The 144,179-nt window shown below is 41.0% G+C and overlaps 2 protein-coding genes and 1 pseudogene across 6 annotated transcripts in view; 2 read left to right on the forward strand and 1 right to left on the reverse strand.

Moving 5' to 3' along the window:
* The window catches only part of CD40LG (CD40 ligand), a 12,391-nt gene extending 2,019 nt beyond the window's left edge, over positions 1–10,372 (forward strand). The window contains exons 2-5 of the mRNA XM_014832761.3: positions 178–309; positions 4,394–4,451; positions 6,388–6,450; positions 9,192–10,372. Coding sequence (XP_014688247.1) covers positions 178–309; positions 4,394–4,451; positions 6,388–6,450; positions 9,192–9,568 — 630 coding nt within the window. The 3' untranslated portion in view covers positions 9,569–10,372. The remainder of the gene's footprint in view (positions 1–177; positions 310–4,393; positions 4,452–6,387; positions 6,451–9,191) is intronic.
* An 8,900-nt stretch (positions 10,373–19,272) lies between these two features.
* Positions 19,273–120,515, reverse strand: ARHGEF6 (Rac/Cdc42 guanine nucleotide exchange factor 6). Of its 5 annotated transcripts, XM_014832756.3 has the most exons (22): positions 120,033–120,515; positions 118,752–118,835; positions 92,060–92,144; positions 89,800–89,924; positions 88,286–88,487; positions 78,525–78,595; positions 65,241–65,335; positions 62,623–62,718; positions 61,115–61,237; positions 42,243–42,381; positions 39,384–39,443; positions 36,690–36,836; positions 34,173–34,259; positions 33,302–33,380; positions 32,132–32,277; positions 30,927–31,052; positions 29,340–29,360; positions 28,052–28,145; positions 26,817–26,906; positions 24,505–24,604; positions 22,805–22,859; positions 19,273–21,744 (listed from the first exon to the last, which is right to left on the reverse strand). In XM_014832756.3, the coding sequence occupies exons 1-22, from the start codon at positions 120,195–120,197 to the stop codon at positions 21,604–21,606; spliced, it is 2,331 nt and encodes a 776-aa protein (XP_014688242.1). In that variant the 5' UTR covers positions 120,198–120,515; the 3' UTR covers positions 19,273–21,603. The 5 variants fall into 5 exon arrangements, with proteins under 5 accessions (XP_014688242.1, XP_044619311.1, XP_070357824.1 ...); XM_044763376.2 differs by lacking the exons at positions 118,752–118,835; positions 120,033–120,515 and adding an exon at positions 110,205–110,344; XM_070501723.1 differs by lacking the exons at positions 118,752–118,835; positions 120,033–120,515 and adding an exon at positions 108,983–109,014.
* An 8,964-nt stretch (positions 120,516–129,479) lies between these two features.
* Positions 129,480–129,929, forward strand: LOC139042652 (putative ribosomal protein eL39-like 5; annotated as a pseudogene).
* The last annotated feature ends 14,250 nt before the right edge of the window (positions 129,930–144,179 follow it).

Genomic DNA, 144,179 nt, shown 5'->3' on the forward strand with positions numbered 1-144,179 from the left:
TTTTTACCTGCAAATACTAAATAGCAGTAATCCAGCATAATAACTTTTTATGCCCCCTTTATACACCCAAAGTCCTCCGCCTGTTGTTGATGCCATGGAAGTGGGTGTAGAGGCAGACATCACTAGACGCATTCCTTCAGAGTTACATTTCTCATGTCCCTCTTATTTCATAAATAGATAGAAGATGAAAGGAATCTTCATGAAGATTTTGTGTTCATGAAAACGATACAGAGATGCAACAAAGGAGAGGGGCCTTTATCGTTACTGAACTGTGAGGAAATTAGAAGCCAGTTCGAAGGCTTCGTCAAGGTAAGGAACTCAGTTGTTGGTAAAAGTGTCATTGAAAAGTTTTACTATGTCTTCTAGGTCAGGGAAATGAAATCTGACAATGTGAAAGTTTAACATTTGCGCTATCTATCTACACGTGTATAGGTACATATATACATATATGGGTACGCGCATTTTTAAAAAAAGCAAAAATGAAGTCAAAATCCTATGTTAAAAGGGAAAAGAAAGTTGGAAGCGTGCACATTCGTAGGAATGTTCTTGAGAAGAACAAAAAAGGCCCTCTCTGGGGAAAATGCACACTCTCATGGGTATATTCACACACACATGTGAGCTCATACATGCAGTTGCCTCTGGGCAAAATTATGAATTACATCAAGTTTGCTTCTTGCATTTTCTTATCTTTCCATCCAAACCTTGATGGCTTCTCACTGTGGACCCATAGTCTGGTCCCCATCTCCCAGGGAAGCACTAACCTCTGGTCGCTGCAGTGTTGGCAGGCCACAGGTTGAGATACTGCCTTTACTGGGAGTAGTAGGGACTTCTGGAGACTGAGACACTCTATCATATGAAGAAATGCTTCTCTGATTATAGAATCTCAGGTGCCATGAAAGGGAGATCTTGTCCCTTTATTGTGAAGAGAGCTACCAGGAATGGGTGATGGATCTTCTCAGTGCCACTCAAACCAGACCCCATGTAATACCACTTGCTCATGAAGCCAGGCAACTCTGGGGCCCATCAAGACCTGAGGCAGAGAGGGTTTGAAGCCTTCCAGCCCAACAGGCTGATACCCTGCATGAAGTCACTGCAGTGACTATGGCCTATAATGGGTACCTAAAACAAGAAATTTTAGAACGTTTACTGAGAATGTGCCTACAACATTAATTCCATCATCATAGGCAAGGGGTCTAGGGGCTCTTTCTCCTGAAGCAGAACGTCAAGAAGTCTTTCGGCCTGTTTCCCTCTCAAAACACTAAGTCAAACACCCTTGGCCCTCAGCTCATTTGGGGTCATGAATAGGAGGCAGCACTCCACATTAAGGGCTGCCCTGTGCCAGACGGGTGGGTATCTGGCTAAACCACCAGGAATTAGTTCTCACATATAGGTGATGTGTAATTTAACCCAGGAGTGAAGGGCTTAAGATCTTATTTCTGAGCTTATTCTTGTCCTCCTATACCATCCCCAGTGTGTAATTTAATCCGGTAGTGAAGACTCCAAGAGCTTATTCCTGAGTCCCCTACAGACATCAGAATGCAGCTCAGATCTCTGTTGGCTTTTATGTTCTTTACACTAATCTAGGTTTTAGATGAAGACTCCTAATTCCTTATTTGCAAGGCTTGGAAATGATTTGAGTTTCTCCAGTTCTTTGAGGATTCTTGCCAGTATTACAGGGTATTGGGAGGTGTCGCCAATTTAAATGTCAATAAAGCGACTTTCAGAACGAAGGCTAATAATCCAAATAGAATATTTAATGTGCTTGGCTGTGTGACCTTGGGCAAATGACTTCACCTCACTGGGCCTCAGTTTTCTCATCTGTAAACTGAGAGGGCTGAGATTATCTATAAGGGCACTACCGGCTCCAACATTCTGTAATTAAGTGATCAGCCCTCAATTCTCTCAGTGCTAGTGAGAGCGGCTACTGCTTTTTTCCTCCGTCTCTCTTTCTTACTGAGAGTTTTACAGTTGAACTGCCAATTCCTCATGGCTTTATTTCAGGTTGGATATGTAAAGCTTTCCAAATCAGCTACCCAGGATAGAAGCAAGGGAAACAGTTGGTTTGGCCTCTCTGCTTATGCTTGCAAGAAAAAGTGACAGCTCCAAAAACTCATATTCTAAAAAGGCAGACCTTCTCTGGCATGTCAACCAGGGCTCTTTACATGCGACAGAGGAGGCCACTTGCCTCTTATTGCAGCAGGGGTGGAATCCTAGTCAATGTCATCTGTACATGTGATATGCACAAAGATTAGACACAAAGTCCTCCAGCTACCTAATCCTCCCCCAATGACTGACCCCTTTTCCAATACTCATTCACCCAAACTTCTCATTCTAAAACAATATTTTGGATTTGTTTAACCCAACAGGCCAACTACAGAATGACCCCAGATTGGATTTGTGTATTCTTAGCTAATGTTAGCAGGCTTTCTTTCTGGGTCATAGTCCGACTGGTCCAGAGCAACCTAACGTTTGAGTTTTGGGGCTCTGAATCATAGGACTTGAAGGGGTCTTAGAAATCATCAGATCCAACTGTCAACCCAGAACTTCAGGCTTCTCTTCACCGCCCTTACCAACTGGTTGCCCAATCTCTGTTTGAACACCTCTAGTGACAAGGAACTTATCTCCTGAAGCAGATAGTACCAAGAAGTCACTTTAGGGGGAAGATGGGATTCAGGGCTTATGTTAGTGTAAGTGGAGGCAGCATTTTGAATAGTGTAATTTCACATTAAAAGTCACTACCCACCCTCTGCTAGAATGATCAGTTCCATGACTGTCTGCCCACCAATGCCTGAGATATCTTTGATAGGGTCAAAGCACTTCCTTTTTAAGTTAAAGATCAACTTGTCCGTACCTGCCACATAGAGTTCCCACCAAGAGTGAAACAACTAATCTCAGATTTTCTGAAAGTCAACTTTAAAAAGTCTTTCAGTTGAGGTGGGGAGTGAGGCAAGAAAAAAAAAAAGAGGTTCTGGGGAGTGTGGCTGGGGGAAAGTTCACGGAAAAGCAAGGCTGGGTGCATAAAAGACAAACTTTGCTGACTTCACGTTTTCATCTTTGCCAAGCCCTGACACCAATGCAACCACTCAGCCTCAAAGTATCTCAACCTCGATCATCACACTCCATTTTTTCAAAAGACACTAAATACTCATTTGTTTACTTGTTATCTCACAAACATTTTCCTGTTGCTGCACTTTCACAGTGCCACACTTCAGCTCAAGTGGAAAGTTGAAGAAGCTCTGTGGCCCATGTGAGCCACAGAGCCTGTTCCGAGGTGCACGCTCCCCTTTTGGCTCTGTGACTTATACCTTCACATTTGGCAACTGAGCTGAGCCTACAACGAGACACTCAATAGTAACAACACTAATTCCTTCTATGGGGGGAACAAAAAGGAAAGACCCTGGAGAAAATTGATTTCAGTAATGGGAAGGCACATAGGACTTTGACTATCAGAAGATATGAAAATAATACTGTCTTTCTCCCTTGTGTTCAGAATACAGAGGGATGGTGCCAGCTGAGTCTGGCCTATGAATGTGATCTCACAGTTTCTACTCTTGGCTTTAGCCTCAGACTCCTTGGGTGACCTCATGCCAGCCAGTGAAGCCCTCCAGGCCTTTTATTCAGTATCTTTAACACGGCAGCCTTAGCTTTTATCAACATCCAGCTGTGCTGACGGCAGTGCCTGTTAGCTTCCTTAAGTACGTCTAGACTTTCTTCAGTTGCTGGGTGAGAAGAAACCCCTTAAGAAGTGTTGCATTTGCCTTTGAACATCAGCAGCATTGGAAGATTACCTGTTTCCTATATGCTGGTTATGCTAAATAAATACAGGCCACACAAGGCAACCAGCAACAAGACTCTCCTCAGCCCATTGAAAGGGACAACAAAATAAAAAATGTCTGAAGGTCTATTCATAGTCTGAGATTTCTCCCTGAGGTCAAACCTGCTGTTACCATTTCCTAAGAGATTTTCAGGCCAATTTTATTCTAATAGACATGCCATGGTTTATGTTTAATAATATTCTGTATACCAGTTCCCAGGGTAGAATCCTCTCTCCGTTGGGCATTATTGGTCAATACCTGTCAAAGCCAGAGAGGTTGGGGTCATAGGAAGGCTCAGAATCACAGCCTCTGGTCTGAAGAGAGGACCGGAATGGAAATAATAAGGCCCACATTCTGCTTCCAGGTTCACCCCTGGGCTTTCTGGGCTGTCAGCTCACCTGTCAGGGGCATGGGCTCCCAATCAGTATGATGGAATTAATGACAGGATCTAAGTCCATAGGATAATCCTTACCAGAAACAGACACCAGAGTAATGACAGATGCCAAATGAATGATACCTCTAAAACCCTGCAGCAGAGTTCCTGTCAAAATGACCTTTTGCAATGACTCTTATTTTAGGATATAATGCTAAATGAAGAAGTGAAGAAGAAAGGAGAAAACTTTGAAATGCAAAAAGGTAGGTTGCTATTTACCAATTTCTATGAATACTTAAAAACTAAAAGGAAGCTGTAGGCTGATTATATTGAACAACCCAGTGTTGAATCTGGGAACTCTTAGCCCTAGAAATAAAACAGGAACACAATTGCCAAAATCAACACCTTCTCTGGTGCCTGTGATTTGGAAAGGCTTTGGATGTATATATTTATGAGGAAGGCTGTGTTCCTTTAATGCTGACAATGCCAAGTATGAAGAAATCCTATTATTTTCAATACCTTAATCAAAGCAACCATACAGCCTAGTGTCACCAGTAGAGGCTAAGATGACAAGAAAGTCATCACTCGGCCGCAGTGACACTCATTGCTCAATGATAACAGTTTTTCATGGGGAACCATGGCCAGTAGAGCCTCTAGGATCAAGGAGTGATTCAGTGTGACAACGTTCTAGTCTTTGCTCTGTTTTTGATGTCAGAGTTTCTTGAACATATCAGAGTTGGAAGGGAACTTGATGGTTCTCAAATCCAGCACCATCCTCAGATCATGAATCTTCTTCACAACAGTTCTGAGCATCTGGCCTGTCATCAAACATGCCTAGGCACCTTCTATCTCATAAAGCAGCCCAGTCCATCTTTGAATGGCTCTAATAATTATAATAAGATTACTATACTACTCAAGAGAAGTCTTTTCTCCTCTGGAGTTGAAATTTGTTCCTGTAATCTCCACTCACCATACCCAGTTCTGTTCTTTGTGGCCATACTAAACAAAGTACACGTTGTCTTCTACACAGCAGCTGTCCAGTTGACAACAGCAGTCATGGCCCCTGAGCCTTTTCTTCTTCAGGCTAAAACTCCCCAGTGTCTTCCGCTGTTCCTCCTATGACTCTTTCCAGGCCCTTCCCTCTCCTAGTTACCTCCTTCTTTGGACACAGTAACTTTCCCTGTTCCTCTTAGAATGTGGCACCCCAAACTGAACGCAATAATGCCTGGAGTGACCTGAGCAGCTGAGTATGGGAAAGATGGAATGTTAGTAGATGAGTGTTGTTAGAAAAACTATTATATCACAAAGTCAGTGAAAGTGATGCTATGACTTGTGTAAATTTAATGCACACAAAGAAATACATATATACATACAGATATGCCTTCAGAAATACACATAGCGTTTGCTGAGGCAAAGAAGTGTACTTAGAGCTTACTTTAACTATTGGTCCAGATGCAAAGGGTCATCTGATTTCTACAAAGCTTTTGTCTTCAGAATGACTGTAAGATACGTTGAATGGGGCCATGTTGTCTGTTAATTACAGTGAAATTTGAGGAAATAGTTCATGTGGATGCTGCCTAGTAGTCTTACGGAAAATGATAAACTTAACAAAACTGGTAATTTAGGTCATGCAACTTGACTTTATAGGGCGACTACAAAGTGTCCAGTACCAGGCTTATTACTGGAAAAAAAGAAATTTCCACACCATCTCTTCTCTTAGGAGATCAGCATCTAATTAAGTAGCAAGCCTTTTACATGAGAAACAACTAGAGATAGATATAATAGTTTGGCCAGTTGCTTGACCATATCAGACACCATAAGCATCTTACTAGCTAAGTGTGCATACATGATCTTGGGGCCCACTAAGATTCCCAACAGGTGGGAGTTGTTCCTAAAAGCAAGATTCAAAATATGTTTAATGAAGAGCAGTATTTTTAGCCTGTTTCAATCTACGGAAAGTGGAGACAAGTACTGAACAACTATTAGAAGAATGGGATCAGCAGAAATAGCCAATTCGATTGTTGAGATTTAGAAATCAACTTTTCCCTCTGTGAGAGGGATTTCAGACCGCTTTATCCTTCCTTTTACGTAACCTATTTAAGCAAAGTCTCTGTTACACAGCTATAGAACTAGACCATACAGTTCTGTGGCAGTTTTGTATTACTTTGGCCTGATAGTTTGCTTTTGGTTTCATTTCAGGCGATCAGGAGCCTCAAATTGCGGCACATGTCATAAGTGAGGCCAGCAGTAAAACAGCATCTGGTAAGTCCAAAAGCATCTGAGCATCAACCACGCAAGGGGGAAGGCTGGCATGCTAAAGCAATGTAGCTTAATGATTAGGCTCCTCTCTTCCTCTGGGGCCCAATTTACAAACCTACCCATACACCTCTCATACGCTCTCCTTTGCCTTCAAACTGAGCTCAAATGCAGAGATGGGACTTAGAGAGACAAAAGGAGGTGGGAAGCAATCCCAATGTTCTCATTATGTTCTTCCTCAATGGCTGATTCTAAATGATGAATTACTGGGTGGAGGGACCATTATTCTGATAACATAGAAGAGATGGCAGGTAGTGACCTCTTGACTGGGAGCATCCCTCATCCTAACCCCTCTTCACTGTGTGTAAATGGGCCCCAGGGGGTATTTCTTGCCATCTGTCAATCCCTGTATGATTAACCCCAGCCTCACCGGGGCCAATCTCAGGGAAATTAAAGGTAAAATCATTCTGCAAAGATCAATAGGTGCCAGGATGTTAGATTTTCCAATGAAGTAACAGCAGATGACATACTGTACTCTTTTCAACTCTGAGCGATTTTATTTCCATATACGTTCTGCCATCATTCTAGCCCTTAGATCTTTTTTCCCAAATCTGTACCTTGTGATTGCTGGCGCTGGAGAATGTGTCGCATCTGATAAATGGATGGAAACATGTGTGCTAGCATAAAATCCCCCATCTACATAAATGCAGTCTGAGAGCATCAGAGCAGTCTTTGAAACATTTAGCACAGTGCTCCAGAATAGAGTTCTAAACAGTGAGCGTGTGTGTGTGAGAGAGAGAGAGAGAGATAGACAGAGACAGACAGAGACAGAGAGAAAGAGGAGAGGAGACACCCCCTCATCTCTAGGTGGCTTGCGCTTCTCAGCAGGTGTAACACATACATGGTTATCATGGATCATGGTACAGTGGTGAGAGCACCGGATAGGAAGTTTCTGAACACTGAGTTTCAAGAACCATCACTATGACTTGCTGGGTGACCTTGGGCAAGTCCCTTTACCTATGCAGCAATTTCCTGCCTCACTGACTTCACAGGGCGACACTGAGCACCAAATTAGCTAATGTGGAAGAAAGTTATACTGTCAAGTGCTATACAAATGTAAGGCGTCATTACTGAGCTAACTTCATTTTAGTTTAGATATCAGAAAAGTGACATAAAGCCTTTCATTAATACCAGTTATTTCCCAATATCTAATATTTCTGCCAAGTACCTCTTTCTCAGAAAATATGCTTATGGGAGAACATCACAACTACATTGGCATGTCCAGGGTGGCCATCTGCATGACATCGTCTCATCCAGATTGGATGACAGCAACAGAGACACCTCGTGGAAGAATAGCTTCCCACTAATCTTTGTCCACCTGTATATAAATCTCTGTTCTTAGTGATATTTCATGGTGCTCAGATTCTGCCAAAGGCTCATGATTGATATTGGTCCTAGCATATTTTACAGTCTGCATCCCAGTAGGTTCTCAGGGGATCAGGTGGGAAGAGAGTAACATTCCTCCCCCACCCCAGTCCCAAACCTCATTCCTACCTGGTCATGCTGCTGCAAACTTGACCTACATCCCACAGCAAGGATGAAAATTGGCAAGGACTTACAAAAATAAACTTCATGGACTAAAAGTTAAGGACCTTGCCCTTGTTTTCTCAATCGGATGGTCCAAAAGTGAAAACACCATAAAGTATCATTTCTGGAGTGGTCTGGAGGGCCAAGAAATGTCAGGCATTTCAAGATACTTCCCACTACAAAAGGATGAGTTTTAACAGGTTAGATCTTAAACTCTGATAGGCCTAAGACCACCAAACAGATATTAAAAAAAAAAAGTTCAAGGAAGCAAACGCATCAATACTTTCACTTCTCCCCCAACCCCCACCCCCGGCAGTCTAGCTCTCTGTGGGAGCTGAGATTTGAAATCGGGTGCACATACTACTTTGAACCCACTCAACATCTCAGCAGAGAAAATGGCACACTGTTGGTGGGTACTCGGGTTTAGCCACAAGAATACAGGCACTTTCAAGTTGGTGGCGCCCACTACAATGGGAGATCAAAACGCACAGTGAAATGACAGGTTTATTTTCATACTTCCTTGCCTAATTTTAGTCCTTGCTGTGGGAGTCAGGTTGAATTTGCAACAGTATGATCAGGTAGGAAGAAATGGGGTCTTTCTTTTTCTCTGTGCTGAGGCTCAGCTAGTGGACTAGGAACTCTCTGACTTTGTAAAATTCAAGGAAAGCAAGATATCGATGTTAATATTAGCAAGGATTTTGTCTGAATATTCTGGCATGCATAATTTACGATGTGGAATTTTGAAATCATTCACACTTTCTTAGGTTCAAGGGCAAGTGGACTTTGAACTCTAAAGAGAGAAGGAAACTTACTGTGTTCTGTTACTTTATTTAATCTTTATAACACGTCTCTGAAATATGCTGTAACATAGCCCCGTGTTACAGACGAGGAAGTGAAGCTCGGGGAGATTAAGTGACTTCCCCAAGCTTAAAAAAGCTTGGATTAGAACCCAGCTCCATCTGACTGTAAAGGCTATGCTGCTTCATCAGTCATAACTCCTCCACGGACTCTGAGGGCTGGAAGGGTCCTTAAGAATCCCTGACGCCCAAAACTTCCGTTTGTATATGAAGCCAGTATCCAACATTAAACTTTATTTCCCATTAGAATGTGAACCATGCTATGCTTCACCTCACCACGAATTTTTCCCCTCTCCATTACAGTTCTACAGTGGGCCCAGAAAGGATACTACACCATAAGCAACAACTTGGTAACCCTCGAAAATGGGAAACAGCTGGCCGTTAAAAGACAAGGACTCTATTATATCTATGCCCAAGTCACCTTCTGTTCCAATCGGGAAGCTTCGGGTCAAGCTCCATTTATAGCCAGCCTCTGCCTGAGGTCCGTGAGTGGATCTGAGAGAATCTTACTTAGAGCGGCAAATACCCACAGTTCCTCCAAACCTTGCGGGCAGCAATCCATTCACTTGGGAGGAGTATTTGAATTGCAACCAGGTGCTTCGGTGTTTGTCAACGTGACTGATCCAAGCCAAGTGAGCCACGGGACCGGCTTCACATCTTTTGGTTTACTCAAACTCTGAACAGTGTAACCTCGCAGGCTGCGGCTGAGCTGATGCTGGCAGTCTTCATAATACAGCAGAGCAGTTAAGACCACCCCCTGTTGAACTGCCTATTTATAACCCTAGGATCCTCCTCACGGAGAACTATTTATTATACACCCCAAGGCACATAGGGCTGCAAAAAGTGAATCACGGGGCGGGTGAAACCCAAACAGGCCCTGTTCCATAAGAGCTTAGATTCTGAGGCAGCAACCCCACTGATGCAGACATCCCGAGAGTCCTATGGAAAGACAGGCCATTATGCACAGATTGAATGCTGAGTAAACAGCAGATAATTAGCCAAGTTCAGTTTCGTTTCTTTGCATACAGTGTCTTTCAGTGGATAATGTATTTGATTTATCAGTGAAGATGCGGAAGGGAAACAGGGAGCCTCAGCTCACATTCAGTTATGGTTGATTCTGGGTCCCTGTGGCCCCGATGGAGGGGGCAGGCTCTAGAAAGTCTAATGCAGTGGAGAACAGGAAAACCCTGCCCCCACCAACCACCCTGACACTCATTCTCTCTCTCTCTCTCATAAACACACACACACACACAGGAGTCAAGCTGTTGCTAATCAGTTATCTTATTTCAACCCCATCCCTATCTCCACCACTGTAGATGGGAGGGGGGAGAAGAGAGCAGCTCTGAGCCTGCCCCCTCCTCCTCCTGAAATGACTGTATTTAAAGGAAATCTATTGTATCTACCTGCAGTCTCCATTGTTTCCAGAATGAACTTGTGATTATCTTGTTATTTATTTTTTGAATAATAAAGATCCCTTAACGTTATTGTTGTTATTTAGCACCTAGAGCCCAAGGCCAGGTTGGGGGAGGAGGAGTCATTGGAGGGAATTTTCCCAACTTTTGTGATGTTTTCATAAACTTGGTTCTCCAGCTTTTTGTACCACAAAATATCTTGGCAACAGCACACTCCCTGAAAGTCTGCGATAGCTGTTGATGGATGACATGGAAGCTTATTCAGTGAAAAGCAATCTGGGTCTTTATTTCCAGCTTGTTCTGGAAAGGTTGCAGGGAATTGAAAAGAGACTGGTTTTTTCTCGATTAATCACAGCTGAGTGAAGCTAGAGGGAAGGCCTTAAAGGAGAAGCAGTCGCTTATCTTTTTAATAGCTGTCTAGGTGGTTCCACCTTAGCAACAGGAAAGGGAGCTGCGACAAACTGAGAGGAAGTATTGGCCCCTTGGTCTTCTACTGAAGCCAGTGGAGCGGTTCCTTGTCACCTCCAATTGAGGGCTTTTTCACGTAAGAAACCCAGAGTGGCTTCTTCATCTTTACTGGTAGAGTGCATTGTTTAAGACAAACACTATATGTTCAAGCAGAAAAATATGACTAGAAATAGAAGTAAGAAATAAGAGTAGGAAATAAGAGGGGAGAGAGGAGAGGCAGGGTCAGCTCTTGGCCACTGCCCCTGCTCTTCAGGCCTGTGGACAGCACAGTCCCTTCTTGGTTGAGTGATTTTGAAGGACTTGGAGTGTGAATTTCTAACACAAGGTTGAAATCATGCTAGGCAAACTAGCTTGGCTGTGCAGTTTCTCCAACGAGAGAATTTTGGCAGGGGTGACATTTGTTGATTTAGGGATTCCCTTAGGGATATGTCCACAATGCTATCTTGTCCTCCGGAGCAAAGATCCTTCTGCAGTGTAGCCCTCTGCGTGGGAGACTTGAAGGAAGTGGGGTGCGGCATGGCAGCGAGGAGACATTGGTCATGATCTTCTCACAGGTATGGGTCTCCCTTAGGAAGGCTGGGACCCCAGGTCTAGCTAAGGGGAGGGCTTGGACCAGTCCAGAGAGAAGAAGACAACACACAGGCCATGACTCTCTCTCCCTCATGGTAACTGAGTGCCCACTCTGTAGCACAGCCATATGTGCCCAACTGCCTGGGTGAGACAGTGGGGCTGGGGATGGGCAAGAGGGTTCAGAAGAAGGGAATCCATGTCTAGCCTGGACAAATCAATTATAGTCTTTATTTACTCACATCCTCTGACTTAAACATTGCCCCTGCACTTCACCCCGCCTTCTTGTTCTCCCTCTTTGGCAATCATTATCTTCCAGATTACCTCTACCTCTAGTAACCAAGTTGCTAACAATATCTGTGATCAGAAGGAAAGCTATAGATACAAAAACTCTCAATTTTCTATGCTAACTCATCTGCTCCCATGCTTTCTACTGCTCTCCAAATGCTACCTCTTGTAGCTCCAGCCCAGAACTTTCCCTTAAGCTTCGGCCTCACATGGCCAACTGCCATCAGACTGCTTCCTCATGAGGTCACCTTGCCCACCCCACGAATTCCAGACCCTATCCTTAACTTCTCCTCTTCCTGTCCTACATACCCACAGTGGGCTGTCTCCCTTGGTTCATGGGTTTAACAACCACCTTCATGCTACTCATGTCATGCCTTTAGTCCTGACCTGCTCCCTAGAGTTTGTGGCCCCACTGCCTGCATCTCCAAATGGTCGGCCTGGGGCCCTCAAACCCAATGCATCCAAATGGAATACTTGATCCTTTCCCCCACATAGTGGGATCCACTTTCAGTGTTTCCCTTTCCAGTGAATGGCAGCCTCATCTACCCTGCTTCCCAAGCCAGAAACTTGGCTGACTTCTCACCGTCCTCACTCCCATGCCCAATCCCACCAGCCTATACACATCAACCCTATTTCTTAGATAGTTCTTAAATTAATCTACTTCTTTCTATCTCTACTGCCACTCTCCCAGTCCAAACTACGGTCATCTCTCTTCTGTAAAACTACGATAGCCTCCTAGACTCCCTGCCTCCACTCTTGTTCCCTCTCATCTATTCTCCATACACAGCCAGAGTGAATTCTTAAACACAAGTCTGATTTCACCACTCTTAAAGACCAGAATAATTAACTTATTTCATCTCCTACCAATGCCTCTCTCAGTGTCTTTAGTTCTAATCCTCAGCTCCTCTAAGCAAGCCTGCAAATGCTTTCCTGCCTTAGGCCCCAGGTGGGCATGCTGTTTTCTCTTCTTGTAACACCCATTCCCTCCCCCACTGCACCCTGTACTTTAGCTTCACAGCCCTTACCATGGTTGAGGTTTTTACTACTATGCTGTGAGCATCTTGAGGACCAAGAATTTGTCCTGTTCACCACAGTAACTTCAGTGTCTACCACAGGACCTGGCATAGAATTGGCCCTATATTCATTGCATGAAGGAATAGATAAATGCGGCTGCTTACAACTGAGTAGTCCGTGAAATAACTCTGTGTTGGTTGAAGAAAAAATTTGCAATACTGTAAAAACCTCCATTATGTCAAAAATATCTATATCATAAAAATGTACTCAGGGAGTAGAAAATGACTGAGAATTATACTGTAGCTAAAAATAGATAATATATTTTTATTATATATTTCATGCTAGTTTGCAAAAGAGTATATGATGTTTGCTCCAAACGTCACCTGGACATTTTCAAAGTTGTTCCAATAAATGAAGAGGACTTGAGTACATTTCTGATCTACCTATAAGATTCTGAGTATAAATTATCTCATTTAATTCTATTTTTATAAGCACGTCATTTCTGCATTCCATCTAAGGGGGGAAAGAGTGCTTGAAATGGCCAGTGATTTTTATTTTCAGGTAAAGGGAAGATGAACAAAGTATAAAGCATTACTGTCTCTGTTACCTGATAGGAAGCAAATGTCTATGCAATGCAAACAGTGTGCCCCAGCAAGGTGTCAGCACAGGGCGCCCCAGGTAAAGGGCAATAACTCATTTCCTGTTGAATTTGACTATTTCCACAGGGCCTGATATCCCTGTGTTGGAAGCTGCCTACTTGGAGACACAGAAATATGGAACATGGAACTAAGTATGATTTTTTTTTTAAAGATTGGCACCTGCGCTAACATCTGTTGCCAATCTTCTTTTTTCCTTCTTCTTCTTCTCCCCACAGCCCCCCAGGACATAGTTGTATATTCTAGTTGTAGGTCCTTCTGGTTGCGCTATGTGGGACACCACCTCAGCATGGCTTGATGAGTGGTGCTAGGTCCGTGCCCAGGATCCAAACCGGCAAAACCCCAGGCCACCGAAGCAGAGAGCATGTACTTAACCACTCGGCCACAGGGCTGGCCCCTAAGTATGATTTTTTATTATGTTCCTTTTCTCTGTGAACCACATCTCCATTGTAAGGCACAAAACCAGAAATACTCATTGTAGTGTAGTGGTTAAGTCTGGAGTCAGACAGGTGTAGTCTTATTCTAGGCTCCACTATCTTCCCAATTTTATGACCATAGGCAAATCATTTCACCTCCTCTGGGCTTCAGAGTCCTCGTCTGTAAAGTAGGGATGAGAAAAATACCTGCTCTGCAAGGTTTATGAGGATTTGATGAGCTCATTCACAGACAGTCCCCAGCAGAGCCTGCTCTCTGGAACAGATCATCACATAAAGAGCACTAAGGGGGGTCTCCACATGGCCCCCAGCACTCCAGGCTGCACCCAGTGTTGCAAGTAGACAGGATGGCATCTTAAAATGGTTGAAACCTCTGAGACCAAGGAGAATGCCTGGCAGCCCAGGCACACATGAAAGGCCTGGCTCATGTAGTAGACCAAAGACCACACCCAATTTGAAGCAAAGTGAAAGCAAAGAGAAATAAAAGGGCAAGATGAGAACATATATCTGATATTAGAGTAGACCTGTGTGTAACAAAGACTTTTTCTTATAGTTTCATCGTCAAAAACAATTAACTGTTGGAGGCTTGAGGTTGCCAAATTTTCAGGTTTGAGCAATTCCGTATTTAGGATATTTAGGAAGGTTTCTTTTAAAAAACCTATGATCATTGATTCCCAATCTAAAGGACGTCAGTACACAAACTTACCCTTTCCATTCCACACAATAGGCAATTCAGCAACTCTCAAGAACCCAGTTAAATATATAGTTGTTTTCCACTCCCCATTCCTGGAGTTCCACTGAGTTGTCTTTCATATTTTTCCTGCTAATGTAACTCCATTTAAAGTCCAATAATTTTTTATCACAAACTCTACTCCTATCTTCTGTACCTCTCTGATTGTAAATCTGTTTGAAGTCCAATGTGCAACCTTTAATACATTTTAGATTTGATTCACATTTCTTGTTATGGAAGCTAAAGATTTCTTTTTATCCATCCATCCACCCATCCAACACTGACTGAGGTTACAGGTTCTGTGCTATGCATGAGATGAATATGATCCAGTTCCTGCCCTCAAGTAGCTTCCAGTCTTTTCCATAACAGGTGTGTCAACGTTTACCACCTCAGACAAGCTCCACTTGTCTGAGGAAGTAGATGTCTGAGGAAGGCAGGTGTCAGGAAAGGCTTTCTAGGAGAGGTGGCACAGACTGAGTCTTGAAAGATGTTGGGAGGAAAGGAGTCCCAGAGGGAAAGAGCAGAACATGCAAAGCATTGAGGTATGAAGACGGATAAAGTATTCAGGGGAGCAGGCAGGAGGAGTCAGCTCACAGAGGGCCTTGTGTGAGGAAAAGTCTTGGTGTACAGGCCAAACAGCACATGCTGAAGCCCAATCTAGAAAGAGGCTTTGTGCTCACTTGGCAGAGATCAACTGCCCTCTGGCCTGCTTTCCCAGAGGGGCTTGCTGCACAGCCTCCTGCAGTGCGAGTCATGAGAAAGGTGGTGAGGAGGCTTGGTCACAGACTGGACTCGGCAGCCTTTGAGGCTGCAGAATGCTTAGAACCCCCGCTGGCTTCGGCTGTTGGCACCAAGGCAAGTTTTCACAATTTTCCCATACAAATAGGAGAGGTATCAAACTACTTGGAACGTTTGCTCACTCAACAAATATTAATTGAGTAGGTACTATGGGCTTGACCGTGTATCAGGCCCTGAATTTCCATGGTGAACGGAGTCAATCTCTCCTTTTAGAGTACTTAACATTTAGTGTAGAAAAAGACGCAAGCAAACACAGTGCAGTGTGATGACTGAGCAAAGGAGCTGTTGATGTCTGGATTCCCTGAGGAGGCAATGCTTGAGTTGACTTTTTAAAATTTATTTAAAAATTATTTCAAACTTACAGAAAAGTTGCAAAAATAAGAATAGTACAAATAACAGGTATATCTTTTTTCTGAATTAATTGAGAATAAGTTGTGTACATCATGGCCCTCACCCCTAAATACTTAGCAGTGTGTACTTCCTAAGAATAAAGATATTCTTGTTTATAACCACAGTACAGTTATCAGCTTCAGTAAAATTAACATAGATCCTGATCTTCCATTTTGCATTCCAATTCAGTTAAGTGATCCAATAATCTCCTTTATATCATTTTTCCCCTCCAGCACAGGATCCAATCTAGGGTCAGGTATTGCCTTAAGTTGTCATGCCTCTTTTTAGTCTCCTTTACTCTGGAACATTTCCACAGCCTTTCTTCATCTTTAATGACTTTGGCATTTTGGGCTAATGTAGTAACAATCTCTCCCCTTTAAAAAAAAGAATGTCCTTACTTTGAGTTTTTCTGATGTTTCCTGGATGGAAAACTACATAAGTGATGTGGTGTCCTTCTCAGGATATCACACCTGGAGGCACATGATGGCCATTTGCCTCTCATTGTTGAAGTGAATTTTGATCACTCAGTTAAGGTGTTGGCCAATTTCTCCACTCCATAGTTACTATTTTCCCCTTGCAACTTGTAAGCAGTTTTGGGGAAAACACTTTAAGACCATGCAAGTATCTAGGTCATCATCATCATTTCCCCCATATTTAACATCCAATGATAATTTTTGCCTGAATCAGTCTTTACTATGATGGTTGCAAAATAATGATTTTCCAATTCTGGTGTTTCTTCCACATTTACCAGGCAACACTTAGCACAGTCTGTAAACAAGAGCCTTCCCTTTCTCTCCACTTATTTATTAATCAGCATGGACTCATAGATTTCTACTTTTTCAGTGTTTTCTAATTCATTACTGTCCTTATTTTGGTGCTCAAATTGTCCCCTATTTGGCCAGCGGGAGCCTCTTCAAGTTGGCACCTGTGTCCTTGCAACATGCCCCTATCTTTTTTTTTTCAGCATTTTGTTACTTTTTGGCACAACAAGATGTTCCAGGCTCATCTGGTACCTCCCCTGCCTCAGCCATAGAATCAGCCATTTCTCCGAGGAGCCCTGGTTCCTTTCAGTGCAGAATATAATGTCTAGAAACCAAGTTCTGGGCACTAGCTGCATTCACTGCTATTAGGGTGTCATTGCTCCTAGGAATTGTATGCATTTATATATATACATATATACTAAAGCTGTCAGACTTAGCAAATAAAAATTCAGGACACCCAGTTATACTGGAATTTCAGGTAAACATTCGAAAAACTTAGTACAAACATATCCCATGCAATATTTGGGACATGATCTATACCAAAATATTATTTGCTGTATACTTGAAACTCAAATTTAACCGAGCATCTTGTATTTTATCTGGGAATCCTAATACATACAAACATACATACTACATACATATAAATGTACATACACATGCACAGACACATATGTATATTCATTTTAGAAATCATAAGTTTACATAGATACTTGAGCTTATTCTAAATGGAAAGGAAAGAATTTGCTTGATGGACAGGGATGGAAAAGGGATTCTAGGCAGGGCAAATGGCATATTACAGGACTCAATAGAAATTCAGGGAGATGAAATTTTACCGAGTGTGGTAGGGCAAAGCAAGAGATTAAATGTTTAAATAGACGAATGGCATAGTCGGTTCTTTTAGATAATCATCCTACTGACACCAAAGAGGCTAGACTAGAGAAGATGACACAAGAGGCAAGGAGATGCATTAGTCCAAGAGAGAGATGACAAGTGCCAAAAATAGGCAACAGTCATGAGGATGGAGAGGAATTCAGGGGATATGACAGAATTAAAAATGGTAAGCCTTGAAGACTAAACAGGGTTGAGGGAGAAGGTGGAATGAGGGATAATACCCATTTTTCTGGCCGGGGAAACTAAGTGGCCATGGGTGCCGTTCACCAGGGTGGGAAACATTGGAAGAACAGATTTGGGAATAGGAGTGAGATGTCTAGTTTCAAACATGTTGAATTTGATGTGCTGTAGGACACCCAACCTGAGGTGTCCAGAAGGTGTCTGCATCCATGGGTCTGGAGCTCAGGAGAAAAATATGGACATGGGAGGAGTCATCTGCCTTTTGATAAATGAAGTTATAGGAGAAGACAAGGTTGTCCAGGAAGAGGCTATAGAAAGGAAGAGACGAGGAAAAGAGTGTCAAAGAACAGGGTCAGGGAAAAGGCACAGAAGGAAGATCCAAGAAAGGAGATTGAGGGGTGGTCAGAAAGGTTGAATGAATGCTAGGAAAGTTGGGATCATGAAAGTCAAGAAAGGAGAGATTTTTCAAGGAGGTAAGGGTCAAATACCGCAAAGAGGTCAAGATAAGTATTGAGAAGTGTTCCCTGGGTTTGTCAATTAAGAGCTCATTAGCGACTTCACAAGACCAGATGGCTGAGGTAGAAGCCTACTTAGCAGGTGCCAAGTGCAGAGGAGGAAATGTGGTAGAAAGAGTATGGATCCGAGAGGCAGACAGACCAGGCTCTCTAATCCCAGCTCCACACATACTGGCATATTGTTCAACATCTCTGCTTCTGTCCATTCATAAGACAGGGATAACAACAGTAAATACCTCAAAGGATTGTTGTGAGGGTTACATGAGCTTAACCACATAAAACATTTAGTACAGGGCCTAGCATACAGGAGATGCAATGTTATATTTATTGCTTCAGAGTAGGAAACATAAACAGCTGAAGATGTCTCAAGCAGAAGGTAACCTTAGGTACCTTGAAAATCAATGGCTACATAAGTGGAAGTCAGGGGGCTTTCATTGGACTAATGGCTTCAAGGTCAGAGCACTGTGGTTATGATCCAAATCTAGTCTAGGAAGCTGCTGCTGATACCACCACTGCTGCCACTACAGTCTCTCATCCACGACACTGTGAGTAGACACACTGGAATGTAGACTACAAAAGCCACAAACATAACCTTGGAACTGCCTGCTAGCCACCACACCTCGGGAAGACAGCCTCTGCCTTACTTAAGCCTTCCAAACACTGTGTAAAGGCATCTCATTGGCAGAACTGAAAATGTATCAGAACTCACATTGTATCCTGAACTCTAGCTGCAAGGGAGTCTGGGATACGTATTTTTTTAGCCCTCTGGTGGGGAAACATAAAAGAGAGAGGAATGGATGCTGAGTAGTAACAGATAATATCCAGCACATCTATCTCAAGGTGGGCCAAATATTTTCATCCTGACTGCTCACAACAGCATTCCAACTGTGGTCAAAATATAGGATATCACTGATAGACAAAATCCTGCAAAATATAAAGAGGGATGGGGATAAGACTAAAGATCAAGGAATAAGCTTGAACAGGAAAATGGATATCCCTTTCTCTAATATTGGAAGGAAAATGGTGAGAAGAGGTACAGACAGTTCATAGGTTAGGACCAGTGGAGAAGCTGAGGAAGGTTCTGTCTCATGGCAGGTATCATCCCTGTAAAGTAGGGAGCAAATATCATCTGCCCTGAGTGACAAAGGTAGAAGCTGGCTAGGGGGTCTGATGAGAGTAGACAGCTAATGAGGGGAGCAGGAGAGGAAGCTGACACAGCATGAGAAATCTTTCTGCACACCAGCTAGCAAAAAAAAGAAAGAAAGAAAGAAACACAGGACTTATTTTATAAAGCACTGTTATTCTTATTTATTGAAAATGTCCATTTTAAAAGTCTTCAAAATAAAAACAAGTTAGAAAATCTGAGCTTGTGTAAGAAGGGACATGACAGAAGAGGAACTGAAAGGCCTCTAAGGGCAGCAGTTTAATTACAGGCAAACAGGAACCCATTTATAGAGTATTGTAAACAACACAACTATGGAGACACTGCTCTCACGTTAACATGGCTTCATTTCCTTTATATTATTGTTTAGTGTGTGAGTGCGGACACCACTCTGCACAAGCTTCATTATCCAGAGTACCGAGGGCCTCGCATCAGAAAGGCCAAGTCCCAAAAACATGCATATGTACACGACACTTTAAAATAAAGACCTTTCAATATTTTAAGCAATCCTATATGCTATCAACTAAAGTATTTTGTAATCACAAAAATGTTTCCTATGGATATAGTTTGCACATTTATTGCAAGCCATTGACTAACCACAGACAGGGCAGATGCTAAGATCTGTGGTGGTGGTGGTGGTGTTAATTTTTAGGCAAAGGATGGCACTTCTAAACTGCTGTGCTTTAAAGCAGAACAACAGCCATTCCTAGAAACCTTCTTCACCCTTCAGCTTCCAAAGACAGCTGTGTGTGGTTGGCTGATGTTGAACTGCAGGAATAGTGCATTTCCTATGGATGGTGTGATTTCTGCTGTGCAGTGAGCAGTCAACAGCCCTGTACCGTGTAGCTATGGGAACTCGAGACCCCCAGGACTAGAAAGACAAAGGGCTTAGCAAGCTGGGGGTTTCAAGCTTCAAGTTTGGTTTCTAGACAACATTTGCAAAAACCACATTTGTAGGCACCCATTAAGGCTATCTGGAAGACAACTTTGATCAACCCATTGACCCTTTATATCTCTTTGCAGTGATCTTCCCCACCAGGCCCAAATTTCCCTTGTCTTTGGGAGAGAGAGGGGAGGGCTTGCACTGCTCTGTCCTAGAGCCTCAGGCTAACTTTCAACTCTGCGAGATTTGGGCAGTGTGTGAGATTTGGACACACATGAGAAGGGTGTGCTGCCATTCTGTGACCCTCTGCTAAGCTTGGTTTATCACAGTTCTAATTTCTGAGATCCTTGCAAAGGCAATGCTTTGATTCGATGAGCAATTTGAGTAAACCAGTTCCAAATAATCAGCTTCACTCGTAACCAGCACACAGCTACTAAAGGGGCCCTTTCTTTCTGGATATATGAACTGGACCTTTTCTGCAGAGCATTTCTGCAAATAATGCTTAGAAGTCCTACCCAAGGAGGCTGATGAATATTACAGCTTCTCACAGCATATATAGGAGAGCAAGAAGGTGAATTAAAGCTGTCTACTAGGGCACAATATCTCCTCAACGCAGATTGTTTTGAAGGATGAGAAGTGACAATTTGAATATGCAATGTAGATAAAGTAACTGCTCAGTCTATATTGTTCAAACGTAAGCAAAGCACACACATACTAGTTTACACACTGCTTGGTATGGTTGGCTAAAAGCACTAGGGAAATATAAACCTTACATAAGAGGCAGAAGGCTAGGGAAAAAACCTATCACGCACTGGGAAGAGATGGTCAACTTTGTTGCTGAGGGGAGGATTGTCCAGTGCAATTTGCTAATGGATTTGGTGTTGGCATGGATGACCAGAGCTTCTGCCCCACAGAGTTAAAATGTAAACTAACACAAAAGGAATAAGGGCACTCCTGTTTTCTTGGTCTTAGAGACAACATAGGCCAGTAATTAAAAAGAAGTGTGTATTGAGGGGTGGTACATGATGGTCCAGGGAATGTCAGCTGGATCATTGGGCAAATGTGTTTGTCTTTCACTGTACTAGGGTCATAGCTCAAGAAGCTTTGCCTTCAGTAAACTAGATACTGAGGGGCTTCCAGGGGCAGGAGAGCATGGGGGGAAAAGTGAAGTTCACATTTAGTAAGCTATGGCCAGCCGCTTTGGGATAGCAGCCAGCCTAACAAGAAACCCGAGGGTAAAGTCTTTTGAGGAGGCACTATGAACCGAAGGCCAGCTGAAGACCATTTAAGTCATTGGCCTGTACTAACTTTCCTTTTCTTATTGAAAGGAAAAGACTCTGGGGAGATTTCTACCACCACCTCTTCCTTTTACCCCTATTGAAAAAAATAAACAACCAACCACTAACCAAACAACAACAAACACTCAAGCAAACACAGACAGAAAGAGAGAGAGACTAACTCAGACACAAAATAAAAACCAAAGAAGTGAGCAAACTGAGTCAAATCACTCAGTGGGACATTTCAAGATGCCCTGAAGGCACACTCTGCCCAGCTGCACAGTGATGGTTATGGAAGAATGGAGGTCTTGCTACTGGATTCAGACCGAATACACTCATCAGTTTGCTTCAACAGCCTCCGGACCAGCTTTTCTAGGTCCCTTCTTGATTTCAATTCTTCTTCCAGGCATTGCTTCATTCTTTTATTCTCCTATGATGGGAAAAGACTTGTTGATTACCAAAGTGACCCCTTCTCAGGGCTCCTGCTTATCCTCTTGGCAGCCTTCACCACTCACTACACCTTCCTTCCTCCAACTCCTCTCCCTCAGCTTCTAAGACAGGGCAGCCTCTTGACTCTCCTACCTCTCTCTGACCAACCCTTTGCATTCTTCTTCCTTGAAACACAAGCATTCTCTAAGGTTCTAGCCCTGGCCCTCTTCTAATTCAACGCTCTTTTCACTTAGTGTCTTTTCTCTTTCAATTCAAGTATCTATTAGGGCATGTCCCAAATCTCTCTGGTACTGACCTCATCTCATCTCATGAGCACTAGGTCCACTGTCCCCAATGCCAACTTGCTATCTCCACCTAGATGTGTCACAAGCACCTCAAACTCACGCCGTCCTAAGTGAACTATCTCCCCCATCATCGCAAATTTCCCTTCCTCCTGTGGCTCCTGATCTCCATGAAGAGCACCACCAGATCAAACTAGACACCCAGGTAAGAAGCTTCATCTTCAATCCCTGGCTCTTTCTTAATCCCAGCATCACGGCACCATTTTCCATAGGCTCTAACTCTGCGATGTGCCTTCTTTACATTCATTGTCCTCCTCTGCAGCCTCAGTGGCACTACCTCAGTTCAGGACTTCATCACGTCTCACCCTGACCTTTGTAATAACCTCCTAAGTGGTCTTCCAGTCTCTTCCTCCTACAATCCATCCTTTACCCTGTCACCAGGTACAGTCAATCCTCAAACACAAGGAAGAGTGTGCATCATGGAGCACTGTATCACAGTGACACGGGAACACGGAAGTTGTAACTAAGTCTGGGACCCTATTGTAAACTGCTAAATGGGGATATAAGCAAGCCTCAGGAAATTAAACTCAAGACCACATGGCAAAATCAGTAAAGTCTACCTTGATGTCACAAGGAAAATAAAAATCCCCACCTTACTGCCCTGTTCTGTGACCATTCTGAGAGCATTTACCAGTGTGTGGCAAGGAAGAGGGAGTGGTCCTGCTATGAGCTGTGAAAGTGACTTTTATATTTCATTACCTGTTTCAGTTCCTTGACCTCATCCTTCAAGGCATAAACGGTATCAACAAGGCTCCTAAAACATAAAGTTGAGACATTAATAGCTAGCATTGAAGCGTTGTTAAGTGACACTTGACAATAAAAGCAGCTTTATAGAAATCCAGATCCTGAGAAGTAGTGGACCTTCTAGCTGATCAGGAGAGATACCACTATGAATGGTCCTTGTGTTTCTCACTTTTATGGGTTAACAACCACCACCACACACGCTCATTCAAACGCCATGTCATTGCACATTTTCTCTTCTTCCCTCCTCCTTTGCCATGCGCTTCCCAGCTTGAATGAGTACAAAACAAGAGACTAGGGCTCATGATAAGTTTGGATTTTTCTCTTTGGGGCAGGAATGAACATGACCTAACATATAATGAGAGGTGTCACAAGGCCCTGCCATCCTACAATATCTGTAGGATGCCCTTCTCACCTATGTGACCCTACATGATCCTACATGACACAAAGTCAGGGGCGTTATTTCAGGAAGATCCCATGTATTCCAAAAGAGGAGAAAGCGCCCTGGCTGAGTTAGGGAACACTTATTTTCTCTCTGGCTCTCTCCCTGGACAGGGACTTTGGTGATCTGGATTCCAGTTCTGATGCTACCACTTATGACTCCTCTAACCTTGGGTCACCAATTTCCTTCTCACCCTCTCTCGGTCTTGCTTTCTTCACATACAAAATGGGTATGACACTACATTCCCTGAAAACCTCGCCAAGTTGTTGTGGGGATTAATAGAGCTCTAATAATTATAACTATCATGATTTATTGAGTGATTTCCATGTTTGCCAGCCTTTATACTTACTATTCCATTTAACCTCACAATAACCCTGAAAGAATTACTATCACACCCATTTTACAGATGAGGAAACAGAGGCACAGAGAGGTGAATGAACTTTCCCTAGGTCACACAGCTAACAAGTAGCAGAATTTGGCGTTGACCCAGGGCTGTTCTGTTGAGCCCAAGCGCTTTACCATTTTGCCGTATCACTTCATATACCAGATGGAAAAATACATCGATGATGCCAAGCACTTTGAAATATGCTGTCTTATGCAAATTTAGGCTTGACTTTAGAAATGACTCAAGTTTAAACAAATGAATTATTTGGCGACTTTGTGTTTATTTTATGAGCCATAAGGTATTTAACCTGATTTTCCCCCATTGGTTCACCCTCCCTACTGTGCAAAGGTAGACCAGGGACAGAATTTCCCTAAACCTCAGTTTCCTCATCTCTGAAAGTGGTGAAAGTAATGCTTATCTCACTGGATAGCTGTAGGATTTGAAATGTGATCAAGTTTGTGAAAGCCCAAAGCCTGACTCAGAAGCACCCCTCTGGGCAGAGAAAAGGGTGCTGTGGCCTTCCCAAATGCCACCTAAACCCATCTAGAGGGAAATTCTTGCATACCCTGAAGCACCTACTGTACTGGGGAGTAGGCTCCAGGGGCAGCCACCACACAGAGAGCTCTGCCCCCTCTGTCTCTCCGTCTCCGCTCCCTCTGCTGGGGGGCAGCCCTCCCAAGCCTCCCAACTGCATGATCAGCAAAGAGGGCCACATTCCCAGATGAGGAGGGACTGTCCTTCAGTGTGGGCTTTGCAAGGGCCACACTGCCCTACCAGAACTTCTTTCCAGCCCCTAGGCAAATCAGGAAAGGTTTAGCCTGCTCTGCTCACTTTTCTTCGATGATGGTCTGGCCGTTGCTTCTGGTTTCTTCGATGATGAGTTTCTCTTCCTCGGGGAGTAAGACTTGCGGAACTGAATCTTTGCGAGCACCTACAAACAAGGTTGCAAGAGGAGACAGTCACTAGTGAAGACCATTCATTGTTATCGAAGGGTCTCTGTTGATAGCAGTTGCTACTTTGCACCCAGAGAAGTCACCCAACATTTACAGATGAAATCTTCCTGACATGAGAACTTCGAAATGGCCCAATACGTTGATTCAATCTTGGGGGGGGGGCATTTTGTATTTGGAAAAATAATGTGAAAGGGCCACTGTGATAACTGTCCTCAGCAAGACCCCATCCTTTCCTGTTTCGCCTCCTCCAGAGCGAAGAGCTGACCAGTGACCATGCTGTCCCCACACATCTCCAGGGACTAGCACACCACACCCTATGCTATGGTAATACGTAATTTCAATAAAAATCATGTAGAGAGTAGCACTGCACTGGGATACAATGTGCTTAAAGGGCCTCAGAAGCATCATTCATTCCCATCTTTTCTGTTTACAGTCCTATAGGGTAAGGGAGGGTCAGTTAAAACCATTCTGATCAGGGGTAGAGCCAGGGCTGGGAGATGATCACATCAGCAGCAAAGATGCAGGTGTCCTCCCTGCTCTCTGCTCTCTGCTCAGACTGTCTCCAGGCTCCAGGATGGAAGAGGTGACAGACAGACATGGGACCTGACCATCCAGCTCTCCTGTACCTTCAACCTCCCCCTCACTTCTGGATCCTTCCTCTTGGAGCTCGAGCCCTTCGTCTTCAGTCTCCCTGAGCCACCGTTTCCTCTCTTCTAAGTCAAATTTCTTCAAGTTGTATACGCTCACTGCCTTCAGTTGATCACCTCCCCTTCTCTGAGGTGGATGTGTCTCCGCCTTCCACAGGTCCTAGCATTTCATAGGTGCTTAATAAGTGAACTGCACACTGACTGACCCACTGACTGAATGCAGCAAGAAACAACAGCGGTCACTTCCAGGGAAACAGAACTTCCGGCTGGAGAGGGACAGAGGGTGGTAGGTCACCATGATGCTAAAAGGCTTGCTGCACGCCAAGCATTGAGCTAGACACTTTCCACTTGTAAAAGGCAGGCTAGGGAGGAGGGGCGAAACTGTGTCTCTTTAGACCAGAACACCTGCCTCCACCTCCGAGCACATCTACTGACTCTATCAATGTGAAGAGAGGTGTGGTGGGGGGAGAAGAGGAGGTCAGATAGCGAATGAGGGATGCTTCTTCTGGTGTCTCCTTGTCCCCCTCTCTTTCCTAGTTTTCACGATAAAAACCGCTCTTACTTTCCTTTCCTGGCTCCTTGAAACTTGTTATCAGAGCTAGGCAGGCCCAAAGCCACAGCCAGGATTTGTCTGTGAAGCAGAGGGTATGACAGTCCCCTCTTCACTGTCAAATGTGTCAACTTTCACATTGAACGTTTTCCTCATGACAGCCTTAAAGACATGTTACTTTGAAAGCACATGTCGAGGCAGGCCACCAAGACGGCCCCTCCCACATTCGTGATTGGTCAGTGGCTGTCCAAAATGGAGCATCATGGAGAACTCATTTCTTATGCAGACGCAAACACCTCACACGGGGTATCCTGAATGTCTGTAATAATGGAAGACAAGAAGACACAGCCGATGTGACCCGGCTTTTGAAAAAGCACAGGGATGAATCAGAAAACATTATCTCGCTTTCAGTTTGTAGCCTGAAAGTTGTTCAGGGAAATACCCTCAGCCAATAGCTCCCTGATAAACTGGATACATTCCGAACAGCCCCTGCTAAGCAGCTACATTTCCAGATTTTCAGAGCAACTTTGAAACTTGAGTTTGGTGAGCATTGTTTGCTTAAATATGCAGCTGATCAAAGATAGTATTTTGACTTCCTTTCCAAATCTGCCTATAAGAAGAGATTAGCATCAGTTCACAGACACAGGAACTCTCTGGGCTCTTCAATTCCTAACTAGTGTTGGTGAAGGTATCTGTGTACTTCAAAGGAGAATGACTTTAAAAAAAATTTTTTTTCATCTCTATCACCTCCAACTTTTTTACTCTTGCATGTCTCTTTCTCTCTGGGTGAAAAGAAATAGTGGGTAAACAAACCGCTTGGTAGCTAAAACCACCTTATCTGAAAGATGCAGTCCTGCGCCGCTCCTCTGCACCGTCACCTGCTTTACACGCCCTGCAACCCATCTGGCTGGCTGCTTTTCTCTTTTTCGAAGAGGCCGTGAGCAGTAAGAAAGAAACATCATTCATTAGAGAAAGTGATTTGGGGGAACCTACTTGAGCCATGGCCTTGTTGAAAATTTGCGCTGGTACAGTAGGCTTCAATCACTTTAAGAATCTGAGCATCTTCTTCCAGAGCAGCCGTACCTGTCAAATGTAATCAATAATGACTTTTTATAGAGATATATGCCTCTAGACCCTCAAAATGACGCACTGCACTCTGTTGCTGGGGACTGGCTTTTCTGGCTGGTGGTGATGCTGAAAGGCAGGAGAAAAAGCCGTCCAACCCTCATAATGGAGCAAGAGTGACAGTCTCCCTAGGGAGCTCTGGGGTCAGCATCAGTGAGTTCAGAACCAACAGTGGCCTACTTCTGAAGCCCACCAAGAGCTCTAAATTGGAGAGTCTTGTCAGTCATCTCTAAGAGGCCACAATTACAGCACCGGGCTTGGTGCTAGCCTCAGTTCTCATCCGATATACCACATCCTTCCTCTCCTTCAAATTTCAAGGCTCACCTTCTCTAGGAAGCTTCCCCCATTAACCCCACCCATTTTTCCAACCAGCCAGCATAGTCACTGATTCTCCCTCCTTCCTGCTCCCCCTCCAACTCATTCTTGAAATGACTGAGTGGCAGAACCCTGTTAACATGCTGATGTGCACACCCAGGCAGGGGGTGGGGGGTTGGGGGATGCAGAAGCTAGAGTCAAGCAAAGATTTATCCAAACTATATTTTTGACTGATACACACAGTTCTGTCACTCCTTTGTGATACATCGCTTACGCCTTCACATGTGTCCCAAAGTACCTTTTTCCCAGCCGTAGAAGCAAATATGTACGTATCAATTGGCTAACCAACTTTGCAGCCCATCTCTACATCAAGCCATGTTTCTACATGTCAGCAGGCTGATTCTTTGTCTAACTGAGAACATCACTGAGCATTAAACTTCCAGATGGATTTCAGCCTTCGGGTCTATTTAGTCTATCTCAATAGAGGAAAGTATCTCAGGCATCAGAAACAAAGAGGGGAAAAAATGTAGCCATAGCAAATGGGTCCCTTTAGTGGTTCTAAACCAGATGTGCAAAATATTCAACATGAAAACCATACAGATGGCGTTTGCCTAAGATGACAAAGTGCAGCAGATTATTCAAAAATCTTAAAGGTGATCAAACCTTTCCACACATTTTCCTTTATGTAATAGATGATACTGAAAACAAATTGCTTTAATCATCTGCTTTCAAAAAATTCTTCTGTTAGTTCATCCATAACCAACTTTCAAAAAGTACAAAACACATACTTTTCCGAGTCACATATTCCTCCTCTGATGGCTTTCTTTCAGTCTTTCTTTTATGAAGAAACTTCTTCATCGTTTTGGGGCTTTTACTAGACTCCTGTAAGGATAGAGGTTTCCTTGTGAATTAAAATTCTCCCCCCAAAAAAACAAATTAAAAAGAGCAAATGAAATTAAATAGAATGGCTGTCTTATTTTGACAGTCTCAGCTAGGAGTGCATCAAAATTTAATACTATACACAATAAAAATGGCTCCAATAAATTCTAAAAGGTTAAATAAAACAGAGGCAATGGCATTATCCTCTCAATTGCCATAGGGATGGGAATAAGAATGGAGTGTGCCTACTGAAGATGCGGCAGATTCTTCAGGAGGTCAAATACCTTTAGGGTACCATCTGCAGAGAAAGTAATAGACGTCAATCCTAGAGAAATAACAGTATTCCTAATTTGGTTTATATTCCCCACTGATACAGTTTTAAGGGAATTAAATAACAATTGTAACTACCAGTGTAGTATATATCACTTCTCAAAGAGCTTCAAAACTAGTTAAATAAATTTTCCTTAGCAACAGTCCCACAAAGAAGAATATTAATTTCCATTTGTCAGACGGGAAAATTAAGGAGGAAGAGACTAAGTAATTTCCCGGCAGTCATAGAGAAGAGCCAAATGAAGGATTTCCTGATAAACAATTTCGGGTTAGGAGTAAGTTACCTACTGCCAAGCTTAAATCTACATATATAAAGCCAAATTTTTAATTATTAGATAAAAGAGATAAGAATTACTGAATTTTGTTTTGCCATATGAATAACCAGCAGGTCTAAAAAAGTGCTCATTATCAGCATCCAAGTAAACAGATGAGAATCTTAGGCAACAAACCAAGTGATCATCTTATCCCGATCTCCCATGCAATGTACACATACAATGCACGAATAATAATTAGTACTTTAAAAATATAAGAAACAAAGAACTTAATGTCTTCCACTTAGCCACAACGATCCACTTACACTCGAAAACAGACAGACATGAAAAACTCACACGACAAAAATAACAGGAAAAAATAGCATTTAACAGGAAAACAGGCATTTTTAAGGCATTATAAGATGACATTTTCATATGTATTTCACAAGAGCCTGCTTTCTGAAGAAAGTACTTACATGTCAGAATTTCATCTTCATATTTTAGCCACCAATTATAACAAGGGACAAAACAAGCATAAAAGAAAGCTTCATTCATCAAAGGTTACAGCACAGCAATATGATGTCACTGTAAGCCAAAGATATTGTGCCACCCTTACCTTTAAGATATAAGACATCCTCTAAAGTGAATATGTAAAGAAAGAGAAGATGAGCGTGAGAGATCGATGGTTATAATGACCAAATCCATTTATCAATAATTCTAAAACAACATTTGAAATGTTAGTGTTATCATAAATCACACAGAGAGAATACCATCATGTTTCCCACATTAGTTTCAGATGCAATATCGTCATGCAAAAGCCCAAGGAATACAGTTCTGTGCAGAATAATGAATGCTGAAAATAACTGAAATACACACTACATAGTAAGAATATATTAATGACTCTCTTCTCCCAGCAGAAACAAAGTGATCATGCCTTAGTTTTAATGGATTAGTTCTGTGAAGGATTAAGTCAACTTTACCCTTCCAAGCTCACCTTAATTTGAACTTAGTAACTGACAATTACAAAATATCCATCATTAAAAAGGGGACCTAGATAACTCTGAAGTGGCACTCTTGGTTTAGGTAACCAAAGAAGAAAATTGGATGATTGCAGGTGTCACAGGTCAATTTCCAAAGCAAAGCTGTGGGATTGTTTCCTGGCCAAATTCTGAATAGAAGTACATAAAAAAGATTCAGCTCAAGGATTATTTCTCCTATCATGTCGGGTTGAAAGGACCAAAAAGTCCTCCAGTGTCCAAATATCATTCTGTCTTTACCGCACTAAGAGTCGGAGGCAACAATTAACCCAGACAGTAGCATGGTGTTTGAAATCAAAACAAACTCGAAATGGAGCAAAGTCTGTGTCACTCATCAAAACACACATTTGATATAGAAATATATCACCTTTGCACCATAATTCTAAGATGCATCTCATAACTGTCACAAACTTAAATCTTCACTCAGTAAGGCCTATTTAAAGAACAGTTACTAATAAATGAGGATCTTTTCGGAAAGCTGAAACGATGAAAAACAGGCTAGGGAAAAAAGCCACTGTTTGGATGGAAAAGGTAACACTCCACACAGTTACGCAAGCTAGTGACTGACATTTCCTGACTGCAACTTCGAGAGAAAAAAAAACCTTGAAATCCCCACACTACCCAAATATCAAATGTCCTCTAAGGTTGTCGCTTAGAAGCCTCTTTTTAAAAGACATTCCTTTCATTAAATTCTTTTCCCTTCCCAATTGCAGCAAATAGTTCAGACTTTCATAGTTCAGACTCATGGGTTGGTCTCATAAGACTTTAACTGATTTGATTTAAGAGATTAGAATGATCCAAAATACAGAATTGGGTCTGCTTGGTTGGAAATTTGACTCTAATGAAGTGGCTCTTGTGTCAGATGTGTGTACATCATTACCAATTTCTAGAATTATCATCATAGAGTTAAATCAGAGGCACTTCAGGAGGAGACCGGGGCAACCCAGGCAGTGCACATAAACCCTGTGGATAATCAATAAATATTTGTAGATGAACAATGGGGAAATGGAAAATTCAGAAATAGATAAATCACTGAATCTAGCAATTTAAGATTGGCTGACATGTATCACCTATCATAAATTCTAGCACATTCCCACAGAACTATTTGTAATAAGCTACGAAATTAGCTTGTCAGGAGCATTTTATACCATATGTAGCAAAATTACCTCTTTATAACCTAGCGCTGCTGATGGTCTAAGTGGAGGTGCAGGTCGTAGACAACTTAAACTCCACGGTTTTATAATTTGAGGAGGCTCCAAGGGTCCTCGGGGCTGTCCAGTAGAGCTAAAAGACTGGGAAAACGTCTGATGAGATGCTGGCAATCTGCCATCTGAACCCAACCGTGTGCCACACAGTGAAAGAACAATGGCTTCATTGGATCAGTAAAGCCAGCCACAGAAAGGGAAAGATGGGAAAACAAAAGTCTCCAGTTTGAGAACTGGCACTTTCCAGTCAAGATTATGGGGTCTCTAAGGAACAGCACAAAACTGACTCCACATCCCATGATTCTGTCCTCCCTCTCTCTTCTGGAATTTTATTAAAGTCAGCGTTTTTTCCCTCTACAAGGGAGGAAAGTGGAGTAACGGGTAACATTTAATGAGTTCAGTCATGTGTTGGGCGCTCAATTAGGGGCTTAAATAGGTTATTTCATCAGAACAACCGCGGACATAGACTCAGCAAAGTGAAGTAACTAGCTAGCAATTGGCAAAGCCAAGATATGAACCCAGATCTGATGCCAAAGCCCATGTTCTTCCCACCACAACACACAGTACTCAAAACTGGAATTTTGGCATCACAGATTTGAGTGCCAACAGACAACAAAGCATCTCTTCCACCTCATTCAGCAAGTACAGTAAAATCTCATCAACTCAAATTCCATGAATTCTAAATTTGTGATAACTTGCGGAAGAAGGCAATGCTGAAAGTTTACCCCGTGAAGGTTACCGAGTGAATGTGATAGCATAAATGAGATTACATGGAGATGTTTAAGTACTTATGAAGGTAAACTGTTTGCTTCGACTTAGCATGCTATTAATATGAGAATAACAGTTGCTAACTAAAATAAATCTTGTTTGTCATTAAAACATCTTAGCAGGACTTCCGGTTAGAAACACTTTGCTAGCAGTTAGCTGGAGTACCCTAATACTGTCAAACACAACTGCACACCTCTAGGTAAAACTTCTGATTAATTTCGATGGGCCTCCCTCCACAAAAAGAAATCAGAATTAGTGAGGTTCAACTGTACTTCAAAACCTGCAAATATAGACTACCCAAAGACTACAGACATGCTCACTGCTTCTCTTAAGTGTTCAGCAGGCAGGATTTGACAAGAGACTCAATAAGCCTGGGACAGAACAAAGGGGCTACTTACGGAATGAGCACTACAAGATGACGATGAGGTTTTGGATAATGAACCGCAAGAGGCAGGTCCTCTGATCAGCTTGTACAGCTGCTCCAGCCATTCCTGGAAGTCCTGGTTGTTGTTGCAGTGGACCACAATTCTCTCTATTATGTTACCTGCATCACCCGATTATGGAATTTGAAAACAAAAGGCAGGGAGAACCTTGAGCTTGCCTCATTCATAGACATACTTCATGTAACTAGGACTTGAGTGTCCTGGTTTTCAGGAGTTTTCATACCTATGGGGTAACCCTGTTGAAACTTCTATATCAGGAACAGATAAGCTGTGATAATAAAGTAAAGAAATAAATATTCGTCTGATTTATAAAACTGCCCTTGATTTCTACTGCTTACAGAATCTTAGAAGTAGCATGAAACTTCACTCTAAACAAACTTACAATCCAAAAATTTAAGCACAGAGTCCATGTAGTTCATAGCCTAAAATGAGAATATTGTACTGTTTCACCCAATATCAAAGTTGGCACAAGATCCAACCAAGATTGATTAGTCTTTAGGCCAACACCAAATCTTGGGTTCCCCATTGGGAGAGAGGAGGTAAGGCCGGGGGCCGTGATCCCAGTGTTAGTCATTATGCTGTGTCAGTGCGAGAAATGCCACCATTACATGTAAATCACACAGGCCCAGCAAAGGGGACAACAGGCCCAAATGTCAAGGAGCATTATCAAGGCCTGGCAATTGGCTCAACTTGTGAAGAAACTTCCATGGCTTTCCAGCACTTTTTAGAAACACAACCAAATCTTGCTAATTCACAGGCTGATGATCAAATTGCCGATAAAAGTCCATACCCTTGGCTCCGCTGTCACCAGGGGATAGACGACAGAGGGGAGAAAAAATTACCTTTATATCAGTCCATTTTGTTATTTCTTAGCTCTAACAAGTAGCTCTTATGCAAGAGAAGATTGAAACTAATGGCAAAGCCGAGGCTTTCGAATGACCAGGAGACTTCTCTGTTCTATCGCTATACCCTAATTATGCCAGGAAATGGAATATACTTTGCCATGCCCATGTAAGACTTGCTCATGGACTATATAACAGAAAATAATAGCATTTATTTATTTAAACCCCACTTCATTCCAAAAAGGATTTGAAGTAGCTACATAATAAAGAGAAAATTACCTACCTGTGATTTCAAATGTGCAGTCATTCCCTTCAATTTCATCTAATCTAGTCACCATCATTCCTGCTATTGGTATTTTTCCCTACCAGAAAAAGAACATTCCCATTAAGTCTGTGGTTATACGTGTCTCTGCTTATTTCTATTAGATTTTCTGACCCTCTCAGGAGTCCCTGCTGAGTTACGGCTGACATATTGCTCTGGCTTGTCAATAGATGCTATGTTTGCCTGCTTTAAATTTTAATCAGACAAGAAAGCAAGGAAAAACGTGGGTTGTGTTTTCCTAACACATCCTAAACCAGAAGGTCAGGATTTATAAAGTTTACTTTTTCTAACACGTTTTCAGGAGAATCAATAAACAAAGCAAAGACTGTAATTTTATGAGAATTAGTAATTGCTCGGCCAAGATATAATCTGGCAAGAGTAACTTATAACACTTGGAATGCTCCATATTTTGGGAGCAGACTGAAGGAAGTTTAATGTCCTAAGGAGTTTGACGACTTGCGTCTAGAAACCTGAACCATGCCATGTGACAGTAATAAGACAATCATAGGAGCAGGTCCCAGCTTTATATTTTCTCAGCAATGATGATATGATATGGGCCTAAAAAAATGCTGCTGCTAATGTATCTAGGTGGACTTAGCTTTCTATTTATACATTCACAACCTAGTTTATAACCAGAGCACTGGACATTCAGGCTAAACTCATAGCAACACAAAGGTCTTTGATCTTATAAGCTGTTTAATTACAATGAAGGGTCAGAACATTCTGCCTTTTCCGGATGGAGCTTTTAATGCCATAGTGGCAATATTGCATCTGGATGGAAACGTGTTTTCATTAGGGGTCCTGCTGTTTGTTTTGTATGAAATCTACTAACCTGATAGATAAAGCCGCTCATCCGAGGACTTGCAGATAACATTATCAAGACGGTGGAAAATAACAGGAAGTACCGCTCCTCTTTTTCCTGAAGCAGGATGAAAAATATTCAATGGAGAATAGAAATTGCACGTTTTGTTTGTTAAGAATTCCCGGAATCACCGTTTTGTAACATAGATCTTATATAAAGGAATGAAATGAGAACAGTGATTTTTTTTAAAAGGACACCCAACTTAAAAGCACAAAACTCATTGAATTTTACTTTGAAATGGATATAAACCCATAGTCTCTCTCTCTCCTTCCTATACGTAACGGTTAAACACGAATAACCATGCTCGTTTCCTAAGTATGTAAGCCTAAGAAGTCACACAGTAAACGCCTTCCTGCCCAAGCTGCAGCCAGAGCACAAAATAAGCCTCTAGGCTTACCAAAGGAAAATGACTTGACTTCGAAAAGTGGCAAAACGAAGGGGTTTTCAGGTGATAGGAAATTTATTATGCTCTAACATGTATGTTAAGTTCTTATTCATAAAATTATTATTGATCAGTAAAAACACAATAATTATCGCACTCATGTAAAACAAACAAGTAAATATGCTTCAAAATGGTACTAGAAGAAATTTTATACATGAGGGCTTCTCTGAACTCTTTAAACAGATATGCAGTCAGTAGATGCAAAAACCTACATTCAGCTTACATGCCCAACCTTCTTAGCTCCAGTTATCCTATGCCTGTCTCCCTCTCCTTTCTTCAAACTTTCAAGGCTAACTCTTCTAACAAGGGCTTTGCATCCTTTCACAGCTTGCTCTTGCTTGGTTTCTTTCTACAGACATCTCATCTCCTCCTCCTCCTTCCAGGAGCCTCTCTTGTTTAACTAGAATTTTCTCTTTGGCCTTTATCACATACGCATCTCCTGTCCTAATAGGCTGTCACTTGCCCCTGTGGCTCCTTGTAAATAATACCCTGTTTCTTGTCATTTTATTGCCAAATTACTTGCTGCCTTCATTTTCTCCCCATTGATCCATCCCTAACTGCACCCCCACTGCTCTCTCAAAGTCATCAATAACTGCCTTCTAGCAAAATCCAGTGGCTTCTCCTTGGTCTCCATACTCCTTGACCTCTGAACCTTCTGCAGCACTCAGCAGGCTGACCACTTTCAAATGCTCCTCCTAGAATTTCCATGACACCACATTCCCTCAGTGCTCCTCTGCCTTCCTCTTTGTCTTCTCTTTCTGGCACTGGTTTCTTCTCCCTTCACCCAAGAGGTTTATCCCAAAGGTGTGAGAAACTAATGGTCAGACTCACTGCATTAACCTTCCCCAGGGTATCTGCATTTTTAATAAGATTGCTTATTAACCCAAAGCAATGAATCTCTGACAGAGACCTGACAGGGAGTATAGGAAGATGTTTTGGGAGGCGGAAGACAATTCTAACGCCTAATAAATCATACCAGGTGACATAATCAACCTTCCTCCCCTCCCCTTCCCCCTTCCTAAAAGACATAATTCATCTTCAGTCCTCTGTGCTTCTTTCTGGATATTTCCTTCCTAGGAAGGCACATCTGTCAGGGACATCTAAACCTCTGTCTCTGACTCTGACCTCCTATCAATATTTCTATCTGTTTTAACAGCTGCCTACAAGACATCTCCACCTAAATACCTGCAGTCACTTGAAAGTTAACAGGTCTAAAATGACATTCGTCATCTCCTCTAGCCCATGGGTCACCACTTCCTATAGATTTTCCCTTCTAAACGTGTCTCAGATTTGCCCCTTAAGTTTCATTCTCTCCGCCACCACCTTCGTCCAGGGTGCTTCTCACTTTCCAACCCAGCTGGTTGTTCTGTTCCTAGCCCCACTCCTCCAGTTTACCTGACATATATGGTTTTCAGACTGAGTATCATAAATACGCCTTTCATTGTGTTTCCCTACTACTCAGGACTCTAATAGTTTCCTTTTGCCTGCTGCGTCAATCTGAACTACTCTTGCCTGACACCCAAGGTTCTCTACAACCTAACTCTGTCTGACTCAGTCTTCTCTTTCACTCTGCCCAACACGCTTCTGCTGATCCTAACAGGCTGGCTTTCTCACTGTCCTGCAGAAAAAAAGGCCATGTTCCCGTTCTCTCCTGAGATAAGAAAGATCTCTACCTTATGAAATCCTCCCCTTTTCTCTTCATGGCCTTCTTCCTCAAGGCCTAGTTTCATAAAGTCGTCTTCTTACTCTCTCCCATCTCTGAATGTCTATGGAATCTATTGTGACACTGCACAACCTGGCACTGACTATTTTGGTTTGTTTTCTACTCTCAGCTTGTATTTTGATCTGTTTTTAAGGAATTCTTTGAAGGCAGGGATCACTGTGTGTTCTTTCCTCCTATCTCCCACAGCACCCAGCAGTGTTGGGCAAAGAGTAGGTGCTCAGTTTCTTTGAACATTCGAGCATTTGACCTTGATGCAAGAACAAATAAACGAAGGAGAACACGAAAGATGGAAGAAATGATATCAAAATTCAAAACATCTTACCTCACATGTTCCATACTGCACCATTACTTGTGACATAAAAATCACATTTCCCAAGGTTTTGATATCCTCCCCTTCCCATGCCTGAATAGGTTCAGAAAGTATCTGCAACTCCAGCTGTTTTCTCTTTCTTAGGTCTTGGCACTGTCCCTACAGAACCAGAGCAGAACATAATGGAATAGGAATTCTTATGAAACAGACCTAAAACAAGACCAAAGTAAGACGTGGGTTTTGACTCTCAGATTTCCACTGAGTCCCAATTCCTCATCATGAATCCCACCACCAGATCCATTCCTGACAGACAGAAAGATCTACCACGCTAAGTCTCTAGCCCCCAAAAGTTCGGTGAGGAAGAGCTACTTTTCATTTTGCCAAAACATCAAGATAAAATGGTGATGTTGGGACTTGTTTCTTCCTCTCTGCAAGGAGTATGGGGAGACAAGGAGCAGGGTCATATCAAACAGGACCAGGAGAGAACTGGAAGATGCAGGTCTGCCGGTTGGTGTCCGCGCTCTAGCTCTTCTCCAGCTCCTCTATCTTTGCATAAATAGCACTTTAGTTGCAAAGCAACTTTATTTTTCTAACATATGCCCAGTTTCCAACCAAGTAACATCTTAACGAGAAAACAATCAAAAAATGGCCCCAGGAGTTATAAAAAAGAGAAAATTAAATTCTCTATCCCACAGTGAAGCAAACTGATCTAAAATGAAACATACACACTGCCACATACTTTCTTTAGAGACTAGTAGTAGATTGCTATGAAAAAGTCCTAAATTAACTTTTATTCCTAAAAGGATTGCAAAAAAGAGCTACAACTGAATTTCACAAATACAAACTGAAAATACAAACCAAGAAACAATATGTAGGGTTTGAATAACATATATATAGTGTAAGTATATAGTATGTCTACTATATAAGTATATATATAGTATATATATACTAAGTATATATAGCATAAGTATATATATATACTTACATATATACACACATATATACATATATATACACACATATGCATGTATATATATCACTGCTTCAGAAAGTGTGAGGTTATCTTACAGTAACTTGACAGTATTCACGCCAAACTGAGTATGAAAATAAGCATATGGTTACATTAGTTTCCAAAGAAATGTCATAGTTTTTTGGAGTGTGTTTTCTACAAAATCTCTGCTGCCCCTTTCAGCTAAATGGAAATGAAGAACTAAATTTATTGTACACATACTTTTGAAGCATTTATAGTGGGAAGAAATATACTATAGTCATCAAAGCAAGTTTTACAACATGTAAAATGATCAGAAAGAAATATTGTTTTAAAAAAGAGGCACTTTATATTCAACTTACATAGGAAAAAGTAAAAGAGACATAAATGATAATAAATTCCATGGGGAAAGTCAAATACTATGTGATCTCACGCATAAATAGAAGGTAAAAACAACAACAAACAAACACATAGAAACAGAGATGGGATTGGTGGTTACCAGAGGGGAGGGGGGAGGGAGGAGGGTGAAAGGGGTGATTATGCACATGTGTGTGGTGATGGATGGTGATTAATCTCTGGGTGGTGAACACGATGTAATGTACACAGAAATCGAAATATAATGATGTACACCTGAAATTTATATAATGTTATAAACCAATGTTACTGCAAAAAAAATGTTACTATGTGAGGTGATGGGTATGTTAATTAACTTGATTATGGTAGTCATTTGATAAGGTATATGTATATTAAATCATCACGTTAAACACCTTAAATATATACAATATTTGCCAATTACACCTCAATCCATCTGGAAAAATAAAATCATTGGAAATTAAAATAAATAAATAAATAAATAAAGGCCATGGGTTTCAGTGGGCTGTTCTCTTAGGTTGAGGCATGTAGAGCCGCCAATGTTCAACTGTTTTTTACCTACAACAATAGCAATTTTAAGCTAATACTCTACTCTGGTATTCAGCTTGGCTGTTTACCCATGAACACGTTAGGTACTGGTCATTCAACAGCAATAAACAACATGATGGCAAATGTTGCCTCACAACGTTGCAGCAAGAATCAACAATTACAGATTGATCCCAAACACTTGGAATGCTACAGAAATGTCTAAAATAAAGCTAAACTTAATCACCCAAAATAACATTTTCTTTCCTCTTAAAATGCCACCAAGTGGTTTTACATCCGAGGGTTCAAGAAGACGTTAACCATCATGCTCAAGATTCAAGATTAGAGGTAACTTTGATAGCAGTCTATATAAAGCAATTGTATTTTAGTAGGTTTTTTCCTTTTAGATTTGATAAAGCATTTCTCTTTTATATGCAAAGAATAAACTCACACTTTTTGGCATAAGTAGATGAATCCAGTATTGATGGCAATCAGTGAACTACAACTTGCACAGACATAAAGTGAGGAACAAGGGGGTAAAGACAAAGAGACAAAAGGAAACCCCCCACCTACACAGTGATGCTTAATGTGGCAGAGACTTCAAATGTGAATGCTTTATACCCTCAGCCTGGCAACCTTTCACAGGTAAGCATGATTTTTGGAAGACAAAATTAAATGAAACAATCACTGCGATACTGTCACTAAAGCTTATTGTTTCCACTCTAAAGACCTTTGCTAAGGAAAGAAATGTTACACACAAATCACTCTTTTAGGAACAAAGCATACAAAATGGAGAATTATAATTTTAGAGCATCACTTACCATGAGAGCTTTGAATGCTATGATTGCTTTCAGAATATCCTGATGATCTGGATGCGTATCCTATTAAAGGAATATATTTTAAAACAATATTAAAGAAGAATGAAGCAGTGGTTGCCAGGGGTTAGGGGTGGGAGGAGGGTGTGGCTGCAAAGAAATAGAAAGAGGAAATTTGGGGGGATGATGGAACTGTTCTGTATCTCGATTGTGGTGGTGGTAACACGAATCTATACATGTGTTAAAAGTCATAGAACTGTACATCAAAAGAAAAAAAGTCAATTTTACTGTATGCTAATTTGAAGATAAAAAATAAAACAGCATTTGAGCATTTGGAATCTGAGTACCTCCAATTATTATGTGATTAAGAAATTAAGACAGCTGGTAACATCATATATTTCATAACAGTATACTAAGGTGTGGTTATTGAGGCAAGAGTTCCCGTTTCTCTTTTTGCTATTATACTTTAGATAACAAATAATAATTATTTGGGGGGCGTCCTTAGGTCACATTGTTAGTAAATGACAAGAGGTAGGGAATTGTGCAAACAGTGGTGGTTAGAGAAAAGGCCATCCAAACGCATTTCCTAAAATGCCTCCATTTTCTTTTGGCAGACTCAACACGGCAGATGGAAAAAATTCCAAGTTTCAAATCATGTGCTCCTTCTTAAGCAAGGTTATTACATATGGTCTGCAATTATATGGTACTTACAACCCCGAAAAGTAGACAAGTTCAAACATGGCTTTGAAGAACCCACATTTCCAAAATTGTTTATGAAGTGAAAATAGAGTATCTTGGGGTAGATGTACCCCTAACATTGGGGTGGAAGGAGTGTAGATGTGTGGCTACCCTTGGGAGTATATGTATACCTAACCTCTGGAATTCAGCTGGAGTAATGGGGAAAAAAAATCTGCTGCTTGACCAGCCTTGAGTGATAAAATACAGAGCTGAACAGATGACGGATCTGACCGAAGCCAAGAAAAGTGTCACTTATGTAAAGAAAGGTTGTATTCTTTTAGAGTTAAATTTATCCTTACCCAAATCAGCTGATAACTGAGAAGTTCAGGCTCTACTCTACCATTAGCCAGCAGCCATGCTAAACATCAGAAAGGGGGATAAAGCGTCTCCCTGGATGGTGAACTAGTGCAAAGGGTGTGCATCATCTGACGGTGGGAAATGGACAGCAGCCAAAGGCAAGCGACCAACAGCAAATGGAGGCAGGAGTAGAAACGGGCTCTGATTCAAGGAAGGCCAAGACAAAGGACCCAGGCAGGAAGAGCATCTGGGGATTTTCCCCCCCAAATTAAGTGTATATTAGTACTTCAGCAGCGAGCAGTAACAGAAACTGAGGCCACTCGTTTCTGGATTTTTGTGATAAGCAAGGAGGGGCAAACCTCAAACGGTTCAGCAAACTCTTTTAGCTTTTGGAAAGGCATCCAGAGGTCACCACCTTCCCGAGCCCTAACTGAAATTTCATTCTGGTAGGCTTTACTCACTAGCTCCCCACTGCCTCTAACTTTCTGGCAAGTCAAATAACCTGAGAATGTGGTTTCGCTCAGAATACATGCTTTCAATCCTTACAAATGCTGACAAGACCGGCAGCGTGCAACCTTTTTCTTTAAAGATAATTAAACCCTTTAAAACCTCAAAACCTTTCCCCAGACACAGGAAGAGCAACTAGGGTAAATGCTGCCTCCCCCAGCGGGCCCTCCTCTCCCACTCACGCCTCAATCCCCCATGCTCGATTGCACAAGCTCAGCTCAAGAAGCTCTCTGTGTTGATTGGGTTTTAATTAGAGGATCTGGGCTCTTGACGAAAACACAGTCAGTCATCAGGCCTTGTTGCAAATCTTAGTATTTAGAAAGGATCACAGCTATGCCCCAGCTGTTGGAAGGAAACTGTAAGTTTATAAAGAAAAATGTGAGAGAACTTTCATGTAGATGTACGGATGCACGGAGAGATAAACCAACAATGGACCCATTCATTAATCTATAAGGAAATACCAGAATCTTCCATTGAAATCCAGAGTCAGAAAGGCGAATGATCACAGTGCTCTGGAGATAAATATTCCTGTCTACAGTGAAAGTGTTCTTTAAGTTTTCTGATGTTGATTTGCTTTGCCTATCTCCCACAAGAAAGTTGGTTCATATACCAGAACAACAGATTTCTTGTCGATTTTGATTGAACCGCCATCTACAGATGAGAGGGCAGAAGAAAGCCTGTCAGTAAGTCAGCATAGACTTGAGGGAAGCAACGGGACCAAGGCTGGGAGGAGAAGAAGGGGGAGGGAGAATGATCACGAATATTTAGTAGTAACGGATGGGGATCTTTCATCGTAAGATGAGTAAGTCTGGAGATCTAAGGTGCAGCATGGGGATTACAGTTTATAACACTGCATTGTATACTGGAAATCTGCTAAGAGAGTAAATCTTAAGTGTGCTCACCACTTTAAAAAAATGGTAACTATGCGAGGTGACGGATGTGTTAACTTGATTCTGGTGACCATTTCACAACGAATAAATATAGTAAATCATCACGTTGTACACCTTAAAAAAATCACGCTGTACAACCTAAATATACACAACTTTTATTTGTCAATCATACCCCAATAAAGCTGGAAAAATATATTAAATAAGTAAAAAATTTAAAAATCTTGAGAGAAAAAGAAAAAGTCCCCTTCTTATTTTGCTGCATAAAGAGGAAAACTAGAAGCCTGGGAAGAAGGAAGATTGAACCAAGTACATTTTGAAACCAAAGGTTTTTCTGAATTCCTCAGCAAGGTTAGTTTGGAGGCAGACTGGCTACTTCCTCCACAGGAGGGGCCAGAGTTTGTACACGAGCTTAAAAAGGCTCGCCTTCCCTTACCTCCATATGCCGTTCCAACTCTTGCAAGAGAGTAACATACTTTTCCAGTCGCATGAACGGTTTGCTGAGGCTTGTTGTTAACATGAGGATACCTGGACTGGATGCACCTTGGCTTTCCATAAATTGTTCCACATCATCACTAGAGAAAGAACGAGTACCGTTTTGTTACTGTTTAATAGCACAAGCAAAGAATTATCAACAGCACATTATTTTGCTGTATTCACACAATATAAAACCAAGTAAAAATTTGTTTCCCTAGTGCAAATGCTGTCCAATTCATTTCAACTCAATTCAATAAACCTTTACTCAGCTCCTCCTATGCAATCAGCATTGTGCCCAGGACTTGGGCTATAGTGGTGAGCCAGACAGTCATGATCCTTGGTTGCACCTATTCATCCAACAATTATTTATTGAGCATCTACTAAGTGATAGGTTCTGTTCTCTGCTAAGGATACAGCAATGAGCAAAACAAACATCCCTGCCCGTAGGGAGCCTGCACCCACGGGCACGGGGCACACGGTCTATCAGATGACCTCAATGCACGGTTTTAAAAAGTATTTTCTTAGTCACTTCAAACATTCTAGTTATTGGCTGGTCAGACGCCAAGGGTAGCAACTCACCAAGTGCTCCCTATCACCAGGGCACCCACTTTTAATGTTCCAGAGTCAAGTTCAAAATTCAGATAGCAGTATGTTTGCATGACTAACCTCAAAGTCCCGTAGCCTAGGATCTGAAACCAGTGCAGCAGGCTACTCAAACAATTCCATAAGGCAACAACTTGGTTAAAAACCAGGCTGTATTAATATTTTACAAACTATGGCCTGTAAATGTCTAGTTGCTAAGCTTATGCTTTCTCTACCCTTTGGCACCCTCTGGATTGTCTCCTTTCCACCAACAGGATACTAAGCCCTGGGGCTGCAAGATCATTTTATACATTTACGTAAAATATAATTACAGAAGGACACTTATTGCCTAACTGACAGCATATTTTGAAAGTTCTGCTTATCACTTGTCCCCTTTACCTCCCTGCTTGTCCATGCATATCCAGTCACAAGTCATCTTGTGTCTGCTTATTCCTTTCCAATCTCACTGCCACTGCTTTAGTTCAGGCCTTCTTCATCTCATCCCACCTGGTTCACTTCAATAGTTCAACTGGTCTCCTGGCTTCCAAGCGTTTTTGCTTCCAAACCATCCTGCAGACCGCCATTTTAATCCTGTTGCTTTCCTAGTCAAGAACCTCTGATTGCCTACAAGATCAAGTCTTAACTTTTTAGACTCCTACTAGGCCCACCAATCTCTCTCATCACTCTCCAGTAAGAACCCTCTACTACAAAATGATCTACTTATTCTGCCTAGAACACATCTTACGCAGCGCTTCCCAACTGGGATGTGTTGCAGTAGTTGTAAAATGTGTTCGACGAAACGAGCTTTCAGTAATAAAATACTAGGGAGGTTGGGAATGGGCTGGATTGCAGGTTGTCCCTATTCATAGACATTCTCCCTCTTCGGGCTTTTGTAAGCAGGAGAGAAAAGGATGGAGTGTCAACTTAGGTGCCAGCAGCCTTGAGTCTTATAGCATCACATGCATGTCAGTGGGTAAAAAGGGCTGGGAATCGCCGCCTTAAGGGAAGCTAGAGTGCATCTGAATGGTCACATCTAACAGTCAATGCTGAGTATTTTATCAGTTTTTGCAGTCTTGTTCCAGAAGCAGCCAAGAGGAGGGAAGTGCCCTGGCCTTGGAGTCATAAAACAGATTTGGTGACCCTGGATCAGTTACCTACCTCAGCTGATTCATCTGTAAAACAGAGATAAAAGCTACTTCCTACCAAAATTGTGAAGATTAAATATTGAGGTTTGTAAGGCTACTGTTTCATGCTAAGATCTTTGCCTGCATTCGTTCTTGTTTAATATTCACAACAGCATCTCAACATTTTATCCTCATTTTACAGATGAGAAACCTGAGACTCAGGAAGGGTGAGTAACAGCAAGTAAATGGCTAAGTTGGGGTTCATACTGAGGTCTGAAGTCAAAGCCTCAGGTCTTTCCATGACACCACACTGCCTCCGTACAGGAAGTACTTTGTAAACTTTAAAGCAGCCAATAGATGCAATTTCATTACTATTCTTATCATTCCAAGGCAAATACCTTGCTCAAATCACATCTTTAAAGACTAGCATTAAGCAGGGATTTCCAGTTAATAGAAACGCAATTGATGTTTAATTTCCAATCAAGAGCATAAAGTGTACAAAGAGGTTTAAAAATTCATCTCATACAAATATAATTAGGAAAATAACTTGAATTTGGAGAGTACATTTGAGTAGAAATGTAATCCAGAGAAAATCACTTTCTTAATTTCTTTTCAATTTGGTAAACAAGTCTTATGTTTTCTTTCCATGACTAAATAACTGCCCGCATCCTCATCTAATTGATATAAGGGTTACAACAATTAAAAGCAAATGTTAATGTGTCCTTGGTTGTTACTTTCCATGCAGCATTCTAACTTCTGGGCTTGTTAAATATTATAAAAGTATTTTTTTTAATTTTCAATATAGCATGAGATCATTATCTTAGAATAAAATACTGGCTATTGGAAAGAACACATTTTCCTAGTTCAACAAAAGAACAAAACTGTCTTATCAAGCCACTTCCCGTTACAATAAATAGATCCTAAAAGATACATTTACTTAGCCAAATTTAATACACAAATTAATATTATTATACATAAATATAATATATGCAAATATATGTCATTATACCAAAAAACAATGGGTCTTAAAAATACAGTTTTTAAGGGCCTACAATGGAGAAAAGAAAGTCTCTTCCACAAATGGTGCTGGGAAAACTGGACAGCCACATGTAAAGGAATGAAAATTGACCATTCTTTTTCACCATTCACAAAAATAAACTCAAAATGGATCAAAGATCTAAAGATTAGGCCTGAAACAATAAGTCTCCTAGAACAGAATATAGGCAGTACACTCTTTGACATCAGTTTCAAAAGAATCTTTTCAGACACCATGTCTTCTCAGACAAGGGAAACAATAGAAAGAATAAACAAATGGGACTTCATCAGACTAAAGAGCTTCTTCAAGGCAAGGGAAAACAGGATTGAAACAAAAAAACAACCCATTAATTGGGATAAAATATTTACAAGTTATTTATCTGACAAAGGGTTAATCTCTATAATATATAAAGAATTCACACAGCTCAACAACAAATCAAAGAACCCGATCAAAAAATGGGCAGGGGACATGAACAGACATTTCTCCAAAGAAGATATACTGATGGCCAATAGACACATGAAAAGATGCTCACCATCACTAATCATCAGGGAAATGCAAATCAAAACTACACTAAGATATCACCTTACACCTGTTAGAATGGCAACAATAACCAAAACAAAAAGTGACAATTGTTGGAGAGGTTGTGGAGAAAAAGGAACCCTCATACACTGTTTGTGGGAATGCAAACTGGTGCAGCCACTATGGAAAACAGTATGGAGGTTTCTCAAAAAATTAAAAATAGAAATACCCTATGACCCAGCCATCCCACTACTGGGTATCTATCCTAAGAACCTGAAATCAGCAATTCCAAGAGTCCCATGCACCCCTATGTTCATCACAGCATTATTTACAATAGCCAAGACCTGGAAGCAACCTAAGTGCCCATCAACTGATGATTGGATAAAGAAGATATGGTATGTATATATACAACGGAATACTACTCAGCCATAAAAAAGGATAAAATCGTCCCATTCACAACAACATGGATGGACCTTGAAGGTATTATGTTAAGTGAAATAAGCCAGACAGAGAAAGACAAACTCTGTATGACTCCACTCATAGATGGAAGTTAAACATAGAGACAAAGAGAATTGATTGTTGGTTCCCAGGGGAAAGGGGGGGGGGCGTTGGGGGGAGGGCACAAAGGGTGAAGTGGTGTACCTACAACATGACAAACAATAATGTACAACTGAAATTTCACAAGGTTGTAAACTATCATAATCTTAATAAAAAGTTAAAAAAAATACAGTTTTTAATTTTATGTAGCCTGTTTGAAATGTCAGTGGGTTAAGATGTGCTTTTCAAGCTTAACATGTTCTGTACATGTGATGTCATACCACAGAAGCAATTCTCAATGTATGAATGCTGTTTGAAACTCAACATACATTTACCTCATAGAATGCATGGTGGATGGGGCTCTGGTATATTCTGGGTTGGGCTGAAAAGCTCAAGAAAACTATTATATTTGGTAATACAACTACAGAGCTTAACCATCTCATACAACAGTGTTTCTGTGGCATCTTTGCATAGATTTCTACTTTGAACGACGATAACTCGACCTAGAGCAGTCCTAGAAAAGGATCAGATATTTCTTCTCCCCACCTCGCTCCCTCCCCACCAGCCTTTCATGGGAACCACTGTGGTCTGGGAAGGGGAACCGAGGCCAGAGGCCAGAGGAGCAGGAAGGCCCAGGCCTCCAGCCAGTGGAAAATCCCAGGGATGCCGCTCATACTGGGTTGGGCAGATCTTTATTATCCTGTTTTCATTTATCCAGTTTCAGAGACCAGGCTGTCTGCTTCTTTTTTGTCCCCACCACTTTTTGCTTGGGTTCAGTCTTACTTGCTCCCTTCCCTGCTTCCTCAAACACAGAAACAGAAGAGAATCTACTCTCAGAATTTTTCCTGTGCTCCTCGTCTCTGAAGCAAGTCCACAACTCTTCGGGTTTTTCTCAAAGTCTTCATCGCTGACAATGATGGTAAACACAGAGCGAATAAAACCAACAAGAGGAAAGTACACAGTGGTGCTTGTGGTAGTCGCTGCAATAGAGACGGAAGTAAGGTCCAGATCTCTCTTAGCGCTAACTCTCTCCTCCTCTCCCTGCCCTCTTTTAACTCCAGGTCCCTCTCCCTTGTGAAAAGGATGGATGCCACACTGAAGCATGGGAGAGAAGTGGGTATTTTTGTAAGAGAGAGGTTATTCCCAGGAAGAAACACAAACTACAGTAGCAAGCCAGAAGGGGAGAGAGAGGGGAAATCCCAAAAGACTTCAGCCAGGGGATGGCAGAAGACCAGGGCAGCCATTCAAATATATGTAAATATGGGGGACACATCAAAGGTGGGGTCTGATTATGTATTGAAATTCGGATAATACATTACTGCATTTTCAAGAGGACACCAACATGCAATCATACAATTTTAGGGCCAACATGCCTCCTCATTGCAAATTGTCACGTGCATTTCTGGTATGATGTTGCCACCTGCAGGCCGAAAGGAAGACGTTCACCTGACGGGCCTGCTCCTGCTCAGCGATGTTGCTGCTTCTAAGCCTCTACAGCTTCAGCAGAAACCCACCAATGTCCCTATTTCAGCTGAAACCTTCATCGAAAACAGGATTTGAATCTGAAGTTTTTGTGAATTTTACTCAACTATGCTTCGCCTCTAGTATGTCAGCATAAATAACCACAAGATGCACGCAAAATAGCCGAGATTATGTTAGAAGCACATCTGAGGAAAACCCCCAAATATTTTAATTTAGTTTTCATCCCTTACATGTAAATAAATGAGTGAGATAAAAATTCAGTTCTATGGGACACCAGTGAGTCTTTCATCACTTCAAGGGATATTAGAAAATTCTCAGTAAACATCACTAACCAAAACCAAGCAAACAGGGTATAATAATTCCCCAAAATGTTGAGACTCTTTAACTATGCAACAAACTTTAAATCATAATGTTTGAAGGAGTCTCCACTGTTATTTGTAAAATCAAATTCCTAATACAGGTAAATGCAATCACGTTTTAGCACATGGAGTTACAACAGAAACTTCTGTAAACACTACAAAAGTCTATTTGAGGTACACCATTTCTTTCTGGTATTTATCCAGAATTGCTGTTCTCAGATTAGAAGGAAAAGAATATGAGCTCATAAAAATAGTAAGCTAACATAAGGAGGGATCCCTTTTTATTGCTATTAAGAAATTTGTCCTTATAAACACAGGATGTTTATGTATCCATCACGGAAAAAAACACCTCTGACCTATTTTTTCTTTATTAAAGATAGGTAGTCAAGTATAAAAAACGTGCCTGGAAATGATAAAAACAAATTCAGGACTATGGTTCGCTCCAGTGAGGGAGGGAGGGACAGGAAATATCGGAGAGTATACACAAGACTACAATTGCAGCTGAAATTTGTTTCTTAAGCTGAATGGTGTGTATGTGGGTGTTCTTTATTTTATCTCTACTCTTTGTATGCTTGAAATATCATATCATTTTTTTTTCTAAAAAACAACTAGCAGCGGGTAGAAGATGCATAAAGTGGAAATGGGCAGGGGCAACAACGACCTTGTGCTCCACGCTGGGGACTTTGTATACGTTATTTCATTTAATCCTGCAAGGTAGGTAGTTTGATCCTCATTTTACAAGTGAAGAAACTAAATCTTAGAATTAAGGGAATTACTTTGGGTCCCAGCTTCTAAGTGGCAGAACTGTAAACTGAGACGATATAAAAGGGGTAAAAAGTTTAGGCTGAGATCAAGGAGTGGCACAAAGGGGCTTAAAAGGAAATGGTGAGGAGTTTCACTTTCAGGATGGCGGCATGACACGCTCCACGGACCCCAGTGAAACAAGCAAAGCTGGTGGAAACTATATTTAAAAAACCCAACCATTGAAAGTCTCTAGAAATTGCCCTACTGGCATATGATAAGTGAAAAAACTTTTATTCAAGAAAATATTCCCAGACTCAGAACAGGGAGAGTTTGTAGCATTTGAGCCACGACCTACTATCTCCCTCTCTCTGTCCCTCCCAGCTCAGCATAACAGAAACTCCACTCCAGGCAAGTGTGGCCAAGAAGACAGGTCTCCCTCTCTCCTCGGCTTCCAATCCAAGGACACAATATCTCACTAGCATATCTCATCTGCTTCAACTCTGAGTTCTAGAAGCTAAATTCCTGGCGAGTGCGGCTGAGAGGTTAGAAGCTTCCTCCTCTGCTCAGCCCCCACAGTTAGGGAGGAGGCTCTACCCCAGGAGTGACAAGCTGAAAATACTGGGGTCCAATCACCTCCGCTCCAGCTCACTTGTAGGGTAAACGTTTTATCCTAAGAGAAGAAAGCAGAGAAGACGAGAGGCTACTGCCTTGCCCAGTGGCTCAAAGATTTTGCCCAAGGAGAAAGACAATCCATAGGAATAGGGAGCTCTGACGCTCTCCCCAAAGGAATTGGTTTTAGTTAAAAAAGAGTGAGGGGAAATTCAAGCCTAAAGGCTCTCGCAAAAACAATAAAGATTTTGGTGGTAAGCAAATAAAAAAATGCTGGCAGTTCTTTTTAATTAAGAGCAACAAGCTAAACCATAGGCCAGCTAGGTCACTAGAGAGAACCAGGGAAAGAGATAGTGAAGAAGTACTAACAAGGATCAGAACAAACTTCAAAGACTGGTCTCAAAACTACCCTTGCTTGAACTTAATTGGATCAGATGGCAGATCAATTTATGCCCCAGGGAATTGTGAAAAACATTAGAGCAATCAACTGGAAATTAGTGGAGCCTATCAGCTGGATGTGATACCAAATGGGGGCAGGCAGCTTAACAGAGAGGTCAGGAAGAGACAAAGGGAACCCTGCTAAAACCACTGTCATTTCAGGGTGACTGTGTGCGTGGCCAAGGCTGTGCCCTCTGAGAAGAGATATCAAAGGTTGCATACTGTGAGGGAAAGAGACTTCACAAAAATAGTCTAATCAAGCTACTAAACACACAAATAAGCAAATGACAACAAAAACAAACCCGAGAGAGGAGGGGAGGGAATCAGTATCCAGAGTTCCTAAACCTAAAACTGCATAACTGTCTAGTTTTCAACAAAACAAATATGTGACATGCAAAGAAACAAGAATGTGTGGCCTATACATAGGGGTATGGAGAGAGACAACAGAAATTGCCTGTGAGAGTGACAAAATGTCAAATTTAATAAAGACTTCAAAGTAACAATTGTAAATGTGTTCCAAGAACAAAAGGAAACCATGTTTAAAGAATTAAAGGAAACTATGATGACAATGTCTTATCAAAGAGAGAATATCAGATAGAAATTATTAAAAATAACAAATGGAAATTCTGAAGTTAAAAAGTACAATAACTGAAATTTTTAAATTCACTAGAGGTACTCAATGGTAGATCTGAACTGGATGAAGAAAAATCAGTGGACGTAAAGATAGATTGATAGAGACAATGCAATCAGAGAAAGTAAGAATAAAACCATGAACAGAGCCTCAGAGAGACATGGGGCATCTTCAAGCACAACAACACATGCATGATGGGAGTACCAAAAGGAGATGAGAGAGAGCATGGAGCAGAAAAAGAAATTTGAAGAAATAATGACTGAAAACTTCCCAAAATTGAGGAAAATATTACTGTATGCATCCAAGAAGCTCAATGAATTCCAAGTAGGATAAATGTAAAGAGATCCATATACAGACAAATTATAGTAAAAATGTGGAGAGACAAAGAGAAAATATTGAAAAGAGCAAGAGAAAAACAACTCATCACGGGCTAGGGAACCTGAATAATATTAACAGTTAATTTCTCATCAGAATTAATGGAGGTCAGAAGGCAGTGAAACGACATATTCAAAGGAATGAAAGGAACAAAATTGCCAACCGAAAAATCTATGTTCACCCAAACTATCTTTCAAAAACAAAGGTGGAATGAAAACATTCTCTCAATAAAGAAAAACTGAGAGAACTCTTTGTTAGAAGACCCACCTTACAAGAAATACTAAACTTGTAGGTTAAAATCAAGTAAATCCAGATGTAAATTCAAATCCACATATAAAAATATAGGGCACCAGTAAAGGTAATCGTGGAATTATGAAAGATGGTATAAATACATATTTCTCCTTCTTCTCTTAACTGATGTAAAAACAATTGTATAAAGCACTATTATATAATTACGTTGTTGGGCCTATGACATATAACAATGTATTATACTTTACAACAGCAGCACAATGGAAGTGAGTGGGAGGAAAGCCCTATTGGAATAAGGATATGATACCAGAGAGTAACTCAAATCCACAGCAAGAAATGAAGATAAACAAATGGTAAATAAGAATGTTAATATAACAAATGCTATAGATATATCCTTTTTCTCCTCTCAGTTTTATTAATATACATTAATTTTATTAAGTAATAATTATAGCAATGTATCATTGGGTTTGTAACATATAGATGTAATATGTATAACAATACTAACAAAAAGGGAAGAGGAAACAGAACTATACTAGGCGTAACATTTGTATATGTGACTAGAATCAAGTTCATGTAAATATAAAATAGAATCTGACGAGTTAAGATATACATAGAAATCTTCAGAGCAATCACCAAAAAAATAATTCAAAAAATCATTAAAGGACTTCTGGTTTCAGCTCTGACATGCAAAGAGCTTGGAAGTCATCATTACTATCCTCATAACGAAAACAAACTGAAATCAATGACTTTTCTTAGATCCACTGAGAATTGAGATCACAGGGAAATCCACCACCCCCAAATTTGGAAATATAGGCAAATACAGAGCATTAGAGCTGAGATTAGCTTCCCTGAAGGAGAAGGCACTAGAACCAGTAAGTGGTAGAAACACTCAAATGGTAATTCTGATGAATTGCAAGAGCCTGAGTATGGAATAGCTTTACAGTTAAAAACTCTCAGAGGCCCTGGGAGCCCAACCCTTTGGTGGGCTTTGCATCCAGGAGCCCAAGCAGGGTCTCATGGTGAAGATCAGAGAAAAATCCCCTTGTCTTTCAGAGAGGGGGAGAGAAAAGTAACCATTGTGAAATGCACCCAGAACATTCTCCATAACAAGGGCTTGCTCTCCAAGGGAAACTATGTTGCCAGAGCCTTATCTGACCTGAGGAAGGGGAGAGGCCAGTTCCAGCCTTCTCTCATCTTCCTGTCATATGTGAGAGAAGGAAAAAAAGACTAAGGAATGCATCTAAAAGTCACAGCTCAGAGACACAGGTCCACTAAAAAACTGAAATTTATTCATAATAATATAGAATGTATCCCCTCCACCACACCTTACTACCACATCAATAGGGTGCCAGTATAATAACAGTAGATTACAGTTGAGAGAGCCACAAGACACCAACTCTATTTAAAAAGGAATTCTTAAGAAACACAAAGATACAGAGGGTGAAAAAAAACAAGGAAATTAAAAAAAATTGAAGCCCTTGGTACTTAGAAAATGCACATGCAACAAAAGAAAAAATAAACAAGTGGGATTATATCTAACTAAAAAGCTCTGTACAGCAAAGGAAACCATCAACAAAATAAAATGGCAACCAATCAAATGGGGAAAAATATTTGCAAATTATATAAATGATAAGGGATTACAATCCAAAATATATGAAGAACTCATACAACTCAAAAGCAAAGAAACAAAAAATCCGATTAAAAAATGGGCAGAGAAACTGAACAGACATTTTCCCAAAGAAGACATACAGATGACCAATAGGTACATGAAAAGGTGCTCAACATCACTAATCATCAGAGAAACGCAAACAAAACCACGAGATATTGGCTTACACCTGTTAAGATGGCTATCATCAAAAGGACAAGAGATAACAAGTGCTGGTGAGGATATGGAGAAAAGGGAACCCTTGTATACTGCTGGTAGAAATGTAATTAGTTCTGTCACTATGGAAAACAGTATGGAGGTTCCTCAAAACATTAAAACATAGAACTACCATATGATCTAGTAATCCCCCTTCTGGGTACATGTTCAAAGGAAATGAAAAAAGGATATCGAAGAGATATCTGCATTCCCATGTTTATTGCAGCATTATTTATAACAGCCAAGACATGGAAACAAACTAAGTGTCAGTCAACAGGTGAATGGATAAAGAAGATGTGGTATATATATACAATGGAATTTTATTCAGCGAAAGAAGGAGATCTTGCCATTTGTGACAACATGTATGGACCTTGAGGGCATTATGCTAAGTGGAATAAGCTACACAGAGAAAAACAAATACTCCATAGTATCATTTATATAGAAAATCTAAATAAAAAGTCAAACTCAAAAAAGAAAGAGAAAGAGAAAAGAGAGTTGTCACATACAAGAGAATCCACTTAAAACTATTAGCAAGTTTCCAGCAGAAACCATGCAGATCAGAAGGAAGTAGGATGATACATTTGAAGTACTGAAAAAAAAAATTGCCAACTAAGAATACTGTATCTGCCAAAATTATGGTACATAAATGAAGGAGAAATAAAGACTTTCCCAGGTAAACAAAAGCTGGGGGACTATATCACCGCTAGACCTGCCTTACTAGAAATTTGAAAGTAAGTCCTTCAGGTTGAAATGAAAGGATACTAAACATCAACACAAAAGCATTCTTAAGTATAAAGCTCATTGGTAATGTTAAATACATAGACAAATACAGAATACTGTAATACTGTTGACAGTAGTGCATAAATCACTGTATATTTATGCACTACTGTCACACTGATATGGAAGTTAAAAGACAAAAGTATAAAAAAATAACTATAAAAATATGGTAATGGATATACAATATAAAAAGATGTATTTTGTAAATCAATAACATAAAGTGGAGGGAAGCTAAAGGTGTAGAGTTTTTGTATGTGATTAAAGTTAAGTTTTTATCAACTTAGATTATTATAACTATAAGATATTTTATGTAAGTCCTATGGTAACTACAAAGAAAATACCCATAGAAGATACGCAAATGAAAATGCAAAAGAATCAAAACACGTCACTACAAAAATTCAATGAAACACAAAGGAAGACAGCAAGAGAGGAAAAGAGAGATAAAAAAACTACTAGGTAGACAAAAAACAATGAACAAATGGCAATAGTAAGTCCTTCCCTTTCAATAATTACTTTAAATGTAAATGGATTGGACTCCCCAATTAAAAGACATAGAATGGATCAACGGATAAAAGACAAGACCAAAATATATGCTGTCTACAAGAGACTCTCTATATTTAAAGCCACACACAGGCTGAAAGTGAAGGGATTGAAAAAGACATTCCATGCAAATAGTAACCAAAAGAGCACAAGGGTGGTCACATTTATATTGAGCAAAATAGACTTTCTTTCAAAAACTGTCAAAAGAGACAAAGAAGGACAGTGTATCATGATAAAAGGGTCAACTCACCAAGAACATATAACAATTATAAGTATGTATATAGGCATCCAACAGCAGAGCACCCAAATACATGAAGCAAACATTGACAGAATCGAAGGGGAAAATAGACAGCAACACAATAATAGCAGAGGACATCAATACTCTACTATCAGTAATGGATACAACGTCCAGATAGAAGATCAATAAGGAAACAGAGGACTTGAAAAACACTATAGATCAAATGGACCAAACAGACATATATATATCATTCCACTCAACAGAGCAACATACTAATTCTTCTAGAGTATATATAGAACATTCTCCAAGATAGATTACATTTTATGTCACAAAACGAAACTTAACAAATATAAAAATATTGAAACCATACCAAATATATTTTCTGGCTATGGGGGAATGAAACAAGAAATTAGTAGAAGAAGTAAAACTGGAAAATTCACAAATATATGGAAATTAAACAACACACTCTGGAACAACCAATGGTTCAAAGGAGACAAAGAAAAATCAGAAAATATCTTGAGACAGATGATAATGAAAACACAACATATCAAAACTTATGGGATGCAGCAAAAGTAATCTTAGAGAAGTTTATAATAACAAATGCTTATATTAAAAAAGAGAGATCTCAAATAAACAACCTAACTTTAACCTCAAGAAACTAGAAAAGGAAGAACAAACTAGGCCCAAAGTTAGCAGAAGGAAGAAAATAATAAATATTAGAGCAAAAATAAATGAAATAGAGAAAAGAAAAAAAAAATGAAACTGAGTTGGTTTTTTGAAAAGATAAACAAAATTGACAAACTTTTAGTAGATCAAGAAAAAAAGAGAAGACTCAAATAAATAAAATCAGAAATGAAATAGGACAAAGTACAACTGATGCCATGGAAATAAAAAGGATCATAAGAGACTACTATGAACAATTATACATCAACAAACTGGATAACCTAGAAGAAATGAATAAATTCCTAGAAACATACAACCTACCACAACTGAATCAGGAAAAGATAGAAAATCTGAACAGACCAATAACAAGAAAGGAGACTGAATCACTAATCAAAAAATTCCCAACAAAAGTCCAAGACCACATGGCTTCACTGGTGAATTCTATCAAACATTTAAAAACAAATTAACACCTATTCTCAAACTCTCCAAAAATTTAAAGAGAGGGAACACTTTCAAACTCATTTTATGAGACCAGCATTATCTTGATACAAGAGCCAGACAAAGATATCACAAGTCAAGAAAACTACAGGCCAGTACCCTGATGAATATAGATGCAAAAATCCTTAACAAAATACTAGCAAACCAAATCCAAGAGCATAGGAAAAGGATCATGCACCATAATCAAGTGAGATTTATCCCTAGGATGCAAGGATGGTTCAACATATGCAAATCAGTATGATACACCACATTAAAAGGACAGAGGATAAAAACCACACAATCATCTCAATAGATGCAGAAAAATTATTTGACAAAATTCAACACTCTTTTATGATTTAAAAAAAAACCCCACTGAACTAATTAGGAATAGGAGAAAATTACCTCAACATAAAAAGGCCATATATGAAAATCACACAGTTAACATCATACTCAATGGTAAAAAACTGAAAGCTTTTCTTCTAAGATCAAGAACAAGGGATGGATGCCCACTTTTGCTACTTCTATTCAACATAGTACTGGAACTCCTAGCCAGAGCAATTAGGCAAGAAAAAGAAATAAAAACCATCCAATGGGAAAGGAAGAAGTAAAATGATCTCTGTTTACAGATGACATGATTTTATATGGAGAAAACCCTAAAGACCTCACAAAGAAACTGGTAGAACTAATAAGTGGATTCAGTGAAGTTGCAGGATACAAAAAATCAGTTACATTTCTTTTTTTTCTTTTGAGGAAGATTAGCCCTGAGCTAACTACTGCAAATCCTCCTCTTTTTGCTGAGGAAGACTGGCCATCAGCTAACATCCATGCCCATCTTCCTCTACTTTATACGTGGGATGCCTACCACAGCATGGTTTTTGCCAAGCGGTGCCATGACTGAACCCGGGATCCAAACTGGCGAACCCCCAGGTCACCACAGAGGAACGTGGGAACTTAACTGCTGCACTACCAGGCTGGCCCCCAGATGCATTTCTATACATTAATAATGAACTATCTGAAAAGGGATTAAAGAAAGAAAATCTTGTTTACACAGGATTGAAACAAAAAAACAACCCACTAATTGGGAAAAAATATTCACACTTATATATCCGACAAAGGGTTAATCTCCATAATATATAAAGAACTCACACAGCTCAACAACAAAAAATCAAACAACCCGATCAAAAAATGGGCAGGGGACATGAATAGACATTTCTCCAAAGAAGATATACAGATGGCCAATAGACACATCAAAAGATGCTCATCATCACTAATCATAAGGGAAATGCAAATCAAAACTACACTAAGATATCACCTTACACCTGTTAGAATGGCAACAATAACCAAAACAAAAAGTGACAATTGTTGGAGAGGTTGTGGAGAAAAAGGAACCCTCATACACTGTTGGTGGGAATGCAAACCGGTACAGCCACTATGGAAAACAGCATGGAGATTTCTCAAAAAATTAAAAATAGAAATACCTTATGACCCAGCCATCCCACTACTGGGGGATCTATCCTAAGAACTTGAAATCAGCAATTCCAAAAGTCCCATGCACCCCTATGTTCATCGCAGCATTATTTACAATAGCCAAGACCTGGAAGCAACCTAAGTGCCCATCAACTGATGATTGGATAAAGAAGATATGGTATGTATATATACAACGGAATACTACTCAGCCATAAAAAAGGATAAAATCGTCCCATTCACAACAACATGGATGGACCTTGAAGGTATTATGTTAAGTGAAATAAGCCAGACAGAGAAAGACGAACTCTGTATGACTCCACTCATAGGTGGAAGTTAAACATGTAGACTAAGAGAACTGATTGGTGGTTACCAGGGGAAATGGGGGGTGGGGGTGGGCACAAAGGGTGAAGTGGTGCACCTACAACACGACTGACAATAATGTACAACTGAAATTTCACAAGGTTGTAAACTATCATAATCTTAATAAAAAGCAAAAAAAACAAAAAAGTAAAGGGATAGCAAAAGATATATTAATAATCAAAAGATAGCAGGACTAGCTATATCAATTTCAGAAAAAGCTGACATCAGAACAAGGAAAATTATCAGGGATAAAGAGGGAGCATTACATAAAGATAAAAGGGCTAATTCTCCAACAAGACTAAGTCCTTCATGTGAATACACCTAACAACAAAACATCAAAATACATGAGACAAAAACGGATAGAACTGAAAGGAGAAACAGACAAATTCACTATTATGGTTAGAGACTTCAACATCCCTCTGTCAGTAATTGACAGATCCAGCAGGTAGAAAATTAGGAAGGACATAGTTGAACTGAACATCACCATCAATCTAGTGGATCTAATGGACATTTATAAAATATTTCATTCAACAACAGCAGAACACAAATTCTTCTCAAGCTCACACAGAACATTCACCCAGATAGACTCAATTCTGGGACATAAAACACAATGTAACAAATTTATAAGAATAGAAATCAACAAATGGCACTAGGACAATTAGATATCCACATGCAAAAGAACGAAGTTGGACCCCTACCTCACACCATATGCAAAAGTTAATGCAAAAATGGATTTAAGGAGCTAAATGTAAGAGCTAAGACTATAAAATTCTTAGATAGGCATAAATCTTCACGACCTGGATTAGGCAACAGCTTTTTAGATATAAAACCAAAAGCACAAGCAACAAAAGAAAAACATAGATATATTGGATATCATCAAAATTAAACTTAAAATTAAAACTTTTGTGCTTCAAAGGACATCATCAAGAAAGCGAAAAGACAATCCACAAAGTGGGAGAAAATTTTTGCAAATCATATATGTGATGAGAGTAAATAAAGAAAAATATGTAAATAAGTGTTGCAACAAAACAATGAAAAGAAGAATAAGTCAACTAAAAACTGGGCAAAGGATTTGAATAGGCATATTTCCAAAGAAGATATTAAAATAGCCAACAAGTACTTGAAAATATTCTCAACGTCATCAGCCACTGGAGAAATAGAGAGTGACTGCTACTGGGTATGAGGTTTCTTTTTGGGATGGTCAAAATGTTCTGGAACTAAGTAGTGGTGATGGTTGCACAACCTTGGGAATATTTTAACAACCACTCAATAGTACACTTTTAAATGGTGAATTTACGGTACGTGAATAATTTCTCAATAATAAGACAAATAACCCAATTTAAAAATAGGCAAAGGATCTGAATAGATATTTCCCTAAATAAATATATACAAATTGCTAATAAGCACATGAAAGATGCTCAGCATCATTATTCATTAGGGAAATACAAATCAGTATCACAATGAGACATCACTTCACACCCACTTATGGGGACTATAAACAAAAGGACTGATAATAACAAATGTTGGTGAGCATGTGGAGAAAATAGAACTCTCAGAAATTGCTGGTGGGACTATAAATTTGCCCAGCCACTTTGGAAAACTGTCAGATAGTTCTTCTAAAGGTGAAACATAGAGTAACCATATGATCCAGCAATTGCACTCCTAGGTACCTACCCAAGAGAAAAGAAAACATCTCGACACAAAGACTTGCACAGGAATGCTCGCAGGAGCACTATTCACAATCCACATGTCCACGAACTGGTGAATGGAAGAGCAACATGCAGTATCCACACAACAGAATATTTTTTGGCAATTTAAAAAGCCATATACAGATACACGCTACAACATGGATGAACCTTGAACGCATTATGCTAAGTGAAAGAAGCCAACACAAAAGACCATATGTTGTGTGATCCCACTTAAATGAAATTTCCAGAATAAGCAAATCCATAGTGACATAAGGTATTTTAGTGGTTGCCTTGGGCTAGCAATGGGGAGTGACTGCTACTGAGCATGGGTTTGTCTGGGGAGTGATGAAAATGTTCTAAACTTGATTGTGGTGATGGTTGCACAACTCTGAATACACTAAGAACAATTAAACCATACACTTTCAATGGGTGAACTGTATGGCATGTGAATTATAATTCAATGAAGCGTTACATAAAAAAGGAAATGGTAACATTTTATTTCTTAAGCTGGGTAGCGCGTACATGGGTGTTCATTTTATTATAATTCTTTGAATTTGCATTTAGATTACTCTCTTTTTAGGTAAAATATATACCTTAATAAAAATATTTTTTTAGAAATCTGACAGACCTGGATTCTAATTCTGGTTCAACCACTTAACAGCTACAAGTTCTTGGGCAGATTATTTGACCTTCCAATGTCTTATCTGTAAAGCAGAGATGGTAATAATAGTGACTCCCTCATAGGCTTTTACGTCATGTGCCTGGCACATTGTCAGTGTTATTACTAGCTAATATTAGCTCTAAGCAGTTGAGCCACTTGCCTACATAACCCAGAGTCATGGCTCCTCTTTCTTCAAACTCCAACTTCGACATTTGCTATTCCACAAGAGTTCAGAACTTTGATCAGGGGTAATAAAATTGACCTTCAATCAAGTAGGACCTACTGAACTTTACCTTAAAAATGCCCTTGCATAATAGCTATATAAAGTCAATAAAGCTCCTAAGAAATCAGGACAAAACCAAAATTGCCACCACTTCTGAGGGTTGGTATCAACAGTATTCTAGCCTGGGTCTGGGAGTTCAAGTTTGGGCCAGATTAAGAGAAGAACATTCTTTTCAGTCTTGAGCAGCCTCGAGAATCCATGTCCATTCTGAATCTAGTCTCCAGGTTAAGTCCTAAGAGCGTCTGTATGTTGTTCTTGCTAGTGTCCCACGTCAATTTCTAGTACATGATTTCAAAGTTAAAACTGCATCTTTAAACCTATCATACAGTATTCCAGCCCAGACGAATGTGACAGTGAAATGTGTCCGGGATGAGGAATCCGAGGGTAAGGAAGGGTAGGAGAGATGTGAACTTATCTGGGTCCTTTGTAAGAACTCTCAAAGGAGACACTATTCTGTTGTTCTCCACTAATTTGAAACAATTTATATTCATGTATAATTATTATCAGAGCGCGTTGCTTAAAGTACCTGCCACACAGTTCACAGTGTTGGTTTCCTTCCGCCTCTCCATGTTAATAGCTGCCTGTTAGCCAAAGCACTGTTTGAAACTTCCTCTACCCAAGGGAAAGTGAAAAAGAGATGAAGCTAGGCAATTTAGCTGTTTGTCGGCAACTCAGATAAAACATCCACCAGGGCAGGGGAAGGCTAAACCATTGGATCTAAACAGAATTTTACTTCAGGAAAGCATCACCTGACCCTTCCCTTACCCTACCCCACACTGCAAAGTCTCCCAGCATCCTATGAATTACCCTTTTACGATACATGTTTACAACGTTTAATTTCATGTCTGTATTTCCCTTAAGATTCTATGCTCCGTGAGAGGAGAAACCCTCTCTTCCTTGTTCGCTACTGTATCCCCATCAGCTGGAACAGGACCTTGCACAGGGTAGATGCTCAGTACATGACTTGTTGCATTAATAGACAATCAACCCACGCAACGATGAATCAATTTCTGGCCTGATGAATGGGAATAATCAAGAGTTCAACTGGAGACCTTGGATTTCCAAATGAGCTGGTCCTAGGAAAGGATCTCATTGTGAAACAGCCTATTTGGGGAAGTGCTAACAATTTACCTGTGCTGGGTGAGTACATTTACAGCTGAAGGATGATTTGCACAGTAAGCCAGATACATAGATTTAAAATGAGGCATGAGGTTCAGTAGACAACCTCCTACTTTGTGTTGGTTTTCTGGAAACCTGTAAGGAAAACAGGTGAAACACAAATTTAAATTAGGAAACAGGGGATAAAGGAAGATTATTCCAATTAAACCTGATAACATGCATACCTTTTGAATTCTTTTGTCAAAGTTAAATGAGAAACTATAATAGAACCATTTAATCCATGAAATGCAAGTTCTTGACCACTGCTTTCAACTCTAGTCACCAAACATGGCACCAATCCATAGGGTCAGATATTTATTTGGAATTACTAGATAGGATTTTTTAAAGATGCTTATTCAAATCATAATTCAAATTTTTAGTCGGGCACACCAAAATACTCTTGGCTAATTTATGTGAAGTTCAAAGACAGACAAAACTAATCAAATTCAAAAATGACACATCACAAATGAGTATTATGTAGTCTTGGTGGTCTGGTGATTGCTAGTCAAGGCGGCCTCAAGACTTTTAAAATTAATTTTTTAAATTACGATCCACCTGTTTTCATTTGTAGAAAAATCAGAAAAGCACATGAAAGAAAAAAAATTACTGAGAATTCCACCATTCAGAGATACCTATTATAACAATTTGGGCATATTCCATGGACTTTCTTCTACATGTTTCTCTATAAAATGGAAAACAAAGATTACAAATCTAGTTTGTGATCTGTTCTTCTCACTTAGTGACCATCTTTCCATCAATAATCTGGATCCCTAACAGCATTTGGAGTGGCTCTGCAGGTCTCTTTAGTGTGGGCTCTCACCATCTTCCTCCCTAGAAACCACCTTTGTCCCATAAAGCTCAAGAAACAGGCAATTGCCCCAATTTCCCTATACACAATGAAAGTCGCCAACTTCTCTGAGATACACTGATTGGAAAATTAATCTTGTTACAGAAATATATTGTCTGATGATCATTACAGTTCATTCTGCAGTATGAAGTTGAACAACTCAACAATCTAGCAAGCCATAAATATGTGCCGTGGTTTATATAAAGTTATACTTTCCCTTTCCCCATGTTTTATGTGTTTCAACTATTAATATAGTAGACATGACTAAAAGAGAACAAGCTTGCAAAACTGAATGAATAATCTGAATAACTTTTCCAAGTAATTTGCAACGTACAAAAGAAAATAACTAATCTATGTCAAAAGCATCATCCATGGTCCACTGAGACCTTATTTGTCTCTTATACCGACCAGAAGCAGTAAACTGATATGATTTTTAAATAAAGTCAGAAATAATTTACTCCATGTGGTTTGACAATGTGAATACCACCACCTAGTGTGTTTTCTCTGTACTGGGACAATTTATGAAAGTTGTAACAAATGGACAAACATAAAGTGCCCCTATCTAAGACAATAGCTAAAAGGAAAACAAAACACAATACTGCTGGCTATCCTAAGGGTGCTACGTGACACTTACTTAGAACATTCTTCCAAGGCTTGGCAGAGCGTCTGTTGAAATGTGCATACCTCCTCAAAGTTTCCCAATAAAGACGTAAACTCCACAGAACTCAGGCTGAAAAATATGCATAGGTAGTTTCAGTGAATAGACCTTGAAGATGACTCCAGTTATCTATCTCTAGCCTAGTTAACTGATAGTTTGTTAATAACTGGAAAATGGGACAGGGGAAGCAATCCCCACATTTTAACTTTTGCTTTTTAATTAACACCACCTCTGTGATCTTAAGCAACTTTCTAATGCTTCTTTCCTTGACTCCCTTTTCTGTAATAAGAATAATGATCCTAAAGGAAAGGAAATCTTTATGAAAGGAGTGGGGGGGAGAAAATAGTTCTAGTTTCCTTGTTTGTTTTTGGAGTGGAATGGAGTCAAATAAAGACAAACTAAACAATTTTATCCAGGGCCTCCGTACTAAGAGTTTTCTCATCCATTCTTTCCCTGTCAAATAGCGAGTGATAATAACAATGCAAGCCAACAACACTCATACAGCACTTGACACTTATGCAACAATTTTACAAATAATAGCTCATTTTAACCTTACAACAGCTTTATGAGGTAGGTGCTATTGCTATCTCCATTTTACATATCAGGAAACCCAGGCTCAGAGAGGTTAAGCAAATCACCCAACGTCACAAAGCCAGTGAATGATGAAACCAGAATTTGAACCAAAACATTCTAGCTCCAGAGTCCATGCTCTTAATCACTTTTTTGGAGAAAACTTTTCTGAAGATTTACTTAAAAAGCCAGTGTCTGCCACATATTCTTTCTCCTTAATATAATAATACAAGGGGAGTGTTTCCAAGAGAGTCATTTTCGCTGACAATGAAAATGAAGACCCAAACAAACATTACCAGTAACCCTGAGAGTCTAAAAGTTCCCAGTTCTTCTGCTATAATGCCCTCCTGAACCACGAGCTGGAAAACCCCTATTGTGGGTGTCAAAAGCGAAACCTTTAGCCAGCCAGCTTCCTTGGCTGCTGCTCTCTCATAACAACAAGAACCTGACTTGGGGGCTTACCTGAACTTGATTGGGGGCATATTTGGCCCCTTCGGGATCAGACAATAAACAGTCTGGTTTGCTCAAATCACGTTGGGGTCTACAAGACAGAACCAAAGGAAACTTCCTATAACTGCATTTTGAATTTATTTGGGAACAGAGCAGTTCTGAATCAGGCCTCTCACCTCCTCTGCCGTGGCTCTCTTCCTTGTCTTTCCTCTTACTGTTTCTTGATTGCTAATCAGTCACTCCTTCATTTGAAATCTTACCATCCGCCCCCCCAGGGTTACCACTTCAGTTTCCCTCTCCTCCTGCGCCTGTCCCCTCCAGAAAACAGAAGGCACTTTCACTCTGTGGCAGGAGACACAGTGGGTTCAGTCTGGCCACTTACTGGCTTTGTGATGGGTATGGCAGTAAGCCTCTCTGGACTTTAGTTTTCTTATTTATTCAGTGGGGATAGTCATTTCTTCCAGGGCACTAGACCCAATGATTCACTGAGGTTCCATTCAGCTCTAAGGACTATGATTCACAGAACGCTTCATGTTTTACATAATAATAACAAAAGGCACTTTGTTGTTGATCATGTTTAAACTCTTATAAAATACAGGAATACAAAATCCTTTCAAACTGAAGTAAGATTCCCATAGGGCGATGAAAATAACCAAGTGGGAAATTTAGCAAGACATTAGGTAAAACCAGATTAAGCAAGCATAATTTGGAAAAAAGGAAAAAAATAGTGAAATATATTAAACTTATTTTCAAGCCCGAAGACAACAGTTTAGGCAACTGTCCAGCAAAAGTAAACTGACTGAGATAAGAGAGAAGGCTTTTGTCCTCCATTATATGGATGGACTGCGAAATTTTCTACTTGACTTATAGATCCTAATCTCTCATAAAGTTTAATTAATTAAAATAAAAACACAAAAAATGTAGTTAGCCACTCTTTGTTAAATATGCCATGCCCACAAGCATAAAAAAATGAATGGTCAATATTTTTCTTTTGTGAAAACTACGTTTTCGATTCAGGCCTCAGACAATCACTTCAGATTTCTAAGACCAGAATAAGGTTTGAACATTTTATTTTAAAAAAAACATTTTAACATCCCTTTATCATTCACTTTTGCCTGGATGAAATACTGGCTTGAAGTGCTCTTATGAACATTCACAAAATGCCACTCTTTCCATTGTCAGAGCATGGGAAAGAGTTTCTGCCCTGGCAAGCAAAGGTCAGGGTAAGCACAAGAATTTCCACTTTATGTGCTTTCTGCATAAAAACACCAGCAAGTCCTTCTTCTGTAAGGTAAAACCAGATGTACCACTTTGAAAATATGCAAGGTAAAAATTGTGACCGACAGAAATGCAGATCTGCTCACTCCTTCCACAGCCAGAAAAGAAAGCAAGCCAAGCTCTCCAAAAGCAACATCTTGTCTAATTTGTTGCCTTGACCATGTTCTTGGCAACCTGTGATCTGTGGAAATTCTTCTAAAGGGCAAAATCAATTATTCAGTGACATAAGAGTAATGACTCCATATGCTGACATTATCTTGCTTTATTTAGCAAGGGGTTTAAAATATAAATCTTACTTGTTATTAGACTGCAGGGGTCTTAAGTAAGTAACAAGAAGAGACTGAAGTTCTTTAGCATAATCTCTTTCAGTGTCCAAGATGTTCTGTAACACCTATGGAGAAACAAAGGTCAAGGGATTGTAATTGTCAGGACAGCCCAAGGCAAAATACAGCTTTAGAACTTTTAACCAAATTACTAGGAAAAGAAGTCCTATTTACTCAGGTTAGCACTGTAAGTCAGGAGCACAAAGTCTGAATGCACTTTGTTTTATTCTAGCAAACTCCTTTAATAGTTGCATGACAACTGGTTATATTACATAACTCATATGAACACCATTTTTCAGAGTTACCCATAACTGGAAGGGCCTTGCCATTTACACAGTACTGTTCAGAATGCTTTCATGTGCTTTAAATCATTTTATACTCAGGCAAGGTCTCAGTTAGCTAAGAAAGGACCATTATTGCCATTTTATGGATGAGAAAATTGAGACCAGCAACCTTAAGCCAGCCCTAGTGGTGTAATGGCTAAGATTCAGGCTCTCACTGCAATGGCTCGCATTCATTTGCTGGTCAGGGAACCATCTGTCTTTCAGTTGTCATACTGTGGTGGTCGCGTGTTGCCGTGATGCTGAAAGCTATGCCATCAGTATTTAAATACCAGCAGGGTCACCCATGGTGGACAGTTTTCAGCAGAGCTTCCAGACTAGGAAGAAGGACCTGGCCACCCACTCCTGAAAAAAAATTGCCCACAAAAACCCTATGAATAGTGAAGCTGAGAGGATCATGCAAAAAGACCAGGTAGGGTTCCGCTCTGCTGTACACAGGGTCACTAGGAGTCAGAATCAACTCATGGCACTACCAACAAATCTTAAGACAGAGTCAACATCAGGATAATTTAATGATAAGTGATGTCATACATCACAAAAGATTTTTCTTTAAGTTATGGGGGGTTTTTTTGCTGAGGAAGACTCACCCTGAGCTAACATCTGTTGCCAAACTTCCTCTTTTTGTACGTGAGCCACTGCCACAGCATGGCTACTGACGAGTGGTGTAGGCCCATGCCTGAGAACTGAACCCAGGTTGCCCAAGCAGAGCCTTGCCAAACTTAACCACTAGACCACTGGGGCTGGCCCATAAGTTATGTTCTTGATAAGATCTTTAGGGGACAAAATCTGAGGACACTGAACTTTTAAGCAGGGTTAAAACTGGTCTTTTAATAAAGGTAAAAAGTGGTAGTATGAACAATCCAAGGAGAAAAGGAAGTTGAAATGTGAGGAATTTAACAGGTCAAATAATGCTTACCAGTATTATTAATGATAACCAAATTAGAATCCTATAGGCCAAACAAGCAATGTACAGGTTTACAATTTCTCTTCCCCCACCAATCCTAGGACCATGTCCAATTTCCCAACCTCTGCCTGAGGAAGCTGCAACCTTCATTTCAAGCTCCTAGAGATAATCAAGCTAACATTTTGGTATATTATCTCTCATATCTCCTAATTCATTCAACAAAAATTTACTGAGTGTCTACTCTGTGCCAAATGCTGCACCTGCAGGGAGTTTCCGCTCTTTTTGCAGAGGGAGACATTCAATAGGGGATCATAAGACCATGCAAAGCATTCTTAGCTAGGAGAAGCCCCTTAGTCTACCAATATGCCAGACATATACTCACAAGACAATGCATGATGATCTGCTTTTGAAAAGCAGAGTGAACAAAGCAAGTGGAGGTCCAGGTAGCTATGGTGTTTTTTTTGGGAAACAGTTGGACTGGAAGGTGGTCGTCCAGGCTCTGCTACCAACTGATAGGTCACTTCAGTTTTAAGGCTTCACTCAACCTCATCTCAGATTGTGACATTTCACCTACCTCAGGGACCATTGTGAAGAGGTAGTGAGACACTGGATAGGTAGGTGCTGGGTGAGTGGGAAGGACAATATCTCCCCTAGTTGAGAACCAGTGGTTTAGAAGGACACAGGACACGGGGTGGCTTCAAAAGCTAGGGCTTAATTGTAGCTTCTCCTCCCCAGCCACTCACGTCTACTTATAGCTCCTCTGTTCGTCAGGAACTACTGTCTGAAGGTGAAAGTGCAAATCCGGAGGCCCGGAGTTACTAATGTTCTCTGAAATCAATCCAACGATGGAAAAGAAAGGTTATCCCCTATAGAAAGGCTAAGCACAACAAAGGAAATTAGAAATTATCTTGAGATGAAAAAAAAAAGAAAACACAACTTAGAAAAAGAACTTATGGGATGCAGTTAAAGCAGTGCTTAGAGACAAATACACAGCTGTAAAATGCCATATATCAAAAAAGAAGATAGAGAACTTTTGGTTTCTGGTCCAGCATTTAAGGAGCTTGCAAGTCATTACTCCATTCTAACATCAAGTAAATAGCTGAACAAACTGAAAAAACAGAAACCCTAACTTTTCTTACAACTGTTAGGGAACTGTTTAGGGAATTGTTAGGGAACTGTTAGGGGAAAAAGCTAACCCTCAAATTGGAGAGACAGGCAGGCAGACACAGAGAATCAAAACTTGCTGGAGCAGAAACCCATGAGCAGAAGTTTCCATGGGAATAAGTACAGGGGCAGGAAAACCTGAACTGTAATTGATGAATAGCTGGAGGCTCAGCGTGAAAAGTCTCCAGGGGGCCCAGTCACAGGGGAGCACATCTTCACTTTTGTGAGTTTTACCTCTAGTAGCTCTACCAGTAACTTCTCACAATGAAGATAGGAGGAAAATCCCCCTCATGCTTCAGAAGGAAGAAGGGAAATGCAGCCATTTTGAAATAAACCAGGGCAGTCTGTTCTTTGTAACAACGTCTGCTCTCCAGAGAGATGATTTTCCCAGAGCCCAACCTACTGGGATTTTATCAGAGCCTAACATGCCTAGGGAAAGGGAAATCCCCCAATCCAGCTCCCTCTAGTCTCCCTGTCCCACCTCTGGGAGGAAAAAGAAAATTGAGAAGCACTGGTGAAGTTCACAATCTAGGGACATAAACTCACCAAAAGCCTGAGACCTAATCATGGGACTTTGGAACACTCCCCCCACCCCCACACCCCACCACCATATTATTAAAGGCCTATTTACTGTGGTTCCTTTTACCTAGTACATCATATCTGCCTTCCAAGAAAAAATTACAAAGCATACGAAAAGGTAAAAAACCTTCAAACATTCACAGTTTGAAGAGATAGAGCAAACACTAGAAACAAAGTCAGATATGGCAGGAATGTTAGAATTATCAGACCAGGATTTTAATATAACTATGATTAATATGCTAAGGGTTCTAATGGCAAAATTAGACAACATGCAAGAACAGATGGGTGTTGTAATCAGAGAGAAATACTAAGAAAGAAGAAAAATGAAATGCTAAAGATCAAAAGCACTATATAACGACATTTCGGTCAACGACAGACCACATATATGGTGGTGGTCTCATAAGATGAGTACAATATAGCCTAGGTGTAGAGTAGGCTACACCATCTGGGTTTATGTAAGTATGCTCTGTGATGTTTGCACAACAAAATCATCTAATGACACATTTCTCAGAATGTATCCACATTGTTAAGCGATGCGTGATTGTAATAGAAAGGAAGAATGCCTTTGATGCATTAGTACTGGACCATTGAGGAAAGAATCTCTGAACTTGAGGATATGTCAATAGAATCTTCTGAAACTAAAGAGCAAAGAGAAAAAAAACTTAAAAAAATGGAACAGAATATCTAATAACTGTGGGACAACTACTAAAGGTGTTACATATGCGTGATGAGAGTACCAGAAGGAGAAGAGAGAGAGCAAGGGACAGAAGAAATATTTGAAAGAACAGTGACTGAGAATTGCCTCAAATTAACATCGGACACCAAACCACAGATCCAGGAAGTACAGACAAGATCAAGCAGGATAAATGCCACAAAAAAAGTTCCTAGGCATATCATATTCAAACTCCAGAAAGATCAAAGATAAAGAAAAAATGGGGAAAGAAGTCAGAGGAAAAAAAATAGCTTACCTATCTATAGAGCAGCTAAGATAAGAAGTATATCCAGCTTCTCCTCAGAAACCATGCAAGCAAGAGGAGAGTGGAGTGAAATATTTAAGATGTTGAGGAAAATATCCCACCAACCAGGAATTCTGTATCCTGTGAAATTTTCCTTCAAAAGTCAAAAAGAAATAGACTTTCTCAGACATACAAAAATCAAGGAAATTTTTTGCCAGTAGACTGGCCTTGCAAGAAATGTTTAACAAAAAAGTTCTTCAGAGAGAAAGAAAATGCTTTAGATCAGAAACTCAGATCTACATAAGGAAAGAAACCATGAGAGATGGAAAAAGTGAAGATAATTTTTATTTTTCTTATTCTTTGTTTTTTTTTTTTGAGGAAAATTGGCCCTGAGCTAACATCTACCACCAATCCTCCTCTTTTTGCTGAGGAAGACTGGCTCTGATCTAACATCCATGCCCATGCTCCTCTACTTTATACATAGGATGCCTGCCACAGCATGGCTTGATAAGCAGTGCATATGGCCAGTCCTGGGATCCGAACTGGCGAACCCTGGGCTACTGAAGTGGAACGCATGAACTTAACTGCTACTCGGTGTTATTTGAAAGTGGACTTGGACTAGTTCTAAATATATATTGCAACCTCTAGGGCAATCATTAAAAAAGTAAAAAAAAAAATTTCTAGAAAGACACAAACTACCAAAACTGACTTACAAAGAAACAGAAAATCTGAAGAGGCCTATAACAAGTAAAGAGATTGAATTAGTATTCAAAACAACTTCCCACAAGTTAAAGCCCACGATAAGATGGCTCTACTGATTGATTCTACCAAAAGTTTGAAGAATTCACATGAATCCTTCACAAACTCTTAAAATTCTGGAAAAAAAAGAACAAAGAGGGTACACTTTCCAATTTCAAAACTTACTACAAAGCTACAGTAACAAGACTGTTTAGTACTGGTAAAGGATAGATCTATAGATCAATGGAATAGAATCGAGATTCTAGAAATGAACCCATGGTCAATTGATTTTTGACAAGGGTGCCAAGACCTTTCAACAGGGAAAGAACCATCTTCTCCACAAATGGTACTGGGACCATTGGATATCTGCATACAAAAGAAAGAATTTGTGCTCCTACTTTACAGCATATATGAAAATTAACTCAAAATGGATTCAAGAGTTAAAACTATAAAACTCTTAGAAGAAAACAGAGGAGGAAATCTTCGCAATCTTGGATTTGGCAATGGATTCTTGGATGACAACAAAAGCACAAGCAACAAGACAAAAAATAGATAAATTGGAATTCATGAAAATCAAAAACTTTTATGTGTCAAAAGACATTATCACGAAAGTGGAAAAAAAGTCCACAGAATGGGAGAAATATTTACAAATCATATATCTGATAAGGGTCTAGTATCCAGAATGTATAAAGAACTCTTACAACTCAAAAATAAAAATGATAATAAAAAATTGGTAAAGAACTTGAATAGACATTTCTCCAAAGAAGATATACAAATGGCCAATAAGCACATGAAAAGATACTCAACAGCATTAACCATTAGGAAATGCTAATCAAAATCACAATGAGGGGCTGGACCCGTGGCCAAGTGGTTAAGGCACTCTGCTTTGGTGGCCCAGGGTTTCGCCAGCTAGGATCCTGGGCATGGACATGGCACCACTCATCAGGCCATGCTGAGGTGGCATCCCACATGCCACAGCTAGAAGGACCCACAACTGAAAATATACAACTACGTACTGGGGGGCTTTGGGGAGAAAACGGAAAAAATAAAATCTTTAAAAAAAAATCACAACGAGATACTACTTCAAGCTCATCAGGGCGGCTATAATAAAAAGCAAAAAACAGACAATAACAAGTGTTGATGAGAATGTGGAGAAACTGGAATGCTCATACGTTGCTGGTGGGAAAGTCAAAAGGTGCAGTTGTTGTGGAAAACTTGGCAGTCCCTCAAAAACTTAAACATAGAGGTACCATTTGACCCAGCAATTCCACTCCTAGAGAAATGAAAACATATGTCCACAGAAAATTTGCACATGACTTTTCACAGCAGCATTATTAATAATAACCAAAATGTGGAAACAATCCAGAAGCTCATCAACTGATGAATGGATAAACAAACCTGGCATATCCGTGCAATGGAAGATTATTCATCCATGACATGGAAAGAAGTACTGATTTATTCTACAACATGGATGAACTTTGAAACTATCATGCTAAGTGAAAGAAGCCAGACACAAAAGAACCAGTATTGCATGATTCAATTTACACGAAATGTCCGGAATAGGCAAAATCTACAGAGACAGGAAGTAGATTAGTGGTTGTCAAGGGCTAGAGGGAGTGACCGCTAACGGGTACAGGGTTATTTATTGTGTGATGAAAATGTTATAAGATGGTGGTGATCATCACACAACTCTGTTAATTTGCTAAAATTCAGTGAGTTATACACTTTTAAATGGTGAATTACATGTCAATAAAACTGTTTTATTTTTAAAAGTCAAAGCACAAATTTCTCATCTGTTAATACACACTTTTCTGGTTTTTCTCTGATTCCAAGTCCTTATCCAGTATGATGTTCCTCCAAACTCAAGTTTGTCCGTCATTACAACTCTCCACCGAGCCGGGCTGTTGCTCACTGCAGTATCTCCAGTAGTCACTTATTCTCACACTCAGCACGAGTATTCACTTTTTTATTCTTAGAAATGGAGAGAACTGTACTAGAATTCAACAGTACCATAGTTTTTTGAGAGCTAAAACATATGCAGATTACTTTATCAACAATATTTATTTGTTTGTCTATAGTATTTGTATGGGGGGGAAGAACGGATGGTGGCATGCCTTCCCATTTATATTCAGGAGGGAATGAAGTCATCTAATCACCTCCTTTTGTTCACATTTTTCTAAAAAGACTGTGTCTGGTAATGAGCCATCTCACACCCTCACCCTCCTTTCAAGCACTGTTGTCTGTATCTGTCACACTACCCAAATTATAATGTCTGTTAAAAAAAAAAGAAAAACAAAATAAAAAACCAACCACACAGCCATTGCCTGAAGGGGATTTTTAAATTAGAAAACTCACAGATATTCTTTACATCATAAAATGTGATTTTTCAAACAATTAAACAACATTGTTTTCATTCCATGGTTCCTATAATTCAACATCCCTCTCTCCACTGAAACAGCTTTATTATTTCAACTTCCCTTAAAACGTTATCATCTAAATCTCCTTTGAAAGAAATCACTAGGATTTTGCAAGAAAGGTGCCAATGGTCCTACTGCAATGGGTATACTTGCTGGGTGAGGCAGCACACTTTCTAGGAGTTCCACCTCTGTTGAAACCACCAGCATAGGACACATCGAAGGCAAAGGCGAGGCAAAGACACTTCCTGCTGCCTTTCAATGAGTCCTGGAGAGCTAAATGGAAACTGTACATTAAACCTATGTTGTAAGTTTTGAGGATGGCTGAATGCTGACTTTACAAAACTAAATAGGCAAAGGTGATTAATGAGTCCTTCATTAAATAATTCAAAAGAAATTTTAATGGTAATGTATTAAACAGCACTGCCCTTGCTGTGGTTTGATAAGTAGAAATGCTCGTCATAGTGGATGCTTGGGATTCTTTGCCAAATTCACTTGGACTTTTATTGCTCTCCTCAATCTCAAAAGACCAACTGATGAACTTCGGAGACGGGGTCTTTATTTTTCAGGCCACAGGGCATCTACTGTAAAAGGATAAAAAGGGAAGCAGACAGAGAAGGCTATGTGTTCCCAAACAGAAGGCCTCAGTGGTGAGTCAGAAGGCAAGGGGTTTGGCAGGCCAACCAACTTCAGAGCAGCACAATTTGATCGAGATGAAATCCATTCAAACTCACGAAAATAGACTACGTCCAGACATTGCCTTCGCCTCCCTGACTCTGTCTTCACAGGGACAACTGAGTATCCTTTTGCTCAATTAACCTTTGACTAAATTCAGAATAAAACAGATGGTGAGAAGCCGTAGAAAAGGAGGTGGAGGCCTTTTGTACCTCCATCCTAGGCTATTGATTTCCCAGGAAAATATATTTCCTACATTTCCTGGAAAGGCTTTAGAGTGAATTCATTTTTTATAACTCTGTTTTCCAAAGGGAAAGAGTCATATAAGTATGAAGAAATTATTTTATGAGGCTAAAATGCACAAAGCCTGAAAACAGAGATATATCCAATGATAAAGGGAGATATAATGGCCCCAGGAAACCTTAAATCAAAGCAAAAACATCACATTACAGGACTTCTGAGATAACGATGACGCCTGTAAAAATGAGTTCATGTTGGTAAAGTCCTCTGAGAATGAAAAAGGCAATATATTACTGTATTTATGTCATTTTGGATGTATACGCCAGTAGGACCACCTGTTTACCTTCAAGTGCACTGATTGATTTCGTACCTCCAGGTCCTCGGCTTTCACAAACAAGCAGCACTATCCCCCATTATTGACAGACTCCACAAATTCCTGTCACCTCCTCTACCTCCAGCCCCCAGAAAGAAGAGATGTACGGATGAGTAAGACAGGAAGTGGGTAGGAAAAAAGAATAGGGGATAAGCAGAAGGAATAAATGGATACATCTGTAAGGTAGTTTTGGCTGGTGAATTACAAAAGGGAGGGAGCACAAAGAATTTTTAGAGCCATGAAAATACTCTGTATGATACTATAATCATGGATACATGTCATTATTCATTTGTTCAAGCCCACAGAATGGACAACGCCAAGAGTGAAGCATACTGTAAACTATGGACTTTGGGTGATAATGATATGTCATTGTAGATTCTTCAGTGGACAAATGCACTGCTCTGGTGGGGGATGCTGATAGTGGGGAAGGCTTTGTATGCGTGGGAGCAGGGGGTACGTGGGAAATCTCTGTACCTTCCACTCAATTTTGCTGTGAACCTAAAACTGCTCTGAAAAAATAAAGTCTTTTTAAAAAGGGTGGATAAGCACTAAAAAGGTAGAAAAATTCAGAGTGGGAGCAAGTGGGTAGATAGATGAGTGAGAAAAAACGGAGGGAAGCAAAAGGTGGGTGGCAAGAGCAAGAATTACAGGAGGCTTCCTGGGATTTTAATGTGATTTCACATGCCACAGACTCTTTCCCACTTTTCCTACTGCATGTAGGTTCTATAAGATATAGCCTTTAGGCATGTGCCACAAGTTAAAATAAAGTAGAAGAAAGTTAAAAAAAAAATAATACTGGTCCTTACTGATTATATTTTCCTTTTTGGATGTAGGGAAATATCATCTCTCCCTCTGCAGACAGACGCTCATTCCCAGAGTTGAATATTCGGATTAGTGTGAGTCTGGCCTATTTGTGGCAGCAGAAAGGACCACATTCTTACAGGAAGCTTGTTGCAGTGAATAAGGAATTTCACCTTCCGAGTGGCATTTTGATGGGGGAAGAAGCGAGTGCAGTCCACTTGATGACCCGCAGGGACGGACTGCAGGCACAAACATTCTTGCCTGGCTGAATTTGCTCATATAAATCCCCCTGCCTGAATTGCCTTTCAGCTTTTGTCTGCTTACCTAAGTCCTGACACACCTTGAATCCTTTCTCTTCCATTCAACCTTTCCCTATACCTTTAGTTTAGGAGTATCAGAATCATGTGTAGGGAGTGGGAAGGCGATGGTGAGCAAAGGGCTGAGGGAGTTGCTAAGAATGCTGTTTTTTGGGATCTGCGGCCAGAGATTCTGATGTAGCAAGTCAGGTGTGCGGCCTAGATCTCTGCGGTTTAACAAGCTCCACAGGCGCTTCTGATGCAAGATTCCCCAACCACATTTTGGGAACCTCATCTTAGGACACTTTCTCACTTTCCATCATTTCTGCCATGTGGCTTATGCTATCATGTCTGTCCTGTCTCCCAAACGAGACCATGGGTGCCAAGACGGAAGTGCTGCATGAAAACGAAGCCTGCCAACTAAGCTACAGAGATTCCTTTTTCTGTTCTTTCTTTTTTCAGTTTTATTGAGGTATAGTTAACAAGTAAAAATTGAACATATTTAAGGTATACAACTTGGTGTTTTGAGATAGGTATACATTGAGAAATGATCACCACAATCAAGCTAATCAACACATCAATCACCTCACATAGTTAGCAATTTCTTTTTGTTGTCATTGTTGTTGTTGTTCTTCTTCTTAAGGTTTTAATCTCTCCTGGTCCATAACAGCAACTTACAATGGGCAAAGAAAGCCAAGGAGCAGAAGATTATGAGAAAAATAATGAAAAATGATATGCTTTTTTACAATGGTGAGAGAAGTTTAACAAATAGCAGTGAATTTTGAGGACAATGAAGGAACCAAGGTCAGAGACAGCAAAAGGCTCCTCTGGGCTGCCGTGTCCCTGAGGGATGCTAAACTCCCATTCAGAACAATAGGCCAGGAGTGGTCAAGCCTCAGTTGATACAATAAACACGCCTCGTGGCAGCTGCAGGACTGCGCTGGGTGCCCAAAGCCACTCTGATCATACTGGAGAACTTCATAACGTTTCAAAATTGATGTGCTATCAGCAGCACGCCAAGGCCTCAATCAGCACACAGTCCCTTGAAAACTTGAAAAGGGGTAGACTTGCAAATTCTAAGAGGTTTCTATCCTGCCCAAGTTTACCGGATGTGATGGTTAATTTTGACTTGACTGCATGAGCTGGGTCTTCTCCTGCCCTCAGACTGGGACTTACACCACGGGCTCTCCTGCTTCTCAGGCCTTTGGCCTGAACTACACCACTATCTGTCCTGGGTCCCAACTTGGAGATGGCAGATTGTGGGATTTCTCAGCCTCAATAATCGCCTGAGCCTATTCCTTATAGTAAATCACTTTATATGTAGCCTATTGGTTCTGTTTCTCTGGAGAACCCTGACTAATACACAGGGCCAAAGTAAAGAGAGCATTTGGACTAGGAAGGACTCTCTGAATGGAAGAGCAGAGGAACAGGCTGATCAGAGACAGGTATTGCCAGAGTGTGAAGATAGAAAAATCGCCATGAAGGAGAAATAATGAAGGATACATAGTCCCTGTTTTTATTTAAATATATATGTACCCATATACACACATATATATCACAGGCTATATATAAGCATATATATGCACACACATACACACACCTACCTCAAAGTTTAGCAGGAGATTCACCAACATGTTAATACTGATTATCTCTGAGTGGTGGGATTATAGGTGATACAGGTGATATTTATTTTCTTCTTTATACTTTTTCTGTATTGTCTGATTTTTTAAAAAAAGTTATTTATATAGTGCTATGTGTTCTTTCTGTTTTTTAGAAAATGGAGTAAAAATCAGCCACTAGTGAGCTTATAGAACCAGTAACAGAAAATGTCTACAATTAATGACTCTTAGAGGGAAGAAGATTTAGTATAAGATCAGACGGGGACAGCTTACATGTGAGTGGACTTGATTTTCCAGGTCTCCAAATACTGTGGGTGGGCTAGAATTTTTTTTATTTGTCTAAGGTATTCAACACAGATTGGGAGGGCAGTCAGAACACTCAGAACATATTTTGAATTAATTGCCACTAAAAATTTGCCTAAATGTTCAAAGAGAAAAACATGTGGATGAAAAGCAAACACCAACACCCAACCCAAATCCCCTCACATCCATATCTAGTTAGAAAAATATGTCCAAGTGGTCTCAATAATTCAGCAGTGTTTACACCACAGCTTTACAGCTCCTTCAGAGGCCATCATGGGCTCCCCAAGACCTTCTGTTTTCTTTAAGTTTGATGTTTGAGACAAAGTGTGTAAAATTAAAGAAATATGTACATATGTATGTCTTTTGACCCAACACTTTAACTTATAGGAACGCACTCTACAGCTCTTTATATACTTGGCCAAAGTTACACATATAAGCTCTTTGCTGCAGAATTGTTAGTAACAGCAAGGAACCAGAAACAATGCACATGAACTCCTATAGGAGGTGGGTGATACAAACTGTAATACACCCAGAGGTTGTATATAGTACATATAGGATTTACATAAGGCACATGAGAATCACAGGGGCTACCCTGCCTTGCACGATCCCAACATTTTCAATTGGCAGAATCAGCAGAGGCAGAGAGACATCCAAAGCGGAGTGATAGATGTTATGCTCCAGATCCACAGGGAGAAGAAGCCACGATAATGTTTTCATCCACCATTTGACTGTGTCCTTCCTTGAAATACTAAACCGTTTAGAAATGATTTTTATAATTGAGACTCACCTGGAAGCTAAGAGAAATGGTCAGGGAGGAAGGAAGGAGGGAACCTAGCTCTGTTGGATAATATATTTTAACCTCAGAAATGTAAAAGGAAAAATAGTGACAAAATTGTCCCCTATGATCATTGTTCATGCTACCTATAAAGTTCCTTCTTGATTTTTCATACCAACTACTGCTCATGTCATCATTATGGAGCAAATTCACTAAAGAGTGAAATTCAATTTTTTGAAACCAAACTCATAGAGATGTTTAAAAACTGTTTATCCATGCACAAAATGGAAGGAGCATGCAGTGCAAACACACAGAGAACAGTGGGTGAAAAGTGAAACTATTTCAGCAGAGAAAGAGGAAGACAACGAGGCTCCCAGACAGGAAAACTAAGAGGTTATGATGACTTGACCTTTTCATTAGTGACTGGGCCCACATCAGGAAAGGAGACATGAAGGAAAGCAGAGAGTAGATTAAGGAAAAGGATACAATTTCTTTTTCAAGTGGGGACTTCTTTTGAGCATTACACATGCCCTATTTATAGCTAATATATTTTGACATATCTGTGTTCAAGCCAGAGCTACTTCATTCCTCCCTCTGTGCCAAAGAGCAGTCTTTCCTTTGGGCTCTCCTCGAGAACAAGGTTGATAATATTTCAGAGGATATCACAATGGATTGCTTGATTCTAAAATAAAGTCACAGCATGCAATCACTTAAAACTTATTGCATGGGAGGAACTTGGGAATTCCTCTGCTAAATATCTGGTAAGGCTATATCTAACTACTGAATTTCCCATAATGCCTACATGTTAACTGATTTCTCTTTTGTCACAGTTTCATAGCCCTCGCTCTGAATCTTTGTGCTACCCTTGCATTTTTCAGTACAGTGGATGTAAAACTTCCAGACATCTGTAAGAGGCCCACAAGTAGAAGAGTTCCATTAGAATGCAGCTGACCTTAGACCCTTGAAATGCAACTTCATCCAGTCTTCCATCTGTGTCACCTCAACACATCAGTGGTTCAACAAGTGAAAAAGTTCCACATAGAGTCAAGAAAATTTTTGTTCATCATCTGAACACTCACCACGGTATAATAATTCTTGGTAAGTGGAGTAGTTTCAAATCCTTTGACAGCCTTGGGAGAGAGAGGTCTTTCTGTGAAAAAGACATTTAAATTATGTTAACATTATACAAGTCTAAGATGAACATTTTATAACATAGGTCAACAGACTATAAATATTGTCCACTAGAAGGATCAATGGAAAGGTACATTCCTAAACAAGTGAAACTATGATTTTCCTAAACTGTCAGTTGTTAAAGTTAGATCTTCTTGTCCAGGTCCCTCAATTTCTGAGAGGACAAATAAGCCAAGGAGTTAAGGTCCAGCTACTTAATGGCAGGGCCGGGGCAAGAACTTCACTCCCAGTTTGAGATTGTGTCTTTCCTCCTGTCTGCCTCTCCATTCATCTTATTCAAAACAGATAAGCCAAACCAATGCTGACCAAAGATATATATTTGTAATTTACAACTTACTATATAAGTATAATATAAATAAAAGCAAGCATCCTGTCTTGGGGCTGCCTACTGTGCCCAAAACAAAATAATCCGAATCTTTAACACACTGAAAAATAGCAGAAAACTCTTCTTTCTTTTATGTACCATTTTTAATATCGCCACAATGTTCTGTAAAATGCTGCCTTTCCTTTACAAAGTTAATCTTGCCTATTAAAGCCATGACTAAGAGACATCCTAGGGCATTCTTTCTTTAAAAAAGAAAATGACTTCATAAAAATACAAGACAGTGATCATAAATGTTTAACTGTCACTACAGACTATCTTTCCTACCCTGATTTTCCCCTTTGTTTCATTTTGGTTTATATTCCATTTTTATCTTGTTACAGTGTTTGCTGCTTGAAACCCTTTCTGAAGTATGGTGCAGTATAAATAACCAAATAATAATATATCATCAGGCCTTGATTTTTCTTGTTTAAAAATAATATTTCCTAGTTTTGAATCTATTACGTTATGACCATAAGAAATGCAAAATATAGAAAAAAAATAGAAACCAATGATTAGCCCATCACCCAGCGCTAAACGTCATCCAGAGTAACATTCTGAAGTGTCTTCCCATTCTTTTCACATATGTGTTTGTGAACACACACAAACACACAAACACAAAGGGATCTTTCTTACTTTACCCACAGCCTTGTAATTCTCCCATTACAACATTATTTCATGAATATTTTCTCATCTAACTTTGATTTCTAATTGTTATATTTTAAAATCTCTTATATTTATCTGGCACTTAATAGCTTTTAAGACATTTTATTCGATCTTTACATCTCTGTCAGGCAGAGATGATCTTCTCAGTTTGCAGAGGAGGTCCCTAAGGTTCAGGAAGGTGAAGTCAGCTGCCTAAGGGCACGAATACAGGAAACGGCAGAGCCAAGAGTGAAGCCCAGGCGTGTCTTGACAAGAGCCTGTGTTCCTAACCATATGATGTCCAGAGATAAAGCGACTGAAGGGCTCAGTTGATGGCATGAGCAGCGGCTCCTACTGGAGCTCAGAGGGGCCATCAGTTCGATCTGGGATGGTCAGAGAAGACCTTGCTGGGCAGGGGATACTTGATCTGGCCCTGCAGCAGGGCTAGAATTCAAACAGGCAGAGAAGACAGTAGAGAGTTTTCTAGTCAGGGAAGATTCCAGAAGCAGAGCTGTAGAAATGGCAATACTTAAGGCAGGACTGTTCCTGCGACAGCGAATTGTCCTGCTGGGCCGGGCTGGGTAGAGTGGAAATAAGGCAAAAAGGCAGCAATGTGTGCCAATTCTGTCACTTCTCAGTGGTGACAAGTGGGGCCTGGTCAGTTTGAGAAAGCTTTATGCTAATTCAGGATCCACCCGGATCCACATGGTGGCTCCACAGGCTTTGCTGGGTAAACCCGAGCAATGCAGAGCCACCTTGCCTTTTACTTGAGATTGTAAATGGCAGAGCCAGGACTGGAACCCAAGCACTGCATTGCCAAGCCTGGTGTTCTTTCCAGCAAACCATGGTTTTGCACTCTTAGACATATTCAAAAGTGACGGTTACCAAATTCTTTTAGTTTTTTATTAGGCAAGTTTTCTACAATGTAGCTACAATGGTTCTACTTAGAACTCAGTTGCTCCGTGCAATTATGATGCAAACCAGTCTTGATAAAAAATGAAACTCTCTAGAGATACCAGCAAGATGTGGTCATCTTTGGAAAGCAAGGCCAAAAGGACGGGTAAACAATAATGGAGAGCCTGCCAAGGCATAGAAGAGGAAAGGAAAAGCCACAGGAATGGGTCACTGTAATTGAAACAAAATGTTAACTATGTAAAGTAGAACAGAGGAGGAGAAATGTGAATTGAAAACAAAGAAGTGGCTGCTGTGGAGATTCCTGGATGGCTGAACGTAATGCAAAAAGAGCTGGTGCTTTGATAAGATCAATAAAATTGTCAAACCACTAGCAAGACTGGCAAAGAAAAAAAGAGAGGAGGCACAAATTACTAATATCAGGTGTGAAACAGGGGCTATCACTACAGATCCTAGAGATATCAAATATAATAAAGGAATACTATGAATGACTCTGCACACATAAACTTGATAATTAGATGTGAAATGAACCAATTCCTCAGAAAACCAAAACTACCACAACTCACCCAACATGAAATAGCCCATTTGAATAGCCTTATAACTATTAAGAAAATTGAATTTATAAATTTAAAACTCTGGAAAAAGAAATCTCCAGGCCCATTTAGTTTCACTGGAGAAGTCTATCAAATGTTTAAGGAAGAAGAAACACCAATTCTTCATAATCTCTTACAGAAAATAAGAGGCGGGATCACTTTCTAATTCATTTTAGAAAGTCACTATTACACTGACACCAAAACTAGACAAAGACAGTACAAAAAAAGAAAACTGCTGACCAGCATGCCTCATGAATATAGATGCAAAAACTCTTACCTAAGTACTAGCAAATAGAATTCAGCAATATTTTAGAAGAATTGTATACCATGGAATTCATCCCAGGGATGCAAAGGTTGGTTAAATATTCAAAACCCAATCAAGGTAAGCCATGACATTAATAGTCTAAAGGGAAAAATTACATGATAATATCAATCAATGCAGACAAAGCACTTGACAAAATTCAACACCCATTCAAAAAACAAAACAAAACAAAACAAAACTCCCAGAAAAGATAGGAATAAAGAGGAACTTCTTCTACTCAATAAAGAGCATCCACAAAAAACTCAGAGCTAGCATCTTACATGATGGGGAAAGACCAAATGTTGGATGCTTTCCCCCTAAGATCAGGAACAAGGCAAGGATGTCTGCTCTGCCCACTCTTACTCAGCACAGTGCTAGAAGTCCTAGCTCTCCCGGCAGTCTTGGTGTCAGATGGGGGATCAAGTCAAAGAGTGGAAGGAAGACAGATTTAAAAGGACAGACTAGGAAAGGCTAAAAACATGTAGGCTTTGCAAACGACTGGCCCCATGAAAAAATTTGAGGGGTGATAGAAAGAGAAAAACACCAGCACTATGCCTCAGTGACAGTTTCCTGCCCCTTGTTCCTCCTTTGCCATCCACCCCACAAGCCATTGCTTACTCTCGCCATGTGCAGTTCTTTCTGAAACCTACACTCAGCGACAGGCAGAGAAGGAATAAATATGTGGAGATTCAGAAGAGACGAGTTCAGTCCCTTGTGGTTCAAAGTGACCTAAACAGAACTAACGGGAAAACATAAACTTTTTAGGTGGTGTTTCTAAGGCAATGAAAAGATTGGTCAGTTCAATTCAGTTAGTGAAAAAAAAACCAGTCAATATAGTGAAGAATTCGAATGGGTTAGTTGACATAATATAACTCAAATAACAACAGTGTCACACAGCTAGAGCCATAAGAAACCTCCTAATCCTGACGTAAAGATCTTTTTCCAATGAATTTTTGATTCTTTTCCTCCCTCGCTGCTATATGGATTCCTATTGCCTGTTGGTGGCGATAGGTCAAAAAGAAATCTAGTGACAACTAGTTTCTCTGGCCATGAAACATTATGTGATACACCCAGGGGATTAAAAGAGGAAGTCTAAATATAAAACTCAATCCTAGTTTTGGTTTGTAATGAGTAGGAAGAATCATTTCTTAATCTGCCTTAATACAAATTTAATTAGCCATCTACCTAATCCCCTCATTTGATATCTATATTTACCTGCTAACAAGAAGTGTTTGAAGAAGGTTTTAACGACCCCTTAGATGAATCCATTGCAGAAAAAAGAATTTGCTTAAAATGTCTGCTCCAATCATAGTTGCCTCAGTATTTTCTTGGCATGGAAATTTTGCCAGGAAAATTTTAATGCAAAGTCCTGACAACACTCTTAGCCTTTCTCAGTAACAAAGACAAAAATAAAAAAAGAGAGATAATTTACTATGTTACTCATGTATTGGCAGGAATTATTTTGATGTAGAAATAATATGTTAATTTACAGGTTAACATTGATTTTTAAGAAAAGGATAGAAAGTTGTATAAATGGCTAATTTTCTTATTTATAATATATCTGACTCAAATGAAATAAAGGAACAAAGGCCCTTAATATATCTTCTGTAGTTTATAGAATGATTAAGTTATTCATACATGTATTTTTCATGAAGTAAGATCTTTGAAAATAATATTTTCGCTCAAAATAGAGTTTATTTTTCTCATTTAACAATAAATCAAGAGGTAGGCAAGCAGGACTGGTAGTAACAATGGCTTCACCATGTCATGTGTCCAGCTTCCACCATCCTTGGTGAGAGGCTTTTATCATCATGGTCACAAAAACCTACTCAACCTTCAGCTTCAAGCTCATGTTGAAAGGAAATTTATGTATGTGTGTGTTTTATACTCAAATATTCCGTTTCTTAACTTTCTACAGTATTAGATTGGTGGTTCTATAAGTCTTCTGAAATTAGCCTCCTCCTGAAGAGGGGGAAGAAGCTGTCCCCAGGGTGTCAGCCATAATTATCTCTAGACAAAAGCTGCAGTGGAATCTAAAACTTAAAATGCCACTCCCCAAGGGGAAATTTACCAGAACACGAAGTGCTCTTGTCAATGACAGGCTCAAGGGAAGAAAACTGTGCACAGCACTCCCATGGCACAGCAATCTGCCGAATGAGGGTTGTACGGGGCTAGGGTTGCTTCATTTTGTTTCTAAGACAATACAAAAGAATGTGTAGTTATCAGCCTGAATGGTACTCCTGTCTACCATGAATAAATTTGTCAGAATTACTATTTAAGTGACCTCAATGTTACGTTTGACCCAATAGTAAGCAGATGGAGATGGAGATTATAGAAGTTCTTTAGTTTCATGCCTGATTCAACTTCATAAATGACCCAAGAGGTTGTATGGTAGTGGGGTTTAAAACTAAATTGAAGGTTTGGTTTCTATAAGATATGCATTTAATCTATGAATCATTTTTTTTAAACTCCTTAAAGATAAATCTTCTTTCCTAAGCTTACATATCAGTATAGACTTCATGGAAAGAAATAAAAAATTGCCAAATATTTTCCAGACTAAACATAGAAGGCATAGCATTGAATTTATGCCTCTCAGCAGCATGCTAGATAGGTTTTGGCCTCCTTACTATTTTGTGGAGGCAGCAAGACTTGGGGTGGGAATGAATTCAAGTCAACAAAGACTTGACATCTGCTTTCCCAACAAAACATTTTCATTACCCCAAGTTAATCTCTTCCACTGTCCCCCAAGCTCGCTCTACTCAATCCCACCACAGATCCTTTATGGTTTTGGTTCTTTCTGACCAATCACTACCACTTAGATTCCCCTGCCCTCTCTTCTGGGCCTAGTCACAGCCTACATGTCTGAGGGTTCGGCTCAAGCCCTACCTCCCCCATGAAGCCTCTCCCAACCTCTGCAGCCACAGTGCACTCTCTCTCCACTGATGATCTGCTATATATTTTACACTTCAACACCCACCACTTCATACTCTCAGTTGTCTGTTTCATCTCCAGCTCTTATCTCTCTCCCATGCTCCAAATCCATCCTGCCAACTACCTGCTGGACATTAGAACTATGACTTGCTGGCACCTCCACTCAACAAATCCAGAACAACTCATCATCTTCAGTACCAGTCATCCCCTCAGCACATACACACATGCACACGCACACACACACACACCCTCCTCCTCTTATCTTCTCTATTAATGGAGTTCAGCACGTATCACACATGTCCTTTGTCTAAAGCACTGTGTTAGGTACTATGGAGACAGAAAGATATACAAAGATGAGTAAGTCCTCCTTGACCTCCCTGTCAGGATGAGTTAGGCACCCCTGTGCTGCTCACCACTCTCCATAGCGTCCTGTATTTAGCTCTATCACTAAACTTATCATACTCTATTCTAATGGCATCTCCCCCTCACTAGACCAGGAACATCATGAGGGCGAGAGTCATGTCTTAGGTTTCTCTGCCTCACCGGTGCCAAGGACAGGGACTGATATTCTAGTCCTGGAAAATAAACCTTTACTGGCTGGCTTCATGGGTGATACTGCATGCCCTTAAGGAGCTTACCATCAAGCTGGACCCCTAGACTTGGAGTTAACCTCACCTCTTCCCTTTTCCTCATAACTAATCTTCAGTGAGTTTTCTTGATTCTCTTTTAACGATATCTATTGCATCCATCCACTTTCTCTTCCTCTCCACTATCACCAAAGTAGCCCACACCACCATCTGGACTGCCTGGACCTCAGCAGTAGTCTCTACTGGTTTCGCCACATCCTCGTTGGTTATCCCCACCTCTTCCCTCTGATGCAGCCCCTGCACTACCACCAGAAAGATCGTTCTCAACCACATGCTATCCCCTGCTTAAAGCTTTTCATTGATACCTCTTCACTCACCTGACCCTCAGCCCAAATCATCCCACCATTCACTCCGTGCCTTCCTCCTTCCATGCTTTAACTTACTAACTCCCTCTAACCTTTTTCTACTAGTCAGAAGCATCTTTTCATCCTTTAAGACCCAACTCAAGTGCTTTTATCCCTTCTTAGGTCATTGTTAATCAAATTGTTTCGTTACTCCTCCAACAGCATCGTACTTAGAGCTTTGTCTATGTTACTCTGTCCTATCCTGTCACAGTTGGTTGTGTACACACCTATCTTGACTACTAGACTATAAGGTCCTTGGGTTCAGGGTCCATGAGGACAGATTATTATAGCCCCTTCCCCACCGAGTGCCTAGGAGATGCTCAATGAACAAGCTGAACAAAACTCAATGACCTGCCCCACAATATTCATTCACTTTGCAAATATTTACTGAATCTAACCAAAATGGAAAAAACATCTCTGCCTTCATGGCATTTACATTCTAATGGTAGGATACAGACAGTAAATGAAAAATAAGTAAATGTAGACTATGTTAGCTGGACAGAAATGGTAAACAAAAACATAAAGCAACCAAGGGGGATAGGAGCAGTGGGGATAGGGTTCAATTTGCTCCTGGGTGACCAGGGAAAGCCCTACTACGAAGCAGACAAGTGAGCAAAGACCTGAAGGGGGTAAAGGAAGCAGCCACGCTACTATCTGGGGAGAGCGTTCCAGGTGGAGGGACAGCAAGTGAGGCAGGAGCCTGTCTGGCACAGGCAAGCAGGAGGCCAATGTGGCTGCAGTGGAATAAGTGAGGTGGAGAGAGGCCAGAGAGGAGATCAGAGGGGGAATGGGAGGCCAAATCCTGGAGGGCCTTGCAGGCCATCGGGATGACCTTGGCCTTTACTTTTTTTGAGATGTGAACCCACTACCCAAGTTACACTTTGAAAAAAATCACTCTGGCTACTGAGTTTACGTTAGATTATAGGAGTGACAAGGACAGGAGGAGGGATGCTGAGGAAGCTGCCACAATAAACTAGGTGAGAGATGTTCTGTATACTTCTTGTCCTAGGCCTTCCCTGACTAGCAGGCTTCCTGGCCCCAGCTATCCAGACCTATCCTTGACAGTTGGATAAGATGCTCCTAGGGGTTACTTAGGTGTTCAAACCTGAGCCCGAGCTTGCCATGTGAGTCCTTAACTGAGCTCTAAACCAAAGAGAATATAGGAGAAACTTTCAGGGAAGGGTCCAAAGAGCCGGACAAACAGCCCAGGGCAGTTTACAAGGGAGTGGCCAGACTGAGCCACAAGGCATCTCAGAGAGGGCCACTATAACGAGGGCATGCTGTCTGTCCACCTCCCCCAGCCCCTCAACAATGTTGGGATTCCCAGGCAAGATAGCAAGTGCTGCTCCTTTTAGTTTTGCAGATGAAGGCACTGAATCAGGGAACAAAGTTAGAGTGAATCTGGAAAATTATTTAGAGATTCTAACAACCAGATTATACCAATTGAAAGATATAGTAAGGGATAAAAATCAGCTGTGAAAATCATCAAAACCAAGGAAATTCCAGGCAAGGACTATAAAAATACTTCAGAGCTCAACAGAAGCTTCTTGATTCCCAGTAATAAAAAATGTTAAGAGGGGCCAGCCCGGTGGCACAGTGGTTAAGCGTGCACATTCCACTTCGGCGGCCTGGGTTCACCGGTTTGGATCCCGAGTGTGGACATGGCACCGCTTGGCAAGCCATGCTGTGGCTTGCCCACATAGAAAGTAGAGGAAGATGGGCACGGGTGTTAGCTCAGGGCCCGTCTTCCTCAGCAAAAAGAGGAGGATTGGCAGCAGATGTTAGCTCAGGGCTAATCTTCCTCAAAAAAAAAAAAACGCTAAGAAGTCTACACAAACATGTATAATTATAAACCTGTTAGTAAATATTTATTCTGTTAAAGGAGCTGTCCCCCATTAAGCCAACACACAACACAGAAAAGTGTACAAACTAAATTTTATCTTAAATTCTTTAGGGAAGATTTCCTAACAGGGGTTATCTGGGGGAGGGGATGAAAGAGAGAGGAATTTTTATTATCTACGTTATATATTTCTGTAATGTTTGAATTTATTTACAGTAAGCCTATAACTTTATTAGTTATAGCATTAATTTTCAGGCATTAAAAAAGCAATAAAGACATCTACAAAAGAAAGAACGCACTGACAAACTAACTACTCAAAGGCGCCTTAGGTTAAATATTTTTGAAAAGTGAAGAGATATAATAATGTGAACAACAGAATGCCATTTTATCAGTACTGGGACATATTTTTATATATCAGGCATTTTTTGGTAATATAAGCAGGGCCTACTTCTTAAATAATAAAAGGCAAGTAAGTTAACTAAGAAAGTTCTAGAAAGACTACTGAAGAGCGATTAGATTTCATCCTCTGGATATTATTATGAAAAAGGGTAAGCAGTTAGCAGCATGCAATGAGTTAAAGGCAATCTTATTCAGAATCCAAGCAGCCAGCCAGCTTCCTGCAGTCCTACGACTTTTATTTCTCGTACACATCTCTGAGGCATTTAGACAGAACTGTTTAAAGAGCTGGGGGCTAAAAAAGGGAAGTTAGCACATGGCCTCTCTTATTATTGTATCCTGCCATGGTGATTCTTAGCGTAGCAGGAGGGACTCTGTACTATATGACATGGGCTAGAATTAGTAAACGGAAGGAGACATAGTTAAGGTGGAACAGTTGTCTGAGCTTTAAATTCTTTTGCTTTTTTGGTTTTTTTCTGCCTTGATGTAATCTGAATACAACTTCCCTTCAAAATATCTAATCACAGATTTTTCCCAGTTCTGTTCTAGTCTTATTTTTGACATACACATACAAGTACAAACAGTTTCTGTTAACCAATTAAAACTACAAGATTTTCAGTAAGAACACCAAGAAAGCACAAGAGTCAAATTCAAAAAGGCTTGTAAAGGATTCGCTTACCACTGGATTTAATTTCCCGGACATAGTTGCTAGGGAACCAGCCCGTTCTGCCATTTAATGTGCCTTCCCACCAGCCTCCTTCCTCAACCCTAGTGACATAAATGATGTCTCCTTTACAGACTGACAGTTCATCTTCATTAGTCTGTTTAAAGTTGAATCTTGCCTTTACAATCAACTGGTGACTTCCATTTTCCGTCATCTCCTAGAGAAACAAAAGCCACACCAGGTTAAGTGCTCATCTAAATGCAGCAGGGGTAGAAATGATATGAATTTAGGCAAGTAAAGTGGAGTGACGAAGGATCAAACCCCAGGTCCGTCTCAGTCTCGAGTTTTTAACTTAGGAGTGGGCCCAACATGGACAGACCTCAGGGGGGATTAATAAACCCCTCGAAACTGTATGCAAACTTCTGCATTTGTGAGAAGGTGTATTTTGGAGGGAGTCATAGCTTTCATTTCCCTCTCCCCCCACCAATTATCTAAAGATACTTATTTAAATGAGCCAGAAAACAAAGTAGAATGATAAAGTATTCTCTCCTGCCTCTACCCAATACATAGTCTTACATAATTATATGACCAAGATTAGGTACTAACCTACTCTCATAAAATCTGCCTCCCACCTCCAAATTACTAAGAATATCTTAAATTGGCTAAGACTTAGTCATATGCAAAGATCAAATACCCCATAGTTACCTAAATCAGGAGTTCTTAACCTGTCACAGGTCCCTTTGAGAAGCTGATGAGCACAATGGATCTTTACCTAAAACACATACCCCTAAGTTCAAATACAGGAGATTTTGCATACAATTTGAGAGGGTCCAACACGTTGAGTGTGCAACCACAGTGTTCATCAGCTTCTCAAAGAGATCTGTGATTTCAAAAGGTTAACTGCTTTGGAAGTAATTGAAGTGCTTTGGAAGTAATAGTTCATGATGGCTTAAAGCAAGTGGGTGGCTTTTGACAAGGAATAAAGGTCTCAAAAGAGCAGAAGATGGGGCGGTTCCTCCCAAATAAAAGCTCCCATTAAGACCAAATGCAAAGGTAACTGGGCTATTCCAATATAGGAGCTCATCATAGGCTCAATAGGAAGACAAACAGGAAAAATAAAATAACAATAATGATGACAATAGCAAGTAACATATATTGATCACCGACTAGGTGCCAGGCACTACTTAGTTCTCCTAATAAGGCAAGGGATAGGGGAAATAACAGCAATGTGCCTGCCCTGAGGAAGTAGTCACACTGGCTTACGTTTGCATGGCATTCTCAGTTAAACAACTTGCTCAGTTCTTGGAAGGGACAGGACCTTTGGGTTTCAACCCCATTGTCTGACTCTCTGCTCCACATGCCTTTGGTTTGTTCCACGGGCCAGCCCGAACTGGTGGTGGGTTTAAAATCAGTTTTCTCTGCCCCAACAAACAGGATGGCTATCTCGCCACATATAGAGATGCAACTTGGATATCGATCTAATTTTATGGATTTTAGAACCGGCAAGGGGAATTGGGGACTATACTTACCACTGGCTTTGACTGCCTTTGCAGCCCTGGAGCTGTGCTAGAAACTGCTCCCTGTGGGTTTGTCTGGGAACTATTAGCAGCACTAAGAGAAGAGGAACGTGCACATGGTCTTTCTGACAGCTGATCTGTGAAAAGAGGAAAAGACACGGTAAAGGGAACCACTCATGTTGGAAAAATATCTACAACATAGCATTATCTTTCGTGGGGCATTATCAAAGGCAACCTGGCCATAATTCTGTGTTATCATCATGAACATGCCAAGTGTATTTCATCCCCCCTCCCTTTTTGGTGGCCAACTTCTTTTTCTTAACCTTACTGGCCATTGCTCTCCAGTAGAATGAAAAACAGCGACAGAACCACATTTTCTCTTAACCCATTTCCCTACAACCCTTCCCTCCTGAACCATTTGCAACAGTATGCCCTGTTATCCAAGGCAGAACTATATTGGGTACCAAACAGCTGTTTGTGGCTCTTATTACTTTGAAATATTTCAAATTTCTCTCTTTGTTTTTTGGCCCATAACGGAGTGGTTCTTTTCTTCCTTCCATGTAACAATCTGTGTGGCATATTTTTGGTGTAAAATCTTCCTTGAGCCTGGGGGAGGGGATAGGTGGGAGAACGAGAATGAGAGGGAGAATGTGTGTCTGGGAAAGATGCAATCTTGAGACTCGAATAACTTTTTAAAAAATCAAACTCAAGAGTCTTCTCTTCCTTGAAACCTTGTGAAATTCGATCAGACCAGCGCTGAGCTGGATGTTTTCAGTATGCTGAGAGTGTGCTAAAGAGAGGCGCTGGCTTCTTGACAAATTCAAATGAGGGTTCTTTTCCTCTCCATTTATTTTTAAAAGATATAAACTGCAAAAGTCTAAAGCCCAAACATTCCCTAGGCGACAAGCTCAGTATCCAAGTAATTTCCTTGATGCTGTGGGTTTTAACTTTCACCTCCTTGTATTTTATAAATATCTGTGGCAAGGAAAGAGACTGGAAAACTTGCTAGGAGAGTTTGGCAAAGGAACATATAATTTGTATGGCATAATGTTAGAATTATACGATCCTGCCTGCCCAGAACTGGATAGTTGTCATGTGTGTTAAATATAGTTACTTGAATTAGCTGTACTTTCTGCTATACGCCTTGCAATAGCTCAAAAGCCTTTTCTTCCAAATAGCAAAAGAACAACTTCGGAGAAGTATTTTTACATGTATTGCTATTATATACAGCTCTTTTGACTAAAACTATAATTACTTGATAGCTTCCTAGATGCTCCATCCTATTTGGCACTTGATTATATTGTCTGCGCTTGTTCTTTAATTGTTTCACGTGGGCAAGTTGAGTCTCTCTAAATAGGCAGTAATTTTCTCAAGGGCGGGGACCCCATCTTACACTTCCTTTGTGGCACCTGGCACGCAGCCTGTTGACTCTCCAACAGTTTGAGCAGCAAGACCCATGTTGGGGCATGAGGGCTCTCGAGTCAGTCCAATGTGGTTTTGAATCCCAGCTCTGCCACTTACTTTCTAGTTGGGCAACTGTGGCCTAGCTTTCCTCATTGTTTATATGGAACTAATAATAACACATCCCCCCAGGTTTGTTTCAAAGATGGAATGAGACCACCTATGGGTCTTAGGACAGCCTAGACCATGGTAAGTGTTCAAAGTATTTTGACTATGGTTATTACTGCCCAGCTGGAGGTAAGATACTCTATCGCAGAAGGAGGGAAGTTAGACTTATCATTGTTTGCTTCAGACTTACTAGGATTTATATTTAATACCTCCAATGTGGTGGGTATTAAACATTTAAATAAAAAATACTCTTTTCACTCACTATGAGCCTGAGACTTCATTTCGAGTGCAAGGTTACCGAGGGGTTCCTTTACAAGGACAAAGACATATGGAAAACTATGAGAAAAATATGTCTCTGGTGGGGAAAGGGAAGTAATGGCTCTATTTTGTAAACTTTATGAAAAAGGGAACTGGTCTTTATTTTCTGTCTTGTACTCAATTGCCTATTCAATAGCTTTGAATGAAATAGTTTCTTGGTTCTTCACGTTATATTAAGGGTATTAGAATGACACCTGTAATAGATATGTTTCAATCCTAAACTATGAAAAATTAAAGCATTTGACACCCACTGGGGTTTATTTGGGGGGAGGGGAGAAATTTGCACCAATTGAACAATCCTGGCTGTAGTTGGCCCCTAGGGAAATCAGAAACAAATGGATTGCAACGTGTCTCCCAGAACTCATAAATCACAAGACCTGCTTACCTTCTGTTGCTTTGTTGACAGCTAAAAGAGTGCTCAGGACCTTGGAGAAGTTGACCCCCGAATAAAGGTCATCAGGATCAAATACCTATGAGAAAGGAAATTGAAACTGTAAGACACTGTAAGTATTCAATGCAACAAACCAAGCTAACAAAGGCCACTTCCTCCGGCTCTCAGGAGAAAAACATGTAAAAGCCAAGACCCAAACCTCTGTATACCTTTGGGAGAAATGAAAGCAGCAGCTGAGCTGCCTAATGACATGTGGCGGGCCATCAGTGAGTCAGAGCGAAGCAGTAATGGGAAATGAGAGCCAAGCTGAGAAGGCAGGGCCCACCAGGAAATGCAGAGTGCATGCTCAGACCCTCTTCTGACCTGAACATATCAATACTCGCAGCCCAGTTACAGGAAACTCGTATGCATGGGTTACAGTTAATGCCCCTCACCTACAGAATGTCCTTACCAGTCCACAAAGAAGGAAGTGGAGCTTTTTAAACGCATTTTCATCTGTACAGTTCATTCACTGTACTCGAGAGGGGCACTGTCAGCAGCACCTTTCTCTCTGTTCCCTGCTGTCCCTGCTGCCACCCCACTGGATCCCAACTCCTTGGCAACCCAACTGCATATCGCCTTTCTGCCCAGGTTTGCCTTTTGCTCCCAGCCTCAGTTCCTGGTTTCTGCTGCTTGACCTCGCCCCTCTCAGCTCATCTTCATGGATTTGAACCTTTGTCTGCCTGAGCCTATAAGTTCTTCCTGACCTTAGGTGACTTTTCCAACATGACCTCTGGCCTTCCTGATGCTACTCAACTGTCAGCAACAAAACATTAAATAAATACAGTATTTCACTTTGCCAGTCTCGACCATCACTCTGATATGCCAGTGTCCCTAGTGAAGATACTAATCAGTTGTTTTAAATACAGTTTGTTAACTTTAAAACGTATTCAATGTATTAAAATGTACTGAGACTTCTTCTAGTCCCATATATGTATATTTGAAACTAGAAGTATTCTTCAGCACTGGCACAATCTATTAATCTGCCAGGCAATGATGTATGTGAGTGTGGGTATATATGTAACCAGATGCCCACCTTCTGGATGGAAATGAACCTTCTAAAAACATTTCGTCCCAGGATGTCTAGATTTTGCATCTTTTTTTTCCCAAATGTGGTGATGGGAATAAAATGTACCTTTCATGTACCACATGATTGGTAAGGGGCCTACGATTCTGCAGGATCTGTCGTCCCATTAGGTGAGCCATTTGTTCCATTTCTAATCTGCATGTTTTCTGGGAGCCATGTCAAGACAAAATTTTATCTTCTTTGTGTACCTATTCTTGAAGACCTAAAACCTGTCTCTAGAATGAAAATATACAGTATCTATTTTTTTTTCAAATTTAGGGAAGGCGTCAATATAGATAACATATGCAAATGTGAGCCTACAGAAGTCTGCCTATTCTGGGATTCACAACTCTACTTATTTATTTAATCAATGAATGTTTTTGGTCATTAAAATGACCGAAGAGCCCAATCACATCTAAAAATGAGACACTAATATACTTTTAGTAAAGGGGTAATGCCAAAATTACTAATATTACTAAAGTTAAATGACAATACAATCCAAATATGTTGCCGAATGCTTCAATATAAAATTCAAAGTTTTCCAGGAATAAATTGATAGGCATTCTGTCTTCATTTGCCAAAGCCTGGGTGAACACGGTGCGATAGACCCTGGAGAGAGTATTCAGTAGCCCAGGGGATTCCAGACTTACTGATCTCCCTTAGAACTGATCAGTGGGAAAGTGCTAATGACATGTATGCCAAAATGGTAACAAAGCAAAAAATTCATTTCTTTTTAGCCCATAATTTCTAATGGGAGTGTGAATATGCGTGCTTGTGTAAATATGTTTATTGGGTAGGTGTGGTGGGGATGGGTAGAGTCTAAAACAATAAGCAGAAGTAAACACTAGCAGAATAAAGCATGAGAGCGAAAGCTGTGATAAAAACCTCTTTCTTTCTTTTTCTGTTGCTCCTTTTCCAGGTTAATTGACTGCCTATAAACGGCAACACTGGCATTATTCACTTGTACTGATACTTGACTGAATTTGGGAACAAACAAACTGATCAGAAAATGAAACATGCATTAACAGAGTCATTGCATCTGCTTGAGGGAAGTTGCCTGGACTATACATAGTTCCCTTTTAGAAAACCCCAATACACTAGAGTTTACCCATGGACACTGTTCTTCTCACTGCAAGTCTATTCTGTGGCACTAGCAACTACACAAGAAAGAGTTGGAAGAGGCCTCTAGGGACTAGCAGAGAAGGCAATGCCTAAGGGTTATGACTTCAGAGCAGATGCAAGATTAGATAGCACCATGAACACCCTCCAGTGCACCATACTCTCCTAAGCCTCAAACTGAATGATATTGAAAATTCCACCCCAGACCTTTCTTCCATGCACTTGAGATTGGTCCCCTACTAAAATGGACATATTAATTGGAGGGAGCACAACACTTTCAGCTGTTACCAGTCTTTTATACCTTAGTGGAAATCAGAGGTATGAGACTGAGTTTAGAGATGATGATGATGTAGAGAAAAACCAAGGGTACTGGCGCACAACTGGGACAAAGTAAGGGAGAATCCCCCAATGTGGAGAGGGTTTGAGCAGAACAAGGAAAAGTAGATTAGAGAACAAGCCATTTGCCTAGGACTAATCCCAATCATTCATGTATACAAAATAGAGAACCAATCCCTCTGTTCTATCTGCAAAGCACTGGGATTGTTAAAAGGTAGTGCAAATTTATAACATGGAAGGACCTTGAGAGAATTATGTTAAGTGAAATAAGCCAGCGAGAGAAAGATAATCTGTGTATGACTCCACTCATATGAGGAATTTAAAATTATGGACTAAGAACAGTTTAGTGGATACCAGGGAAAAGGTGGGGTGGGGGGTGGGCACAAAGGGTGAAGTGGTGCACCTACAACATGACTGACAAACATTAATGTACAACTGAAATTTCACAAGATTGTAACCTATCAATAACTCAATAAAAAAATAAATAATAAAAAAAGGTAGTGCAAATTTGTACCTTTATGCTATACGTGATTTTCCAACACAAAGTTATGATGATTCTCATCTCCTAGTACTCTCTGTAAGCCTCGCTAGCCTGTTTAGTGTCTCTGGTATGAAACTGAGGCCCAGATTAGCTGAACTTTCTTTATACCTTATTTGGTCCAGAAATTAGCTGGTAAGTTCCAGTTGGATCTGTGAAGGTAAGACGAACAGCAGGATTCCCTCCCTCCATTTACCACTACTGTGAGGCAGACAGGAAAACAAGGATCGCTTCTTAGACTACTGCTAGGTGGTTTCAAGGTCCCACTCCTGCAACAGGATACGGCAAGTTTCAAGTATAACAACAACAACAACAAAACATTTACTCTACTCTGGGTAAGCAATAGGAGAGACAGGAACTAAACATCATTAAAGATTTTTTAAAGTGTTTATATATAGCCAGTCTAAGGCCCAACATCAGCTACTGAAATCAGAGAAGGCATTTAATGTTTAAATGTTTCCCCACATTTTTCCATTTTGGATATCCACAGTGACAGCAAAACCTATTTTCCATCCACTAAACACCAGGTGTTAATTCTGAACTGTTAGGGATCTGCCAGTATAAACTGCATAGAAGTGAATACTTTTATGGCTTTACAAATAGTTCCTTTTGGAGTAGTTTTCAGTTTCAACATGTATGCTATTTTATGACATTTTTCCTAAACTGACAAAAGCAAGGAAGCACATGAGAAGAAATTCCCCTAACCTCTCGTTCCGTTCCCTTGATAATCTTATAGCTACAATTTACTGAATTACTGAGCCTTTGCTATGTGCTGTGTGCTGACACTATGCTTGGAGATATCCCCGTTCATCGCACTTGATTCTGCCAGCAAGCCTGTAACATGGGTACAATGATTTCCCCCGTTTCATAGATGAGTAAACTGAGACTCAGAATAGTTGTCACAAAGCAAGAAAGGATGGAGCCAATAAAAATACACAAGAAAGTGCTCTGAGGGGCATTTTAGCCCTGTAGGCATACTTTATGTTTTCAGGAGACCTTAAAAAACTGAAAAAGAAATCTGTGGGTTTGGACACAAAAAGAAATCCCTTGCTGCTGTCAATGCAATCAGCATCTGTACCATCTGCAGCAAGCTTGTTACAAGCTCTAAGATGACTAATTCAACTAATTGTGGCAAAGGGAAAATCTCCCATAGGAAAGGACTGTCTCCACAAGGGCCTTGCCTACTTCCTGTACTGTGCTTCTCATTTCAAGGGGCAGCTCTGACCCAGCGGGAACCTGATCATGTTTGCCGGAAGTGGGGAAGGGCTGCACTGAGTTACTCCTTTTTGTTCATCTGGTTCCACCTTGTGAGTCACCATCCATACTTGTGAGGTGTTGGGTGGGTGGGGGTCCAGCCCATGGTTATAGGACCAAGCTAAAATATTCCTTGACATCATGCTCTGACAACCTGAGTTAACCAGTCACAGCTCTAGCCACATCCTTGTTAAGAGAAGAAGCCAAGCTGTATACTAGTTCAGAATGGGTAACGTCTCTAATGTCATGCGGCTTCAGTACCACTTAATCAATTTCCATTTAGTGTGAATTTAGGGTTTGAGGTGATCACAATAGGCTCCATCACTCGACTGTTAAAATCTAATCAACTGGAAATCAAGTAATTCAGTGGAGCCACATGGACAGAGTTTATGTTTTAGTCCCATTTTTAAAAAAAGATTCCAAATATTTTAGGAACATTCCATGTCTCCCTTGTTCTTATTGTTCTTGTTGAATAAAGTCTTCAATTAATTTAACCCATCTTGAATCACATTCTCTAATTCTCACAGCTAAGCACGCTGCCTCCGTTAACCCCTGAACTTTGGAGGAAATGTCACTATACAGTGTGAGAGAGCAAGCAAATCTGAGCTGCTTAATCAGATTTCACTGGGTGGCACGGCTCCTGGCTCTGTGAACACGACCTGGGACGCTTCCATAAACTCCTCCTAAAAGCAGTCACAAAGTCAGCAACAAATAACGCTCTTAGCTCAGAAATTGGACTCAGCCACTAGTATTCCACTTACTAGAATATAGTAGATGGCATTTGTACCCTGCCTCATTTTAAATAATAACTGTTTCTATTTGATATGGAGCCAACTTAAGACAGCAAACCCTGCTCTCTAGTCCTCTCTTATTTCCTTCCTTTCTCTCCATTTCAGCAATTTAGGGAACAAGATCTGACTTGTGCATGTAACCGCAATAACACTGGTGTATTGAAAAGAACACTGGCGTGAGGGTCAGAAGACCTTGACTCTAGTCCCAGATCTGTCACTGCTGAGCAGTTGTGAGGACCTTAGAAAAGCACCATCCCTTTTTTGTGGCTGTTTCTCATCTGCAAAGCAAGAGATGTCTTTGACCAAAGAAGCACAGTGAAAGGCCTGCTGGCCCATCATCTGAATAGGGGCTCTCAAAGGCAGCATCTTGCCTGGGTCCCCAAGGTTCAGAATCTGGTCTTCAATCCTCAAAGCTCTTGAGAACGAACCCACACTAACCAAGTTCACAAAAGGCCCATCCATAAGCCAAAATGCCTATTTACTAATTTTTAACAAAAAATGAAACATTGGGGCTAGCCAGGTGGTGTAGTGGTTAAGTTCACACGCTCCACTTTGGTGGCACAGGGTTCACAGGTTTGGATCCTGGGAGCAGACCTACACACCACTCATCAAGCCATGCTGTGGTGGTGTCCTGCACACAAAGTAGAAGAAGACTGGCACAGATGTTAGCTCAGCAACAATCTTCCTCAAGCAAAAAGAGGAAGATTGACAAAAGATGTTAGCTCAGGGCCAATCTTCCTCACAAAGAAAAAAGAAAGAAACATTAAGAGGACTGGACACTCCCACTTTATAGCCAGATCACTCTCTCTCTCAATAGAGAAATCTACATGGTAAGCCAAATTATAACTAGAAATTTGTTGGATAGTATTGAACCAAAGCAAAGGGAGTCTGGGGTATCACAGCTTACTATAATTATTACCTGTTTATAAGTTGATTTTTTCAAAATGTCATTTTTAATCTACTTATAAATTCTGGCTCTATCTTGCTGCCACTGCCTAGAGGGACTTGGACTGTGATTGTGGTTGGCTTTAACCATCTCTGTTCTTTTGTCCCTGTGGATTTATATAGAGTCACTTTACATAACTAAGATGGGCTTCTAGATTACTTGGACCTCACAGAATCCAGAGCCAGGAAGTTCAACTCCATAGGAGCAAGGATCTGAGCATAATCCCTCACTGCTCACACTTCATGGCAAGGTCACCAAATCCACTTCCTGAAGGCCTCCTTAGCATCATCAACATCAATACATCACACTTTACGATCTCCATTTTTCCTTTTTTATTTTCAAGATTGGCAACTGAGCTAACATCTGTTGCCAATCTTCCTTTTTTTTTTCCTTCTTCTTCTCCCCGAAGCCCCCCAGTTCATAGTTGTATATGTTTTAGTTGTAGGTCCTTCTGGTTGTGCTGTGTGGGATGCCACCTCAGCATGGCCTGACGAGGGGTGCCATGTCCACACCCGAGATCAAACAAGTGAAAACCCAGGCCACTGAAGTGGAGCGTGTGAACTTAACCACTCGGCCATGGGGCCGGCCCCTCCATTCTTCCTTCTTGGCACTCCTTTAAGGGAAAACCACTTTCCCCATAACAGAGAATTATCTTCAGTTGAGTATTAAGTGTTCAGGAAAGAGGGAGATGAATGAGGAACGATACAGGCATCTTGGTGGGGACAGTCTCAGGATTAAAAAGAGAGTGAGAACAACTGGCTCTGGATAATCTCACCACAAAGAGAGTAGGCGCGGAGGAAGGGGAAAGATGAAATCTCCCTTGTCAATAGCGCTTGCCAAGCCAAGGACAGGAGGCAAGAGGCCTAGAACCAGCTGTCGCTCAAGCAGCCAGCCATTGTGGCCTGCCCCCCTGCCCCTCCTCCTGTACTCCTGTCACTAGAGCCTTTGCAGGAGCCACACTGGCTGCCAGTTTGGAGGGGTGGAGGTAGACGGGTGCTGCCTCAGCTGCTGGAGCATGTGTGTGCTAGACCTGGAGGTGTCCTCCCCAAGCCCCTCACCCCCACCTCTTCAGAGAAGGGGACTTATTTCCAAGTGTTCCAAATTGGAATGCAGAACACATTTTCCCAGAGACACAGTGTCACACCTGCCACTTAATCTCTGTGAGTTCTATAGTTCAGCCACATGAGTTATTAAACAGGCCGTTGTGGGCCAGCCAGAAAACATAATTATCTGTTTCTACAGGAAAATGTTTTCTGTTTTCCTAACAATAATTTACAAATGAACTTTTGGACAACAATCCATTTTTATATTGAAGAATGCTTGGACGTGTGTTCCCAAATCAATGCCCAACATCCTTTAGATTTTTACCCTGTCCTTTCATATAAAGGATGAATATGGGGCCGGCCCCGTGGCTGAGTGATTAAGTTCGCTCACTCTGCTTCGGCAGCCCAGGGTTTTGCCAGTTCGGATCCTGGACACAGACATGGCACCGCTCATCAGGCCATGCTGAGGCGGCATCCCACATGCCACAACTAGAAGGACCCACAACTAAGATATACAACTATGTACTGGGGGGCTTTGGGAAGAAAAAGGAAAAATAAAATCTTTAAAAAAAACAAATTAATTAATTAAAAAAAATAAAGGATGAACAAATACCCTAGACACTCGAGTACTACTTATTTTAGAACTCCTCGTGATGAAAGAACCAAGCGATACGTATGTAGACTATGAGACTATGTGTGGAAATCGCAATAGTTGACAGCTCCGGCCTGTTTAACAGTCCAGGCAGTCACGGAGGAGTCTCACCTGTGAAGATAGGGCTCCCGCAGCCCCTTCTTTTCCTATCATTTAGGGTTGGGGCCTGAGAGCCTAACAGAAACAACTGCTTCACTATGAATTCCACGCACAGGAGAGACTGGTGTTAACTGAGCCCCACACAAAGATTAGGACGGGAGGAGGGCAACAAAAAAAGGAGCCCCTGCAGGTCGCTTTAAGCAGCAGCTCCTCTGGCAGTTTCATCTGCTGCTTTCCATAAAGTCCCCCACTGGCTTACCCTCACGTTTCTTTCTTCTGAACAGCTAAGCCTTACAGTCTGTAGATGCCGCACACCTAAGCTCTCAATCATCTACCACCACAATAGTCTCTGTTTATTCTGTGGGTGTTAAGCTTAGCCCTGAATTTCCAATTAGAAGGCAGACTCTTTGAAGTCCAAATTGCCCCACGGCCCTGGCCCAGTATTCAACGTATATGAAACACGACAAATAATCATCCCTTGGTTGGTCGACAGGATGTACTGTCAGAGAAACATAAATATAAGTTGTGCCTGGAACGTAAGCCCTATGAAGCCAGTTTTTAAAAAACATTTTCTCTTCTGTATCATCAGTGTCTAGAAGGATGCTCGTCACATAGTAGGTCCTCAATAAACATTTGATGAATTAATGAAAGTTTAGAAGCTCTTGCCAATAGATGATTAATCATGATTGAAGAAAAAGTATTGTTGAAATTACAGTAAAGTCAAAAAGAAATATCAGTCAGGAAGAAAAAGATCAATTTCCATGTGACTTTCCAGGAAACCTCTATCATCCAAAATAACGTGCACCTGTACTCATTTGCAAAATGAAGCCCTGGGACGGTGAGGTGACCAAAGGTGCTTCAGACTTCCAGGTTGTGGGTTTCACTGAGTTGCGTGCTAAGTTTGGGGGAAGTCCATCATTGCTGGCCTATGCCAGGGAGTACAGGTTCCTTTTCAATCTTCTCACAAAGCACCATGACCTAAGCATTACAGAGAAGAGAAGCTGGAAAGAACTCTGGGATTTGACTGCTTTGCTGGAACTGGCTATATTCTCTGAACTGTTTATTGTAAAATAGCTTAAACGACAAACACTACTAGCCACACTCCCCTGTCCATACCCTGCTCTAAGGCAGGCTCCGAGTCGCAGCAGAGCACAGTGGGGCATGGCAAAATATGGCAAAGTAACTCACCAGAAGCAAAAAGGGGTGACAGGCAATTTGAAAGACTACTCATCACATGCCCAAAGTCCCTCTTACACCAGCTAATCTGGGTGGGAAGATATTGTACCAGAGTTTCTACCATTTTCTTCCTTTAGAGATCACCTTCAACAACACATTTGGCAAAGACTTTTGGCACTCCTTGCTATGTCTGTGTGTGAGTCACTTTTTCAAAAGTATGTCAGTTTCAGAGATGCCCATCAATGTCTAACAGATATCAATCAATCAATTAATTAATGACTTTTTGCCCATCAGATCCCAAACAACATTTGCACTTAGGAAACAATCCAAACACGGTAAGGTGGGCATTCAGGAGCTCAAATATCAGAGACATCAGGAATGGTGCTTTTGGTTAACATCCATGTCTCTCAGCCTAATAGAACCCAGCCTAGAACTGCCTACAAGATCAAGTCCACACTCTCCAGGCTAGCATTCAAGTTTCTTGTCAAGCTGGTCTCACCCTAGGAAGCCCATCATGTCTCATCATCATCTCCTCGTATGCCCCAGAATCCTTCACTTTCTTCACTGTGCCTCTGTCTGATATGTATACTTCTCCTTACAAAAATGTTGCCTCAACCATTTGAATCTTAGCTGTCCTTCAGGACCCATCCTACAGCACTCCACTCCCCTCACTGGGGTCTTCCCCAAACGCTCTACCTCAGTACACAATGGGCGTCTCTTCTTCTGAACTCCATATTGTGCTCTAAACTCTGGAACCACTAACTTGGATACCTAGCTACACTGCTATACACTGTTAAATCCACTATTTCCCATATACATGCTGCCTCTTTACACAGTGCCAGGCATGGCACTCACCATATAGAGAGTGAACAAGTACTTGCTGACTATTAGTCTTTCCTTTCAACCTAAAATTTAAACAGATATTTCTTCCACCAGAAACACTTGTCCTTTTGGCATGACTTCCCCCGAAGGAAAGACAGGGAAAAAGTAATTTTTTCTGTAAGAATTTGATAAATCAGGCCTCATATATTTCCATCATTTGGTAAAAGAGTCTTCTTTTTGAAGAATATGATTGAGAGAAGTGAAGAATGCTGACAAAGCGTTCACCTCACCAAAAGGAAGGGAAGTTACTGCCTGGGATCACTTTGGAGAACCAGAGCCAGAGTCCCAATGGGCAAATCTCACACCTTGAAAATCTAATAAGTCTGGAGAGTTTGAGTAACATAAGAAATAAGAAGTGACCTGAGAATTGGAAAAGCAGACAAGGTCTCCTACACGACATTATGGGCCCTAATCTCTCATACCTTTAATTTTCTTTTCTTTTTTTTTAATTTTTAAAAAACGTGAAACAGGTACTCTAGCTTGGCATAAAGAAACCGAGCAATATTGTATTATAAGAGACATAGCTTTCTTTTTATCCTTATTTTCATCTACTAAAGAGTCATTTCCATGAATAAAAGTCAACTCTTGATAATCTACATATAGGCTATTAGATATACAAGCTACCTAAAATAAATTTTTTAAAAATTCATCCATTCATTATCCATTCAATAAATATTTACTGAACACCTGGTATACGCCATGCACTAACACATAAACTTGTTTTAAGTTGAGAAATAAAAAGAACACTATATAAAATCAGGCAAATAAAGAAGTCACCCACAGGTACACCAAACATTAAACCATTGCTTTCCATTCTGTTGTGTTTCCTTGAGGTGATTTTTTAATCCCAAATCAAGATTTTACCCCATCCATAACACATTCCCAGACACCATCACGTCTTCAAAGAATGCAAACTGGTCCTATCACAGCACAAATGCTTATTTGCACTGTCACAACATGTATTTCCTTAACGAAGTGGTTAGATTTCTTTTGTTAGTGAAGTACTGCATTCTCTTAGTTTGCATGCATTTCTCGGAAATTATTGGTAAATATCCCATTTGATGGAGACCTAGCCAAGAACAGACAAATTGCAAGATGGAACGGTCCCAGTGTTCAGGCCTGCTTCACACACCGGGCTCTTCGTAAAAGATGTTAAGAGCTTGACACCTTAAAGATGCCTCTTAAAATAGTGTTCATGCTTCCAAGGGGTAGGGAAACCTGTATGTTACTGTCCAGACTGAGACAAATCTTTAATCTTGGTTCCCCTCACTGCTCTGCATACTGCTGCACTTCATATCACTTTAATTTAATTCCTTCTTTTCCCTATTGCCCTATTCAATCCCTCAATTGACACGTCTGATCTCTGTAATAATATTCAAGTCCCCAAGAAAGTATAAAGCTAGCATTTTACTCTGTTTGTCTAAGCAGAACTTAATTAGGAAGGTAAATCTTCTGTGAGAAGTCAAATAGAAGTGATGTGTGATGAGATGCTGTTCCTGATGATCCATCTCTCTGAACCCATACACCCCTCTGGATGGTAGGGTGCAGTCTGCCAGGGTATGACAAGGCCCGCAGCTAATCAGACAGACATTTGGTATCATAAGTCTTTCTTGCAGATGACAGCAGAGGAATAAGCAATGTTAATGTCAAAATGCAGATCTGGAGTGGCTTCTAGACTGAGTGGACGTGTACCTCCTCTAAAAAGTTAGTAAGCAAAGGCCCTAAGAAACTGGCAAGTGCCCTCACACGTCTTCGTTTGCAATTCAAAGGCCAGATCTTAAACTTCCTTTTGGTACTAACCCCAATGTCATCACCAATGGCTCTGCATACCTTATGCTGTGCTGGCAACGTCTTCACCTCTCAGACTGATCCCTGTGGGCCGCCCCAGCGATAACATATGACCAAATTACAATGGGGCCGGAGTACAGGATAGCTGGCCAAGACTGTGTGGTTTTAATAAAGAGCTATATTGTGTTCTGTTGCCCCCAGAAACAGCCTGGATTAGAATCAGCATTAAAACCAAATTAGAGTGAGTGAGATTTAAAACGAGATAACTTTCACATCTCACGTCAGGGAGATTCAATCAATCATCAAATTTTCTAACAAAAGGCATTCCTTTTGGTATTATCAATATATATTCAACCCAATTCAGAAACAACGTTTCCTTTTTAAGTATTACATACTGTGTTTTTTTGTATAGAGGCAATTCATTTTGATTTTCTCCCTCAACCATGCCCAATTCAACAGATTTATTACTTATTTCCTGGGGGCAAGAGGGAATGTTTTTGTCAGTACTACCAAAAACAAAAAAACATTTGTTGAATTGTTTAATTTAAGTAAAACAATAAGCATCTTGCTCTGGCGTGTGTTTTTAAATTTCAAGCTACTGTAATTATAAAATAAATATGTTTCTTTTAAAAGATACAAAAACTAAACTACTTCATCCAGGTAAACATGAGAAACTGAAAATATTCTTTTTCCACATTCTTCTAGTTCATGCACAGACTAGAAAAGAGTGAAAAACTTTCCTGATTTTTCAATTCTAAGAGGAATCCATCCAAACTATTTCTATTATTAGCACACAAAATGGTAGCTAAAGAAGTTGCCGTGGTTAACAACTGAATAATTCATAGTCTCGGAAGAATTCAGTTGCTTTGTCTTCTCCAGTTCCTCTTTAGAACTAGAACCCCAAATATATTTCTAGGCCTGAGTTGTTATAAGGAAACTATATAGAAGTTATTTCCAGTAGTTAAAAATTGGCCACTATAAAGCATTGAGAACAACAGTAAGACAATAGCTGGAGATTTGACATGAACTTTTATAATCATTTTATAAAACTAGCAAGATTACACGTATATCGTCAGAAATTATAGTTAAAAATACCAGTCTCTGTTCTAAGGCTATCATTGGGCTACAATAGCACTGAAATTTAAACTGTCTTTATGTAGCCTTCCAAATAAAATAGATAAACAAGTTAAATATGGTATAACTAATTTTAAACACATTTCAACATACTCTAATCTAAATTGAAATTATTTTCTATGATGTGAGACACTGAGAACTTCAAGTCCAGAAAAAAAAGCACTTCAATTAGTGAGTGAGAGATGTTAACAGTGTTGAAAGGATTAATTTCTGCTGTTAAATCTGAGAACAGAGGCGAAGGCTGCCATCACTATTCATCTAAAATTCCCAGAAACATTCAACTTTGCCTTCGAAAGAGGGGTGTTGAGTATGGGGGGATTTTTCCTTCGACTTTATTTTTTTTAAACGTTTTTCCAAAAACAAGCAGTCTCTGCCAAATAAAACATGGAACTGAGAAACACGATGGCTGGATTTTTTTTCCTGTTTTAAGTTTCACCCCTGTCTAAACTCTCAATGTAACTTGTGTAAAGACTCAGACTCTTTGGAAAAGCCATCATTCCACAGGGCCCACTGTTTACCATTTCCTGTAACCGAGGGTTTTTTTAATGTTAAGATTTCAAAAGGAAATCTTTCTCTAAAGCATGACACTTAAGTGGAGTTTGCTTAACATAACTGAACTGAGTGAGTTTTTTTTCCCCCTGAGGAAGATTCACCCTGAGCTAACATCCACTGCCAAGCTTCCTATTTTATATGTGAGCTGCCCTGACAGCATGGCAACTGACAGATGAGCAGTGTAGGTCCAGCCCAGGAACCAAACCCAGGCCGCCAAAGCAGAGCGTGCCAAATTTAACCACTAGGCCACCAGGGATGGCCAAGTGAATTTTTTTAGATAATGCAATGTTATCATTTGTGAACACTAGTCTACCGGAATATATTAAAAGTCCAATTAGGAACTAGCTCTTATTGAAAGTTTACTCAATGCCAGGCACTGTGCTAAGTCTTTGACTTGCTTTCTCTCATTTAACGCTAAGACGTAGCATATGCCTAATAATAATAAAGTAGCATATGCCTAATGTAACCTACCACTACCACCAAGGAAGCTGGTATATACCTAATAAGTGGCTAACCCGGGTCACTTCAAATCTAAAGCCCAAGCTGTCAGCTACTGCACTGCTATACCACTTCTCAAGAACAAAGGTTTCTCTGACCAGGAATCAAACCTAGACAAAGGCAGGGAAAGTCACAAATTCTAGCCACTAGACCACATAGAATGGTTAGGTTGCCCGACCCCACATCAAAAGGCCCCAGAGAGTTATGTGTTTGGGGTCTGCTTTTCATAGTTTTTCTGTCTCTTCTCCTGATGTGTAGTTGATTTCATTTCTTCCATGTTATACATACACATATAATCTTTCTGCCATTGCCAGCATGTGTAATTTATAGCAGCAGCCTCTTCTCCCTTTATCACAACTTTCTATTTAGATGCTGTTTCCCAGTTCACAAAGTGCTTCCACATACCTTATCTCATGTAACCTAATTTTCTATTTCTAATCTGTTTTGGGATGAGCAACCAAATTACCCATAATTCCAATATGCTCAGATAAGTAAAAGTAATTAGGCTCTGAGTGAAGGCCTGAGGCAGTCTCCTAGAAATAAAGTACATAAGTCCTAGTGCAAATATGGGGCATCTCATTTGCAGCCCAGACCTTCTCTGACCATTCAGTCATTCTATCAATCATTTATTTAACAAACATTTACTGAGCATCTGCTATGTGCCACATTCTGTAGTGAGTGCTAGAGTTATGAGGATGATCAAGCTCTGGTTCCTGTCTTTGAGAAGTTTCAAGACTAGTAGAGAAAGAAATGTGTCCACAGATTACCATAGTGAGAGTGGGTGGGCAGCATAGAGGTAGTTTGGCACAGGGATTAGGGGGAAATGGATGCTATCTGCCCAATCCAGCAGAGGAGATTTTCTAGAAGATCCAAGGCTGAGGAGGAAGCTGGTATCTCTTTCTTTATGGTTCTCAGCTGGGTGGAGGCACTGGAGGTTGCTAGACTGCTGAAGTCTAGATAAACCAGGGAAATGGTTCTCAACTCTGGCTGCACATTAGCATCACTTGGGAAGCTTTCAAGACAAAATAATAACAAGACCTGGCCACTGCGGACAACTGTTGGGCAGTACCTACAGAAGTCGAACATATACACAGCCTATGACCCTGTAGTTCCATTCTTATGTATAAACCCTACAGAAATGTACACCAGGAGACATGCACAAGGATATTCATAGCAGCATTGTCCATAGCAACCCCAAACTGGAAACAACCCAGATATCTATCAACAGGTGAACGGATAAACAAAATATGGTACACCCACATGATGGAATACTACTAGCAATAAAAATGAATGAACCACTAGGATCCACAACAACATGGGTGACTTGTACAAATATTACCCTGAGTGAAAGAAACCTTATAGAAGTGAGTACAGGGGCCGGCCCTGTGGCCGAGTGGTCAGGTTTGCGCTCTCCACTTCAGCGGCCCAGGGTTTCGCTGGTTTGGATCCTGGGCGCAGACATGGCACCGCTCATCAGGCCACGTTGGGGCAGCGTCCCATATGCCACAACTAGAAGGACCCACAACTAAAATACACAACTATGTACTGGGGGGATTTGGGGAGAAAAAGCAGGAAAAAAAAGATAGAAAAAAAAGTGAGCACATACTGTATGATTCCACTCATTTAAAGTACCAAACCAGAAAAAAACGAATCTATTGTCTTAGAAGTCAAGAAAGTGATGCCCGTTGGTGAGGGGTAGTGACTGGGAAGGAGCATGAGGGTGGCTTCTGGGTGCTGACAAGGTTGTGTTTCTTAATTAGTGTGCTGATTATATGGATGTGTTTGGGTATGTACGGACATGATTATATGGATGAATTTGTAAAGATTCGTCAAACGATATACTTTGGATTTGTGTAATTTCCTGAACTCATGTTATACTTCAATATAAAGTTTACTTAAACATTTTTTTAAAAAGGCCTGGGCCTCACTGCAAACCAATTAACCCAGAAGCTCAGGGGAGCGGACTCCAACATTTGTATTTTTCAAAAGCACCCCAAGTGGCTCTAATGTACAGCCACATCTGAAAACCAAGAGGCTAGGTGTTCCGGTATTTATCAACAATTCCTTTGGTGGGGGTGGAAACGGCTTGGCACATGGCAAAGGGAGTGCGTTCTTGAGTAAGGGACATCAGTGACGACATTCTGGTTCTGTTTTGACTGGCAGTGTGGGGCATTTGTCTGGATGATCTCCAAACCTCAGTTGCCACCACTGTATAATGGGCGTGCTACCACCTCCCTCCCAGTATTGTTGGGAGGATTAAGTAAAGCACCCAGCACAGCACCCAGAACACAGCAGGTGCTTGAGAAATGGTAGATACTCAACTCACTTTCTTCCTTTGCCTCTAAGTTCCCAAGGACAGTGAGATGAGAAGATTGCTGTAAACGGACAAAACTCCCGGTCTCCATTTTCTCCTCCTGAATGAGTTTCTTTGTAAAGACTGAAGTAACGTTATCCTCGGACTAATGATGTCAAACGAGTATCGGACATTTCTGGGCTCTAGTAACTCAGTCTATTCAGCACCTGCTATTCCCAAAGATGAACAGAGAGCAGGCAGACTGTAGGTAAAGATAAACCACAGACCCTCCTTTGGAAAGCTTTCTCCTCTCCTCACCCCTAAGAACAGTGCCAGCCCTGGGCGAGCGAAGACAAGGCGGTGGGAATTGGCAAAAAGAATAGAAAAAAATGAGTAGCTTAGAAGACCTACCATGCATAAAATGTGCCAAATAAAACACTTTTGTATAAAATTTCATGTCTTAGTAAAAACAAACAAACAAAACAAAACCCTAGGCTGAGAGCAGGAGATCCAGGCGAGAGTTTTGATGCTACTACTGGTAAGCTGTATGACTATGGTTCATTACACTTTTCTGTCTGTCTCATGAAAGTAATGCCATCTTTCCTACATCCTTTACAAGGGCACAGTGAGTTTCAGATAAGATAAGTAGAAGGCATCCAGAAAATTAAGCAGCAAAGAAATGCAAGATAAGAATACCAGCTGGAAATTTACCTTGTTCAAACTCCAATCGCCAACCACCAGCACTCCTGAAGACTGAGAACCGGCTGCTATTAACTGCTTCAAGCACACCCAGAGACTACATCAGCCTGAAGCTCGCTTATATAAGAAGGGACTGCAGCACTGCCTGGCATGGAGCATAGTACTTTGCTTAAGAGAAATCCTTGGAAATGCCTCAGCTGAACTACAAGGGCAGGCCCAGGCCTTACATTTTGGAGAGGGGTGCCCTCAGTCACGGAACACCAGAACTGCGGCCAGAGCAAATGATGTCATCGGAGCTCCTCTTACCATGGCCAATGTCAAAATTAAGAGAGGAAGTTCAAGGACAAATTGTGGGGTTTCCGGGCAAATATAAGTTAGAAAAGCAGTTTTGACCTCAGAACCTTGCTTTAAAATTTGTTAATACTTCACAGAACATCAACTGAAATTTATCCTAATCTGTAATGGTTTTTTGGTTTACGTGAAGTTTTATTGACAAAAATATACATAGTTGCATAGAAAAATACATTCCTTTACTTTTACTCCCACCGCCCATTAAGAAAAGAAATAAAACCACATGAGTCACCCCGTATCCAAAAACAATAACAAACCAAAAACAAAAATATAAGATTTTTGAAGAGACAGAGATAAACTTAAGGGCTCTCCACTCTACAGCTAAGAAACAAAATAGCTTAAATACCTGTTGGGTTCCTAAACGACTGGAAAATGAAAACTCGAAATTAACTACGGGCACGTTGGAACACCTTATAGAGTACAGGGCTTTCCCTAGCCACAAACCATTCCTTCGACAGACGTGCGTACTCGACGCCGAAGTTATCCCCAAATGTATGGATGCCAGGGATGACGGGGGACGGGCATCAAATTAGTATCAAAAATAGTACTGTTGACTCCTGCCCTGGTTCCAGGGGAAAGAAGGAATCCGGTCTGACGCAAACCTTGCGGCCAGAGCTGGACAACTCGCCCCTAAGTTTGGCGCGTCCTCGCTCTGCGCTCTCGGCCCCCGCCACCCCCCCCACGCACCCCCACCCACCCCCACCCCCGGCGCCCGGGATCTCAGAGCACTGTGAGGCCCTGGCAGGGAACGGACCCCGCCGCTGGGGCGGGGAGCCACGGCAGGGGGAGGAAGGGCGGCTCCTCTCCAACGGGGGTCTTTAGGCACCACCCCAGACCCTCGCGCTCTCCCCTTCCCCTGACCCGTTGCCCCCAGGCAGGTCACCTGGCTCGGCCGCTGCCCGCTTGTCCTCCGACTGCTCGCTCACTCCAGCCTCGCCGCCGCCGCCTCCTGGAAGCGGCTCGCCCTCCCCAGTCACGGGGCCGGCGAGCGGGCGGGCGAGCCCGTGCCAAGGCTGCGGGAACCCTTTAACTCAGCCGGAGCTGGGACCCTGCCCTGAGCGCGGCCGCCACCAGGGCGAAACTGGAGAGCTGGGCTCGGCTCGCCCGGGCGGGGAGGGGCGGCTGCAACTTTGCTCCTGGACGCGGGCGAGGAGGGGGCGCCCGTCTCCAAACTCCGTGCCGCGCCCGCAACCACTCCAGTCCAGGGATTTTTTTAATGCCTTTTTTTTTTTTAATCAAAAGGGAAGCCGGATTCTTGCCGTCAAGTTCTCGCTTCCAGAGCCGTGCGGCTCGGCGGGCGGAGGACCGCGGGCCGAAAGCGGGGTGCGGGAGACGCGTCCCACTGGGTGCGCTGGCGGCAAGCCGGGCGAGGGCGCGCGGGGCGGCGGCGGGCGGGCAGGCAGCGGCTGCTCAGGGAACCTGCCTTCGCCGCCCCTCTGGACCCCGCTCAGCTGCCCGCGCTGGCCCCCGCCTTCCCGGAGCCAGAGCCCGGGAGGGAGAGCGGCCTGGAGGGACCCGGCCAGCGGTGGGGAAGCAATGACCCGGACCTGGATCGCTGAAGTAGGAACTGGAAGTGACAGCGGCGCAGGGCAGAGCAGCAGCAGCGGCAGTGGCAGCCCGGGTAGCCGTGGCAGCAAAAGAAGCCGCGGTGTAGCGGCGGCGGCCACACTGCGCATGCTGCTGCCGCCTGGTTCAGTCCCGAGCCCAGGGCTGCCGGCGCCTGGCCTGCTGCGGGCCAGTGCCAGAGCTCTGGCGGGAATCCTGGCCTCACAGACTAGCCCTTCCTGGTGGCCCACTTCCTCCTCCACCCTCAGATGCAGCTTGGAACCCCCAAGCTCTATGATGAGCCGCTGAGACACCCAAGCCAGGAAGCGCTCTCCAGGGGCTCTCCACATACCTCCCTTCCCCGAACTATCCCGGATGCCCTTCCTGGGCTGTCTGATAACAGGCCCCAAATCAAATAGGCTCTTTGAGGGAGAATAAAACGGTTTGTGATAGACGGGAAATATTTACAACCGTACTTGAAGTCCAATCTTTACAGAAATACAATGCAGTCGGTAAAAGATTAGGATGGCCAGAGTCGTGGGTGTCATTTAATGTAACTCATGCAAATTCCATTAGGAACGTCAGATTTGCTAACAGGAGAAAAAAAAAACTTACCAAAATCCTCTTTAATCTTCCCACTAGCTCAAATAGAGCAGCTAAACATACAAAGCTTTGCCCAGCTGAAACTGATGGAAAGGGGCCAGTTAAAAAGTGTGTCCGACACCACTGAGAAAGGAGACGGCCCGGCAAGGAAAGAGAGCAAAGTCCGGCACACACATGTGCACGCACCATGCACACGCATGTATGCACACACGTGTACACACACACATGTACGTGCATGGACAAGTCTCATGGAGAACGTGGGAGAAAGAAATCAGACTCCAGGGCGCGCGTGAGCCCAGAGGTGTGAATGTCAAGAGCAGGCAAGACTGAGTGATGGCCTTGGGGTCACCGACTGGGAGGGGCACCGGGGAGCCTCCTGGGAGCCGGGAATGTCCCGTATCTTGCTCTGGGGGTGGTTACACGGGCACACACGGGTGTAAAAACGTCAGCCTGGACCCTGGAGTGTAGTGTGGTCTCCTGAATGTGTAGTTTCAAGTGTAATTAAACACACACCCACCAGCGACGGTGTGGAGCCTGAGTGGGACCCTGGGACGGACAGGACCGAAATGGGAAAGGGCTGGGGTCTGGCCAGTGCCAGTTTCTTAGTTGTAACAAAGACATCCCAGTGATGGGAGATGTTAATAATGGGGGAGGCTGGGGGCGGGGTATTCAGGAAGAATCTGTACTGTCTTTGCAACTTCTCTGTAAATCTAAAATTCTTCCAAAATTAAAAGCGCATTAAAATTCAAAAAAAAACAAAAAAGTGTGTCCGACAGTTAGACATTACCAATCCTTGCCGTAGTCTCTTCACTTTACAGGTGAGTCAACCAAGGCCTGGAGAAGGGGACTCTGACTTCATACAAGTAGCAGGGCCAGGGCTGGAAAGAAAGTCTGCTGATCCCCATTACAGCTGGTGGTTAGTTGCCTGGCCTGGTGCCTAACTCCTCCAGGGAGGGTCTGCTCTCCTAGAGCTGGAGCTCTCCTGTAGGAGATTTAGCCTTGACTCATGATCATTAGTAGAGCTGCCTTCCTTCCAGAACTGCTCCCCTGCAGAGCGGCCCCTGGGAAATGGCAAATTGTCCGTCCCACAGGCCTTACTTTGGGGAGGGCACCCATGCTGTTCCAGTGACAAGGCAGATGGAGTGACTCAGGGAGACAGGAGGCAGTGAGGGGGTGGGGGCAAAGAAAAAGCCATACTGATACCAGCTGGTACTGGAAAGAGAGAGAGAGAAAAGGAGAGAGGGAAGGAGGGAGGGAGAAAGAGAAAGAGAGAAAGAAATACTGACTGAGCCTCATATACATTCAATGAAATGCTTCATGAAGAAAACATCTTCTTACAAAGTAGGCTTGGCCCGGGAGCAGAATAGAAGATGGTAGGGCATCCCTGGCAATGGGTGGGTAGTAAGGGTAGCAGGGGACAAAGCAGGAGTACCTGCTGGGGATGAGACAGGGGGAAAGCCTGGCTGAAAGGAAAACCACAGGACTAGAGCTGTCACAGAGCAATCATCCCTGGGGCTGGAGCCAGGACAGTGCAGCCAGAGAGGTACCACTCAGACCACTGGAATGATCAGAAGAACTGTGTGTGTGCCTGACACCCACCAAGTTCAAAGGCAGAACAAAAACAAAACTACCATTGCTAGAATAGTGTTGTCAAGGGACTTCCTGGTCACATTAGTGGCACTCTAGACATGAGGATTTTTCCAAATGTTCTGGAAGATTTTCTCTTGAGGCCTGAGTATCCTCCCTGCCTGCTCCATTCTGTAAACAAATAAGAAAGATATATTTGGTTCACAGAGAAGGAAATACAAATGGACTATAAAGGGGTGAGAAGATGTCCAAACTCAGTAGGAATCAGGAAATTCAAATTATAGCAATAAATGAAATACCATTTTCACCCAACATCTTAGCAAACATTAAAGATAAGTAATATCGAGTGTTGCCAGGCACATGAGGAAGAAGGCACCTTCTGCACTACTGGTTGGAGTATAACTTCGCACAGCATTTTTGTAGGGGAATTGAGACTATGTATCAAACCTTGACACAGTAATTTCGTTTCTATGAAGAATGATGCTTCAAGAATAATTACAGACGTGCACAAATATCTATGTGCATATACAACATGACTCACTGAGATTTACCCCAGGAATGCAAGATAGATTTAACATGCGAAAGTTAATCAATGTAACAACATAGCAATATAATAAAGAACAAAAACCAATGGTCATCTTAACAGATGCAGAAAAAGCATTTGACAAAATCCAGCACTGTTTTATGATAAAAACACTCAAAAAACTAGGAATAGAAAGGACCTCCTTCAAACTGATAAAGGGCATCTATGAAAAACCCACAGCTGGGGCCGGCCCCATGGCTGAGTGGTTCCACATGCTCTGCTTCAGCGGCCCGGGTTTGCAGGTTTGGATCCTGGGCATGAACCTACTCCACTCATCAGCTATGCCGTGGAGGCGTCCCACATACAAAATAGAGGAAGATTGGCACAGATGTGAGCTCAGGACGAATCTTCCTCACACACACAAAAAACCCCACAGCTAACATCATACTTAGTAGTGAAAGACTGAAAGCTTCCCCCTAAGATGGAAAACAAGACTGGTATGTCCGCTCTCATCAGTTCTATTAAACATCGTACTGAATGCTCTGGCCAGGGCAATTGGGCCAGAAAATGAAATAAAAGGCATCCAGATAGGAAAGGAAGAAGTAAAACTCTCTCTTTGCACACATGTACACATGTACAGATCTTCTACAAGAAAACCACAAGAAAGCAAAAAAAAAAAAAAGCTATTAGAACTAATGAACAAGTTCAGCTAAGTTGAAGGATACAAGATCATTATACAAAAATCAATTGCATTTCTGTACACTTGCAATGAACAATCCGAATATGGAATTAAGAAAACACTTTCATTTACAATAGTATCAAAAAGAAGAAAATACTTTGGAATAAATTGAACCAAGGAGGTACAAGGCATGTATGCTGAAACTACAAAACACTGTTAAATTAAATTTTAAAGGACCTAAATAAATGCAAAGACATCCTGTGTTCATGGATCAGAAGACTTAATATTGTTAAGATGGCAATAATGGCAATATTTCCCAAAGTGTTATACAGATAACACAATCCCTTTCAAAATTACAGCTGACTTTTTTGCAGAAGTGGATGGGCTGATCCTAAAATCCATATGAGCACACAAAGGGATCCAGAAGAGCCGAAATGATTTTTAAAATGAAGGACAAAGTTGGAGAACTCACGCTTTCTGATTCGAAAACTTACTACATAGCTACATTAATCGATTCAGTGGCAGAATGAATAGTCTTTTCAATAAATGGTGTTGAGACAACTGGATATCCATATGTAAAAGAATGAATTTTGACCCTATGTCACATCATATACAAAAATTAACTCAAAATGGATCAAAGACTTAAATATAAGAGCTAAAACTATAACACTCTTAGAAGAAAACATAGGAGGAAATTTTCATGACCTTGCAGTAAGCAATGGTTTCTTAGATATGACACTCAAAACACAGCAACAAAACAAAAAATAGGTGAATTGGACTTCACCAAAATTTAAAAACTTTTGTGTGTCAAAGGCTACTATCAAAGTTGGGGAGGCACTTTAGAGAGTGCTTTTTTCCCCTGGGGTCTCAGCAGACTTCCCTGGCCAGTTGCTAGCTGTGTGATCCTCTAGAGCCCCTAGGACACTATGGCCATATGAGCACACAGAGATGGAGGTCCCCTGGAGAGGCCGACTGGGTGCTCAGAGGGACAGAAGACGGCAGCTCTTTAATGTGGTCACCATGCCCCACAGCCAGTCCTCACGTTGTCAGTGCTGCCTCTCTGGCTTTGTTTTTCTACATTTCCAAACTGACCATTTCAAGCGGACACTCTTTCTTAGGGTAAATAATTGCGTGTTTTGGGGCAATACTGAAGCCCTGCTCTTCTTGCTTTTTGTACATTAACAGTTTTATAGCATCAACCAAAATCTGTTAAGCGTGTCCTATACCAGGCACTGTGCTCGGTATGCTAGACCTGAGAGATACTCTGTCTAAAGTGACAAGATATGGAAACAACCCAAATGCCCATCAACAGATGATTGGATAAAAAAAGATGTGGTAGATATATACAATGGAATACCACTTAGCCGTAAAAAAAGATGAAATCTTGCCATCTGCGACAACATGGACGGACCTTGAGGGTATTATGCTGAGTGAAATAAGTCAGACGGAGATAGACAAGTACTGTTGGTTATCAGCTATACGTGTACTCTAAAAAAGTCAAACTGGAAAAAAACAGAGAATAAATGGTGGTTTCCAGGTAATGAGGGCTGGGGGACAAAAACTGATGTTGTTTAAGGATACAAACTTGCATGTGTAGCGAATAAACCATAGTAACGGCATGCATAGTATACTGACTATAGACAACAATATTGTATTGTAATTATGTAATGTGATAAATATCACTACAACGGCAATCATATTACAATATATAAATGTATCAAAGGAACATATTGTACACTTTAAATTTACACAATGTTGTATGTCAAATATATTCAATAAAAAACTACTTTTTTAACTTTGCAAATATTTGTGTTTAGGTCTGTCTTTGAGCTACCTGGGAGCTTAAGTCTGGATGGTCAGTATTCTCTTTTTTTGTGTGTGAGGAAGATTGACCCTGAGTTAACATCTGTTGCCAGTCTTCCTCTTTTTGCTTGAGGAAGATTGTTGCTCAGCTAACATGTGTGGCAATCTTCTTCCATTTTTTATTATGTGGGATGCCGCCACAGCATGGCTTGACAAGTGGTGCTAGATCTGTGCCCAGGATCCAACCTGTGAACCCCAGGCCACTGAAGTGGAGCACACAAACTTAACCACTACACCACCAGGCTGGCCCCTGAATAGTAAGTATTCTTGGCTGCTGGGTGCACCCAGCTCAGCTTCCAGTCTCATTTCTTGCGTATTGATTTTATTGATTTCCCTCAGGATTCAAGGAGTGCCTCGATATGGCTCCTATATACCCCTTACAGGCATAATTTTGCATACAATGCTACCCAGTAATAGCAGTAACAGCAAGCAGCTATTATTCATGATTTACGTGCAGTGATATATCAAGTGCCTTAGATGCATTATCTCATTTGATCCTTAAAACAGTCTTATGCAGTGGATATTACTAGCGTCTCCATTATACAGGTGAGGAAACTGGAGTGCAGAGAGGCCAAGTAGCTGTCCCCAGAGTCACACAGTCAGTGACTGACCAAGCCAAGACTCTGACCCAAGTTTGTGAAACTAGAGAAGGTATGTGCTTAACCATGATGCCACAGATGGCCTTATTACGATAGCCGCACAATGTTTAAGCCAGCCTGGGTTATCAAAAAAATAAGAAAAAAAAAGGGGGGCCGGCCCCGTGGCTGAGTGGTTAAGTTCGTGCGCTCCGCTTTGGCGGCCCAGGGTTTGGATCCTGGGTACAGACATGACACTGCTCATTAGGCCATGCTGAGGCAGCATCCCACATGCCACAACTAGAAGGACCCACAACCAAAATATACAACTATGTCCTGGGAGGATTTGGGGAGAAAAAAGCAGGACAAAAAAGAAGATTGGCAACAGTTGTTAGCTCAGGTGCCGATCTTTAAAAGAAAAAAAAGAAAAATATGTCCAATGCTCTTCCTTTAAGAAATGAAAATTATGATATACTTTTTAGAATGATTTGTACCCAAAGTAGATGAAAATATCTTAAGCACTGGTGCTTAAAGGGGTAAGCATTAGTTATCAGAAAAATCCGCTTTTGTGAACGACTCATTTTCCAACAATGCCGGACCCAGGAGGTGTTTCTGTATCATCTAGCATTCTTAGAACTGCAGAGAAGCTTAGTGCACCTTCTGGCAGCTTCAGAGCGCAGAAATCATTGGCAACCTCACCGTGTTTTTATTCAACAAATAAGAAAAGAAAATACCATGATCTGTTCTCTAATAGACATCATTCTATAAAGGATATAGAGTGGTCTTGGGCTACACGTACCTAAAAACCACACACACACGTGCGCACGCACGCGCACACACACACCCACACACACACAGAGCTGTAATTAGGCAGTAGGGAACCTGGAATAAAATATTCTGAGAGAAGTATAGCCTGAGGCTACGGCCAACTTTAGGAAAAATTCTGAAGAAAGCAAAGTGTATCTGGGGCAAAGCCTCTTGTACTACTATTTACTACTCTTAGCTAACACTTGCAAACTGCTTACTATGTGCCAGGCACTCTTTCGAGGACATGGAGTCCCTGAAATCTCACCCCAATCCTAAGAGAGAGGTGCTGCTGTTACTCCCATTTTACAGGTGGGGAGATTGAGGCACAGAGGCATAATGAAGTAACATGCCCAAGGTCACAAAGGTACTAAAGAAAGAGAACTGAGATTTGAAGCCAAGCAGTCTAGCGTCAGAGTTCATGCTCAAACCACTACTAATGCTTCTCCACAAAGAATAATCCTAACGCAAGTCTGCACTTCTTCGTCCCTGGTCCTGTGATGGACACTCTACCTGCATTATCTCATAGATCTTATGAAGTTGGAGCTCTTAGCCCTAAATTATTATGTAGTATCTCATTTGATCCTTAAGACAACCTCATGAGGTAGCTATTATTGTGTCCGTTTTACAGATAAAAACACTGAGGCACAGAGAAGTTAAGTAACTTGACACACAGGCAAAAGTACCATCTCCCTTTCAGTAACACCCCCTATACATACTGTGAGGATCCATATAGTATAAAATAATGCAGTGTAATTGAATATATGATTTCTACCTCAGGGCTGGGTTCTCTCAGCTTTTCAAGGCCTGTGTTCTAAAGTGGGAAAAAGCGACAATAGACTTTCCTCTCTTCCCAACTCAGCGGGATTGCAATGACTCTCTGCAGGAGCCAGTGGGCCCCTTTTGGTTCCCCTTAGTAGGGAAGCGCGCCACACATGCTCTGTCACCGGAAGCCTGCTTTCACATCCACACAAGCACTGTCACCGGAAGCCTGCATTCACGGCTTGGATGCTGTGTTTCAAAGATATCATAGTTTGAGTTTTGATTTTGTTTTGCTTCATTTTGGAACTGGTTTCTGGAAAAGACAGACTAGCAAGCCACCACTGGAGACCACCAATCTCAACCACGGTTTGCATCAAATGCTTCCTCTGTTTAACAATGAAAATAAACCAAGCAGTTTTACTACAAAACCATCTCAATTAGCAGAGCGAAAAATGATGACAACGAGGAAGACCACATGAGTAAGCTTACCTCCACTTGAAGGGTCGCACATCCTTTCAGGAAGTCATTGATGTTGTTGATGCAGTCGGCTTCAGTTTGAGGTTCCAGGCAGTACTAGAGAAACAGTCAAATGTCACTTGGAGACTGTCATCCATGCCAAGCATACCATATCCCTCATTCATTGACGACTAGATAGGTAGGCTCTTTACGGCAAGGGGCAACATTGCTGTCAACGCAGGAAGAGAAATAACCACCGAAGGAAGTGATGCAAAAATCTAAACGGTCGGTCTTTGTTTCAAATGTCACCAAACCTTTAGTCTCAAGCCATCTCTGCTTACAAACTTTTTCTCATGCTTTTTGCCAAAGTGCAATGATAGCAAATTAGAGAGACCCAGACAGTTTTTTGAGCTTGGTTCTTGCTTTCAACTTATTACCTCTTTCCCTCCTCCTCACGATAATTTATTAAAATTATATTTTCCCCTTTGCTGTTTTCTACATTTGATCACTGTTCTCGACATTTTATCATCATTTTATCACCATTTTTCAAGTTTAAGAAATTCTAAGTAAATGAATTTGTTCAATAAAAATACAAACTGGTTCAAGAAGGCAAAAGAACTATACTCAGAGTCACATTGCCTGCTGGCTTTTAGAAAATCATTGTAGGACTCTGCAGTTCAACTTACTGAAGGTGCCTGCTTTAAAAATTATCCTGCCTCTTGATCATGCGTTTCCAACAACAAAAATTTTGGACTTTTAAAAGAGAGTAAGGTTAGTTTCACTTTGAACACGTTGCATTTGAAACATATATTTGGTTTCTATTGTTTTAACAATATGTGACATTTTGGATTTTTTTTCCTGCTTGCTAAATAGCCTCTCTTTCAATGGATATTTCATTGCTTTGAGAAGAAAATCTACGTTGATTTTAGTCAAACTGTCAATAAACACCATCCATATCTGTTACAAATCATCCCATTATTACACGGACCCATATGCACCCCACGTTCAGAACATGCCCTGGTGCTAACTTGTCTCTCTGACAGAGTGAGCTTGTGATATAGGTGTTCTTGTCTCCTGGTACCAGTGGTGTATCAGGTTAGTACTATACTAATATTTGTGGGGTAATTACTAAAGGATAACATTTAATTTTCTGACTTTTTCAAACTACAAAAACAGTAAGAAAGAATGTCTAACTCTTAGAAGAAGATTAAAGCAGGAGAGTCCCACCGCCCGGGCAGTAGAACGTCTCGAGAGCTACATTATTTCTGCTCCCTGGCGGTAAGCCATCCCAAAGGTCCTGCAAATTCCCCTTACCTTTTCTACAGAGCCAGGTCTAAGTCTGTTGATCAGTTTGCACAGTACTACCCCATTTTTCAGCGAGGACTTCAAGAACTCCTCTGGATCACAGATGGTCTTTTTGGGGGAATCTAAAACTCCCAAGGATATAAGCCATGTCACGATTCGCTCTTCTGGATTCATTACTGAGGACTGTGCGCTCCAAACAGCTCTCGGGGGCAGCTGCAAGGACTAAGCCACATCCGCGATTGCATCTGCTGTTGTCTTCCTTTTTATGAGTTCTCTTCTGGTGCTTGCAGAACCAAGCTCTAAAACAACTTTTCTTAGACAACGGTGGAACTCACTCAAATTATGGAATTTTAAAACCACAGAGATCACATTCAAAGATGTGGAAATAGAATGACTGTAAAAATCTTGTATAGCATTCGTTTTTCAAAATCTGCGAAGCAAGTTCATTCGGATAAAAAAAGAAGAAACACACACACACACCAAAAAAAACCCAATAGTGCAAGAAGCTGTAAGGGAAGGAAGTCAGGAGGATGCTGGGGAGGGAGGAGAGAAAAGGAAGTAAGTGCTCTTGGAAAACAGAGGTGAGCCAGCACTTCAGGGGACCTTGGAAAGGAGACATTCATGGGCCAGTCTGGGAAAACGCTGTCAATAAATAGTCTAGCCCCAGTGAAAATCTGGCTTCTGTCAAGAGGAAGATGCCAAGTGGCTCTTAGGTCAGACAGATCTGAACGTCGTAAGGAGCTGTGCTGGCACAACAGGGCTCAAAGAAGGTAGGCTGAGAAAATTCTTCCAAGAAATGGCCAGATGTCTTCAGACTGTGATGGTGTATCACGATCGTTCCTTGCAAAACACGTTGAGTTGCATGGTGACAACACACCAAGCAAATGAAGATTGTGCCTGCTGTCGGCCATCACTGTGTATAAGCAGAAGCTAGAAGAATGGCATTTTACTTTGCAGCCAAAAAGCTATGTTTAGGGAAATAGGCTAAGGATAACATCTGACATCCTGTTTACTTGCATTCTTTAGCAGTTCTTTTTCTGGACCTGGTTCCACTACAGAATCCAGCTGCAGCACCCTTAGCAAAGGCTCAGACACAGTCACATAAGTGGGTAAAAAACACTTGAAAACAGAACTTCAGAGAACAAAAGAGCACTTGTCCTCTGTCTACACTACGGTCTGGAAGGTTGATGTTTCCCCAACAAGAAACACTTTGAGTTAAAAATGATGCTCTGAAAAAAAAAACTGGTCTATAACAAGAGATCTTCACTATTCTCAAACACTTTCGTAATCGTTGAAATAGTCATCCTATCGGGAAATCTATGATAAGGGCAACTTTAACAGTACAGCCTTGTGTTGGCAAGTGCGCGGTACTCACCGTCACTGCCCCTCCTTGTGCATGGGATCCTGCTAAGCTTCAGAATTCTTTTCAACACAGCTTTAAGCATCTACTACCAATTAATCAGCTTAGAAAATCGGGCTAAATGTTTGCAAAGTTTCCCGTTCTTGCCCTGTCATAACATTTACCGCTCTTTACTATTATTACTTGTTGATCTGTCCCCTCCACCAGAATGTCACCTCCCTAGAGTAGGGGTCTTATCTGTCTTGTTTAACACTGTTCCCAGCAGAGTGCATGGTACACAGTAGATGTGCAAAAATGCTGAACAACTGACTGACTGAATGAAGGTACTCATGTGGTGTTCTGGGTATAGGTACTACTTGGTTATAAGAAGTATTTTTTGTTTGTTAATTTTAATGGCTTAAAACAAACACTTTTTCCTTGCTAGTGATTTTTTTTCCTGAGGAAAATTAGCCCTGAGCTAACTACTGCCAATCCTTCTCTTTTTGCTGAGGAAGACTGGCCCTGAGCTAACATCCATGCCCATCTTCCTTCACTTTATATGTGGGACGCCTACCACAGCATGGCTTGCCACGTGGTACCATGTCCGCACCCAGGATCTGAACTAGCGAACCCCGAGCCGCTGAGAAGCGGAATACGCGCACTTAACCACTGCCCCACGGGGCTGGACCAGCTAATGATTTTTTATACTTTTATTGAGGCATAATTGACACGTAATAAACTGCAAATATTTAAGATGTATGATTTAATGAATTCTGATATATGTATACATCGGCGATACACTCACACACACACAATCCAGATAAACCTTTCCATCACCCCCAAAAGTGTCCTTGTGCCCTTTCAACCCCTTCTTCCCTCCCTTCCCCTCAAATCCCAGGCAATCGCCGATCTGCTTTCAGTCTCTATAGATGAGTTTGCATTTTCTAGAATCTCATGTAAATGGAAGCATACAGTATGGTACTTTCTTTTATCCAGCTTCTTTCACTCAACATTATCATTTTGAGATTCATTCATGTTGTTGTGTCTATTAGTAGTTCTATAACAAGGATTTGACATCCAAATGTTTGGTTTGATGTAGTTGTACTTATAGGCAAAATAACTATCAGTCAATCAAAAGTTTTAATTGACTTTTGACCTGTGATCAAATATATGTAATAGAAAAAATATAAAATCCATTTGTCAGACCTACTTAAACACATTTTTATATGTCATTTGGACAGTTTTCACAATTGCTCATCAAAATGATACTCTACAGACAATTAAATGTGACAGTATTATTGAGGTATCACTGACGTCACCTGGATGAAAATCTGCCTCATTTTGGATATTGACTATAGCAAATTACCGTAAGTAATAAGGTAAAACCAGAAAGACCACCTCCTTAAAGCAGAAAAAATAGTTCTGTTAGTATAAAGATTAGAAGTTAGGGTTAGTACGGTCAAATATCAAGAAAGCAAGAAATTCCAGGACAGTAGCAAGCATAGGGGTGAAGTGACCAATCATTGAACCCAGGCTGGGCAGGGAAGCAAGTGAAGACAGAAAGGAGCAGATGAACTCGGGGAATGGGGTGAGAGGTTGAAAGACTACAGGTCCCAAGGACACAAAGAGCAGCAGGCTTCACACGACAGCATGAGAAAAAGAGAAAAGGTCCCTTACCCTACTTCTGATTCTTAGTACCATATCCTCTGGGCACTGAACCTACCTCCTCGCTCACCGGCTTTCCCACCTCCATCCTCTCCACCTAGTGAACTCTGGCAGAGCACAGTTGAGTTGATGCTCCAAAAACCCCTCTTTGATAGTGTAATACCCCTGCTCAAAAACCCTCAAATGCTCTCCGCCACCTAAAGCAGTGATTTACAAACAACAGTGTACACACATAATCACCTCTTGTGAGAAAGGAAGGAGAAAAGAATGACGGTGGAACTTGAGCCCAAATAGGTAACATTTTATTAAAAATAAAGAGATCTGCAGGAAGTAAAGTAAATCTTAACATTTGTTAAAACTGGCTGCTGGGTACACTGGTACCTGTTACACTATTTTCTTTACTTTTATGTGTTTGAAATATTCATAACTGATTTTTAAAATTTTAAATCTACCGGGGCACTTGTTAAAAAGATTTATGGGCCCTATTCCCCAAGACCCCAGTTCAGAAGATCTGCAGTGGGGCCAAGGAATCTGTATTATTATAGTATCCACCTGATTCTGAGGCAGGTGGACCAAGGTCACACGTGGAGAAATAAGTTGGTTTATAACCTTCCGATTCACCCCAATTTCTGCCAACAGCTGGGTCATTTCAATATCCACAAGAATAACAGCCCAACATCATGACCACTCAGTTCCTTGACCTCCTCTACCTGTAACTGATGTTTTACCTGTCAGCCCCTCTTTATGCTTGTTCTGTGAAAATGGACCAGGGGCCTTTAAATATGTTTTACTTGGCCAGCTAGCAGGATATGCAGATTTATCAGTAGCTGGTGGTGGAGAGACATTGCAGGAAGAAGGGGTTTCATTTCCTGTTTCCTGTGTGCTCACTCCACGGGCTCCTCCCAGCTTTCCTAGTGCTCATCTTCTGCAGCACTGGCTTCCTCAATGCACAGAGGGTAGCAGCTGCCCCTGGCACCTCCCTTGGGTGGTTCTGCAGCAAAGTGTCTCTGGTGAGACGTCTCCCCTGTGAACAGGAAAGCAGCACCTAGAGAGGCACGTGTTCAACAAGATCCCGAGGGTGGATGCCCAGCAAGATCCACTGAGTCAGCATCACAGCAACTTCTCTAACGAGGCCCGGATCTCAGTCACGGGTGGAGAGGAGGGTTAGCCCAGCTCTAGAGGGAGTGACTATTGTATATTATTTTATTTCATTTTTTGGGGGGGGAAGATTAGCCCTCAGCTAACTACTGCCAGTCCTTCTCTTTTTGCTGAGGAAGCCTGGCCCTGAGCTAACATCCGTGCCCATCTTCCTCTACTTTATATGTGGGATGCCTACCACAGCATGGCGTGCCAAGCGGTGCCATGTCCGCACCCGGGATCCGAACCAGCGAACCCCGGGCTGCCGAGAAGCGGAACGTGCGAACTTAACCACTGCACCACCGGGCCAGCCCCTGTATATTATTTTTATATTGTCTGCTATTATGTATTATATCTGTTGTTCCTATATTCTTTTAGAGTTTCCTTTACTTCTTACTACCCAATCCCTCTTACTCCTATCTCCTGTTATCATTAATAATTCTGTATGTCGAACTTTTCCTGTTCAGATCCCTCTGTGGTTTCTCTGTCCTGATTGGGCCCAGGCTGACATGCCTTACTATCTTCAATAAACACTCTTCCACTTTAGCCAACAACTGGCAAGGTCACACCTTGTACTTTGTCATCACACAAACTTCGCTTCCTCTTAAATCATGAATTTAAATTTTACATTTTCTAACTACAACCTACTGTCTTTCCAGCTTGCTTGTTCAGTTATTCCCACTACAACTAGTCCTTAACTTCATAAGGATCTTCAAAGCATTGCTTTCCAAAATAATTACACAAATTTACCTTCTCACCAGCAGGGTATGATTTCCCGTTGCTCCATATCATACCTAACATTTGATATTTCAGACTTTTAAAATCCTGTTATTTTCATGAGTAGGAAATTTACTTTTCTATGATTACTAAAAAGGTTGAACATTTTTTCATATGTTGATTGGCCACACATAGTTCCTCTTCTGTAAAATACTTGCTCATTTCTATTGCATACTTTTCTACCAGGTTGTTTGCCTTTTTGTTATTGATTTGTAGAAGTGTGTTATACATTATGGATACTAAACCAATGTCAGTTATACACGTTTGCAAGGGTCTTTTTGTAGTCATCTTTCATTCTATGGTGAATTTTAAGGAAGAGGAGTTCTTGATTTTTAAAAATAAGATACTTTATCTCACTTTCATGTAAAACAAATCCAGAATTTGGCAGTCCAAGGCTAGCATGCAGGTTCATAGTCGTCAGAGACCCAGGATTCTACCCTCCTGCTACTTTGCCATCCTTAGCTTCCCACCTCATAGTTCAAAATGACTCTTTATGTAAACTTGGATTAGGCAGTGGTATCTTAGATATCACACCAAGGCCACAAGCAACAAGGAAGAGAATAGATAATTGGCCTTCATCAAAATTAAACATCTTTGTGCCTCAGAGGACACCATCAGAAAAGGGAAAAGCTGGGGCTGGCCCTGTGGTTGAGTGGTTAAGTTTGCATGATCCACTTCAGTAGCTCAGGGTTGGTGGGTTCAGATCCTTGGCACAGACCTACACACCGCTCAACAAGCTGTGCTGTGGCGGCATCCCACATAGAAGAACTAGAACGACCTTCAACTAGGATATACAACTATGTACTGGGGCTTTGGAGAGAAAAAAAAAGAGGAAGATTGGCAACAGATGTTAGCCCAGGGCCAATCTTCCTCACCAAAAAAAGCATCAAAAAAAAGAAAGAAAGGGAAAAGACAATTCACAGAATGGGAGAAAATGTTTGCAAATCATGTATCTGAGTAGGGACTTGTATCCAGAATATATAAAGAACTCTTATAACTCAATAATAGAAAGACAAATAAATAAAAATGGGCAAATTATCTGAATAGACATCTCTCCAAAGAAGATATACAAATTGCTAATAAGCACAAGAAAAGATGCTCAATATCATTAGCCTTCAGGCAGATACGAATCAAAACCACAATGAGATTCCACTTCACACCCATTAGGATAGCTATATCAAAAAGATAAATAATAACTAGTGTTGGTAAGAATGCAGAGAAATTGGAACCCTCATACACTGCTGGTGGGAATGTCAAATGGTGCAGCTGCTGTGGAAAACAGTTTTGCAGTGCCTCAAAATGTTAACACAGCGACCATATGGCCCAGCAATTGCACTCCAAGAGAAATGAAAACATGTGTCCACACAAGAACTCGTACACAAAAATTTACAGCAGCATTACTCATAATAGCCAAAAAGTGAAAACAACCCAAATGTCCACCACCTGATGAATGGATAAACAAAATGTTACAAGCAAACCTTGTTCAGTCATAAAAATGAATGAAGTACTGTTGCATGCTGCGTCATGGGTGAACCATCAAAACATTATGCTTACTGAAAGAAGCCAGTCACAAAGACCTTCTACTGTATGATTCCGCTTATAGGAAATGTTTGGAATAAGCAAATCCATAGAGATAGAAAGTAGACCAGCAGTTACCTAGGGCTGTGGCGGGGGTTAAAGAGAAAGGGGAAGTTACTGCTCCTGGGTATGAGGGATTTTTTTGTTGGGGAAGAGGTGACGAAAATATTCTAAAATTGAGTTGGTGATGGTTGCATAACTCTGTGAATATACTAAAAGTCATTGAATTGTACACTTTAAATACGTGAATTATATACTATCTGAATTATGACTCAATAAAGCTGCTATTTTTTTAAAGGCAATTGTGAGTGTAAAATAAAAAAAAAAAGACTGCTTGAGCTCTAGCCATCAGGTCTGCCTTCCCGCCAGCAGGAAGGAGGAAGGGCGAGTAAAAATGTCGCTCCTCCCCCACACACGCAGTTTATTAGGAAGATTTATAATACTGAAAAATTGAAGGAATGGTATGATGGTCTTCTTTGTACACACCATCCAGGTTTAATAATTGGCAACATTGTGCCATATATCACTTGCCTATATAGGTGCAGTGGCTATATTTTCTGAAATAAACTATGTGAAAGTAAGTTGCAGACATACCACTTCACCCTAAATACTTGAGCATGTCTCTCCTAAAATTAAGGACGTTTTCAACATAACCAAAGATCTATTATCACAACTATGAAAAATAACAATAATTCACTAATGCCATCTAATTTTCAGTCCATATTAAGATATTCCCAATTGTCTCTAAAAACGTCTTTTAGAGTTTTTTTCAAAGCAGCATCCGATCAAGTTGCTTCTCCTTGTGTCACAGTACTGAATTTCCTTCTAGACAAAAATTTGAGTGACCACAGGGCTCTTGCACATTTGTTTCCCTTCTCCTGGAGATCAAAGTCCTACGCTGCTTGTTGCCTCAATGTCTGGAAAGAGTTGTTTCATATATTTTGTCCAGCTTTCTAGTTGTCTACACTGGGAGGACAAGTCTGCACCATGTAACCTTCTGGGTAGAAGCAGAAGTTGGCTTAGTCTCTTAATTATATCTTCTATATCAAGCAACAAATTAGACCTAATACAGTTCTTTCTTGCTCATTTATAAGAGCTCTTTAGGTATTAAGGATAGTAACCGTTTTTTTTTTTTTTTTTTGGAGGAAGACTGGCCCTGAGCTAACATCCGTGCCCATCTTCCTCTACTTACATGTGGGATGCCTACCACAGCATGGCGTGCCAAGCAGTGCCATGTCCGCACCCGGGATCCGAACCAGCGAACCCTGGGGCGCCGAAGCAGAATGCGCGAACTTAACTGCTGCGCCACCAGGCCAGCCCCAAGGATATTAACCTTTTGATATACTTTTTTAACTTCTTTCCTAGCTAGTATTTGTCTTTTAAATTGTATTTATTTCTTATCTATTACTATATAGAAGTTTTAAAGAAATATACCAGTCTTTCCCTTTATGGTGTATACCTTTCCTATCACACTTAAAAGCCTTCCTCAAGGTCACTTTAGAAATTTATCCTGGGGCCGGCCCCATAGCCAAGCGGTTAAGTTCTCACGCTCTGCTTCAGCGGCCTGGGGTTTCGCCGGTTGAGTCCCGGGCATGGACATGGCACTGCTCATCAGGCCACGCTGAGGCGGCATCCCACAGAGCATAACCAGAAGCACTCACAACTAGAATATACAGCTATGTACTGGGGGGCTTTGGGGAAAAGAAGAAAAACAAAAGAAGATTGGCAACAGTTGTTAGCTCAGGTGCCAATCTTTTAAAAAAAATAGATAAAAAGAAAGAAATTTATCCTAGGGAAACAATGACAGGTTTAGAAGATATATGTTAATGATCATAAAATCACAATCCACAGGACAAAAAAAGTTAGTAAATTAGGCTTCATCAAAATAAAGAACTTTTGTTCTGTGAGAGGCCATTTGAAGAGCATGAAAAGCCAAGCTACAGAGAGGGAGAAAATATTACAAACCACATATCTGATAAAGGCCTACAATCTACAATATGTTTTAAAACTCTCAAAGCTCAACATTTAATTTGAAAAAATTAATCCAATACAAAATGGGCAAAAGACATGAACCGATATTTCATAACACAGAATATGTGGATGGCAAATAAACACACGAAAAGATATTCATTATCATTAGCCACTCGTGAAATGCAAATTAAAACTACAATGAGATATCACTACATCTGTCGCAGAAGAGCAAAAATAAAAAAATAGTGACAACACCGAATACTGCTGAGGATGCAGAGAAACTGGATCACTCATACATTGCTGGTGGGAATGTAAAGTGTTGCAACCACTCTGAAAAACAGTTTGAAGTTTCTTAAAACAAAGCATGCACTTACCATACAACCCAGCAATCACACTCAGACCTTTATCCCAGAAAAAATGAAAACACAAAACCCTAAACATGAATGTTCCTAACAGCTTTATTTGTAGCAGTCACAAACTGGAAATAACCCAGATGTCCTTCAAGAGGTGAATGGTTAAACAGATTGTGGTACATTCATATCATGGAATACTACTCAGCAATAAAAAGGAACAAACTATTGACACACGCATGACTTAGATGGATCTCAAGGGAATTATGCTGAATCAAAACAAAAAGCCAACCTCAAAAACTTACGTACTGTGTGATTTAATTCATATAACCTTCTTGAAATGACAGATGCCCAAGCGTGTCACGTACCAGAGGTACGGCATGTGTGTAGAAACTTTGCTGCCGACAAACAATACAAAGACATATGGGATTATACAGTTTGATTTCCCACGGAGAAATGGATTCTCTCCTAGAGGAGCAACCTGGGAAAAGTCATCGTATATATCCCCGATCAAGCCATTAACTTTGCCTTCCAGGTTAAGTTTAAGCAGGTATTCTTGGCATGAGTAGACAAGCACATACAGTTTTGGAGGTACTATGCTGACCATCTGGCCTCTGGTGGCACATCAGGAGTCGCCTCTTTCAGCTTTTTCTACTCCTTAGATTTTTGCCAGGACCCATGTGACAGCCAATATTGGTAAATCTGTCAAGGAAAGAAAATCCAGCTGTCTCTGCCTGTCTCCGCCACTGCGGCGTGTGCAGTTGACTCTGTCTTTTGCCATGTCTTCTCACAAGACTTTCAAGATCAAGCAACTCCTGGCTAAAAAAAACGAAAGCAGAATTGTCCCATTCCCCATTCCATTTAGATGAAAACTGGTAATAAAATAAGCTTATTTTATTTACAGCTCTGTGGGCAGACATTGGAGGAAAACCAAGCTGGATCTATTAAAGAATCGCACATAAGATGGTACACATATTTATGCTGTATCAAGGTCACTTACATCTTTCCATATCAAGCTGAAAACATCAGCACTATCTGGACAGTTGGACGTGTTTTATTAGGAAAATGACTGTTCTCTTTGTTTCTATGCTTCTGCACTAGTAGGTTGGTTCAGTAATAAATATGTAAGAACTTTTGTTTGGGGAAAAAAAAGAAAGAAAGGAAATGGAAAGGTCTAGGAGACTGTCTTTGAAAATCATCCAATTGGATGGCCAGCATGGTGACGATGCAATCTGGTCACAAAGAACTGACGTCACATATAATGGGACCTTCGTATGTGGTGGGTGGAAGGTTTGCAGAGATGATTGTGGAAAAGCCTTTCTCAAGGGTTCATGGTCCAATGTCCTCAGAGGCATGGGCAGAATGCTCATTCTGTATGACAACTTGAAGAAAAGCATCCAAGTGCAATCTGACTAGAAATGGGAACCCAGAGATTGATGAGAATATGTACCACACTTATTATGATCAACCACTGACCACTGAGAAATTCTCATTTTCTTTTTAACCAGGCCATCATGTTTGTAGACATGTCTGTAGAAAGATACAGAGAAGGAGACTTGTGATAATGTGTGATGATTAGAATGGATGAGGCTGTGTATTGATCATTTCAGTGGTGGGGGGCTGGAAAGCGATCATCGTTACAGGACCACAGAGGATGAAGCTCAAGCTAAGCAGACCTAGAAACCATTTGGTTCAAACGGGTTTTTTGTAGGACCTCAAGTTGTGTTTGGTTATTTTTTTAAAGTCCCCTTTATACTTCAGTGTCATATACTATTTCTGGACAGTTGACTATTTACGATTTTGTTCTATGTTTAACATTCTTTTGTAAAATAAATACATGGAATACTCTTTTTTAAAAAAGGTAAATATCCATCAACAGGGCATTGATTTAAATTATATAACACATCCATCAAATCTAATATGTATACAATTTCTAAAATGAATGATATAAATCATGACCTGACATGGAAAGATGTCCAAGATAAAGTAAGTGTAAAAAGAAAATTACAAAACAGGATATATGCTATGATCCCCCCTTTAAAAAATAAATGCTTAAACAGGCATAAAAATTGAAGACTATACCACAGCTATTATTACTGAATACTCATTAAATATTTCAACTTCAGATGCAGAATTCTGAATTAATCATACTGTTCAGCTTACCATACATGTAATTCTAAATGAGGACTCTCCTTATATTCTTTTCCTTCGTTCACAAACACCACTCCCCTCATAGACACCCATTCTAGTGTGCATGACAAATGTCATTAAATATACACGTTCTCTCATAAAGTTTGTAGTGTGGTTTTGTATGTATCTTTTGTTTACGTAAATGATAGTGTGCTATAAATCTTATTCTCATTCTTACTCTTTTTTCATTTAACATAATAGTCTTTAGTATCTGGCTTGCTGTTTTTCCACCACTACTCCTGCTATAATTCTAGGTAACGTCTATATCTACATGGATGACAAGTCCAACAGCCTGGCCGGTCACCGCCTTGACTGTCTCACTTCCAGTTATCTTGGCCTTCACTCTACCCAACCACTCTCATAGGCATGCCCAAATCTGTGTTATTACCAAAAATGCACCACCTCATGAAATCTCAATTTCAAACATTCCACACTCTAAGTACAATCTTGTGTTTTTCCAGAGCGTTTCTTCTAGCAGCCCTATTCCAACAATTCTTTTATCCGCTTGATCCAACACCTCTTTATGGTCCATCACTGACCTCATAGCATCACTTTCCTTCTTAAACAGTGTAGAGTCCAAGGTCAATTGTTATAGTCATTTCCTTACAAATACCCTCAGGTTTCTTGCTCCACTCCTTCTCCATCATACTCATCTGCCAGAATCCCATCCCTGGCTAAACCCAACTTTCCACTCACTGAACACGACCCGAGAAAGACTTACAGTAGTGACCACTGGACTCACTTTAACTTTATTACTGCACACCTTGACTGCACCTTTTGCATTGCCTGGCAATCTTACTACATTTCCCTTGTTCATTTACTTCCCCACTTTGCCAGAAGATTATTTAAAACACAGACTTCTCTCATCATATCTGCAATTTCCTCTCTATCCTCCTCACTTTCACCTAGAGATCTGACTTACTTGACTGAGAAAATAAAATCAGTCCACTCCCCTTCTCCAAATCAACCGACCTACCTGTATTGGTACCCGTCCACCCTGCCCTGGCTCCGGTTACCATGGATGAACTGTCTGCCCCTGGCTAACATCAATCCCACCTACCTACGGACTTTGCTCCTTCAGTTAGCCCCCATATCTCCTGCAACACTTCTACATTAGTTAGTTAGGGCTGCGATAACAAAATACCACAGACTGGCTGGCTTAACCACAGAACTTTATTTTCTCACAGTTCTGGAGGCTGGAAGGGCAGGATCGCAGCATCGGCAGGGTTGGATTTTCTGAAGCCTCTCTCTTTGGCTTGTGGCTGGTGGCCTCCTCTTTGTGTCTTTACTTGGTTGTCTCTCTGCGTCCATGTGTCTGGTGTCTCTGTGTCCTTATCGCCTCTTCTTATAAGGACACCAGTCATATAGGATTAGGACCCACTCTAAAGACCTCATTTTAACTTCATCACCTCTTTAAAGACCTTATCTCCAAATACAGTTACATTCTAAAGTACTGGGGGTTAGGACTTCAACACATGAATTTTGAGGGTACACAATTCTGCCCATCTCAACGTCTATGTTATCAAATCCTGCGGTTAATTATAAAACACCTTACTAGATCTCTCAATGGCATTTGCAACATTTGATCACGCCCTCCTTCTTGAAACCAGGGTCACTACAAAAGGTTGTTCAGGTTGTCCACTGCACAAGAACCTTACACCTAAGGACGTGCCATTCACAATCATAGATATCTTAACTATTAGGAAATTTTTCATATTTTTATAATTCAAGGACTCTAACTTTAAAAACTCCAAGGCTTTTTGGTTGGTGATTTCAGTATCCATGTAGATGATCAATTCAACACTCTGTTTTCTCAGTTCCTTGAGGAGACGTGAGTTTGGGAAGTATCAAGAATCCAGTTTTTGGCATATCATCACAATTGAAAATCCTGTTGGTCATCCAAGTACAGGTGCTGTTGAAAGCATTGAAGGAAGTTAGAAATTATTTGACAAAAACTGATTAATGATGTTTAAGGAAAATATATTAGTGATGCTGAACAAATTGTAGGGTGTCTTAAAATTGACACCAACTTCTCCAATGTGGAAACACTATAAAAAGGGAAAAGGCAACTCGTTTCAACGGTATCTCTATGGTGAGCCCATTTAGGATCAATTTGAAATTCAACTTTTTTCTGTATTGTACACAGTATCATATTTAAAAGCAATATTTACAATAATTAAAGAATGCCATGGCTGTATTCGTTTCCTAGGGCTGCTATGACAAATTACCACCAACTCGGTGTTTGTAAACGACAGAAATGTATTCTCTCATGGTCCTGGAGGCCAGAAGCCTGAAATCAAATAGGGCCAGACTCTCTGCAGAGATTCTAGGAGAGGAGACATTCTTTGCCTCTTCCAGCTTCTGGTGACTGCCCGCATTCCTTGGCTGACTCTAATTTATGTCTCTGTTGTCACATGGCCTCCTCTGTATGGGTCTGTAATCGCCTTTTGCCTCTCCTTTATAGGGACACTTGTGATGGCATCTAGGGCACAGCCAGATAATCCAGGATAACCTCAAGATCCTTAATCACATCTGCAAAGATCCTCTAACTACAATGGCCTTTTTGGTGTTATAAACAACATATTATAAAAAAATATAAATAGAGAATATTTTCTATTTAAATAAATAATAAAATACATAATTTATGTATAAATAAATAATGAAATAAATGATATAAAAATCATATAAATATAATAATAAAAATCAACTAATACCTCTATGGAAACTTTACAACTGAAATGACTGATGAAAACATGTAAGGAATGTGATATTGACAGTCTCTGATGTATGAAGAATCAAAATCTGGAACTAAAATGTTGGTTACTAAAATCTAGTGAGACTCTTGCTGAAGCACTCAGTATATTTGCAGCAATAATTTACCAGGTACATTTCTGAATACTTCTGGAGCTCTCAAGATGTATTTAATTTTGTCAATAATGGCCACCAGTAGAGAAGGTAGTTCCCCAAAAGCAAAAGCTATTGAGAACTACTTACGTCTACAACGTCAAAAGAAAAACTGTTGTATACAGTGATTGTTTCTATAGAGATAGAGCAAGTATTGAAACTGTCGTAAAGATTTTTGTTTCAAGGAGCCAGCCCAGTGGTGTAGTGGTTAAGTTTGTGTGCTTTGCTTTGGCAGCCTGAGTTCGCAGGTTCAGATCCCATGCTCAGACCTACACCACTCGTCAGCCATGCCATGGCAGTGATCCACATATAAAGTGGAGGAAGATTGGTACAGATGTTAGCTCACAGCTAATCTTCCTCAGCAAAAAAAAAAAAAAAGAAAGAAAGAAAAAGAAAAAAGATTTTTGCTTCCATAAAAGCATGATGTAAAACTATTTTATAACAAATTATTATACCCTGATGCCTTTGATTTCCTAATTGTTGTGATTAAATTTCTGAGTTGTCTATACCTTTGTGTTCAATATTTGATTTGTATAATTTATACAGAATGACATCACAGATTTGTAATTGTTCTTATTGGAAAATAAATCACATACTAACTTAATTTTTTTTGCGTGAGGAAGAGATAGGGCTTTTCCTTTGTTTTGCCTTGTTTTCACACAGGAATAATATAGCCTGGCAGCGGCTCTGCTTGAAAGAGATTCTTCGTTGGGCTTCCATGTCTCCACACAGTTTTCCTCCAACCTCACTGTTTTCTGTTTGTCTCCTTTGCTGGTCCCTCTTCTTCCATATGTTAAACATTCAGTGCCCCCCAGGCTCAGGCCTTGGGGATCTTCTCTTTTCTATCTACATTCACCCCCTAGGTGATTTTCTCCAGTGTTATGACTTTAAATCCCCGGCCCTGAACTCTCCTTTAAATTCCAGACTCGTGCATTCAGCTGCTTACTTGCCATCGCCACTTGATTGTGGCGCGTATCTGTGAATATACTGGAAACCATAACTGTACACTTCTAATGGGGTAATTGTATGGTATATGAGTTATATCTCAATAAAGTTGTTGTATATTTTTAAAGAAGAAGAAGAAACAGATGCAACACATCTCCCCCCATATAGTCAAGACTATTTTTGAAAATAAAAATAAAGAAGGGATTTTACCCACAAGATATCAAGACATACTATAAGGCTACAATAATTAAATAAGTGTGGTGTTGACTCAGGATTAGATGAACAAATCAGTAGAAAAAAATAGAGAGCCCAGAAACTGGCCCATGCATATGCGGGAATTTGGTATACGATAGAGACAGTATTTTAAATCCACAGGAGAAGACTGACTCCTGAACGAGCGATGTTGAGACAACTGGCTATGCATTTGGAAAGGAGGTAGCTCACCGACTCATACCACAAACAGAAACACATTTCAGAAGAGATGGATTAAATCCTTATATGGATAAAACCAGGCTAAAAACGTAACTAGAAGAAAATATAAGAGGATATGTTTTTGGCCTTGGGGTAAGGAATAACTCCCTAAAAATGACCCCTCCAAAAATCCCAAACCATAAACAGAGGCTTCCGGATACTGCATCCCAGCATTAGGCAGGCTTACTGTAGCAGCGCTGGTGTTCACCCCTTTGCTCAGCAGCGTGCGCATCCTCCAGCTCCCAGGAGTGCTGCAGCTAAGAGCTCACTACTGCAGTCTTCTCCTTGAAATTGCTCTCAGCCATTGGGGACTACCTTGCTCTATTAGGCTTTTTTTATCACTGCAGTAATGAATTGCTACAATTTTAGTGGGTTCAAACAATACAAATTTGCTATCTTACAGTTCTGTAGATCAGTAGTCCAACAAAGGTCTCACTGGGCTAAAATTAAGGTGTCAGTAGGACTGTGACCCTTTATAGAGACTCGAAGGGAAAATCCATTTCCTTGTCTTTTCCAGGTTTTAGAGGCCACTTGCCACTATGGTCTGAACGTTTGTGTCCCTCCCAAATTCACCTATTGACATCCTAACCACCAAAGATGATGGTATTAGGAAATCGGACCTTTGAGAGGCGCTTGGGTCATGAGGGTAGACTCCTCATGAATGGGTTAGTGGCCCATAAAGAAGGCTCCAGAGAGCTCCCTAGTCCCTTCAGTCATGTGAGGATATAGCGTGTAGGCCTCGGCTGTGAACCAGGAAGCGGGCCCTCGCCCAACCATGCTGGCATCTTGATCTTGGACTTTCCAGTCTCCAAAACTGTTAGAAATAAAATTTCTGTTGTTCGTAAACTACCCAATCTATGGTATTTTGTCATAACAGTCTGAACGGACTACGACAGCTGCATTCCCTGGCTCTTGGCCCCGTTTCTCCATCTTCAAAGCTAGCAACAGCCAGTTGAGTCCTCACATCACATCTCTGACCCACTCTTACGCCTCTCTCTTCCATTTTTAAGAATGCGTGATTAGATTGGACCCACCTGGATAATCCAGGATAATCTCACCATCTCAAGGTTCCTACCCTTAATCACATCTGCAAAGTCCCTTTTGCCATGTAGGGTACCATTCACAGGTCCCAGGGACAAGGACATGTATGTCTTGGAGGAGGGGGGCATTATTATGCCTAAATTGAAGAAATATAATTAAAACAAAATCTTTTCCAAACCCAGAAATCCTTTCCACAATGGTGGTAGAGAAAAGGAAAAGACTTTTGTTATTGAATAAGCGTTAAACCAGGATGTGATGTGCACCACAGGTAATCTACTAAGAGACTTCAAAGACTGAAAGAAATCTCACCCTTTCATATAGCCAGGCAGACGCAACTGATTACACACGTGTTCTCAGGACAAAGGATGACTACATGTTAAGTAAGCCTTGACAGCACCATTTCTCACGCATAGCTAATCCTAACTGTACCTAGTTGTTGAGGTTATCATCTGCGTCAGCTAACTGGCTTCATTGAGATAAAAAACACTTCTCATATCTTTATGACAGGAAGTAGTTTTGCAACTTGGAGCAAGGCGCCCACCAAAGTTAGGCTTCTACTCTCCCACAGAAACTAGGAGATACATCAAAGGTGTATCAAAGAGATCAGGGGCCAGCCCTGTGGTGTAGTGGTTAGGTTCACACGCTCCACTTTGGTGGCCCGGGGTTCGCAGGTCCAGATCCTGGGTGCAGAGCTACACACTACTCATCAAGCCAAGCTGTGGTGGCATCCCACATACAAAATAGAGGAAGATTGCCACAGATGTTAGCTCAGGGACAATCTTCCTCACCAAAAAACAAAAGAGAGATCAAAGAGATGGCTCCCAGGTCCTTGAGAAAGACATTCCTGGGTCACAAAGCTGACAAAAGGCCTATATAGTCTTCAAAAGGATTTATATGCATTTCAAAGAGATGAGAAAGTACTTACAAGTTTTCTAAAGTAAATGCTTTGAGACAAAGGAGGCGAGGGAAATCTTATACCTTATTTCCAACAGGAAGAATTAAGCCCCTTATTTTAAATATGAATTTGTCCTGTATTTGTATTTCTCCTCCCAGTGTCACTATAAAATAGCAACCTTAAAAAAATTTTAGGGGCTACCCTCATCGTGTAGCAGTTAAGTTCGGCGTGCTCTGCTTCAGCGGCCAGGGTTCGCAGGTTCAGATCCTGGGCGTGGACCTACACCACTCATCAGCCATGCTGTGGCAGAGACCCACATACAAAAAAACTAGAGGAAGATTGGCATAGATTTTAGCTCAGCGCTAACCTTCCTCAAGCAAAAAAAGAGGAAGATTGGCAACAGAGGTTAGCTCAGAGCAAATCTTCCTCAGCAAAAAAAAAAAAAAATAATCATCTCCATTTTTTTTTCCCTTTCTTAGGGGAACTTGTAGCCATCTAAATCCATAGTAAAATACAAAGCAAAGCAATTATCAGAATTGTGGTAGAATAATAGAATTACTGAATTTTTAGAAAGTCAGGATAGTATCTGCCTTGGGGGAATAACCTTTGAATATATCATACCTATGGTGAAGAGTTAAACTAGATTCTTGATTAGCAACAAAAAAACAACTTTTTTAGTCATACATCAATTTTACAAATTGTTATAATGCCTTTATTGCCTGTGCTTTCACATGATTAACTATTATTATTTTGTAGTTCCTTATGAAGTTTTTCTCAAGACTTAAGCTAGTAAGGAGTAGGTTAACTCAGAAGGTTGCTCACTTAAAATTTTAATCAAGAGTTTTCCTTTTCAGGCCAATAAATTTCTCCTGAGGCTCCACCGATTACATAAGTAACATCACATTTACATGAGAATTTAGGTCCTTCAGTAATTCTTCCATTATTCCAAATAACTTTTTTCAAATGTGAAATACAAAGATATCCATGTCCATGATCTAGTATCAAAGTATTATTATGAGGCACCGGTTCAGGGGTACAGATGGAGCTTCTAGTGCTAAATGCACACGGCTCTAATGTTTTAAGTCTTGAGGACAAATCCCTCCTATGGGCCATTTTTCACATTGGCTAAATCAATACTTACATTATTATAAAAGTCAACTGAATCTCTATAAATACCAGGCGTCTACCTTTGTTTATCCCTCCGTCCTGGGACTGGAAAGAGCTTGCCTCCCAGTGTTAATCCAGTGATGTCACACCTGTCTTCTGCAGCTTCTATCTGTAGATGCCAGCTTTCTGTTTGCCTGTTAATTAAATGCTTTTCTTTTCTACATCTACCTTCCAATCAAACCAGTTAAAGAATTTTCTGTGTCAAATTTAGAGCTAGAGTCCCTGGAGGCAGACTACTTTCACTTTGTTACAATCAAAAATTCCTAATGAAAATGGTTCCCCTTGTACTCTGCCAATAATGGATTGGTGGGTTTATAAATCCCGATTGTGTCCATGCCCAGAGCACAATTTAGAACTGATCAGAAATATGTGGCTGTGGGAACCATTGCTTGGAGCGCAGAAAGAAAAAGTAGTGTAACAATGTTTGCTTTCTTAGTAAATGTGATTCTTGAAGTAATTGGAATAACTGCTACCGTGAGTAGGGCAGCCATTTCAGTTGAGTTCAGTATCAATATCCATTACTCTAGAAAAGTCCTTCGTGGGAACCACACTGTGGTTCTCCTGCAGTGCTGGCTTCAGATGGAAAGCGTGAATTCAGCCAAGTTTCTCCTTTACTTTGATAGCCTATGGGTGATCAGCAGCCCTTGAAAGTGTCCCTTTCAACTAAGTTTCCCAGTTGATAGGAGTGGCAGACTTCCTCAGGCAAGACCTTCCAGGTCCTGTGACATTAAGTCTCAAGGTTTCTATGGAAGAGAGAAGTCCTTTTAGGTATTGAACATGACCATGAGAGGATTCAGTTAAACTGGGCACAGGACCAGGCCTCAGACCCAGATTCACAGATCTGCCAAACTCAGTTCAAAGGGAGAGAGTCCCTGCTTGCTTGAGGGCTCACTCTAACTTTTAATAAGGCTCTAGGCCATTTTAACCTGGTAGATTGCTGAATCTTAGCCAGCAGTTTGATTCATTTGCTTTACATATCCAGAGGACGGAGGCTCACGGGAATCTGAAACATTTGCATAATTCCTGGACAACAGTAGAAATAAAATGACTTCCTCTGTCCTAGTCAATGTGCTCTAGTGGAAATCACGTGTATTAAAAGAGCCTGAACATTGGCTTTTGAAGTGGGAAAGATTTCAGGCCATCCAAACATCATACATACTGTAATGAGACAAAATGTCTTACCTTTGACAAGCATGAGTTCTATGAAATCCAACTGCCCCCTTGTCCTTGGTAAAGTTGACTAGAGAGATCTTCCTGTGCTTACCTTGGAAGTGGACTGTAAAGAATTCCACTGACAGAGGCCAGCCTGGTGGTGTAGCGGTCAACTTCGCACATTCCACTTCCCAGCCCGGGGTTTGGTGGTTCGCATCCCAGGTGCGGACCTACACACTGCTTGTCAGGCCATGCTGTGGTAGGCATCCCACGTATAAAGTAGAGGAAGATGGGCACGGACATTAGCTCAGGGCCAGAATTCCTCAGCAAAAAGAGGAGGACTGGCAGTAGTTAGCTCAGGGCTGATCTTCCTCAAAAAAAAAAAAAAAAAAAGAATTCCGCTGACAAATAGCGCATCTCCTTATGTTTTGAACAATTTCATCTTTTGGGTAGGCATAGCAAGAGTCTAGTGCCTTTAAAATCCCTTTTTTATTCAGATATTTTTGTTGATGACACAACAACACTAACTGGGAGTAAGGATTATTGTTAGGTAATTCCTATAGCCCAGTCTCCCTTTTCAGTCCTTTTGCCTACTTCCTTTTGTGAAATACATTTTTTTTAAAATGAAAAAAAATTTCTTATTGTATTAAGAATAGAGCTTCTAAGTTTGGAGTCTGCCAAGATTTAACAGTAGCTTTTGCACCTCTGTCGGCAAAATGAATTTCTGGTACCTAAGAAGGTAGTTGTAAAGCCCCTAACAAATCAACTATCAGTTTTCCATGAGATTTTTTTTTAGTTCTTTTTTTTTTTTTGTATTTGTAGATTATCTTTTTTTTTTTAAAGATTGGCACCTGAGCTAACAACTGTTGCCAATCTTCTTTCTTTTCTTTCTGCTTTTTCTCCCCAAATCCCCCCAGTACATAGTTGTATATTTTAGTTGTGGGTCCTTCTAGTTGTGTCACATGGAATGCTGCCTCAGTGTGGCCTGATGAGTGGTGCCATGTCTGCACCCAGGATCCAAACCAGTGAAACCCTGGGCTCCTGCAGTGGAGTGCGCAAATCACTCGATCACAGAGCTGGCCCCTTTAGTTCTTAATAAAGTAAAAATCCTCTTTTTTTGGAAGAAGAAGAAGATTGGCCCTGAGCTAACATCTGTTGCCAAGCTTCCTCTTTTTGTTTGAGGAAGATTGTCACTGAGCTAACATGTGTGCCAATCTTCCTCTGTTTCATGTGGGATCCTGCCACAGCATGGCTTGACAAGCAGTGCTAGATCCATGCCCAGAACCCGGGCCCACGGACCCTGGGCTGCCAAACAGAGCAGCCGAACTTAACCACCATGCCACCGGGCCGGCCCCTCCTCTATTTTTTTTAAATTGCCCTATTGCATGACAGACACCAAACATATATTTATTAGTAGTAAGTATATTACACGTTTATTTAAAGTCCAGAACCAGGAATTGCAGCTCCAGTAACTGTTCTGAACTTGTCTGTTTGCACAGGCTTACTTCCAGGCAAAACATGTGCTCCAAGGCTGTATGATAAGTCACCACAGCATAGGGGACCTTAAATGGGCCACTTTTAGCCACAGTACATTGCCCATTGGTAAATACTACTAAATCTGCATTTTGAACAAGAACTTCATGTAAATCAGACCAGTTTTCAAAATTTGGGCTCCTCAAAGCTGGATAGGAGGCCATAGTCAATTTCAGTTGTTCAAAAGTCTCTTCAGATTTGAGGGACCAAATCAGAATGTCTGGAGGATTATCATGCAATGGCTTCATCGGAAGTTTTATCCACGCTGCAAAAACTGGAATGTACTGTCTACAATATTGTACTAGTCTCAAAATTGTTTGGGTTTTTTTTTAGTAGGCTGTTTGATCTGCAAAATGGGCTGACTCCTAGATTGTCACACTCTGTGGCCTACAGCTGATTACAGATGCCCTAAATATTTTATCTCAAATAATCAATACTGCAATTTGGCTAGTGAAGCCTTATGCCCTCGTGAAGCAAAGAATTGTAACAAAGCCAGAGCATCAATCAGTATTACATTGCTCTTTGGTTTCTGAGGCTACCAGAAAACTTCTACAGTTTGAAAATTATAGATCCCTCTAGTGGAACAAATTTCTCTAAGTTTCCCTGTAAATGACTAGAAAAACTAGTGGGGCAGTCTCAAAACCCTTGAGGATTTCTTTGCCATAAATACTGGACTCCTTCATAGGCAAAAGCAACCAAGAATTTAGATTCACCCACTAGAGGAATAGAAAGAGGAAGGAAAGAGGAAAGGAAGGAAGGAAGGGATGGAGGGAGGGAGGAAGGGAGGAAGAAAGAAAGGGAGGGAGGGAGCAAGGGAGAGAGGGAGGAAGGAAGGAAGGAAATCAAAAAAAGAAAGAAAGGAAAGAAAGAAATGGGGGGGGGGGAATGTGAGGTGAGCCAGGGCTGATGGTAGGAGATGTTATTGCAGAACTGGGCTCTCTAGTAACAATAGGGATGATGGGATTCTGGAATATGTGAGGCCAGGCAGTAGCACTTAACCATCAGAAGCAAGGTGTGTATAATTACTGTAAAGGGAAGCAAGATTGGAATGTCACCAAGGCGTGCCTGACCCACAGGTATGTAATGAAATGACTCATAGAACACTGTATTCCTGGGGGCAAGATGGAAGAACAGACAACAGGGGTATTGCTTTATATATATATTTTTTTAAAAAAAGATAAACATTGGATAAGCAGAAGTCTGAGGTTGCTATAGACTGAATGTTTGTGTCCCCTCAAAATTCATATGTTGAAATCTAATCTCCAATGTGATGGCACTTGGAGGTGGGCCTTAGGGAGGTGGTTAGGTCACGAGGGTGGAGCCCTCATGAATGGGATTAGTGCCCTTATAAAAGAAGCCCCGGAGAGATCCCTCACTCCTCACCCCGTCCACCATGTGAGGACACAGCAAAAAGATAGCTGTCCATGAACCAGGAAGTGGGTTCTCACCAGATATCGAATCTGCCATCACCTTGATCTTAGACTTCCCAGCCTCCAGAACTGTGAGAAATAAATGTTTAATGTTGATAAATCACCCAGTCTCTGGTGTTTTGTTATCGCGGCCCAAATGGACTAAGATAGAGGTCAAGTGCCCCAATGGAAAGTCATAACCCCTTTCCCGATTTTCCGAACTAAGCCAGTTCTTAGACTCCAGAACCCATAAAAAGAAAGAGCAGCCAGGTTCCCATAAGGAAGGATCCTACAACAATATAGCAAGTATATCTGGTAGTGACTTCCACAGTCCTTCTCCAGAAGGATCTATGACCATTTACTCAGATAGCCGAGGAAAGGGGAATACACAGAACTCTTGAGGTCTTTTGGAACCAGGAAGCAAGTAGACACTGATACCCAAGAGCCCAAAGTGCTATTGTGGCTGCCCTGCTAGGCAGGGGTTTATGGGGGTCAGGTACCAATAAGGAGATAAGGAGTGTTGGCTCAGATCTGTCTCACAGTAGGTCCAGTAGGAGCCTCCATGGCTCCCAGATGAATAATTGAAATGAACATATTAGCAGAATCTTTATATCAGTTCCTTTTTCCGTAGAGTAAGAGCTACTGTAATAGGAAAGGCCCCATGGAAGCCCCTGAAGCTCTTCCCCCCAAAACTCCTCCAATGGCCAAGATGGTAAATAAAAAACAACATCACATGGGGCTGGCCCCATGGCCAAGCAGTTAAGGTCACGCGCTCTGCTGCAGGCGGCCCAGTGTTTCGTTGGTTCGAATCCTGGGCGCGGACATAGCACTGCTCATCAAACCACGCTGAGGCAGCATCCCACATGCCACAACCAGAAGGACCCACAATGAAGAATATACAACTATGTACCGGGGGGCTTTGGGGAGAAAAAGGAAAAAATAAAATCTTTAAAAAAAAATCACATCCCTAGGCTGGTTGGGGGGATGGCAAACTTTAGTGTCAACCTCAAAACATTAAATGATGCAAAGTCATGGTACCCATCATATCCCCATTTAATCAGTCTGGCACCTGCCCAGTAATAGTCCCGATTACATTTACTGAGCTGGATGTGGTATCTTCACCAGAGCAGATTAACACAGTCTCTGGTAGGTGGTAGGTGACTACACAGATTTGGGCAAACACATTCTTTTCATACCCATCAGGAAGGAAAATTAAAAACAGTTTCCATTCACATGGGATAGACACCAACATATATTCACAGTCTCGCCCCAGGGCTATGTTATTTCTCCTGTTTGCCCTCATAATACAGCACAAAGGAACCTCAATCATCTGGATATTTCATAAAACATGATATTGGTCCACCATACCGATGGTATCATGTTAAGTGGACCTGATGAGCAAGAAGCAAAAGTACCCTGGATGCCCTGACAAGACATACGCACTCTAGAGAGTTTGAGATAAACTCTACAAAGATTCAAGGGTGAGCCATGTGAGTAAAGGTTTTAGAGCTCTAGCGCTGGGGGTGCTGGGACATTTACTCCAAAGTAATAGGCAAATTGTTGACCCTCCTACTTTGACCCTCCTACTTCTAAGAAAGTGTACAAAAGTGGACCTCTTTGGGTCTGGAAGCA

Source organism: Equus asinus, chromosome X, assembly GCF_041296235.1.
Source record: "Equus asinus isolate D_3611 breed Donkey chromosome X, EquAss-T2T_v2, whole genome shotgun sequence".
In the NCBI taxonomy this organism is placed as follows: Eukaryota; Metazoa; Chordata; class Mammalia; order Perissodactyla; family Equidae; genus Equus; species Equus asinus.

Bases quoted from the DNA above. Each gene is read 5' to 3' on its own strand.
- ARHGEF6 (XM_014832756.3), bottom strand. From the start codon at position 120,197: ATGAATCCAGAAGAGCGAATCGTGACATGGCTTATATCCTTGGGAGTT. The intron at 36,837-39,383 runs GTAAGTGATGCT...CTGGTTCTGTAG, and splicing joins TAGCATTCAAAGCTCTCATG to GGACAGTGCCAAGACCTAAG. The intron at 34,260-36,689 runs GTAAGATGTTTT...ATCCTGCTTCAG, and splicing joins TGCAGTATGGAACATGTGAG to GAAAAAGAGGAGCGGTACTT.